The 140,191-nt window shown below is 42.0% G+C and overlaps 3 protein-coding genes and 1 pseudogene across 24 annotated transcripts in view; 1 reads left to right on the forward strand and 3 right to left on the reverse strand.

Moving 5' to 3' along the window:
• The first annotated feature begins 7,273 nt into the window (after positions 1 to 7,273).
• On the forward strand, positions 7,274 to 21,294 carry RPS27L (ribosomal protein S27 like). 2 transcript variants are annotated; one of them, XM_075857671.1, is made up of 4 exons: positions 7,274 to 7,380; positions 15,963 to 16,071; positions 17,619 to 17,729; positions 21,059 to 21,294. In XM_075857671.1, the coding sequence occupies exons 1-4, from the start codon at positions 7,375 to 7,377 to the stop codon at positions 21,085 to 21,087; spliced, it is 255 nt and encodes an 84-aa protein (XP_075713786.1). In that variant the 5' UTR covers positions 7,274 to 7,374; the 3' UTR covers positions 21,088 to 21,294. The 2 variants fall into 2 exon arrangements, with proteins under 2 accessions (XP_075713786.1, XP_075713787.1); XM_075857672.1 differs by lacking the exon at positions 7,274 to 7,380 and adding an exon at positions 15,426 to 15,529.
• A 1,331-nt stretch (positions 21,295 to 22,625) lies between these two features.
• On the reverse strand, positions 22,626 to 83,738 carry LACTB (lactamase beta). The gene is made up of 6 exons (XM_075857674.1): positions 83,433 to 83,738; positions 64,487 to 64,553; positions 50,513 to 50,703; positions 39,821 to 40,109; positions 34,962 to 35,127; positions 22,626 to 23,401 (listed from the first exon to the last, which is right to left on the reverse strand). The coding sequence occupies exons 1-6, from the start codon at positions 83,616 to 83,618 to the stop codon at positions 22,894 to 22,896; spliced, it is 1,407 nt and encodes a 468-aa protein (XP_075713789.1). The 5' UTR covers positions 83,619 to 83,738; the 3' UTR covers positions 22,626 to 22,893.
• On the reverse strand, positions 47,114 to 49,261 carry LOC142748512 (kinesin-like protein KIF2A pseudogene; annotated as a pseudogene).
• An 18,754-nt stretch (positions 83,739 to 102,492) lies between the features above and the next one.
• TPM1 (tropomyosin 1) overlaps positions 102,493 to 140,191 on the reverse strand; it is a 44,425-nt gene continuing 6,726 nt past the window's right edge. For 3 of the 21 annotated variants that reach the window (XM_075857695.1, XM_075857681.1, XM_075857680.1), the window contains 7 exons: positions 129,377 to 129,510; positions 128,858 to 128,975; positions 128,353 to 128,423; positions 126,610 to 126,685; positions 125,869 to 125,931; positions 125,708 to 125,777; positions 102,493 to 103,706 (listed from right to left, as the gene is read on the reverse strand). In XM_075857695.1, coding sequence (XP_075713810.1) covers positions 103,624 to 103,706; positions 125,708 to 125,777; positions 125,869 to 125,931; positions 126,610 to 126,685; positions 128,353 to 128,423; positions 128,858 to 128,975; positions 129,377 to 129,510 — 615 coding nt within the window. In that variant the 3' untranslated portion in view covers positions 102,493 to 103,623. Of the gene's footprint in view, positions 103,707 to 116,941; positions 117,126 to 125,050; positions 125,229 to 125,707; positions 125,778 to 125,868; positions 125,932 to 126,609; positions 126,686 to 127,244; positions 127,321 to 128,352; positions 128,424 to 128,857; positions 128,976 to 129,376; positions 129,511 to 134,260; positions 134,737 to 140,191 lie in introns of those variants that run through there. The other 18 variants (XM_075857688.1, XM_075857687.1, XM_075857686.1 and 15 more) reach the window with 14 other exon arrangements.

Consider the following 140,191-nt stretch of genomic DNA (forward strand, 5'->3'; position numbering starts at 1 on the left):
GGGCCCTCTGATGTTCCACTTAACTGGTAAACACTATTATCCTGAGCTGCCCAGGAATCTGCATAAAAATTCTCCCTCTGTCTGAAGACATTCCTTGCAACTTCCCAAGATGCTCACGACAACAGTGCTCAATAGTCACATGTCACAGGCAACTAGTTATAGAGGGGTATAATGAGTTAGGCTCTGTTCACATCTGCGTTGGAGGCTCCGTTAGGGGCCTCCGTCGCAAATCTGGCAGGAATTACCAGAAACAATAGCGCAGTATGCTGCGCTAATGTTTCTGGTAAAACTACGGACACCCTGACGGAACCAATTAGAGTGAATGAGTTCCGTCAGCCGCCGGTGGTGTCCGTGTTGCAACAGAACCGTTGCGTCCGGCATTCCCTTGTTCTGCTCCTCTGACGAAGCAGAACAACGGAATGCCCTGACGCAGATGTGAACAGGGCCTAAAACTGCAAGAGTGGTTGGGATGCGTCTGAATCCTCAGAGATTATGAATTAAGGCTTGTAGATTGTATAGGATGGCAGAGATCCTACTGTCCCTGAAATGCTGTTTAGCATTCATATCCTTTGGTTCACACATGGGTGTTTTGGATCACTGGCTGTCATGGCTTTTAATCTAGAGGCTAGTATTGTGACCTCGAAATAAATATTTGTGAATAACATCATTGTTCATGGAACATTCCTGGAAATCCAGTAGGGGACAAATTATACTACACAGCATACATTGTCATTTATCCTCTTGTATATTGCCAGTTGGTGAGCTGACTTGTTCCTAAGCTTGAGGAAAGTAGAGGAAGCAGGATTAGGCTTCATTCACATGTGCATTGGGACTCCGTTCATTGGTTCCGTTGGAGCTTTTCATCAGGGGAACCCATGAACAGAATCAGAACTGAAACAAACAGAAACCATAGGTTTCCGTTTGTATCACCATTGATTTCAATGGTAATGGATCCGGTGTAAATGGTTTCCGTTTATCCCCGTTGTTTAAGGGTTCCGTCGTTTTGACGGAATCATCACCGTAGTCGATTGCGCTATTCATTCTGTGAAAACTACGGAACCCTTAAACAACGGTGACAAACGGAAACCATTTGCACCGGATCTGTCACCACTGAAATCAATGGTGAAGCAAACCTATGGTTTCCGTTTGTTCCAGTTTGGATTCTGTTCATAGGTTCCCCTGACAGAAAGGTCAGACGGAACCCATGAACGGAGTCCCAACGCAGATGTGAACGAAGCCTTACAAGCACAGCACATTGGGGCAAATTTATCAATAATGTTGTGGATATGAGTTTGTGAGCTTCTTAAATAACTAATTTGAGTGACGTTTGTTAGGTCTTTTTTTTTAAAATGTTGCACAGTTCATGATAACGTTTTCTCTTTTACTATCGAGACTTTTCAGGCCTTGTTCACACGGCGGCTTTTGCGTGGCGCGGAACTATTCTTGCTGTCGGCAGGAAGATTCCTCCCTTCCATTGACTTCAATGGGACGTTTGGGTGGAATCCGCCTGATGATTAAGCAGGACACTTCTTTTTCCCGCTAGCTGAAAAAATCAGCTAGCGGTAAAAACCGTCCGACTCCCATTGAAATAAATGAGAGGTAGAAATTTGTAGCAGAATCCGCCACTAATTTGCTTTGTGTGAACATACCCAAACAGGCATGTACATGTGATCCAAGCCAAATTTTTTATTTTGTTTTCCGTTTTCATGTAAATGAAAAACCAGCTTTCTAATATACTTGTGTTTCAACTCATCAACAACTCTGAAATGTGAGTCGTGGTTGAAGAGAACTTTTCATGGAGGTCTGGGCCAGATGAGGAAAGAGAACAACTAAAATGAGGTCCTCCCTAATCCCATTTGATTGACACGAGGGTTGATTTAGGGTACAATAGGTTCGGTTTGAGAGTGGGATCGCTCTTATCAGGGCGGCAATCCCACCGAGGCGTAAGATAACAGCCTCGTCAAAGAAGTGCAGGACACTTCTTGGAACGTAATTGGAGCCGTTTTTCATTGAATCCAATGAAGAACAGCTCCAAATTACGTCCGCAATTGACGCCTCGCAAAACGCGAGTACGAGCAATTACGTCTGAAATGACGGAGCTGTTTTCTCCTAAAAACAGCTCCATAATTTCAGACGTAAATGCAGTTATTGTGTGCACACACCCTTAGGGTATGTGCACATGATAACGTCAATTAAGGCTGAAATTACGGAGCTGTTTTCAGTATTTTGCTTTAGTATGTGGAGAGTTGAACCTACACAGAGAAAAAGTATAATGGAAATATTTGTAACTCTTCCATGTTATGGACCCACTACTGGTATTGACTTACAAATACTGAAGCAAAATACTGACCTAAATACTGCCATCTGAATGAGGCCTCAGTTCATGGTCCTACGTAGTGGCAGGTTCGCACGATGCGTAAATACTGCGAATTTTCCGCAACGGCTTTCATTGTGGAAAATCTGCAGCGTATTACAGTAGCAGCAAAGTGGATGACATTTGAACAAATCTCCTCCACACGCTGCGTAAAAAACCTACCGAAAAAAAGTTTATACATTTACCTGCGGTGTGGTTTTTTAATTCGCAGCATGTCAATTTATGTTGCGAAATCGCTGATTTTCTGTTGCAACTCAGAAAAAAAAACAAAAACGTAAACTTACCCAGAACTCTCATCTCCTGCGTCCAGCGATGACGTTTTATCCCATGTGACTGTTGAAGCCAATCACAGGCTGCAGCGGTCACATGGGATGAAACGTCATCCCAAGAGGACGGGCTGCAGGATGTCAGTGGGATGCGTCACCATGGCTAAAGATAAGTACAAACTGCTATTTTCCGTAGTGGACATTCCGGCCGAAAAACTACACCACATTTACGTGGATACACTGTGTACTTTTACGTAGCGTATCCACTCCATGTGAACATAACCTAATGCTTTCTTCACACACGCTGTGGGTACCTGCATTTTTTATGGCGCCTTTTCAAAATAGGCTGGGTTCACATGACCTATTTTCAGGCGTAAACGAGGCGTATTATGCCTCGTTTTACGCCTGAAAATAGGGCTACAATACGTCGGCAAACATCTGCCAATTCATTTGAATGGGTTTGCCGACGTATTGTGCAGACGACCTGTAATTTACGCGTCGTCGTTTGACAGCTGTCAAACGACGACGTGTAAATGGACTGCCTCGGCAAAGAAGTGCAGGGCACTTCTTTGCCACGTAATTTGAGCTGTTCTTCATTGAACTCAATGAAGCATAGCTCAAGATTTACGAGCGTCTCAGACGGCTCGCAAAATGCGAGGAGGAGCATTTACGTGTGAAACGAGGCAGCTGTTAACAGTCTGTCTTTTCACACGTAAATGCCTCTCATCGTGTGAACATACCCATACCGTGTTTTACTAACTGCGTTTTTTTTACCCTTTAGGTGATTCACCTGGACACTTCATTAGGCCTTGTTCTCACATTTGTTACAGAATTTTGGTGCAGATATCGTGTATTTTTGCTGCAGATTTCACGGTTTGCAATGAATACTCTACTTAACAAGCTTCAGACAGTTTTTCTGACACTTTGGAAAAAAGTTGGTGTGGCTTTCAAGTCGCCACTCCATGGGGGGAGTCCAACGATTATTGAACACTTATTTCTGTAAAACACCTGTGTGGTCAGAATGCTCACTACATCCCTAGGAGAATGCCTTGAGGGGTGTGGGTTTTTACAGTTTGGGTCACTGCAGGGTTTTCTTTTATTATATTACCTCAGAGCCTTTGTAATTGTGGGTGATACTGTGTAAATCACCAAATTAGGCCCCTAATGTGTATGGTGCTCCTTCACTCCTGAGCCCTGTCGTGAGTTAGGGCCACATGTAGGGCGTTTTTAAAATCAGAAAACACTGTATAATAGTTAGAGAGCTGTCTTTCAGTGGCACAAGCTGGGCACAACATATTAGACACAAATGGCATATCTATGGAAAAATTTAAATTTTCACTCTGCAACATCCACTGCACACTCATTTCTGGGAAACACCTGTGGGGTCAACATGCTCACTACACCTCTAGGGGTGTAGTTTCCAGAATGGGTACCTTCTTGGGGGCTTCCACTGTACTGGTACCTCAGGGGCTTGGCAAATGCGACATGGCATCAGAATACAATTCCAGCAAAATCTGCGCTTCAGAAGGCAACTTGCATTTTAAGCCCTCCTGTGTGCCCAGACAGTAGTTTACAACCACATATTGGGCATTGCCATACTCTGGAGAAATTGCGTAACAAATGTTGGCATGCTCTGTCTTCTAAAACTACATATTATTGGAAAAAATATATATTTTCCATTTTTATGTCACAATTTTTTCATTTTAAAGACAGTAACAGACAGTGGTATTAGGCTATGTTCACACGGAGTATTTTGGGGGAGGAATATCTGCCTCAAAATTCCGTTTGGAACTTTGAGGCAGATATTCCTCTCCCTGCACGCCGATTTTCGCGGCGATTATCGCGCCGTTTTTCGCCCGCGGCCATTGAGCGCCGCGGGCATAAAACAGCGAGAAATACCCTTTCTCCTGCCTCCCATTGAAGTCAATGGGAGGTCAGAGGCGGAAGCGCCCGAAGATAGGGCATGTCGCTTCTTTTTCCCACGAGGCAGTTTTACTGCTCGCGGGAAAAAGACGCTGACGCCTCCCATTGAAATCAATGGGAGGCGTTCTCGGGCCGTTTTTGCTGAGTTTTGCGACGCGGTTTCCGCGTCAAAAAACTCGGCAAAATACCCCGTGTGAACATAGCCTTAAAGTGTATCATTTGTATGCTTACACAGTGAAAATCGAACAAACAAAAAAAAACAAATAAATACATAACTGCTGATATATCAGTTGGCAAGAAAGATGAAAACCAGTATGACTGTTAAAGCCCATAAGATTTGCCAGGACCATGAAGTTAGGCCTGAATGAAATGGAACCAGGGGTAACCTTTCGACAGGGAGTGAGAGGGTGAACCCTCGGTGTCACTTTGCATATACATGGTAACTCCAAGTCTTAGTTCTGAAAACACTTAAAAAAAATTAAGGTGTTGGGGGGTGGGTAGCTTCAGGTGAAATTTCTATACCTCGTCCAAGGCTGCCATATGGCAATGCAAACACTTTGGGTGTGAGATTCCAAGTGGAAAATTTCTTAAAATCTATACATTTGGTCTTCCTTACCAATGTTATGGAATCACTGGTTGAGCAATTCCCAGGGTGGAAGTGTATGGAGTTGCTATGTGAGCAATTCTACAAAGGCAGCTGGAGACTTTCAGGAATGTGAATGCAAGTAAATCCGTAAGCCCATATCCATCACAACTCTGATCAACAGAGTCTAAGGCTACTCTATGGTTTTTGCCAGAGCCCACCGCAAGGCAGGTTGGATTTTGCAGCATAGCACCCAGGTTGTTTTAACAGAGTTCAGTGTTGTATAAGAGGTGCAATGCAGGCAATACCAGAGCAGATAACAAGACAGCCAGAGGGTAAACAGAAAGTTCAAATAACAAAGCTAGGGGATATCAGGAATCGCAGAGGTCAAAACCAGCCTGGAACAGAAAGTCCAAATCAGTATACAAAGAGTATTTCAGAGACAAGCCAAGGTCCAGTTCCAAAACGTCCAAATAGTCAATCGTACAGGGTATAGTCAGTAGCTTGATCAAACACATGAAGTAAGGAAAATCACAAGTAAAGAAACAGAACCAACCCAGCTTTTAATACTCCACCCTTCAATCAGATAGGAAAAAAGACAGAGAAGTGGAATAGGCTCAACAACTAAAACCAGAACCGCCTAGAAACTAGACTAGTAGTCATGGTAATCTTAAAGGGACAGGCGTTTCCTAACAACCAATTTATTGTTCAATGGGAGTTTGTTAAGTAGCTAACCAATGTTGAGAGATTATCAATCTAGCGGTTAGGAGCAGTTGCTTAAAGAGGAGAATTGATTTCTTAGGTGTCATCAGGCAAGACAGGAATGTCCATATGACATACAGCATTATATCTTCTACAACTATCATTCCACCAGGGAGGAATTTTTTTTACAGCACAATTCTAATAGATTTGCTGAAACACCTGTGGGATAAAAATTCTCACTTCAAAACTGAAGTGGTGCCTAAAAACCTTATTTATTTTATAATTGGTGCAGTATCATTATCCATTTTAGAAGCAGATGATTTCAAATTTAGTAAGATGCTAATTTTTCCAAATTGTCTTTAAAGGGGTTGTCAACTACCGGACAACTGATGACCTATCCACTGGATAAGTCATCACTATAACATCGGGATGGGTCCAACACCCGGAACCTGCACCGATCAGCTGCTCCTGTGGCCTGCGGGCACCGGATGTTATGGCACATTATGCTATGTACGGAGTCGGAAGCAGTTATCTCCGTACATAGCATAGCGGCTGTGCTGCAGCTCTGCTCCTATTCACTTGAGTAGGAGCAGAGCTGCAGTACTGCAGCTTGGCCGCTATTCCGTGGCTGGAGCCATCTGCTATTTCCGGTAGCTCGGAGGCAGCCGGAGTGTCTTATCCGTGTGTCGGACCCACACCGATGACATACTGATGACCTATCTGGTGGATAGGTCATCGGTTGCCGGTAGTGGGCAACCCCTTTAATTTTGGCTATTTTTTATTATTTTTTTATAAAAAAAAAAGAGTAAACATGTCGACCATAATTTACTACAATGTGTCACAAAAATTCCTTTTCAGAATCACTTGGATAAGTAAAAGCGGTAAAGAGTTATTACCACATAAACTTACACATGTCCGATTTGGAAAAATGGGGCTCTGTCCCGAAGGACAAAATAGGCCGCGTCCTGAAGGGGCTAACGCAGTGTACAATTTTTTGGGTACAGAATATTGCTGTGAAATTAGTATGGCAGTCATAATTTCGTGTAAGGTAGTGAAAAAAGAGTTGCACCAAATTTATCATGTCACTCGCTTATTTTTTTTTATAAATTTGGTGCAATTTGCACTATTTTCGCTGTCTTGTAAAATGATATGTCCTGTCATGAGATGAGATCTCCATGTTGGTTTAGATTAAGACAATTCTAATAGGGGTGTGTACAAGGATCTCCATAAATTGCAGTTAAAAAAATTGTACAAAGAAGATACATCATATAAACTCCTTACTGGAATTGAGCCAGGTCTTCTCAAAGGTAATACGGCTGACAGGTAGAACTTTACACAATAACTATCAGCCATTCCTGATGAGGGCAACAGGAGATCTGTCAGCGCAAAATGTTGATATTTGCCCAAAACTAATATGGCCGCCAGCCCCTTTACTAAATTGCCTCCCGCAGGCTCCCCCGCCCCCTTGCCCGGAACTGGAAGCCGTGCTGCGTGGAGTGTGTTGTTGATGTGCACACAGGACAGTCATGTCTGTAAGTGACAGCATGTGGGGGGTGGCGGAGCGCATTGCTATGAGATTAAGTAGCGTGTTGAAAGCCGCGATAAATGCGCTGTGTAGTCTGTGGAGCCGGTCACATGGTGCGGTTATAGATCGCGTCTGGTTATTGTGCGTTATACAGTCAGCCACGTGACGGGTATATAGATATATATCTCTATCAGAGCTGAAGGCCGTGGTATAAAGCGTTGTAGTGACCGGCTCGTCACCATATGGTGCATCAGGTGGCGGGAACACCTGCCCCGGAGCTCTGTCCTCTGCTGCACCGTCACTGCAGAAGTAATCGCACTCCTGATAACGCAGCAGAGATGGGTTTGCTGCCTAGGACAATTGAACGATGTATTTAAGGTCAATGAAAGGGGCGCATTAAAATGATAGGACCCCAGAAGAAAACTCAGAATTGGTCATACCAATGCCAAGTGTACTATTTCAAGGGGGTGTCTCAGGATAGGCGTTGGTGGCGTATTGCTTGGACGTGCCATCTATAGGGAAGGTCCAGGTGCTTTGAGCCCCGCTGATCGCTGTGCCGTTTCCGACTAATGTGTATATTGGGCTATAATGGGCCAACCATGTAGCCTGTGCAGAAAGCGGAGCGGAGAACAGGTGGCAGATCACCTTCCCAGTTCCGCTGCCACTCGTGTTCTGGTGACCGGCAGGGGTCTGACTGTTGTGATGGGTCATTGATGGCATACCCACATCTATCAATATTGCCTTATTCTGTGTTAAATCCTTTCTTCTATTGTGGCAATTTTTTTTATATATATTTTTTCTTTGCAACAAATGTAATGTCACATGGCAGGTGTTGTGCTCTTTAGTTCTGTGGCTTGCATCTTACGCCAGCAAAAGTTGCAAATTGTAAATATTTCTAAAAAGTAACTTCCCCCATAACCACGCCCACTCGTATAACCTGAATCATAAGTGGCACAAGTACTAAAAGGGGACCTGTCACTGACCGCTGTCTGGGGGCAGCATTCAGTCATGAGACACCGTGATTTCAGCGGCTCTCGCTTATGTCTGATGGTTTAGTGATTTAGGATAATTTAGGCCTCATGCACACAGTTCAGTTATTTTCTTCAGTGTACTATCCGTTTTTTTTAACTGATCGCACTCTGACACATTCATTTCTATGGGACATGCACACATCGGTTGTTTTAACGGAACCGTGTGGCCGTTTTGACATAAATAAAACCGATCCTACTCCTGTCCCTTTTTTTGAAGGGAGGGACAGTCTTGGCCATTCCGTTCATTTGGTCCGTTGACTTTACACGGAAACCATCTGTGTGCGGTCCGTGTTTCTCGGATCAGTCATTAGCGGCTGTACGATGGGTGATGGATGTGTGCAGGAGGTCTTGCATTTAGAACGTTCCTGCCGCCCAGCCACCAATGATTGACAGATTTCTCCCTATTACTGTGCATACCGAGAAAGCTGTCAATCATGGGCGGGAGGAGCGGAAGCTGATGAATATGCCGGACTCCATCCTCCCAGCGCTCTAAGGGTCTGTTCACATCCGCGTTGGCTTTCCGTTTCGGGGTTCTGTTGGAGGTTTCCGTCGGGTGAAACCACAGCTTCCGTTCCAGTCACCATTGATATCATTGGTGACGGAAACATTGCTAATGGTTTCTGTTGGTCACCATTCCGGCAGGTTTTCGTTTTAACGACTGACTCAATAGCAGAGTTGACTGCGCTATTGATTCAGTCGGAAAAACGGAAATCTGCCAGAATGGTGACGAACGGAAACCATTAGCAGTATTTCCGTCACAATTGATACCGATAGTGACGGAAATGGAAGCTGTGTTTTTAGTTTGACTTTGCGTTGCGGGGTTGACCTGATGGAAACCGACGGAACGGAAAGCAAACGGTCATGTGAACAGACCCTTATCACGCTGCAACATTTGAAACGTAAGTTATTACTAAACTATCAGACATAAGTGAGACCACGTCTGGCACTACGTTATGCTGCCCTCTCAGTCTGTGACCAGTTCCCTTTAATCAAGTGCCCACAGTATAGGAGCGAACTGCATATGTATTATTAGAACTAATATTGAACTCTATAGGAGCTGAATAAATCTAGGTGCGATTAGCTCCCCCTATTGGCGACTGCAGGTATCTTCTGTAACTGTCACTGCAAGCAGGGGAAATTTCATTGTGGGGAAAAAGAAAATAAAACTGTTCAATTTGGGCACCTCATTTTTTGAGTCGGCTTCCCTGGTGGCTGATCACTAGCTGTCAGCACTTCTACATGACCTGCAGGGGAAATGTGTATTATACTGAGGTCATTGGGTACTTCTGACTCACGGACATGTGGAAAACCCCTTTAAAATTCCATTGTTTTATTTATTTGCAGTAGGATCTGCCATCTGACAATGCTGCCTGATGTACGGACATCATAGAGTGGGGACTTGCCCACGCTCTTTTTAGACCAAGGGCACTAATAAAAATATTGTGCCGTTTGCTGTATTCTTTGATAGCTGCTATTAGCCGACGTGCCCATGCCGATATGTTATCTGGTATTGGCCTTTTAAAGCACAAGATTTCACTTCATGTAGAAATTAACCCTTTTGAGACCAGACTAATCTTCATTTTTATTCTTTTGGTTTTTTTCTCCCCGCTTTCAAAAAGTCATAACTTTTTTTCTTTTCGTTGACACAGCCATCTGAAGGCTTATTTTTTTCTAATGGCACTATTTAATATTATATGTAATGTACTGGGAAGCTGGGAAAAATTGGGAAAAAACAGCAGTTCCGCAATAACAAAAGTTATTAAATAAGTAAAAATGACACGTTACCTTTATTCTGCAGGTCAGTACGATCACGGTGATACCAAATTGATATAGTTTTTGTTATGTTTTAGTACCCTTAAATAAAATGTTTGCATTGCCATATTATGACCCCCGTATTTTTCTTTGTTTCTGTGTATAGAGCTGTGTAATAATTTGTATACAACTTTTTTAAAAAAAATATTTTTAAGAACTTATTTTTACTGTTTTTTTTTTTTTAACCCCCTTAGAGGGCTTGAACCTGTGATCTTTAGATCACTTCTGCCAAAGATTGCAATATCACAGTATTGCAGTCAATTGAAAAATCAGTGCATTGCTATTGAGACCTGCCGCAATCACAGCTCAATAGCAATATTCCTATAGCAGGGCTGGGAGCGTTAAGAAGGCTGCTAGAGCAATACACCAGCTCCCGCGATCTTGTCGCACGGGAGCCGGTGACCGGCGTTAAAATAAAAGTGAAACTAAAAAAAAACTCAGATGCCGGTGGTTAAATGCTTGCGATCGAATATGCCTCTGATCGCAAGCATTGCCGCTGGGTCCCTGCTGTGTAACACAACAGATCCGGTGGCTTTGAGCGGGTGTGCCATTTTTACATAACACATTACATAATTAGCCAGTGCAGCGAAAGAGAAAGGGTTAAGAGAGCCCTGCAAGTTGGAGAGGTTGGACATGCCCTATTTTCTCCCGGCTGCCCGGCTCCTATAGAAGTCTATGGGACCGGGTAATACATGGCCATCACTGGAATGTGTTCCGAGTGATGGCCGTGTCTTCCGTCGCTCGCTCTCTCCTCCTCACGGTGCGCAGTGCGTGTGAGGAGGAGATTTTTTTGCTCCCTGTAGAGGCGGAATCCCCAGCCACAGATTCGGCAACGCTGTAAAGGGACTTCTGAAGCGGAATACCCGGCACTGTGCCCGGTGTTTCCGCTCCATATATGGACGTAGAAGTCCGGGACTAGCACTCTGCCTGAGATTCCAGCTCTGCTCCTGACATCACTGTCCATATATGGACATGGATGTCAGGGGCAACCCCAGAGCTGGAGTCCCGGGCAGAGCGCTAGTAAGCTCTTCCTGGGACTCTAGCTGTGCTCCTGACATCACTGGGACTTCTGCTCTCCCAGAGTCCCAGAGCAGAGCCTATACTAGCGCTCTGCCCGGGACTCCAGCTCTGTGGAAGCCCCAGACATTACTGTCCATATGTGGACAGTGATGTGAGAAGATTCCACAGAGTCCCGGAGCAGAGCCTATACTAGTGGTTTGCCCGGGACTCTGCTCTGGGGAAGACCCTGACAACTGTCCATATATGGACAGCGATGTCGGGGAATTCCACAGAGTCCCGGAGCAGCGCCTATACTAGTGCTCTGCCAGGGACTCCGGCTCTTGGGAAGCCCCAGACATCGTGTGTCCATACATGGACACAGATATCAGGGAATTCCACAGAGTCCCGGAGCAGAGCCTATACTAGTGCTCTGCCTGGGACTCCGCTCTGTGGAAGATCCTGACAACACTGTCCATATATGGACAGCGATGTCAGGGAATTCCAGAGTCCCGGAGCAGATTCTGTACAATCAGCTCTGTGTCCCGCGGGCCGCAGATGACAGCGGGCCGCGTGCTTGAGACCCCTGGCCTAGAGGATGGGCTGTGTGGCACTACCTAGAGGATGGGCTGTGTGGCACTACCTAGAGGATGGGCTGTGTGGCACTACCTAGAGGATGGGCTGTGTGGCATTGTCTACAGAGGAAAGTGTGTGGCAAAAAATATACAAATGAAATTCATCCGTTTTTAAAACAGGGAAAAACACGGATGCTAAACGGGTCAAAATCGGCCGTTAGAAACGGAGACACGGAACGGATGCAAAACGGCCAAGAAAAACGGACCAAAACTGCAGTTTTTATCAGCCTACAGTCAGATCCTGTCATGTGACTAGAGCCTAAGGCCGCTTTCATACGGCAGCATTTTGGTCAGTATTTAGTAAAAACCAGGAGTGTAATGTAAACAGATAAACTATTATGTCCTGTTCACAGTTTCTGGCGCAGATTTTGATCCGGAAACTGCGTCTGAATCGGTGCCAAAAAACGCCTGAAATCACCCCCATTGATTTCAATGGGGCAGAGGCATTTTCTTTCCTGGGCGACTTTTAGGGTATGTGCACACACACTAATTACGTCCGTAATTGACGGACGTATTTCGGCCGCAAGTCCCGGACCGAACACAGTGCAGGGAGCCGGGCTCCTAGCATCATAGTTATGTACGATGCTAGGAGTCCCTGCCTTGCTGCAGGACAACTGTCCCGTACTGAAAACATGATTACAGTACGGGACAGTTGTCCTGCAGCGAGGCAGGGACTCCTAGCATCGTACATAAGTATGATGCTAGGAGCCCGGCTCCCTGCACTGTGTTCGGTCCGGTACTTGCGGCCGAAATACGTCCGTCAATTACGGACGTAATTAGTGTGTGTGCACATACCCTTAGCCTGCTTTCCTTGCATTAGCTTCAATGGCCATGGGCAAAAAGTGGCAAAAAAATCACAGGCAGGTCAAAATCTGCCTCATAATTCCTGAATTTCGTGGCAAAAACCAGGTGTAGTTTTAGTGCAAACTGCCAGGAATTTGTGGATCTAATGAGCTTATACCTATGCTAACTGCGGCAATTTGTGGTAAAGCTGCAGCAAAACCGCACCGGAATACACCTTAAAGTTTTCCCATAAATGCCAGATGGATGCGGGTCCCACCTCTAGAACCCGCACCTATCTCTAAAACATGACCCCCTAAACCCCGTTCTACCGCTGTTGTGCCTGAAGCGTGTGATTGGCGACCATGATTTACGGAAACCGCGTAGCTCGCTAAGCCATTTTTTTAACTACCATTCAGTTCTATAGCATTTACCAAAACCGCGTAGCTCAGCGAGCTACGCAGTTTCTATAATTCATGGTCAGGAATTACACGCTCCAGCCACAACAGAGGTAGAACGGGATTTAGGGGGTCCTGTTTGAGAAAACCGCCTCTGCCTCCCATTGAAATCAATGGGAGGCATTTTCAGACGGTCTTTGGCGAGTTTTGCGGCACGGTTTCCGCGTAAAAAAACAGTGTGAACCCAGCCTAAGGCTATGTTCACACGGGGTATTTTGCCGAGTTTTTTGACGCGGAAACCGCGTCGCAAAACTCGGCAGAAACGGCCCGAGAACGCCTCCCACTGATTTCAATGGGAGGCGTCGGCGTCTTTTTCCCGCGAGCAGTAAAACTGCCTCGCGGGAAAAAGAAGCGACATGCCCTATCTTCGGGCGCTTCCGCCTCGGACCTCCCATTGACTTCAATGGGAGGCAGGAGAAAGCGTATATCTCGCTGTTTTATGCCCGCGGCGCTCAATGGCCGCGGGCGAAAAACGGCGCGATAATTGCCGCGAAAATCGGCGTGCAGGGAGAGGAATATCTGCCTCAAAGTTCCAAACGGAATTTTGAGGCAGATATTCCTCCCCCAAAATACTCCGTGTGAACATAGCCTAACTCTGGTCAGAATTGTATTTTAAACACTTTCACACCAGGGTGTTTATTTTTTTGTAGCTTTTTAAACAAATCCAATAAAGGTTACTTTTTAGATTAAGGGTCACGTTCTGCCACTATTGTATACAACTTTTTGATCACTTTTTATCTTTTTTTTTGGGAGGCAAGGTGACCAAAAAACAGGTTTTCTGATATTTTTTTTTTTTTTTTTTTATATAGCGTTCACCACGCGTCCTAAATTACATGTTAACTTTATTCTTCGGGTCAGTAAGATTCCGGGAATACCAAATTTATAGCACTTTTTTAGGGTTTACAACTTTTTGCACAATAAAATAACTTTTGTAGAAAGTCGCCAAGTTGTAAGACCCATAACTTTTACATTTTTTCATCGACAAAGCTGTATTAGTGCTTGTTTTTTTGCGAGACAAGCTATAGTTTTTATAGGTACCATTTTTGGATACGTTCGACTTTTTGATCACTTTTTATTTAAATTTTTGGAAGACCGTGACCTACAAAACAGCAATTCTGGCAGTATTTTTGTACTTTTTTTTTTTTTTTTTTACGGTTTCACTGGTTCACTGAGCGGGACAAATAACAATATTTTTATGGTTCATGTCGTTAAGGACGCGGTCATACCAAATATGTATGGTTTATTTTTTTTCAATAATAAATGACTTGATAAGGGAAAAAGGGCGATTGTGTTTTATTTCATTACTTGAAACTTCATTTTTTATTTTACAACTTTTATTTTAACTTTTTCTACACTTTTTTTTTTTAGTCCCACTAGGAGACTTGAAGGTCCAACTGTTTGATGCTCTAATACGTTGCACTACCTATGTAGTGCAACGTCTTAGAACGGTCAGTTGTTCATTGACCGCAAGCCGATCAGTCTCCGCCTCTGATCGCTGCATCTAAGGGGTTAATGGCAAGGATCTGAGCTAGCTCTAGTTCCTGCCATTACAGCGGGGTGTCCGTTGTAACAGCGGACACCGACTGCTGATGACGCCGGCTCCGCTTCTGAGCCAGTCCCTTCTTGCTGTTGGTACTGGAAGCCTTTCAGGCCCCGCCTTCGATAGGAGGCTTCCGTTGCACGCAGATTGGGAGGCCAGTATTATTCCTCCGGTTGCCGTTGCAGCCAACGGCAACCCAGCAATCACGTTGCTGGGGTGCCGGTGGCTAAAAACCCAGTAGATTCTGCGATCTCTATTGAACGCAACATCTGAGGGGTTAATCGACCAGATCAGAGGCTAGCTCCGGTCCTGGCCATTAGATCAGGGTGTCGGCTGTAACATACAGCTGGCACCCGGCAGTGATGGTGCGGGTTCAGCACGATGTAATGGTACTGCGGTTTGCGGGAAGCCCTGCCCGACAGCGCCGTATATATCGCAAAGGGGTTAATGGAAAGATCTGCACCTCTTCTGTGTTTGGACCCACTCCTGGTTTTGGCTAAGGGTATATTTTCACAGTGCAGTCAAATCGTATTTTATTGAGACATTTTATGCTAATTGCAGCAATGAACCATGATTTTACAGTGTGAATATATCCTTTCAAATATGGATGCAAAATATGCCCATGAAAGTGGTTTTAGGGCGTGTTTTTTTTTTTTTTCTCCTCACAAGATGTTTGTCACTGTTTTTCCACATGACTTCGTCATTTAGCAGTGATATGAACACAAAGGTCAATTATCTTTCACGTAGCCAAAGCCAGGCAGTGCAATGGTTACTGTACTGAATACATGTCTGTACATGCCTGCGTTCCCTATTTAGTCAAGGAAATGTTAGATGTGCCTTCAGTATAACCCAAACAGTGAGTGGCATAGCGGGCATAAATCCTTACTTTCTAGAAGACAGCATGGTAAGACTACTCTTATAAGGCTATGTTCACATCTGCATCAGGGCTCCGTTCCAACGTTCTGTCTGAGCTTTCCGTCGGAACAGAGCCCTGACTGACACAAACGGAAACCATAGGTTTCCGCTTCCATCACCATTGATTTCAATGGTGACGGATCCAGTGCCAATGGTTTCCGGTTGTCTCCGTTGTGCAAGGGTTCCGTAGCTTTGACGAACTCAACCGTATTTATTCTGTCAAATGACGGAACCCTTTCACAACTGAGACCAAATGAAACCGCTGGCACCGGATCAGTCACCATTGAAATCAATGGTGATGGAAATGGATTCCTATGTGAACGAAGCCTTCGATTAATTATCTTTTTCTACGTGTCCTGAACATTACATTCTGTATATGAAACAATTCTTCTCAGAAATGAAACTTTTTTTTTTTCTTCCAGTTGGCCAAAGATTTGCTGCATCCCTCCTCTGAGGAGGAAAGGACTAGGCATAAGAAAAAGCGGTTAGTTCAGAGCCCAAATTCTTACTTCATGGATGTGAAATGCCCAGGTAAGGAGAACTGATTGCTGATGGATTTTTCAATAAATCTGTGGCTTCACGGCAACTTCTGATGCAATGTACACAGAATACACTGATGTTATGTAATAACTCATTACAGAAAGCTGCATGCAATAATCTTTTAATAGTGGCGTCTCCTTTGGGAAGGTAAAAAAAACCTCATAACATAATCTTATAATTTCACATGGGGCGGAATTAAATCCCATGCGTTATATACATGTTCTATAATGCCACATTGGGGCAGCTTCAGACCTGTGTTAGTGTTTATGTTCTGTGTCCAAGGAGCAGCACAAGGAAAAAACAGAAGTGGTGTTTCCTTTGTACGACGGACACCACCATCACATGTGACGGACGGAACTCGTTGACTAATCAATTCTGTCTGGATTTCCGTGTTTTTTTCCCGGAAACAATAGCGCAGCATTTCTGGTATTTTTCCATTAGCTCTGCGACGAAGGCCCCTAACGGAGCCTCCAACGCAGATGTGAACAGGCTCCTAGATGCAAAATTACATTTCAATCTAACTTGAGCACATTAGTGTGAATTCTCACCATGGTGTCCTAGCTTAGACACCTGTCGCTTTTTTTTTTTTTGAGACATTGCAAGAATCTTGGTAATTTACGGTAAAAAGAATAAACTCTAGACCTGACCAGCAGCTCTCCCCTCCTCCCTAAACATTACAATTTGTAAATGAATTGAAATTTAGTCTAGCTAGATTTATTTTTATAGCCGATTGAAGTCAATTGTTTATGGCTGTACCGACTAGAGAAGCTGGCCAGTGTACGGTGTAAAATTGGAGCATTCATTACATATTTGTGATAGGCACAGAAAACACTGCTGTGTATATTAAGAGAATATTAGGTCCCTGTAAGTAATGGAAGATTTAAAGCTAGTCTTTAACCTGTATGTATTACTACAGACCAGTGTTCCCCAATCAATGGCTTGGGAGTCATATGTGGCTCTCATACCCCCTGTATGTGGCTCCCATGGTGGTAGTTCCAATTACTATTGTACCTTACTGGCACCAGCGATGTCCTAATATTACTGAAACTTGGCACTAGGGTCAGTTATTACTAGTTAATTAGTTATTATTTTAGACTTAACCCCATTTTAAACCTGATGTAGCTCAATGCCACCTGTCATATTTCAAAGTGGCTCGCAAGTTAGACAAGGGTGGGGACCTGTGCTCTAGCCGATCTCTAGTACCCAATACTATATACAGTGCCTTGAAAAACCGTGAGATATCAGACCACCCGGTTTAAGGTTATGTTGGTGGATCCAAGTATTGTGTTATAATTCTATATACATTAGACCACTGCTGAGGTGGAAAAGAATATGCTCTCTCCAACCAGTGCCACAGGAGCTCTGCTGATCCATCACGAGTAGTAATAATGGAGTGACAATCCATCACCCTGCTGATTTTATGCTGGCCTCTTGTAGATGCTTGGTGGATGAATCATGCGCTGGATTATTTAGGCTGCATTTATTACATTGGTCATAATGAAAACATCTGTAATCTAGATTTGTCCTTTTCTTTCTAGGCTGTTATAAGATCACGACAGTTTTCAGCCATGCACAAACTGTAGTTCTTTGTGTAGGTTGTTCTACTGTTCTGTGTCAGCCCACAGGTGGAAAAGCAAGACTCACAGAAGGTAATGTATGGCTTAATATGCTGTTTGTTTTAATGTGTGTGTGTGTGTGTGTGTATATATATATATATATATATATATATATATATATATATATATTATATTTTATACATTATTTTTTTTAATCTGCAGTGATGTGTAGCACACTTGTTGCAGACTTTCCCCATTAAGTTCTATGGGGAAGGAAAAATCTGCAGCAAATGTTGCGTTTCTTTTGCTGCTGAATAGCTGCATTTCCGCACAAATTGCAAACAGAAGGGGAAAATAAATTTAAATGTTAAACTTTAAGAAAAAAAGACTACTCACCTCCCCTGGCGCTCCCATAGCATTGCTTACCGGATCCCTGGGCTGTACTGTATTGAGCTGGCCTTCTGGGATGTAATTTTGTCCCATGTGACAGCTGCAACCAGTCAGACTGTAGTGTCACATGGAACAAGACGTCATCCCAGGAGGCCGGCTCAAAACAGACCAGTCGGGGGAGTAGCGTTCACTATGGCAGTGCAAGTGAACGGGTGTATAATCTTTTTTTTTTTTTTTTTTTTTTTTTTTTTCTTCTTTTTCTCAGTGGCAAATCAGTACAAAATTCTGCACCAGTTACAATGTGAATTGGTGCAGACTTTCAGACAGAATCTGGGTTGGATTTGCTGCTGAGTTTTCCTGCAGCAAATCTTACCCACGTGAACATACCCTTAGTGTACAGTAAAGTTCTCTGCTGCGACCTTCCTTCATGCTGGATGTTATATTAGCAGCAAGGTAAGATGGATTACGGTGTATTTTGGGACCGCTAGAGGAGAAAGTTGTTCTGGGAAGTCTCTCACTAGAAACACCAGAGAGCATGTTTAAACCTGCATGTATTCACTGCAGATTTCACACCTTTCAATGAGAAATCTAACATGCGTTTTTTGCTGCGGAAAATCTGCAAATTCCACTGGTGTATTTCTGGCAAGAATTTTCCATCCCATGTGCAGGTAACCTAAAGCACTGTTCACATTCCATCATATCTGACTGGAGAAATAACGCTGCATGCATATTTTCCCCTTCAAGACAGAGGATACCGTGCCGAAACCTGATGGACTGTATTTTAAAGGGAACCTGTCACCAGCATTTCACCTATTGAACTTTAGGGTATGTTACACGCTTAGCAAAAAAGTCTGAGAATACGGAGCTGTTTTCAAGGGAAAACCGCTCCTGATTTGCAGACGTTTTTTAAGCCACTCGCGCTCTTTGCTGCGTTTTTCCACAGGCATTTTTGGAGCTGTTTTTAATAGTCTATGAAAACGGCTCCAAAAACGTCCCAAGAAGTGACCTGCACTTCTTTTTCGTGGCTGTTTTTTTACGCGGCTGTTTTTCAAAACGACCGCGTAAAAAACAAACGCCTCGTCTGAACGGAGCGCTGTTTTTCCCATTGAAATCAATGGGCAGATGTTTGGAGGCGTTCTGCTTCCTATTTATCGGCCGTTTACGGCTTGAAAAATGGCCGAAAATAAGCCGTGTGAACATACCCTTACTTATCCCTCACTGGCCGCTGCTATCAAAAGTTCATTGCCGTTATCCCCTCTCCTAAACTCCTCCTCTGACTGTAAATAACGGTCTGCAAACATTTTGCGCTTTTTATCTTAATCCGGAGTCCCTTTGTGCGCACACACCAGAAGAGGACATCAATGCACAAGCGCGGGATATTGTGTGTGCTGGGGGAAGGCGAGGAGCTGTCAATCATAAGTAAGGAGGCGGGGTAAACTCGGAAAGACGTGAGGAATGAAGATTTTACTCTTTTCAAACAAAGATATGACTCTTTTATACTCATTAGCATATGATGTGGGAACACTAAAAAACGGAATACTAAAGCTTCAGAGCCGACTAAGAAGACAATTATAGGTTATATCGAAATGATTTTTCACCCACTACCACCAGGCAGTGCTGGGTTAATAGGTGAAATTCCCTTTAAGTCAATGTGGTTAGATGGGCGCTAGATGTATGATAAACCTGGCAGAGCGTCGTGCGTTTAGTTTGTAATGGAAGCCACTGCGCAAATGTGAACCTAACCCTTTAGGCCACATGCACACGTTGCACATTACGTGCAGATTTTCCTGCGGCAAATCTGCATCGTAATACGGTTCCAGCAAAGTACATGAGATTTCGTGTGTCGTATTTGAGGGGGCGTGTTTGATTCCGACTTTTTAAAACTTTAAATGCCGCGGTCAATCGTGACCGCGCCATTTAAAGTTTTAAACAGGCGGAATCAAAGTGATCTTTGATTCCGCCCGCTGAAGTGAGATGTCGGCTGTATAACACAGCCGCCATCCGCTGGGTATGGAGCGGGATCAGCCTGTGAGTGTGCTCCATACTTCCCATTGGAGACATCTCCGTAATAGTATGTCGTATGTCGCCAAGAAGGTTAAGATGATCAAATTACTTCTGTGTAGGTTTTGAAAATAGAACTTTTTTTTCTACTCCTGATGGTCACTACGGCATCACATGAAAGTGTTAGCTCCTCCTACTAGACTATACCCCTCATGCATACATTAAGGTGCTAACCAGTTTTAACATAAGCAGTAGTTGAAGCAGAGAAAAAAGATTTAATGGTTACAACTAAGGGCTTATTCAGACGAATGGGATATACGTCCGTGCAACGCGCGTGATTTTCACGCGCGTCGCACAGACCTATATTAGTCTATGGGGCGGTGCAGACCTGTGCGTGATTTTTACGCAGCATGAGTCCGCTGCGAAAAACTCACGACATGTCCGTTCTTTGTGCGTATTTCGCGCATCACGCACCCATTGAAGTCAATGGGTGCGTGAAAATCATGCGCACCACACGGAAGCACTTCCGTGGGACGCGCATGATTCGCGAAACAGCAGTGAAAAGGATGAATGAAAACAGAAAAGCACCAGGTGCTTTTCTGTTTACAAACATACAAACGGAATGTCATAATGATGGCGGCTGCGCGAAAATCACGCAGCCGCGCATCATACGCTCATGACACATGGAGCTGTTAAGTGCATTTTGCGCACGCAAAACGCCACGTTTTTTGCGTGCGCAAAACGCACACACTCGTGTGAATCCGGCCTAAGAATGAGATAGTCATAACTTAAATATTGAGTGTACCCCGGAACGGAAAGCGAACGGTGATGTGAACAGGTCGATAGTGTGGTCAGTGACTTGGGTGCCTCCTTGCTACATTTCTGATTGTGATATATATTAAAAGTGGCCGAATTCTGGCAATATTCTTTGGTCATTAACAATTTTGAAATTTAGGCTGAAAACCACATCCTAGTGTAAGATACTACGCTGTTTAACCATACAAGATTAACACAATATTCTCTGCTCACAGGTTGTTCCTTCAGACGAAAGCAACACTGAACTTTCTGTTGAGGCAGGATAGGATTCTGCCGAACCTTGCAACTTACCCCTCAGGATAATTTGCCTTATGTCTGCTCATGCATCAATTTCCTTGCTGTGGTATAGTACACAATCTTGTTGGCTTTTGTAATTCAGGGAGATTTTTGTTGCAGTTGGACTTTGAATATGTGCAAACCATTTCCTAAATAAATGCAGAATTGCAATTAACATTTTTTTGTCCTTTTTGTGTTACCACCCATCCCCCAAAAAAAAATCCACAAAAAGTGTTATGCAGCACAGAAGCTGTTCAGTAAAATAGAGTAACTAAACTTTGAAAAAACTCCTGACATGCCATAGTGACATTTTAAGAAGTTTTGATCGGTGAGGGTCCAAGAATTGAGACCCCCACCGATCGCTTAAAGGAAGCTGCAGTAGCGCTCGGGTGAGCGCTAAGCCGCTTAATTTCTGATTGGATTTTCTCGGACAGCCGAGCAATTGGTGTATGGTCTTAGACTTTCTATTGAAGTTTTTGGAAACTTTTTAGTTGACCTTTAATGGTGGATGTCTGGTAAAGAGCTGTAGATGTTGTTACTGTGCATTGACATGGAAGATTCCGTTTATAGGAAATGAGGACACATTTTAGAGTTCCATTGTCTAGATTAAATCAGTCCTGACTGTTTCTATATGTAACAGTTGGAAAAGTTTAGAAATAACTAGTGAAAATATTTTTGATAGAATTCAAAGCGAAGTATTCTCCAAAGGATCAATCAAAATTCCAGTGTTTGGTGCAGCATAAAATCAGTTTATCAAAGTTTGGCTTTCCCAGCAAAAATCTAGTTACTACCATGTGGCTGGGGCTTGTGCACGACCACATAGTAAAGACTGGCTCATACGAAAGTCATCATTGTCACCCATTAGGAAGCTTATAAATGTGGTGGAAGAGTGTCGCGCAACATTTACCGTGAATAAGGCCTTATTCAGACAGCCGTGATACTGCAGTTTGTTGGTGTGGTTTTTACAGGTGAAACACATTACACATGTTTCACCTGAAAAAAAAACACTGTAAAAAGGTATGCAGTTTTGCCATGCGCCACGCTACTGCCACATTCACCCTTGGGGTGAGGGCACACACAGCAGATTTTGTTGCAAAAAAATTCTGCGACTGAAAATCTGTTCCATTCATCTGTATGGGGTTGCTTCAGCAGCATGTGCATGGATTTCTGCAAGTTCCATTGTTGAATGGAACTGATTTTTAGTCGCAGAAATCTCTGCAACAAAATCGGACACACGTGACAGCACCTGCCCCTCCTAATAGGTGCAAAGTGTGTAAAAACTTGTCTACAAGTCTCCGTATGATATGAAAGCTAGACACTATTAATGCGAGCACAGAAAACACGCATTGCACAGGTAGCTAGGCCATGTATAGCGATTAATAATTAAAGGGTGTTTTTAAACGCCGGGGATCTAGATTCATCCTTTCTCAGATTAAATGGTGTGTGCAGCCTTGTGCATTAAAATGTGAATACACAAGAAAACGGTCCTAAAAAAAGTAAAGCAAATTTAAAGTATGAAACTTGAAAATGCGATTTAATGTAAAAACGTTTTTGTAAACATAAGGTAATGGATACTATAAAATGACATTTAATTGTCGGACACTTCATTTGGCAGCATATCCAAGCATTTCGTTCTGCTGGAACATATTCCTTAAATTTTTCTATGAAAATTTTACCAGAATTTTTTTTATTGAAGGTTTTTTTTCATTAGTTCATGTATAGCAGTATAAAATTCCTCCATTTCTAAATATGGATCCATAAACAGCTGCTTAACTTATGACTGGGCTGACTTTACTTTCTCAAATTCCAGTGCAATTTTTAAGGCCGTGCTATTGAGCCCTGTACCCTGCATATTGGCTATAATAGTCACCACAACGCCTCTTGGAGGGATCATTGTGTGATTGTCTTCCTCAGGCAGGATTAGCAAGACACTGCTGGCTCCGACTGCTCCTCCTGTGTGTGATACATAATGCTTCTGGCACTTGCATTGCCCAAAATCCTGCTTTCCTTCCACAGTTCCCCATCCCATGGCATACTTTCCATCTCTATCCCAAGACATTTCAGTATTAGGGACTGGTCTCCACATCATGGAAACTGTATCTGGCTTTAGATATCCTGGCAACATCGTGGACTTTTCATTGGCTTGGTAGCTATACAGGAGGGCATTTCCAAACCTCAGAAGGTCATTCACAGTAGAAAGGAATCCTCCACCTGCCCATTTACAGGAGTTGTTGACATATGGACAGTTTATCAGACGCTTCTTGTCACTGAAAGTGTAAAATCTGTAGGTGATAGACAAAATGAAAATAAGCTCATCTGCATATCTCAATGATCAAAGACAATACATGCCTAACTTAACCCACCCCTACGAGTTATTCTGACTTGTGCTAGGGCAGAAGGAAAAGGACAACCGTTTTGCCCGAGCACTGCGTGGGAAGAACTGATTGTGATAAGCAGCGGCTTTACCCTGCACATTTAAAGTACTTTATTTTTTTTTTCCTGTAATTGTCCCTTAAATTTTAATGTGTATGTTGATTTATGTGACTTTAAAGCCAAAATCTTAACATTTTCCAGTTTTTACACTGGCCACTAGAGCAGTCGCAATAGGCTGACTCTTCCTGGTTTTTGCAGCTGACTTGTCAGCTTTGCTGTGCAGGATTTAATGACTGCTCTATGGAACTTGCAGCAGGGCAACACTATACAGAGGGGATGCAGACACAGCTTTATCTGTCACCCGCAGTCTCTAGGGGTGAGGCTGTAAGTTCAGGAGACTATGACCGGTCTGTCAATTAAAGGGTTATTCCGATCATAAAGTGATGGTGTATCCTGGAAAAGTGCATGTGTACCACCAATATAGCTGCCCTGGGAATGTGATGTTAAAATTTTTTTTTATCTCCTACATAAATCTAATTAAAGAGCTTGTCCCATGAATTCGTATTACATTTTGTTCCATCACACTTGAAACATAACTTTCTCAATTGGCACTTTATCGTTTTTTGTTTTTTTTTTCTTTTAAAGTGCCTTTAGCAGTTTATTAAAGGACGAGTGTCGCGGGAAACAATTTTTTTATATCAATTTGCTTTTAGTGTCTTATTATTTTATTTTTTATTTATTTGTGTGTTTGTGTTTTACTTTTTCACTTTTTCTTGTCCATGGGGGCTGCCATTTTTTTTTCATCTCTGTATGTGTTGATTAACGACACATACAGACATGGAATACGGCAGCTACAGTCCCATAGTGAATGCGAACGGGGCCCGTTCCATCCACTATGCTGTACGCCGTCTGTGTGGGAACGGCGCATGCGCCGCTCCCACACAGTCCAAATTAAAGGTCTTCGGCCGAGCGACGTCCGGCGCCATTTTCCTGTAGACCGGAAGTCGCGGCCGGATAGTAAGATTACTACTTCCGGTCGCGGCTTCCGGACTTGTGCACTTGGAGTGGAGGTAGCAGATGGAGCGGACGGACCGGAGGGAGCCGCGGCGGCAGGAGCAGGTAAGTTATTTCTGTGTATGTACGTGTTTTACTGTGTGTTTACTACTGTATGTAAACCTACTACACTGTGTGTTTGGTCAAAAAATGGCGACACACAGTGTAGGAGGTTTGACCGTTCAATCCCCTCGTTTCTCCCGGCACTAGCCAGGATAAAGGAGGGGGGATTCTGTGAGCTCACTAGAGCGAGTGTGTATTCTCAAATTTTGCAGCATAAAGCAATGTGGTTGCTTTACCACATGCCAATGCTGCAATTTGGGAATTGCTCCATCTAGTGAACAGCACTGGGAAATGTTATAAATTAGAATCTAATTTATAATATTTCCTGACTCGTGAAAAAATTAAAAAAATTAGAACAATGTTTAATCACTTATAACTTATCACTTAAGATCACTTATCACTAACTCTACACATTCCCTTTAACTCTACAAGCAAAAATTACAAATGCATAGAACTGGCCAGCAGGGGGCAATAACATCACATATTTAAACATTTATTGTGAAATTGCGAGGCTGAAAGGAAATAAAATACTGAAAGCATAATATGAATTAATAATGCAGAAAAAAAAATTCTTGGCCAACCAGAAACAATTTTTCACTATTTAAGTTTATATATTTCTAAATAATGAGGGTCCTTTTCTATAAAAGATGTATCTCTAGTATAAAATTGGTGCAAAGGAAAAGTGAGAGTTTTCTATAGTAATCAATCAGGTTGCTGCTTTTATTTTTTTTTTTTTTTTTTTTGAAGGGCCTCTCGAAAATTAGGTGGAATGTGATTGGTTGCTATGGGCAACTTATTTTAAGAACCGGAACGGCAGCATGAGCATTCTTCATTGGGAGGGTTACTCCAGGACACACACTTATTGTGCAGACTGAGAAAAAGTCATCATTGTGGCATGTTTTTTTTAACCATTGCTCCAAACATTCCTGAATGCTGAAGGATTCCTTCTACCTCTTTTTCTGGAGTGTGAGCTGCTTTACTGAAAGATACCGAAAATATTTGCTCTCCAGCCAGTAAAGATAAAGAAGTACCCGGTGATTAAAGAGGCTCTGTCACCAGATTTTGCAACCCCTATCTGCTATTGCAGCAGATTGGCGCTGCAATGTAGATTACAGTAACGTTTTTATTTTTTAAAAACGAGCATTTTTGGCCAAGTTATGACCATTTTTGTATTTATGCAAATGAGGCTTGCAAAAGTACAACTGGGCGTGTTTAAAGTAAAAGTCCAACTGGGCGTGTATTATGTGCGTACATCGGGGCGTGTTTACTACTTTTACTAGCTGGGCGTTGTGTATAGAAGTATCATCCACTTCTCTTCAGAACGCCCAGCTTCTGGCAGTGCAGACTCAGCCGTGTTCTCGAGAGATCATGCTGTGACGTCACTCACAGGTCCTGCATCGTGTCGGACGAGCGAGGACACATCGGCACCAGAGGCTACAGATTATTCTGCAGCAGCATCGGCGTTTGCAGGTAAGTCGATGTAGCTACTTACGTGCAAACGCTGATGCTGCTGCAGAATCAACTGTAGCCTCTGGTGCCGATGTGTCCTCGCTCGTCTGACATGATGCAGGACCTGTGAGTGACGTCACAGCGTGATCTCTCGAGAACACGCTGTGTGTCTGCACTGCCAGAAGCTGGGCGTTCTGAAGAGAAGTGGCTGATACTTCTCGTCAGAACGCCCAGCTAGTAAAAGAAGTAAAAACGCCCCGATGTAACACACATAATACACGCCCACTTGGACTTTTGCAAGCCTCATTTGCATAAATACAAAAATGGTCATAACTTGGCCAAAAATGCTCGTTTTTTAAAAATAAAAACGTTACTGTAATCTACATTGCAGCGCCGATCTGCTGCAATAGCAGATAGGGGTTGCAAAATCTGGTGACAGAGCCTCTTTAAGCAATAGCAAACAGATAAACAACACAAAATTGAAGTTTTTTGGACCTTCGGAGTATTACATGTACAGCAGGTAAGTTGGTTAAGAAGACCAGGAACATAAAAGTAAAAATATACTGCCAGGAAAAGATTCACATTATATACATGTGGTTCTGACGCTCCTCTCTTGAGTTGCCACTTACATGGGTTCTTATGCTTTTGAGCGTTTGGATGATGATCAGACCAATTGAAAGTATAAAGTAGTCCTAAGCTACTGATTTAGGCTGGATACTGGGCTCAAGCTAAGATACTACCCCCAACCTGACACATGGCTGAACTAAAATACCAAATAGTCAACCAAATGGAAAAGAAAGTTGCTCCTACTTCTCTTATATAATTGCTTTTAGTTAGTTTTTACCTTCAGTTCTAATAGTTTTGCACTAGAGGCTTCCGGTGTTGTACAGTTCCCTAGGCTATATAACTGGCCACACTTCCAGCAGAGTACACAACTGGCTGGGATCCTCTGGACAAATACAATCATTACTGGCTGTTACCAATTCTGAGTGAATCTGCATTTCATACCGGTTTATTACATGGTTTCTAATTTTTCTAGGGCTGCTGCGCTAGTGTGCTGCAATTGGGAAACGTGATCAGCGTCTCTTCAAAGATTAAAATAAAGCATGGCTGATATTCATAATGTTAATAATTATAGACAATTGTCTCACAGGGAAGGGTAACTGGTTAGGTGCGACCAACATTAGTGCAATGCACCCCAACAATGTCACAGAATAGCAGACTCACTTATAGCATAGCATATATTGAGAAAAAAGAGTCCTAGAGCTACATGTAAAGTAGAAAAGATGAATTTTATTACATATAATATACACATCTAACAAATTGATAAAAACATGGCGAGGTTTTCTAAAAAAGAAGAAAGAATGCATGTGGATCACTCAGAGGTAGTACATAACCATAGGGATAATATGAAAATTAGGGCATGGGCATGATTGGATACAAATGGTAGAAAGGTATAAAAACATACAGTATAATAGTAAATAGTTACAAAAAACCACTATCAATAAGATATAAATCTCACTCTGATGTGTCTATATCGATCCAAAAAAGTCCAGAAAGGTAGCCCCTTTATCAAATGTATATCCTACATATCCAGACAGCATCTCATAATGCTCAGGGGGAAAACATCAAAAAGATCTAGATCTAGTGTCAAGTGAATGTACCGTACAACTGTCCCCAAGAAGCAGAGAACTATCCAGTCCAAATATAACTCCAATAGGTATGCAGGGTATACAAAGCTGCTCATCTGGGATCACCAGAGAGAGCCAGGAAAAGTACACTCACCCATGGTTAAAGAGGTAAGTTCGTGATCCACGTAAAAGAAAGATAACCACCCCAACGCGCGTTTCGCTGTATCAGCTTCCTCAGGGGGTATAATCTAGGCTATATCCTGTCCACCTTTTATAGTGTCCCCCGTCACGCATAGTAACGAGAGAAAGGGAAGGAAATGAAGTTCCGGGTCTCAGATCTCATCAGTGGTCCACGGCGCATGCGCGAGATTGGGTCAAAGGCCACGAGACCTCGGTCGCCTGTCGTCACGCCTTAGCTGCGCACGCGCGTCTCCATGGAGATCGCGCAAGCGCACAACCGGCGTAAAGAAGAGAGGGGACCGAGACAAATGCCTGACATCTCTGCTCATGCGCAACCCCAAGATGAGGTCTGTATTATGTCGAATGGATGTGTCTATTACTGGGTAATGCTTTAAAACTTGGGACCGTTCAAACGGTACATTCTGATTAGAGTTTCTATATGAACGATAGTAACTGCCTCAGATCTTAGGAATTAATCACAAAACAGTGAACCTTTAATAGAAAAAGTGGGTAATAATAGTAATAAGTATATACAAAAATATATATTAGGACAAGGTGACATGAAATCAATAATAAATAAATAGTGAAAAAATGAATTAATTAATTAAGACCGAGACCAATACGCTCGGACATAAAAAATTTGAAATTATAAATAAAAGGAAAGAAGGAGGGAGAGGGGGGGGGGGGAAGGGTGTGCATCAATAAATGGTACATAATCGCAAAAAGGGATAATGGTGATAGTAATAATATGACAGTACAATTAAAATACTGATAAGTGCAGTGAAGAAGATGCATAAAAAAGCAATGTAGAGAAGCAATATAAAAGACATATAGTTACAAGTCTAAATATAGATATAAATATAAAGGGAAAATTACAGGAGTTTAGTACTCAAGGAGAAGAAAAAAGGGTAATATTACTCTAAAAAGAGGCATCATCCAACAGTCTTACTTTGCAACATAATTGATATACAATATTAGGACACAGTATTCATTTCTCATCCAACTGTCTATTATTGGTCAATCGGGTAATCGTATTTCCATTCGTTCCAGTAAAACTATATTATATTTATATTATATTTATATCTATATTTAGACTTGTAACTATATGTCTTTTATATTGCTTCTCTACATTGCTTTTTTATGCATCTTCTTCACTGCACTTATCAGTATTTTAATTGTACTGTCATATTATTACTATCACCATTATCTCTTTTTGCGATTATGTACCATTTATTGATGCACACCCTCCCCCCCCCCTCTCCCTCCTTCTTTCCTTTTATTTATAATTTCAAATTTTTTATGTCCGAGCGTATTGGTCTCGGTCTTAATTAATTAATTCATTTTTTCACTATTTATTATTGATTTCATGTCACCTTGTCCTAATATATCTTTTTGTATATACTTATTACTATTATTACCCACTTTTTCTATTAAAGGTTCACTGTTTTGTGATTAATTCCTAAGATCTGAGGCAGTTACTATCGTTCATATAGAAACTCTAATCAGAATGTACCGTTTGAACTGTCCCAAGTTTTAAAGCATTACCCAGTAATAGACACATCCATTCGACATAATACAGACCTCATCTTGGGGTTGCGCATGAGCAGAGATGTCAGGCATTTGTCTCGGTCCCCTCTCTTCTTTACGCCGGTTGTGCGCTTGCGCGATCTCCATGGAGACGCGCGTGCGCAGCTAAGGCGTGACGACAGGCGACCGAGGTCTCGTGGCCTTTGACCCAATCTCGCGCATGCGCCGTGGACCACTGATGAGATCTGAGACCCGGAACTTCATTTCCTTCCCTTTCTCTCGTTACTATGCGTGACGGGGGACACTATAAAAGGTGGACAGGATATAGCCTAGATTATACCCCCTGAGGAAGCTGATACAGCGAAACGCGCGTTGGGGTGGTTATCTTTCTTTTACGTGGATCACGAACTTACCTCTTTAACCATGGGGGAGTGTACTTTTCCTGGCTCTCTCTGGTGATCCCAGATGAGCAGCTTTGTATACCCTGCATACCTATTGGAGTTATATTTGGACTGGATAGTTCTCTGCTTCTTGGGGACAGTTGTACGGTACATTCACTTGACACTAGATCTAGATCTTTTTGATGTTTTCCCCCTGAGCATTATGAGATGCTGTCTGGATATGTAGGATATACATTTGATAAAGGGGCTACCTTTCTGGACTTTTTTGGATCGATATAGACACATCAGAGTGAGATTTATATCTGATAGTGGTTTTTTGTAACTATTTACTATTATACTGTATGTTTTTATACCTTTCTACCATTTGTATCCAATCATGCCCATGCCCTAATTTTCATATTATCCCTATGGTTATGTACTACCTCTGAGTGATCCACATGCATTCTTTCTTCTTTTTTAGAAAACCTCGCCATGTTTTTATCAATTTGTTAGATGTGTATATTATATGTAATAAAATTCATCTTTTCTACTTTACATGTAGCTCTAGGACTCTTTTTTCTCAATATATGCAATGTTAATAGTTAGTCCAATGCCTCATTCACACGTTTGTATTTTTGCCATTAGTATTTGTAAGCCAAAACCAGGAATGGATCTTAAAGGAGAAAGCTGTGACAAATCACGACCAGTAGGGCGTGCTGCAGTTTTTCTCCACTGTTTTACTGACTCATCTGAACATGCCATGGACTGTAATATGGTGAGCGATATGTTCAAGGGGAAGAACCCTGAAATGTTGTGGCGTGCCCAGGTCCGTGGGTATGAAACAAGCTGGAAGAATATATTTTCCAGCATGCACACTAATGCATGTAACATTTTGAAATTAATAGAAAACTATTATGACAAAAAGGAAATTTATCCATATTTAAAACGAAGTGCATGTGTTGTCTCTTGCTATTGAACAGTAGCCATATGTTCGCACGTTGCAGTCCATTTTGTTCAGTATTGTGTGCTGTGTTTTGTAACCTGAATTACTCTAACAGATATCATCCGATATGCGGAGTGTGCTACAATTAATTTAGGATTACACTTAAAATAACGCCATATACCACTATATGAAAATATGGCATCCGTCCACAGGAATGCCTTACCACAGTATTTGGGATCCGTATGAAACTGAAATAGTCCTGTGTAAGATTGTCAGTGTCATCACTCTCAGAATCATGTTTATTCAAATAATATAAATGGACCACACAAAAAAAAAAATCTAAATAAAACACTGTTCAACATAATGTCCCCCTCTGAAGACATGGAGGCAATCCTTCCCGGCTGAAGAAAAATAAAAAAGGTCTAATCTCCAGGGACTACAAACCTTATTGTAAGCAGTGAAGTCGTGGAAAAGTCACCTCAGCAACTGACCAAGAAATTTAGTTATTTTGTTTCAAGAAATCATCTACCACTTGGGTAAACATAAAATATTCTTGTTTGAACGTTGATCCAGACTAATCGACGCTTGGGTTAAAAAAGGAATGATTTCCTTTTATAGCAGCGTATCCGACCTGCAACCCACAGCACCTTTCCTCCAAAAAAAAATCACAGCATTGTGGTGTGGTTTTTCGGACAGGATGTCCGCTGCATAAAAATGCACTCATACTTAGCCGCCCCCCCTCCCCCCCCACCTTTGATGTGCACTCCGGGCTCGTACGATGACGTTGCAGGCCATGTGATGCTGCAGCAGTCACATAGGATGAAATGTCTTTCGAGGAGGCCGGACTGCAGGAGGAAGGAGAGTGTTCTGGGTAAGGCCTTATTTACACAAGCGTAGTTCCCGTCCATGATACGTGCATGATTTTCACGCACGGACCTATGTTAGTCAATGGGGCCGTTCAGACATTCCATGATTTTCACGCAGTGTGTCCCCGCTGCGTAAAACTCACGACATGTCCTATACTTGGGCGTTTTTCACGCATCAAGCACCCATTGATTCGTGCTACAGTTGTTAAGTAAATGAAGGGGAAAAAAAAGCACCACATTCATTGCAGTTTCTAAGCATTGAAATCGCGTGTCATAAGGATGCCATATGTGTGAAAATCACGCAGTCACACACCATTCACTGATGACACACGGAACTGCAACGCGCGCAAAACGCTGCGTTGTTTTGCGTGCGCAAAACGCACACGTTCGTGTGAATCTCGGCTACGTATGATTTTCTTTTTTTTCTCTGGAGTTGCGATTTTTGCAGCATAATCGCTGAGAGAACACTGCAAAAGTCGCAAGACTTGGCTTTCTGGTGTGGGATTTTCATTCCCATTGAATATTCAATGGAGAAAACCTGCAACAGAAAATCAACAAGAATACAGCATAAATTGACATGTGGCGAAATTAAATTCCACACCGCTGTTCAGTTTATTAACGTTTACGCTGCGTTTTTTCCCACAGCGTGGGCATGAGATTTTTGAAATCTCATCCATGAGATGGATGCTGAAGAATTTGCATGCGCCGTTCCCACACAGACGGCGTACTCTGCAGAGAATGGAACGGCCCCCGTTCGCATTCTCTATGGGGATGTATGTGCCGTATTCCATCTCTGTATGTGTCATTAATCGACACATACAGAGATGAAAAAAAAATGGCAGTCCCCATAGAGAAGTAAAAGTACGAAAAAAAGTAAAAAGTACAAAACAAGAACACAAATAAATAAAATTTATTTTAACATCATACTAAAAGCAATATTATAAAAAAAAAATAATAATTTCATGACACCTTCCCTTTAAGGTTTGTGCACGCCGCGTTTTTTTTGGCAAGCAGAAAAAATCTGCCTTAAAATTCCTTTAGGATTTTTGAGACAGATATTAAAATGCAAGTTTTGTTTTTTTAGGCTTTCTTTTGTCTTTTTTAATTTTAATTAAGCAAATGCAAAAATGGTTTTAAAAATTTTTTTTTTTTTTCAGCCTCCCGTTGATTTTAATGGTGGTTGAGGCGGAAACTGCTCCAAGAATAGGACATGGCCCATTTTCTTTTTTTCCACGAGCAGTCAGAAAACCCTGCTTCTACCGCTCATTAAAATCAATGCATGGAGTTTTGGGGTGTTTTGTGGCGCATCACAATCAAAGCCAAAAATTGCTGTGTGAACAGGGCCTTAATCTGCATGCATTCCAGCTGGGAAAATGTACAAATCCCATTTTACATTTAGTACGACCGTATCAGAAATAGAGATCTTTAGGTTCCTTTGTATTATTGCTTTCCAAACTTCCAGCCCTTCTACGCTTCCAACAGCTGAGTCAACAAAAGTCTGAATTGGTAAGAGGATATAGAAGCACAGAATCTGATGAAAACACAAGTCTCTTAGTACAAAAAAAAAAGACATGCGTATGCACTGGGATTTATAGACACACATCTGTATCTTGCAATGTACAGAGAAATGTTACTTTGTAAAATGGTCAGCCTGCAGCCTGTACAATACACTGGGAGACCTATAAATAACAGTCTGGCTATAATTAGAACAATATGGATCCCGAACCTCAGACAGAGCAACCAGCAATCATTCTTCTAGTGTCATTTCTGGTTATCTTTGGGATGGCCCTGAATTTTTTAAAGTCTGCATATAGACTTCTCACAAATGTCTAACACAGCTCCCTATTTCGACCACTGTATCTGAAAACAGGGTTTGATAAAAATCTTACTTTGCTCAAATGTTCAGAATTCTCTCCTACTGAGAACTACTGTGAAATATGTTCATATGATAATAGAAGTATTGAAAAAAAAAACCTGATTTGCATTCATACAGTAATATTTCAGTAGTATATTTAGTATAACTATCTTAAAACATTTTGTCAGGCCCTGTGCACACGAACATAAAAACGCCCGTAATTACGGGCCCATAGACTTCCATTGGCCACAGGTACCTTCCCGTTTGCTTACGGGAAGGTGCCCGGGCCGTTGAAAAACATAGAACATGTCCTATTTCAGGCCGTAATTACGGCACGGGCAGGCCCATAGAATTACGGGAGCGTTACTACGCATGGTACGCACTGTCCAGCGGTAGTCCAGGGTGCTGAAAGAGTTAAACGATCAGTGCTGGATAGAGAGAACGAGCTGCACTGATCGGCAGTAACTCTTTCAGCACCCTGGACAGTGACTACCGCTGGACATTGAGTACCATGCACAGCGCTCACAATATAGATTTGTAATGTTTACTTCAAAAACCTGCAACAAAAAAAGTTCATACTTACCCAGAACTCCCTGCTTCTTCCTCCAGTCCGGCCTCCTGGGATAACGTTTCATCCCATGTGACCACTGCAGCCAATCAAGGCTGCAGCGGTCACATAGTCCATGTGACCGCTGCAGCCTTGATTGGCTGCAGTGGTCACATGGGATAAAACGTTATCCCAGGAGGCCGGACTGGAGGAAGAAGCAGGGAGTTCTGGGTAAGGGTATGTTCACACGGCGGGGGTCCGTAACGGCTGAAATTACGGGGATGTTTCAGCCTGAAAACATCCCCGTAATTTCAGCCGTAGCGGCATGTGCAGGCGCTTGAACGCCGCGTCAATTACGGCCGTAATTAGCGCTGCTATTCATTGGAGTCAATGAATAGCGGCTCCAATTACGGCCAAAGAAGTGACAGGTCACTTCTTCTACGCGGGCGTCTATTTACGCGCCGTCATTTGACAGCGGCGCGTAAATATACGCCTCGTGTGAACAGACAAACGTCTGCCCATTGCTTTCAATGGGCAGATGTTTGTCAGCGCTATTGAGGCGCTATTTTCAGACGTAATTCGGGGCAAAAACGCCCGAATTACGTCCGTAAATAGGCCGTGTGAACATACCCTAAGTATGAACTTTTTTTTGTTGCAGGTTTTTGAAGTAAACATTATCCAGGGAGGTCGGACTGGATGTCAAAAGAGGGAAGTGTCACCAAGATAAAGGACCCGTATTTACGCCAGTATTTACGGGAGGGAAAAAATACGGTCGTGTGCATGAGGCTTTAGCGGTTTATATACCTTTATATTGTGTATGTTGGTATATATGATAACGTGTCTATTCCAATAAATGATGCTGAAGACATACAGGACATTCAGTAATAAGGAAAATAAATTATTTGGCGTCTGTGGCCAAACCGTCTGATGTAAAGTTTTTGCTGCATATATTTTCTCTTTTTCAATTGCACATACCTTGCTCTGTTGTATATAATTGGTTCATGTTCCTCAGGAACAGTGCTGATCATGCCCAGATCTTTAAACATCTGCTGCATGTAAACCAGAAACCTGCGTCCTGAGGCACGCTCCACTACAGCACTTAATAATGTCCATGCATGGGTAGAATACAGGAACTGCGACCCTCAAGACAAAAGATTTAAAGATTAGAATCAGGCTGCATTCACAAGGAACCGATATACTGCAGAATTTCACTCCATGGTATATGGTGCTGTGCATTAAGGCACAGCTGCCAGTGCCATACATTTAAGGCGTGGGAAGGGGTTAATATAACCATTGAGCTGTTCCGTTCCTTCAAGTGTTGAAAAATTCCATTGAGCAGTTTCTAAGTTGTAACTTTTCTCTTAGTTTTCCCAAAAGTGACAACAGGATGTGTCAGCTGTTACAGCTCCAATAGAGTTTAAGGCCCTGTTTATTATACTGAGTTTTTTTTTGTAGGCGGAAAAATCTGCCTCAAAATTTCTTCAGGCTAAAAAACGCAGCGGAAAAAAACACCTCTGCCTTCCATTGAAATCAATGGGAGGCAGTTTCGGAAGTTTTTTACGGTTTACGCATCAAAATCAGCGTAAAAAAACTCTGTGTGACCTGGGCCTAATAGACTCCACAATCGCCAAACAGCCTAGCAGTGCAGTGAATACTGCGGTTTTTCCGCAACGGATTTAGTTGCGGAAAATACGCAGCAAATAGAGTAGCAGGAAAGTGGATGAGATAAAATACGGAGCAGAAAAAACGCTCAGAAATTGACCTGCGATGCAGAGTTTTATTCCGCAGCATGTCAATTGTATTTGCGGAAACGCTGCTTATTTGTTGTGTGTTTTCCCCATTGAATTCAATGGGGGGGGTAAATCCCACAACAAATAGCAATTGTTGTGTTTTTTGCGGCGAGTTCGCAGCGATCCTACTGCAAAAAACGCAAATCAGAAAAAAACAAAAAACTCACTTACCCAGTAGTCTGTGTTCCTCCCTCCAGCGCTGCCTCCTGGTATCATGTTTCATCCCATGTGACCGCCACAGCCAATCACAGGCTGTAGCGGCGGTCACATGGGATGAAACATCATCCCAGGAGGCTGGCCTGTATGACGCCAGAAGGCCGGTCTCTTGGGATGACGCTTCACCCCATGTGAACACCCCTGCAGCCAATCACAGGCTGCAGCGGTCTCCTGGGATGAAACGTCATCCCAGGAGGCCACCCTGCTAGCAGGCCGGTAAGTGCTGCATTTTTCCACAGCGGACATTCTGGTGCGAAAAACTGCACCAGTTTGGTGCAGTTTTTCACCAGGAATTCCCTGCGGCGCACAGGACGGATACGTATCCATCCCGTGTGAACTCAGCCTCAAAAGAAACTATAACTCCTCCCGCAAAAAATAAGCACCCCACACCACTACAGTGACGGAAAAATAAAAAAAAGTTATGATTCCTGGAAGGTGGGGAGTGAAAAACGAAACTGAAAAAGCCGAAAAAAAGGATCAGTCCTGAAATTTCTAATAAAATTATTTATGACCACATGTGGGGTATTTCCGTAATCGGGAGAAATTGCTTTACAAATGTAGTGGTGCTTTTTCTCCTTTATCCTTCGTGAAACTTATTTTCACGGCCTAATTCCACTAAGTTCTGCAAAAAACTGTGGGGTCAACATGCTAACAATACCTCTAGAAAAATTCCTTGTGGGGTCTAGTTTCCAAAATGAGGTCACAATTGGGGGTTTTCCACTGTTTTGGCACCACAAGACCACTTCAAACCGGACATGGTACCTGAAAATCCACTAGGTGCTCATTTACTTCTGAGGTTGGTGTTTCAATCAATTAGCAAACTAGGGCCACATGTGGGATATTTCTAAAAACTACGGAATCTGGGCAATAAATATTGAGATCCATTTCTCTGGTAAAACCTTCTGTATTACAGAAAAAATTGTATTACAAATGAATTTCAGCAAATAAAATGAAATTTGTAAATTTTATTTCTACTTTGCTTTAATTCCTGTGAAACGCCTAAAGGGTTAAGAAAATTTCTAAAAGCTGTTTTGAATACGTTCAGGGGTGCAGCTTTTAAAATGAGTCGATTTATGGGGTGGGGTTCTAATATATAGTGTCCTCAAAGCCATTTCAGAACTGAACAGGTACCTTAAAAAATAGCCTTTTGAAATTTTCTTAAAAATGTGAGAAATTGCTGCTAAAGTTCTAAGCCTCGTAACATCCTAGAAAAAAAAAAGCACGTTCAAAAAATGATGCAAACATAAAGTAGACATATGGGAAATGTAAACTAGTAACTATTTTGTGTGGTATTACTATCTGTTTTACAAGCAGATACATTTAAATTTAGAAAAATACAAAATTTTGCTATTTTTCACAAATAAATATTAAATTTATCAACCAAATTTTTTCACTAACATAAATTACAATATGTCACGAGTTATTACCACATAAAGTGACATGTCAGATTTGAAAAAATTGTCTGCGTCCATAAGGCCAAAACAGGGTGTCCTGAAGGGGTTAAATCAGGTCAAAATTAAATTTCTGTGTAAGATGGACTGGTTAAATACTCTCAGGTTATGTGCATACGACCTCTTTTCAGACGAAATAGAGGCGTTTTAAGCCTCGAATTACGCCTGAAAAGACGGCTCCAATACGTCGGCAAACATCTGCCCATTGCTTGCAATGGGTCTAACGATGTTATGTGCAGACGAGCTGTCATTTTACGCGTCGCTGTCAAAATACGGCGTGTAAAATGACGGCTCGATGGGACGTTAGATGGGACGTTTTTGGAGCCGTTTTCTCATAGACTCTATTGAAAAGAGCTCCAAAAACGGCCGCGAAAAACGCAAGTTGCTCAAAAAACGTCTGAAAATCAGGAGCTGTTTTCCCTTGAAAACAGCTCCGTATTTTCAGACGTATTTTGTTAATCGTGTGAACATACCCTCACTGACAAGGAAAAGTTTCTTTGAGGCCTGGTCTCCACTCATTACCACTCTCCCGCTCAGGCCTTATTCAGACGAGCGTAAAACTCGTCCGTGTGCTGTGCATGGAAACCACTCGCAGTACACGGACCCATTGATTTCAATGGGGCTGTTCACACACGCGCAAGTTTTCACGTAGCAATAATCCGTTGCGTGAAATTCACTGCATGTCCTATATTGGTGCGTTTTCATGCACATATGCATCCATTGAAGTCAATGTGTGAGTGAAAAACACGGATGCACATCCGTGTGCTGTGCGTGATTTGCGCATCAATTCCATTGATTTACACGAACGTAAATCTGTCACATTCGTGTGAATCTAGCCTTACTATGAGGCCACGACTTAGGGTCTGTTCACATCAGCGTTGCCCTTCCATTGAGGGGTTTCGTTGGAGGTTTCCGTCAGGTTAACTCCTCAACGGCAAGGCAAACGGAAACCTTAGCTTCCATTTCCCTCACCATTGATCTCAATGGTGACGGAAAAGTTAATGGTTTCCGTTGGTCACCGTTGTGACAGGGTTCCATTGTTTTGACGGAATCAATAGCGCAGTCGACTGCACAATTGGTTCCGTCAACACAACGAAACCCTATAACAACGGTGACCAACGGACACCATTAACTTTTCCGTCACCATTGAGATCAATGGTGAGGGAAACGGAAGCTAAGGTTTCCGTTTGCCTTTCCGTTGAGGGGTTAACCTGACGGAGACCTCCGACGGAACCCCTCAACGAAAGGGCAACGCTGATGTGAACAGGCCCTTAGGTCCCAGTTCGAGCAGACCTGTTGGTTTATTATGGAAGTTCTTCAGGGAAGCAAACCGGCCTCTGTCTCTGGGTAGGATAGATTTGGGGGATTATATTGTATCATTCGTTATTACGGTTACCCCTGATGCACACAGGGGGGGTGTTGTTACTGTTGTGATCTTTATCACTTATCTGATCTGTTTGCCTTTATATAACAGAGTATATATTATTATTTCATTGGTACATTGAGCAGTATATTGCATCGTTTTAAAGTGTAGCTAAACGTTTAACAAACTTCTGACCTGTCATAGTGATTGGTGGGGGTCCAAGCACAGAGAACCCCACCAATCGCTAAAACGAAGCAGCTGAAGTGCCTGTGTGAGCGCTCAGCCGCTTCGTTTCTATTCGGCTTTTTCTGGAAATCCGATGTATCGGAGTATGGGCTCATAGACTTTCTATTGAATCTGTACTTTCTAAAAAGCCGAACAGAAATGAAGACACTGAGCACTCACACGAGCGCTTCAGCTGCTTAGATTTAGCGATTGGTGGGGGTCAATTTAAGAAAAACTTAGTAAGAGTAAGGGCTTATTTACACGAACGTGTAATACGTCCATGCAACGCGCGTGATTTTCACGCGCCTCGCACGGACCTATGTTAGTCTATGGGGCCGTGCAGACAGTCCGTGATTTTCACGCAGCGTGTGTCCGCTACTTGAAACACACGACATGTCCTATATTTGTGCGTTTCTCGCGCATCACGCACCCATTGAAGTCAATGGTGGCGTGAAAATCACGCGCACCACACGGAAGCACTTCCGTGTGACGAGCGTGATTCGCACTAGAGCAGTAAAAAGTATGACTGAAAACAGAAAAGCACCACGTGCTTTTCTGTTTACAAACATACAAACAGAGTGTCATAATGATGGCGGCTGCGCGAAAATCACGCAGCCACGCATCATACAGGGCTGACACACGGAGCTGTTAAGTGCCTTTTGCGCACGCAAAACGCTGCGTTTTTTGCGTGCGCAAAACGCACACGCTCGTGTAAATCCACTCTTAACCAGTAAAAAAAAAGCATAAAATTAAAGCCCCATGTATTGTGCAATGTCCCAAGTAACCTACCAGGTTTAAACACCAAAGGATCATTCTTAAAAAGTTCTAAAGCATCAATTACGCTGTTAAACTTGTCCTTAATATAAAACTCTTCAGGTTCCAAAGATATGTTTTTCTGGGATTTTGCAGTATTCATCTGTTTGAGTTTGCTCTGCTCCCTTGCTTTAGTCGATTCAGTATCCTCCGCATGTGGTTCTGACGATTTCTTTCCAATTTTTTTCCTGATTTTCTGGATATCCTTTTCATAATGCCGGATTCCACTTAGGTGTGACACCAATAACTTAGTTGTTATCGTCACCTGAAAGTGAAAAAATAACCACAATTTGGGATAAGAGTTAAATATTGAAATGATTGACTAGAAAAACAAGAATTAAAAATGCATCTAAATAAGAACACAAATGTAATATGCTTGTATGAGCTCCATATAGCAGTCTACTATGTGAATAAACACAGTACCCCATGCCATTGCAGTTCCCAAGTTTATCTCTTAAAAAAAATTAAAAATACTATAAAATCCATCTGTGTTTCACTTGTGAAATAGGCTATTCTTTTCAATCAACATTCATACTAATATAATTTCCATAATGCCACATTTACTTTGTGCTGGTGTGGTGTCCACACTGCAATTTTACAAATCACTGGATAACTCCAAAAGAGGAGGAGATTGACTGCTTCAATAGACTTTGTAGGCACTAAAAGCAACTTTTATTCCATACAACCAAAGATCAGATATGCGGTCTTTACAGAGAACCTTTCACCTCCCCATACATGTGCAGCATGTAATGGGGAGGGCTGCACAAACCCTGGAGCACTTTAAAAAAATGTCTACCTCCCTCCGTTGTTTAGATATCGGTGCCGTTATACTTTGCGCCCGATATTTAAATAACCCCCTGAACTGTCAATGGGGCGTGTACTGGAAAGGGGGCGTGTTACTATGGCTGTAACACTGTCCAATCAGATATGGACAGTGTTACAGCAAGAGCGAGCAGAGAGAGTGCTACGGACAGTGTAAGAGCTGGGGAGAGGAGAGCGCGCTCTCATCTCTTTAGCTCCTGTTAGAGATCAGTCTTGTATTGTCTGCCGAACTGGCAAGGGGGCGCCTCTCTGCCACGGACAGTGCAAGCGCTCCCCAGCTCTTACACTGTCCGTAGCAGAGACACGCCCCCTTGCCAGTTCGGCAGACAAAGTACAAGACTGATCTCTCACAAGAGCTGAAGAGATGAGAGAGTGCTCTCCTCTCCCCAGCTCTTACACTGTCCATAGCAGAGACACGCCCCCTTGATCTTGAAAGCTGAAGAGTGAGAGAGCGTGCTAAGAGGGAAGGTAGGGGGGACACCGGGCCGGTCACACCTACCATGAGTAAGGTTGAGCCCGCTGGCTTCAGGCGGCAGCTTTCAGCATTGTGTGGGGGCAGCAAACGAGAGGCCACGACACAGACGCTGTAAATATTAGACCAGTGTGCTGGAAACCTCTCTTGCTGCATCACGCAGGACTTGTTTCTCCGCCCTGCATGTCCCCTTCTTTGCTCCAGCTGTTCTATCATTAGCTGTCAGCAGTCGGGGACGAGCAGGAGGGAGGGGGAGGAAGTCTGCAGAGACAGTAAAGTACAGGCAGAAAGCAGTTTAGGGAAGTTCATGTAAGGCACTCCTGTCACATCGGCTGCAGCACTGATAACAGCTAGAAGCTAATAACAGAGCCTGGTGTGCACTCTTCCTGACCTCCTCTCGGGGCAGCACTGTATCTGCAGGCTCTCTTCCGCTCCTCCTCCTGACTACTGAACTCCAGGCAACCATCACTGCTGAGCTTTTAAGAGGCTCCAAGTACTTAAACAGACTGTATGTGAAAAGTCCAGCTACCTACAAAAGGTAAGTGTGTGTGTGTATTCTGTCTGTCTATATGTGTATGTCTGTATCCTATCTATCTATCTATCTATCTATCTATCTATCTATCTATCTATCTATCTATCTATCTATCTATCTATCTATCTATCTATCTATCTATCTAATATCTATCTATCTCATATCTATCTATCTATCTATCTATCTATCTATCTATCTATCTATCTATCTATCTATCTATCTATCTATCTATCTATCTATCAAAAAAGTCAATAAAAAGACTATACTCACCTGCGGTGACACTCTTGTGGCAACACATACCTGGTCCCCTGATGGTCTCTGTACAGCAGCCAATCACAGGATGACAGCTGTACAGGGACCATCCAGAGGACCAGGGAGGCGAGTATAGTTTTTTTTTTTTTTTATCTTAGCCGGTTTCCACAACATGATTTGGTGCAGATTTTCTGGCAGATTTCCCTGCGAATTCTGGGTTGCATTTGCTGCAGAATTTTCTGGGACACAAAAGTTACAAATGCTCCACTAGTATACAGGTTTATGCCAACCAAATATAGATGCAACCCCCCCCCCCCCCCCAAAAAAGGAAAAATGTATACCTCAACACAGTGTGAAACTGCACGGGAGTCTTTGCATACATTATACTGCATGGGGGTATCTGTGTGGGCATTGTACTGTATAGGGGCATCTGTGTGGGAATTATACTTCATGGGAAAATGTGTGTGGGCATTATGCTGTATAATGACAGCTATGAGGGCATTATACTGTGTGGTGGCAGCTATGGGGGTATTATACTGTGTAGGGGCAGCTAGAGGGTATTATACGGTATTGCTACGCGCGCCGCATCAGTTCTCCCTCTCTGTGATACTTGAAAGTTGGAAAGTATGGAGGAATCCCCAGTCAAAGCGTTGCCGACGCTCTTCCTGGAGATTCCGCTCCTGGAGAAGCCCCTGATGCCACTATCCATATATGGACAGTAACATCAGGGGCTCCTCTAGGAAGCCCCAATGGCACTATGTAAAGGGAGGGTGGGTGTAGAACTATTTAGAGGAGGGTGGGTGTGGCACTATCTACAAGGGGGGAGTGTGGCATTATCTACAGGGTTGTGTGTGGCACTATCTACAGGGGGCTGTGTGTGGCACTATCTACAAGGGGGGAGTGTGAACTATTTACAGGGGGGCTGTGTGGCACTATCTACAATGGGAGGTGTGTGGCACTATCTACAGGGGGATGTATGGTACTATCTACAAGGGGAGGTGTGGCACTATCTACAGGGGGCTGTGTGGCACTATCTAAAGGGGAGGTGTGGCACTATCTACAGGGGGCTGCGTGGCACTATCTACAAGGGGAGCTGTGGCACTATCTACAGGGGGCTGCGTGGCACTATCTATAAGGGGGGTGTATGGCACTACCTACAAGAGGAGACTGTTCATTATTTTACCATATATATTCTCATTAGCCTCAGTTATACAATCTGTTTAGTCAGGCACTGACATCTTTATTATTTTCTTTTCATTTATTGTTATGTTAACTACTTTATATAACTATATCGCTTATAAAATGTAGAAATGGTTTTATGCTCGAGTTACATAAAAAAAAAAGATGAAAAACAAAATTACATGTCATTGATTGGTAGAGAAAGCAAACCTGGCAAGGGGGAAGGTAATGTCAGGAAAGTGGTTGGGGGGGGGGGGCAAACTGAATCTTTGCCCCAAGTGGAGGAGAACCTAGCTACACCTCTGGTAACACGCCGCCTTGCCAGTACACGCCCCGTTGAGAGTTTAGGGGGTTATTTAAATATTGGGCGCCAAATATAACGGCACCATTATCTAAATAACGGAGGGAGGTAGAAAAAAAATGTAAAGTGCCCCAAGGTTTGTGCAGCCCTCCCCATTACATGCTGCACTCAGCTGCACATGTATGGGGAGGTGAAAGGTTCTCTTTAATAAATGAAGTGTAAATCTCTACACAGGAGCAGTGGTTGGACCGTCCTGTGGGGGGAAATTGTACAATTTTCTATGCCAGTTTTCTGACGTAGAAAAGTCGCAAACCGTTCAAAAGTCACAAAAATTGCAACTTTTGAGCTGTTTCCACACGACCGTATTTTCATCTATCCCGAAATACTGTCCGTAAATACGGATCCGTAGTCATCCGTATATACAGATGGGTGTCTGTAAATACGGTCCTTATTGCATCCGTATTTCATCCGTATAAAAGGACTTGTAAAAAAAAAAAAAAAACAGGGAGGCTGCAAATGATGTCACCAACATGTTGCATAGCAACATTTCCCAGCGGGTTTACGGATGCACATCCATAGCCGTCCGTATTTACAGAAGCGCCCACAGGTTTCCATGGGAGTGTCTGTGCCGTAATTACGGACAAGAATAGGACAGGTTCTATAATTTTTTCAGCACGGACACCCATCAGTAAAAATACTGAAAGGTGTCCGTGTCCAATAGAAATGAATGGGTCCGTAATACTGTTTAAATATACGGTCGTGTGCATGGGGCCTTAGTTTTTTTTTTTTGAAGGAGGACGACAACCCGCAGTCAGACACATTTACCATAATTTACGCCAGAAACTGGTCTAAATTATAACGAAAATCTAAGCCAACTCCTGGCTGCATAGATGTCGCACAGTGAGGCACAGGTAGCTGAAAATGCAACACATTTATTAAGAGGCATGCACCTCTTAATAAATTTGTCACATCTTGCTCCAGGTTGTTTCTTATTAAGGCTTTATTCACATGACCGGGTGTCAAATGGGCCGTGTAAACAGCCGTTTTTCATGGCCGATTTGCACCTCTGCGGGACCGGTTTTCTCGGATCCCTCATAGACTTGAGTCTATTGAGGGATCCAGAAAAACGGGCAAAAATAGGACATGTCCTATTTTTTTCCCAGGGCCGTTCGCACGGTCCGTAAAAAAAAAACGCCCGTGTGAATAGCCCCATAGACATGAATTGATTTTAATGCAGCCGTGTGACAAGCGTTATAAAAACAGCCATCACCTGGCCGATTAATACCTGTCATATGAATAAGGCCTAAGCCCTTATTCACACGACAGGGTTTCCCGGCCGGGTGACGGCCGTTCATAAATCGTCCGTCACCCGGCTGCATTAGGAACAATATACCCCTAATGGGGCTATTCACACGACCGATTTTTTGACGGCCCGGGAAACCTGGCCGCCAAAAAATGGGACATGCCCTATTTTCGGCCGTTTACCCGGCCCCCATAGAAATCTATGCGGCCGGGTAATACACGGCCATCACCGGAATGTGTCCCGAGTGACGGCCATGTATTCCGTCGCTCGGGCACTCTCTCTCCTCCTCCTCCTCACAGTGCAGAGTGCATGTGAGGAGGAGGGTCTTTTATTGCTCCCTGTAGGAGTCGGAATCCCCAATCCCTGGCCGGGGATTGGGGATTCCGCTACAGGAGAAGTGCGTGACTACACTGTCCATATATGGACACAGCGAAGTCACTCACTTCTGCAGCGGAATCCCCGACTCTATGGCCGGGGATTCCGCTACAGGAGAAGTGCGTGACTGCACTGTCCATATATGGACACAGCGATGTCACTCACTTCTGCAGCGGAATCCCAGACTCTATGGCCGGGGATTCCGCTACAGGAGAAGTGCGTGACTGCACTGTCCATATATGGACACAGCGATGTCACTCACTTCTGCAGCGGAATCCCAGACCTGTGGCAGGGAATTCCTCTCCAGGAGAAGTTAGTGACTACACTGTCCATATATGGACATTGAAGTCAGTGACTTCTCCTGGAATGTGGGGGGGGGGGGGAGATGGGTGCAACCTACAGGGGGCTGTGTGGCATCACCTACAGGGGACTTGGTGGCATCACCTACAGGGGACTTGGTGGCATCACTTACAGGGGGCTGGGTGGCATTACCAACCAGGGGCAGGGTGGCATTACCTACAAGTGGCAGGGTGGCATTACCTACAAGGGGCAGGGTGGCATTACCAACAGGGAGCTGGGTGGCATTACCTACAAGGGGCAGGGTGGCATTACCTACAAGGGACAGGGTGGCATTACCTACAAGGGACAGGGTGGCATTACCTACAAGGGACAGGGTGGCATTACCTACATGGGGCAGGGTGGCATTACCTACAAGGGGCTAGGTGGCATTACCTACAAGGGGCAGGGTGGCATTACCAACAGGGAGCTGGGTGGCATTACCAACAGGAGCTGGGTGGCATTACCTACAAGGGGCAGGGTGGCATTACCTACAAGGGGCAGGGTGGCATTACCAACAGGGAGCTGGGTGGCATTACCAACAAGGGGCAGGGTGGCATTACCTACAAGGGGCAGGGTGGCATTACCTATAGGGGGCTGGGTGGCATTACCTGCAGGGGGCTGGGTGGCATTACCAACAGGGGGCTGGGTGGCATTACCTACAGGGGGCTCTGTGCCATTATCTACAAAGGGCTGTGTGTGGCAACAAATTGAAATGAAATTCATCCGATTTTAAAACGGACAGGGAAAAAAACGGATGCAAAACGGGTCAAAATCGGCCGTTAAAAATGGCAACACGGCCCGGAACGGATGCAAAACAGATTTTATCGGCCGACACTCGGACCCTGTCGTGTGAATGAGGCGTAAGACTAGCGTTTCAAAGTTGTTTTTTATTAAGACTGGCGTATGAAACGCCAGTCTTAATAAATTCCCCCCATTGTGTGCTTCCTGTGTCTCTTCATTCCTATTGTCAGATCGGGCGAGAGTATAAATTATAGGGACACTTTTTTTTTTTTTTTTTTCAGTTTAAGGCTATGTTCACACGGGGTATTTTGCAGGAGGAATATCTGCCTCAAAATTCCGTTTGGAAGTTTGAGGCAGATATTCCTCTCCCTGCACGCCGTTTTTCGCGGAGTTTTTCGCACCGTTTTTCGCCAGCGGCCATTGAGCGCCGCGGGCATAAAACAGCGCGAAATACGCTTTCTCTGCCTCCCATTGAAGTCAATGGGAGGTCAGAGACGGAAGCGCCCGAAGATAGGGCATGTCGCAGTTTTACTGCTCGCGGGAAAAAGACGCCGACGCCTCCCATTGAAATCAATGGGAGGCATTTTCGGGCCGTTTTTGCAGAGTTTTGCGACGCGGTTTCCGCGTCAAAAAACTCTGCAAAATACCCCGTGTGAACATAGCCTTAAAGTTATTTATTTAAAAAAACAAATAAAAAAACAAAAAAAACAAAACTGACAAACATTTTCAAAATAAGACTTTGAATGGTGTATTTTGGACAAAGTGCCTCGTAGTCCCTACCGATAAATTTGTGCCGTTCGGATCTGAAGCTTGTCTAGGCATCAGTGTAGTGGTTAGCCCAAAAACTGATATCCATCCAAGTGAAAGAGGAAATTTCCACTGACATTATAAAAAGTTGACTTAACGGTTCAAGTAATGGGGTTTTACGGTTATAGTTTAATAATAATGCTATATTACAGGAGAAAGTTCTTTATATGGTGATCCTTCGTTATTTGCTTGCTGGCTTGTTCCTTCTCTTGTAAAGCAGCTCGGGACGATTTCACTTTATCCCGTAATTCAATTAGGATGTCAATCTTCTGCTCTAGGATTGCTTCAAGTTGTGTAGCGTAGGAATGCACATCATAGTCCACCTCTTCAGTCATCTCTAACAGAGCTTTCTCGTCTTCAAGCCATCGTATAGATTCCTGGAACACAGCCCCGTGATCTTCTACCACCTGTTCCTCCATTTCCACCATTTGATACACTGCTTCGTGGAAGGTGAACAGTTGTGGAGAAACCTCTTCTTCATTTTGTTCACATAAGAGCTTGAGATCATCTCTCTGAGGAGAACTGCCCACTTCCCACAGTGATTCCAGGTCATCCAGCTGATTCTGGGCATGATGCAACATGGGGCGGAGGTCTCCGGCAGCGCTCGCATCCACAGTCAGTTCTTTCACTCTGTTTGCATATCTTAAGGTATTTAAGGTATTTTCACAAGATGCCATTCCAGGAGAAATGGTAGCAATCATGCAGGTACGAGAGTTTTCACCAATAAAAGAGTCCCGCAGAACTTGTGTCAGTTTACTCGCCCTGAACGGCGTATGAGGTTTATTTCGACCAAGTGCACGAATGCATTCCTTTAGTGCGAATAAACTCTTGTTTATCGCAGCCCCTTCGAGTCGTGTTTGTCTGTCTGCGCTCGAGGTGTCAGCACCTCTTTCATTTCCAGCCAAATCAATCAAAGAAAATGTACCATGGAGCTTCCCTTTCTGTCGCAAGATTATCTGGAGCACGGCGTGACTTCTAGAAGAGTGTGCATTAGCCGAGGTCTGACCTGATGTTCTGCAGCTATTGGCAATCTCAATGAGTTTGAGAACATCCTCTACACATTTCACTTCTCTTTCCTGTAGGCCAACCACCTGCACCTGCTGCTTGCCATCTTCTAGGACTCTTAATTTGGTTTTACGGTTCAATAAGGCAAATACTTTACCACTGTAAATTTCAAAAAACGTAGCGTATAGTTGAAGCTCTAGTTTCTTATAATTTGGTTTCTTTAGAATCTGAAATACATCTCTTGCTGCAAGAGCATATATTCCTTTTGAACAGTCTTGATTCTTTCCAGAGAAATCTCCACCCATAGTATGAGTTTTCCCACTTCCAGTCTGTCCATACGCAAAGCAGGTGGCCATTCCCTTTTCAAAGATGGTTTCAACAAGAGGCCGTGCAGTGAACCTGTAGACCATTTAATTTGGTGCGGTTTCATCAAAGGCATAGTCAAAGCGAAAGATTTGATTTTCTAAGAATCTTGTGAGGTCCACTTTCTGCTTGGGTTCATGCACCATTATCACATCTTTACTGGGGATTGTAAGGACATCCAAGTCTTTCACACCATTCTCCTTCTTATTTAGAGGGCGTTTTCGAACGCATACACATATCCGATGTTCATCAATATCATCTGCAGTAGTTAGAGGTCGGTAATCCAAACTTCCTCTGAAATCTTTGATCATACACATAATTTCATCGTTTGGATTTGTGGTGTCAACCTCCAGACCTCTTTTCTCCCGAAGTTCTTGCTGTTGTAACCGTCTTCTCTCTCTCTTTTCTTGTAGCTTTTCTACCTCTTTCACACAATTAGATTTTCTCCTTTTCTCCTGGCATTCTGCTGTGCAGAGGCCGGCGGTTCTAGAGGTTGGCTTGGCCGTGCCCGGGCTGTACCGACTGCTCTATTGTCCCTTGCAGGTGTTTTATTCTTAGCTGGAGCCACCGTGCGCCGGTTCTTCACAATTTTATTTACTTTTGTTGTTGGTGTAGGGGGAGGAGGCATTTCAGGGCTGGGGTCAATTTCTTCATCAGGATTAAGTGAAAATATACTTTCCAAATCAATCTCTTTTCCTTTGGTGTCCCCATTTTCAATCCACTCTACAGTGATGCTCTCGCTGTCTTCATCCAGAGAAGTTACCATTGCTTGATGAATTAGTCCATCGCTCCTCTTGATCTCCACATAGACCCCTATCTGGATCTTTCCGAAGATGGCTGCCATGCCTCCTCCACCACCTCCTCCGTACCCCGGTCCCTTCTACTGCTGCCAAGGGCCGGCCTCTCTCCCGCGCTCAGTGGGCTCGCACTTCCAGTTATTGTTTGAAAAATGAGGTCAGCTGACGCCAGGCGATGCCGGGGATATAGGGACACTTTAATAAATATTGTTATAATCTATGTAGGCATACAAGCAGACGGCTTTACGCCAAAGTGGATAATATTCACCCATTTAAGCCACTCCAAGCTTTATTTCTGCTGGGAGATAACTGCATCTGAAGCGTGATATGGGCAATATTCTTATACACAAAATGATTGTTTAACTGGTTGCCGACACAGGACGAGAATGTCTCGTCCTGAGCGGCGAGTACTTGGCGCATTAGGACGAGCATTCTCGTCCTGTGTGACAGCCGTCTTATTTATGATGATTGGTGTATGGTGTAAAAAAATATATATTAAAACTGCTGCGGAACTGCTTTTTTCTGCATTTTCGCCAAAATAAAAATTTATAGAAATTAAACGATAATGTATTTGTACCAAAAAATGGTACCTACATAAAGTACAACTCGTCACGCAAAAAACAAAGTCTCATACAACTACGTCGTACAAAAAATAAGAGTTATGAGCGTCGGGATGCAAAGAGGGAAATATAAAAAAATTGGTCTGTCCTCAAGGCCAAAATTGTTCGTGTCCTTAAGGGGTTAAACCTTGTTGCCCAGCTGAAATATACAGTATTGTAAACGATGAACAAGTATATAGTGGAAAAAAAGTTATACATCAATCAAAATTTAAACAAAAAAAAATATTGTGTATATATATATATATATATATATATATATATATATATATATATATATTCATATGTATTTATTTACTTATAATCTAGCTCTGATAATGGATATAGCCAGCATATAGTATTGAAATGTTTACCTAAGCAAATATAGTTTTTTGGACTATGGGCGAAAAGCAGGGGCCTGTTCACATCTGCGTTGGAGGCTCTGTTAAGGGCATCCGTTGCCGATCCTTCCGAAAATACTGTAAATAGGGCAGAATGCTGAACTATTGTTTCCAGTAAAACCACGGACACCCCGGCGGAACCCATTAAAGTCGTTCAACTGAACCTACCATTTCTTCCGTTGTTCTGCTCCTCTGACGGAGCTGAACAACGGAAATACAAACGCAGATGTGAACAGACCTAATATCTTTGTGTACAAAGATGAAAAAAGTGGGGACACTGTTTTGAAAATAATAATCTGCCAGAAGGCTTTTGTAACCACTACTTTGCTTTGTTTCTAACTTTCTGAATGGTAAAATGACACTCATATAGGCACTGTCCACACCTTTTCACCTTCAAACTCCTTTTCTGGGAACTCCGGTACATACTTCTGCACTGGTGCCTCTAGATCTAGTCGACCCTCCTCCCATAGTTTGGCCACTGCCGTCATAGTAAAGGATTTACTGATACTGGCTACACGCATAACACTGTCTGGTGAACATGGAATCCGGTTCTCCACATCAGCAAACCCAAGACCTATGGAAAAGAAGCACAGAATTCAAGACTGCTTAAGTTATTATATGGATTTTACAAATAATCTGAATGGCATCCCTGTAAATCTTAGAGCAGTCTTAACTCCTCTACAAACCCTAAGGCCTCATTCACACGGCAGGGTTTCCCGGCCGGGTGCCGGCCGTTCATAAATCGGCCGGCACCCGGCTGCATTAGGAATAATAGACCCCTAATGGGGCTATTCACACGACCGATTTTTTGACGGCCGGGAAAACCGGCCGTCAAAAAATAGGACATGCTCTATCTTCGGCCGGGTACCCGGCCGCCCGGCTCCCATAGAAGTCTATGGGGCCGGGTAATACACGGCCATCACCGGGATGTGTCCCGAGTGATGGCCGGGTTTTCCGGCGCTTGCGCTCTATCTCCTCCTTTTCACAGCGCAGAGTGCATGTGAGGAGGAGGAGTTGATGCCATTCGGACTAATGGCATCGCTGTACACTGTGTGGCAGGGCCGGGGTGTACAGCAGGTGGAAGGGAGCGCTGCGCTGGCTCCCTTCCCTTGCTTGTTTTAAAAGCGCCCTGGCCCGGCGACACCTTCGATGGCGCCGCTAGCAGCTGCTGCGGCTGCTACTACTGTAGCGACGCCACTATAGCAGAGCGGGGAGGTATTTCCCCGCTCTGCTATGTGCTAGCCGCACTTTAGCTCCTTGAAGGAGCGGAATCCCCGTGTTTTCGGGGATTCCGCTCCTGGACAGAGCGCTTGATGTCTCTATCCATATCTGGGCAGTGACATCAGGGGAAACTCCTGAAGCGGAATCCCCGAACACATGGGGATTCCCCTTCAGGAGTTGCCGCTGATGTCACTGTCCAGATCTGCCCGGCACGGATGCAAAACTTAATGCAAACCGGCCGGGCAAAATGGCCGATTTTACCGGCCGACACTCGGGCTCGGGAATGACCCGGTCGTGTGAATCCCGCCTTACTATATTCTTGCTGCTGCTTATGAAGAGGCTTTTTTTTTATTGCAAATATTTGTGACTATAACCTGTAATTAATGTTTCTACAGTTACAATTAACCTAACAAGCATATGCAGACAGTTTTCATTTTAACCCCTAGGAGACAACCAAGTTTTGTTTTTTTATTTTAATTTTTCTATCATTGCATAAGAAGAGTCATAACTTTTTTCGTTTTCCGTCGGCTTAGCCGTACGAACGCTTGTTTTATGCACGTTGTAGTTTTTAATGGTAGAATTTAAAGGGATTTTCCAAGTTAAAATGTTTATGTGTCAGCGCTTTTAACCTCTGAATGTGATTACATTTTGTAATGCGCTTACTGTATCAAAATTGGCCCGTTTCCTGATGCTGCCATGGGGCACATGACTAATGATGTCACTTTCTTTGCCCCCTATGTTTAAGAGCCATATACCTATCACGTGGTCAAACTGTTGCAAGTATCTGCCTGGTAGATGGCACGTCATTAGTGACGTGTCGTGTATGGGCTGTTCTGTTATACAGCCAGGAACGCGCATGCGCGGTTCCTTCTATTCTCTCACTTGACAAGTGGACAAAAGTATGTAAAGCCGACGCAATCAACTTTTTGCCATACATATTTTTGCAGGATATCTTTACATTTGAAAGTTTAGTTGAAGAAACAAATGGTCTGCCGAAGCATATTGGCCAGTTGTAGTAAAAAATGACACTGTTTTACGTCTGACCCATTATGCCTTATATGCTGAGAATATCCATATGTTGAACGTACACACTGAACACAGTATGGACATAGCCTAAAATCGACCAATTTTGCCATGATACAGTAGTAGGGACACATAACTAATAAGATCAACTACAACTGGTTACCAAGCAAATAAATCTGTGGCCATCTAGCTGTTAAATTGCTTTATTTAAAAGACAATAGCAACTTTATTGGCGTTTTCTTTATTAGAGACTATAAAGGCAAGCTGTACAATTGAGGGTATTGACTCCTACAAAGGTTTTCCCATGAAGGACATTTATGACATATCCACAGGAAGCTCAATGTGGACAAGCTGAAAAATAATTCTCTGACTCAATAATAAAATTAAGCGGATCCTTTTCAGACAGTCTGGTAAAGTTGGTTGGAAGAGCTGTAAGACATGTTTTGACTACAAAAACGTATCAGGCATTTAGGCTAAATGTACACGATCGTGCAGTATTTAGGGTCATTTGCAGATCGTGCTCATAGTAATAAGTATAGGAGAACGGTCCTTAAATGCGAAAAATAGGACATGTCCTATTTTTTGCTACTCATTTCTACACCTGTAAATATATGGGAAGGTATCTGTGGCTGATAGAATGTCAGTATTTTATCCGCAATTACGGATCCGTAATTGCAGATAAATACTATAGTCGTGTGCATGAGACCTTAGGCTACATTCACACGAGCGTGACAGAGTTTAGATGCGTAAGAAACGGGCGTAAATTTGTCCGTGTGCATTGCGTTATGCATCAGTGTGCTTTGTGTGTGGCATGCGGTTTTCACGCACTCGCAAGCACTTCTTTTTTTTTCAATGTAATTGATGCGTAAAACACGAACAGCACACGGATGTGCATCCGTGTGCTGTCCGTGGTTTTCACTCACCCATTGACTTCAATAAGCGGCTAGGTGCATGAAAACGCAGCAATATAGGACATGCAGTGAGTGTCACACAACGGACTCTCGCTGCGTAAAAACTCCTGCATGTGTGAATAGCCCCATTGCAATCAATTGGGCCGTGTGCTGTGCGTTCTTTCAACGCCCAGCACACGGTCGAGATTCACGCTCGTGTGAATAAGCCATTAGGCCTCATGCACACATCCTTTGCCCATCATACAGCCGCTAATGACGGATGCCTTTAGTGTGCAGTCCGTTGTTTAAACGGACCAAATTAATGAAATGGCCGAGACTGTTCCGTCAAAAATGGTCAGGAGTAGGAGCTGTCCTATTTTTGTCGGAACGGCCACACGTTTCCGTTAAAACAACGGAAGTGTGCATGGCACCATAGAAATTAATATTTCAGTGTGCTATCCGTTAAAATAACGGATAGCACACTGAAGAAAATAACTGAAGTGGGAATGAGGCCTTACTCTTTTGATCAACAAGATACACCATTGTACAGTTAGACATATAAAATAAACATGGCAAGAAGTCCATGTTTAGGAAGCACCTACCCGAAGTTGTGTCAGAAAAAATTTTGACGGAGTTGTGACCTATTTTAGATTTATGCTAATGACTTTCTTAAGACAACTGGGCGTGTTTTTACTTTTTGACCAAGTGGGCATTGTAAAGAGAAGTGTACAACGCTGACCAATCAGAGTCTTACACTTCTCTCCATTTGTGTACTCAACACATAGTGATCTTGTGAGATCACGATGAGCAGTCACATTAACGTTACTAAAGTGTCTTGAGAGTGGAACCCTGGATTCGCAAAAACAGATGTCAGCGGGGAGTGACGGGATTGGAAACCATGCTTAAATCTAACTAGACGCCAAAGTAATAAAGAATGGTATGAGAGGAGAGAAAGATTCTTCAGAGTAGTCGGTAGGGGTGTAACCATCCACATCAGTGATCCCCAAGAATATGGGGCAAATTGGGCCATTTCCAAGGAAACCCAGAGTGGCGCCTTACCTGGGGGTGGGAATTTGTCAGCAATAGTTGAGCCACTCTAGCTTCCTTATAGGATTTGAGCAGATTGGGGACTGAAAGACCCCCAATTTTCTTATGGAACATCATTATACGTGTCGATATTCTAGGGCGTTTATTGTTCAGATGAATTTAAAAATGTCCTTTTGGAGGGCTTGTAGATCGCTCTTCTGAAAGGGGGCATGGCGAGGGTTCTAATTAAGTAAAGCAGTCTGGGGAGGGTAACCATTTTAATCGTGTTAATTCTGCCCACCCAGGAAATTGGTAGTTTGGTATATTTAGCTAAATCAGACCTAATGGCCTTAAACAACAGAGGAGAGTTACTTTTATAAAGGGTATCAAGGGTGGGAGTTAGGGTTATGCCTAAATAGGGAAGACAATATTTTTGGGTGTGAAAAACGAAATTTAGCTCCAATGGTTTTTGTAGAGAAGGTGGGACGTTACAATAAAGGGCCTCTGGCTTGGATTGATTTACATGAAGACCTAGGTAAAAATACAGACATAAGAGATACTATTTATATTGTATAGTGTGTATAATTGACTTGTACTTTTCTCATAAAGGCTCATATGTGAAGGGTTAAACTTAAAGGGAAGGTGTCATTAACTTTTTTTTTTTTATCATATTGCTTTTAGTATGATAAAAAATTAAAATTTATTTATTTGTGTTCTACTTTTTATTTATTTTTACTTCTCTATGGGGTCTGCCATTTTTTTTTTCATCTCTGTATGTGTCGATTAACGACACATACATCCCCATAGATAATGCGAACGGGAGCCGTTCCATTCACTGCAGCGTACCCAGTCTGTGCGGGAACGGCGCATGCGCCGCTCCCACACAGACCAAAACGAAGCTCGTAAGCAGAGCGAAATCCGGCGCCATTTTCATGTGGACCGGAAGCTGCTGCCGGACAGTCAGATTACGACTTCCAGCCGCGGCTTCCGGCCATGTTCAAGGAAGCGAAGACGCAAGGAATTGGAGCGGAGACGGCAGGAGCAGGTAAGTTATGTTTGTGTATGTGATGTGTGAATTATGTTCGTGTATGTTTGAGTTATACTGTCTGCTTAGCACTGTATCTAATCCTCCTACACTGTGCATTCGCTCAGAAAATGGCGGCACACAGTGCAGGAGGTTTGAAGATTCAACCCCCTCCTGCTCCTGGCACTAGCCAGAATAAGGGAGGCGGGATTGTGTGAGCGAGTGTGTCTACCCCAAATTTGCAGCATAAAGCAATGAGGTTGCTTTACCACAATGACCATGCTGCAATTTTGGGAACTGCTCCCTCTAGTGACCAGCACATGGAAAAGTTATAAATTAGAATCTAATTTATAATATTTCCTGACTTGTGAAAAAATTAAAAAAATTAAAACAATGTGTAATCACTTAAAGAATAATTGTTTAACTAAAAAAAAATAATTCTTGTGACACATTCCCTTTAACAAACAAATAACAATGAACATGTGTCCAAAAAATCTTTAGCGCATTCAATAAGCAGATAGTGCCCCTAGGGGTGCACATCTCTGCCACAATGAGTCTCAAATATGAGGTAATCACGATGGCCGGCAACAGAAAGCCTGGAAAAAAAGACATAGCCTTATAGTTTTCCTAAAGAACAAGGTATAGTATAGGTGGTTTAACCCCTTAACGCTCAGTGACGTACTATTCCCTCATGGAAACCGCCCCGTTCGCGCTCCATGACGGAATAGTACGTCACAGGAGTAACGGGCATTTTGGCCGTCCTCCCGACACATGCAGGAGCTATGACAGCTGCTGTCTCGTACAGCAGCTGCCGCAGCTCCTACAGTGGGGACCGATCGCTGTGTTCACATCGCGGCTTTTTAGGGGTTAAGCTACCATCGCCGGCCTGCTACACGATAGCGGCCGGCGATGGTGACTATGGCAACCGGACACCAAACAATGGCGCCCGGCTATGCCATCGACGGAAGCCTAGTGGGTCCTGATAAAGTCTTGCTTGCTGTCAGTGAGTAGCTGACAGCTCTAATACACTGCACTATGCATGTAGTGCAGTGTATTAGAATTGCGATCAGGGCCTCCTGCCCTCAAGTTCCCTAGTGGGACAAAGTAATAAAGTAAAAAAAAGATGTGTAAAAATAAGAAAATAAAAGTTTTAAAAGTGATCAAAGTAAAAATCCCCCTTTTTCCCTTATCAGTCCTTTATTATTAATAAAAATATATAAACAAACAAATAAACTATACATAATTGGTATCGCCACGTCCGTAACGGCCTGAACTACAAAATTATTTCGTTATTTATGCCGCCCGGTGAACGCAGTAAAATAAAATAATAATAAACCGTACCAGAATCACAATTGTTTTGTCACTTCACCTCCCAAAAAATGGAAAATTAGATCAAAAAGTCGCATGTACCTAAAAATGGTCCTGATCGAAACTACAGTTCGTTACGCAAAAAATAAGTCCTCGCACGGCTTTATTGATGGAAAAATAACAAAGTTATGGCTCTTAGAATAAGGTAACACAAAAAGTGAATGATTTTTTACAAAATGTATTTTATTGTGCAAACGCCATAAGACATAAAAAAAACTATAAACATCTGGTATCGCCGTAATCGTATCGCCACGCAGAATAAAGTGAATATGTCATTTATAGCGCATGGTGAACGAGGTAAAAAAAATAGAATAAAAAACAATAGTAGAATTGCTGTTTTTTAGTCACCACGCCACTTAAATTAGAATAAAAACTGATCAAAAAGCTGCATGCACCCCATGAAAACTGCAATGAATTCCTAAAGGGGTCTAGTTTCCAAAATGGGGTCACTTTTTGGGTGTTTCCACTGTTTTGGCACTACCAGACCGCTTCAAACCGGACATGGTGCCTAAAAAAAAGGAGGCCTCAAAATCCACTAGGTGCTCCTTTGCTTTGTAGGCCGGGGCTTCAGTCTATTACCGCACTAGGGCCACGTGTGGGATATTTATCAAAACTGCAGAATCTGGGCAATAAGTATTGAGTTGCGTTTCTCTGGTAGAACCTTTTGTGTTATAGAAAAAAATGGTATAAAAAGGATTTTCTGACAAAAAAATAAATAAAGGGAAAATAAGACATTTTGATGAAAAATGACATTTTATTGGAAAAAAAATCATTTTTTTAATTTCACAGCCCAATTCAAATACGGGCTGTGTAAAAACTGTGCGGTCAAAATGGTAACAACAACCATAAATTAATTCCTTGAGCGGTGTAGTTTCCAAAATGGGTTTCACTTTTGGGGGATTCCTACTGTTTTGGCACCTCAACACCTCTTCAAACCTGGCATGCTACCTTAAATATATTCTAATAAAAAAAAGAGGCCCCAAAATGCAGTAGGTGCTTCTTTGCTTCTGGGGCTTGTGTTTTAGTCCATGAGCACACTAGAGCCACATGTGGGACATTTCTAAAAACTGCAGAATCTGGACAATACATATTTAGTAGTATTTCTCTGGTAAAACCTTCTGTGTTACAGAAAAAAATGGATTAAACTTGAAATTCAGCAAGAAAAATGAAATTTGCAAATTTCACCTCCACTTTGCTTTAAGTCCTGTGAAATGCCTAAAGGGTTAAATAAACTTTCTAACTGCTGTTTTGAATACTTTGAGGGGTATAGTTTTTAAAATGGGGTGTTTTATGTGGGTTTCTAATACATAGGCCCCTCAAAGCCTCTTTGGAACTGAACAGGTACCTTAAAAAAATGGCTTTTGAAATTTTCTTAAAAATATGAGAAATTGCTGTTTATGTTCTAAGCCTTGTAACGTCCAAGAAAAATAAAAGATTGTTCAAAAAACGATGCCAATCTAAAGTAGACATATGGGAAATGTGAACTAGTAACTATTTTGGGTGGTATAACCCTCTGTTTTACAAGCAGATGCATTTAAATTCATAAAAATTAATTTTTTTCTACATTTTCTCAAAATTTTGCAATTTTTCACAAATAAACACTGAATATATCGACAAAATTTTACCACTAACATAAAGCCCAATGTCTCACGAGAAAACAATCTCAGAATCGCTTGGATAGCTTTAAGCATTCCAAAGTTATTACCACATAAAGTGAAATATGTCAGATTTGAAAAATGGGCTCTGAGCCTTAACCCCTTAAAGGGAATGTGTTGGCAGCAAAACATGTTTTTTTTTTTTTTAGTTAAACAATTAGTGTATAGGTGATTAAACATTGTTCTATTTTTTTTATTTTTTTTTCACAAGTCAGGAAATATTATAAATTGGATTCTAATTTATAATATTTCCCATTGCTGGTCACTAGATGGAGCCATTCCCAAAATTGCAGCATTGCATGTGGTAAAGCAACCACATTGCTTTATGCTGCAAAATTGGGTAAAAAGCCCTCGCTCTAGTGAGCTCTCAGCATCCCCCCCTCCTTTATCCTGGCTAGTGCCAGGATAAACGAGGGGATTGAACGGTCTAACCTCCTACACTGTGTGTCGCCATTTTTTGAGCTAACACACAGTGTAGTAGGTTTACATACAGTAGTAAACACACACAAACACGAACATACATAGAAATCTCTTACCTGCTCCTGCCGCCGCGGCTCCCTCCGGCCCGTCCGCTCCGTCTGCTGCCGCTGGTCCAAGTGCACAAGTCCGGAAGCCGCGACCGGAAGTAGTAATCTTACTGTCCGGCCGCGACTTCCGGTCCACAGGAAAATGGCGCCGGACGGCGCGCATTTCAAATTGGACTGTGTGGGAGCGGCGCATGCGCCGTTCCCACACAGACGGCGTACATTGAAGTGGATGGAACGGGCCCCGTTCGCAGTCCCTATGGGACTGTGGCTACCGTATTCCATGTCTGTATGTGTCGTTAATCGACACATACAGAAATGGAAAAAAAAATGGCAGCCCCCATAGGGAAGAAAAAGTGTAAAAATAAGAAAAAGTAACACACAAACACACAAATTAATCCAAACGTTTTTAATAAAGCACTAACATCTTTAACATATTAAAAAAAAAAATGTGGTAACACTGTTCCTTTAAGGACGCAGCCTAGTTTGGGCCTTAAGGCTCAGAGCCCATTTTTCAAATCTGACATATTTCACTTTATGTGGTAATAACGTCGGGATGCTTAAACCTATCCAAGCGATTCTGAGATTGTTTTCTCGTGACACATTGGGCTTCATGTTCGTGGTAAAATTTGGTCGATATATTCAGTGTTTATTGGTGAAAAATTGCAAAATTTAGAGAAAATGTTGAAAAAATAGCATTTTTCAGAATTTAAATGCATCTGCTTGTAAAACAGACGGTTATACCACCCAAAATAGTTACTAGTTCACATTTCCCATATGTCTACTTTAGATTTGCATCGTTTTTTGAACATTCTTTTATTTTTCTTGGACGTTACAAGGCTTAGAACATAAATAGCAATTTCTAATATTTTTAAGAAAATTTCAAAAGCCTTTTTTTTAAGGTACCTCTTCAGTTCTGAAGTGGCTTTGAGGGGCCTATGTATTAGAAACCCTGATAAAACACCCCATTTTAAAAACTAGACCCCTCAAAGTATTCAAAACAGCATTTAGAAAGTTTTTTAACCCTTCAGGCATTTCACAGGAATTAAAGCAAAGTGGAGGTGAAATTTGCAAATTTCATTTTTCTTGCTGAATTTCAATTTTATTAATTTTTTTTTCTGTAACACAGAAGGTTTTACCAGAGAAACAATACTAAATATGTATTGTCCAGATTCTGCAGTTTTTAGAAATGTCCCACATGTGGCTCTACTGCGCTCGTGGAATAAAACACAAGCCCTAGAAGCAAAGAAGCACCTAGTGCATTTTGAGGCCTCTTTTTTATTAGAATATATTTTAGGCAGCATGCCAGGTTTGAAAAGGTGTTGAGGTGCCAAAACAGTAGGAATCCCCCAATAGTGACCCCATTTTGGAAACTACACCCCTCAAGGAATTCATTTATGGTTGTTGTTACCATTTTGACCGCACATTTTTTTCACAGCACGTATTTGAATTGGGCTGTGAAATGAAAAAATTTTAATTTTTTCCAATAAAATGTCATTTGTGATCAAAATTTCTTATTTTCACAGGGAACAAAATACCCTATTTTGTTGCCCAATTTGTCCTTAGTGCGACAATACCCCATTTGTGGTGATAAACTGCCGTATGGGAGGGCTCAGAAGGAAAGGAGCGCTATGTGGTTGTTGGAGTCCAGATTTTGCTGGATTGGTTTTCGGGTGCCATGTCGCATTTGCAGAGCCTCAGAGGTATCAAAGCAATGGAAACCCACCAGAAGTGACCCCATTTTGGAAACTACACCCCTCAAGGAATTCATTTATGGGTAATGTGACCATTTAGACCCCATAGTTTCTTCACAGAACTTATTTGAATTAGGCTGGGAATTAAAACAAAATTATTTTTTTCAAATAATATGTAGTTTTGGCTGAAAATTTCTTATTTTCACAAGAAACAAAATACCCCATTCTGTTGCGCAATTTGTTCTGAGTGCAGCAATACCCCATTTGTGGTGATAAACTGCCGTTTTGGCCCATGGGAGGGCTCAGAAGGAAAGGATGCCCATTTGGCCTACTGGGGATTTTCTAGTGCTTAGTCATGTATGCAGAAGCCCCTGAGGTACCAGTACAGTTGAAACCCGCAAGAAGTGACCCCGTTTTAAAAACTACACCCTTAAGGCATTCATCTAGAGGTGTAGTGAGCATTTTGACCGGAGACATACACCCCATAAACTGTAATGTGGGTTCTCCTGGGTACGGCAATACCCTACATGTGGCTGTTATCAGCTGCCTGGGCACACAGCAGGGCCCAGAGGGAAAGACGAGGGGGGATAAGCTGTGCGGAGTGCATCAGGGTAAGTAAAATTGGGGTAAATTATAAACCAAGGGATGTATGATCAATTTTAAAACACTCTGTCACATTGATGTATTGTGTCATCCCTTATCGCCCTCTTATAGCAGACTTTGGACCTCTGTTGACTTTTTCCCTTCTTGCCAGTTTGGGGAACTTCTCCTGGAAAGTGTTGCCGCCCTGGTACGATGCGTGTGGCCTTGCTTCCAGAAGTACTGGGTGCCCCCCCTTCTTGGTCCCTAAAGATTAGGTTCTTGATAATCACCTCTTGAAATTCCAGGAAAATTCCCCTCTGGACTGTACATCGACGTAGCACGTACACATTGTACAATGCCATCTGTATGATGTGCACGGCCAGCTTCTTATACCACACCGCATGCGCTGTAGGGCATCAGGACTTGATCTGACAAGTCCATCCCTCCCATGTACCTATTGTAGTCCAGGATGCAGTCTGGTTTGGGGGTGGCCTTTCCTTCATATATCCTAAATCTTTAGGTATACCCTGATGCACTCTCGCACAGCTTATACATCTTGACGCCATACCTTGCCCTTTTACCCGGCAGGTACTCGCGGAATTGAACCCTCCCTTTAAAATGTACAAGGGACTCATCAATAGAAATACACTTCTCGGGGGTGTAGGCTTGGGAAAACCGGGCACTGAAACGGTCTAATAGGGGTCTCCGTTTATACAAACGGTCAAAACTGGGGTCATCTCGGGGTGGGAACGGCTCATTATCAGTATAATGTAAGAAGCGAAGTATTGCCTAATTTATTTATTTTTTTAGGTTCCAGTTCAGTTCTGAAGTTGCTTTGAGGGGCCCATATATTAGAAACCCCTATCAAACACCCCATTTTAGAAACTAGACCCCTCAAAGTATTCACAACAGCATTTAGAAAGTTAGTGGATTTTGAGGCCTCTTTTTTTATTAGGCACCATGTCCGGTTTGAAGAGGTCTTGTGGTGCCAAAACTTTGGAAACCCCCCAAAAGTGACCCCAATTTAGAAACTAGACCCCTTGTGGAATTCATTGTCGTTTTCATGGGGTGCATGCGGCTTTTTGATCAGTTTTTATTCTATGTTTAGGTGACGTGGTGACTAAAAAACAGCAATTGTACTATTGTTTTTTCATTCAATTTTTTTTACAGCGTTCACCGTACGCTATAAATGACATATTCACTTTATTCTGCGGGGCGATACGATTACGGCGATACCAGATGTTTATAGTTTTTTTTTATGTCTTATGGCGTTTGCACAATAAAATAAGTTTTGTAAAAAATCATTCACTTTTTGTGTTACCTTATTCTAAGAGCCAGAACTTTTTTATTTTTCAATCAATAAAGCCGTGCGAGGACTTATTTTTTGCGTAACGAACTGTAGTTTCGATCAGCACCATTTTTCGGTACATGCGACTTTTTGATCTCTTTTTATTCCATTTTTTGGGAGGTGAAGTGACCAAAGAATTGTGATTGTGCTACGGTTTATTATTATTTTCTTTTACGGCGTTCACCGTGCGGGATAAATAACTAAATAATTTTGTAGGTCAGGCCGTTACGGATGCAGCGATACCAATTATGTATAGTTTATTTGTTTGTTTATATATTTTTATTAATAATAAAGGACTGATAAGGGAAAAGGGGGGATTTTTACTTTTAATAGTTTTAAAACTTATATTTTCTTATTTTTACACATCTTTTTTTTACTTTATTACTTTGCCCCACTAGGAGACTTGAGGGCAGGATGCCCTGATCGCTATTCTAATACACTGCACTACATGCGTAGTGCAGTGTATTAGAACTGTCAGCTACTCACTGACAGCAAGCATAGTGGGTCCTGACGTTGTCAGGACCCACTAGGCTTCCGTCTATGGCATAGCCGGACGCCATTGTTTGGTGTCCGGTTGCCATAGTCACCATCGCCGGCCGCTATCGGGTAGCAGGCCGGCGATGGCAGCTTAACCCCTAAAAAGCCGCAATCTCTATAGAACGCGGCTTTTAAGGGGTTAATCAGCGGGGACACAGCGATCGGTCCCCGCTGTAGGAGCTGCGGCAGCTGCTGTACGAGACAGCAGCTGTCACAGCTCCTGTATGTGTCGGGAGGATGGCCGAAACGGCCGTTACTCCCGAGACGTACTATTAGGTCATGGAGCGCGAACTATACAGCTACCATGACCTAATAGTACGTCCAGGAGCGGGAAGGGGTTAAGGCCAAAACAAGGCTGTTAAGGATGCAAAAAAGTGTGGAGAAATTGTGGGTTTTTTTCTCCCCCCCAAAAAAAAGTTTATAAAAGTTAATCAATAAATTATATGTACCCCAAAATGGTGCTATTAAAAAATACAACTTGTCCCGTAAGAAACAAGACCTTATAAAGCTATGTCGACGCAAAAATAAAAAAGTTATAGCTCTTTGAGTGAGACAATGGAAAAACGTAACAAATAGCTTGGTCATTAAGGCCTAAAATGGGCTGGTCACTAAGGGGTTAAATAAGGCTATGTTTACATCTGCGCTAGAATTTCTGTTATTTTGTTCCATCATAGGAACAGAATAACGAAAATAACGGAATCATCGGATCCGTCAAATGACGGAAACCAACGGTGCCCAAAGGAACCCATAGACTTTACCTATTGAGTTCCGTCAGGTTTCCATCACTTTGCCAGACAAAATTGCGCTGCATACTGCTCTGTTTTATCCAGCAAATATGACTGAATCTGTGACAGAAGCTCCTAAAAAAGCCTCGGACGCAGTTGTGAACACAGCCTTAAACAACTTGCACATTAAATTTATAGCATCTCTTGTATTTGATCGCTGTATGCCGTAAAAAAAAAATTACGTAGGATTTTTTTTTTGGCCAAAATAAACCTAATATAATTTAAACACTAATGTATAAGTACAAAAAAATATGGCACCTATGAAAAGTACAACTAAGTTGAGCAAATCATAAAAAAGTAATGACTGCCTGAATGCAAAGAGGAAAAAATACTAAAATATTCTGGCCCTCAAGACCAAATTTAGCCTGGTCCTCATGGGGTTAAATGTGTTTCTAAATCCTACAGCTTATGACAAAAGGAGAAAACCAGTAAACTAAACAGAACTTGAGGAGTTCATGTCTTTTTATAAACACAATAATATTTGTTCAGGCCCTGTATAATAATATAAATGAGCTCTCTGTATTTCGCTAACCACTTTTCAGAACAGAAAATCCTGTTGTATTTGTTTTACCACATGGCGTTGAGTGTTGCCTCCATTTTAGCGCCTATACAATAGTACTTTACTATAATGTTCATTTTCAGATACTCACAGCACAGTGTAACATTTCTGTAAAACGTACCTTCCGACCAAACAGCTTGTCCATCTACGGAAACAGCCACAACTATCCCTGGAGATCCTACTTCATCCTGAAAAGCAATGTAAACTGGTCATTTATGATCATATCATGTGCCAGATTTCCATCTACAATGGTAAACTCCACTCCGCTTTTTTTTTTTCATTATTTTTTTTAAGGCACTGCGTAGTAAATCTGAGGTAGACAGCTGAATTATAGAACTAGTAGAGTGACAAACATGGCCAATCCCTCTTTCCTCGCGATGGAAGACACTAAGGTCTTCCCACACACAGTAGATCATCATCGGGTTCAGACAACTTTCTTCTAGTGTGAATGTCCAGCTTCAAAGCTCATGCACACAGCCATATAAAAAGGCCTGTACTGTACCTCTGTATACCTCACATTTTATAGAGACATAAAGAGGGTTTTTTTCAGTCAGATTTAATATGAATCTAACAGAAAATGTTCTTTTCTTTAGAATTCTCCATCGGACTGCCTACATACCAAGGTATTCTGCCCTAAACCGTTGCTTCTAAGGGAATATATTTTCGTACATATGGCTCTGCTGTGTGCATGAGCCCTAGGCCAGGTCCACGTGGGACGGAAATGCTGTGCGGATTGCAGTATCAGCCATGATTTACGTTCGTCCACATGCTGCAGATCCTTTTCAGCAATGAAATGAACATGCTATAGATTTCCCCCTTTTCACGTAGCAGCTGAGGATTTTGCTGTGTGGGTACCCCATCTCTACCGCTGCATTGTAGGAGCTTAGTTAGCAGTGTTGTGTCATTGACAAGCTTGTTAGGGTTGTGCTCACACGTGGTGTACTTACAATGTATTTCCACAGCGTAAAAACACTACAATCTATGCCTATAGGAAAATATTCTACAACGCAAGAACTCTAGAAATCTGTCTACGTGGCAGAATATTTTTCCTGTAGGCATACATACAATGCAAGTACCACACGTGTGAGCGCACTTTTAACTATAGCAGGACAATAATACAAGTTATTATTTAGGTTCTGTAATTCAGAAAGTGACATAACTTTGTATGCAGTTTATATGTAAGATGTAAAATAGTGCTCAAAGGTAAACATCTGCTAAAACATCAGCGTCTGTGTTCCGTTGAGGGGTTCCGTCTGAGGTTTCCGTTGGGTTAACTGCCTAGTGGAAAGCAAACGGAAACCTCAGCTTCCGTTTCCCTCACCATTGATATCAATGGTGAGGGAAACCTAGCTAATGGATTTTGTCTGTCACCGTTGTGACAGGGTTCTGTCGACTGCGCTATTGGTTCCGTCAAGAACAATGGAACCCTGTCACAACGGTGACAGACGGAAACCATTAGCTAGGTTTCCGTCACCATTGATATCAATGGTGAGGGAAACGGAAGCTGATGTTTCCGTTTTGCCTTTCCGTTGAGGGGTTAACCTGAATAAAACCTCAGACAGAACCCCTCAACGGAAGGGCAATGGTGATGTGAACAGGCCCTAATAGTGACAGAAGGAGGGGGGGGGGGGGCAACAAAAAAAATAATACAAAAACATTAGTGTGCACACAGCATGATAAAAAGAACACTTCAATACAGGTTTTCTCACAACATGGTGCATACGAAGGCCCTATATATAAAGCAGGGGTCTCAAACTCGGCCGGGTAAATGGGCCGCACATAGACAAAATGTGAAGTTGACGGGCCACAGTAGTTTCAAATTTGAAACAATACAAAATTATTGTTAATCAATTCATTATTTGAACTATTATAATAATACTACATAACTATAATAATACTACATTACTATAATACTACTACATTACTAGAACAATACTACATTACTATAATAATACCACATTACTATAACAATACTACATTACTATAATACCACAATACTATAATAATACTACATTACATTACTATAATAATACCACATTACTATAACAATACTACATTACTATAACACCACAATACTATAATAATACTACATTACTATAATAATACCACATTACTATAACAATACTACATTACTATAATACTACATTACTATAATAAATACTACATTACTATAATAATACCACATTACTATAATAATACTGCATTACTATAACACCACAATACTATAATAATACTACATTACTATAATACTACATTACTATAATAATACCACATTACTATAACAATTCTACATTACTATAACAATACTACATTACTATAATACTACATTACTATAATAAATACTACATTACTATAATAATACCACATTACTATAATAATACTGCATTACTATAACACCACAATACTATAATAATACTACATTACTATAATACTACATTACTATAATAATATCACATTACTATAACAATACTGCATTACTATAATACTACTACATTACTATAATAATACCACATTACTATAACAATACTGCATTACTATAACACCACAATACTATAATAATACTACATTACTATAATACTACATTACTATAATAATATCACATTACTATAACAATACTGCATTACTATAATACTACTACATTACTATAATAATACCACATTACTATAACAATTCTACATTACTATAATAATACCACTTTACTATAACAATTCTACATTACTATAACAATACTACATTACTATAATAACACTACATTACTATAACAATACTGCATTACTATAACAATACTACATTACTATAACAATACTACATTACTATAATACATTACTATAATAATACTGCATTACTATAACACCACAATACTATAATAATACTACATTACTATAATACTGCATTACTATAACACCACAATACTATAATAATACTACATTACTATAATACTACATTACTATAATAATACCACATTACTATAACAATACTGCATTACTATAACAATACTACATTACTATAATAATACCACATTACTATAATAATACTGCATTACTATAATAATACTACATTACTATAATAATACTGCATTACTATAACAATACCACATTACTATAACAATACCACATTACTATAACAATACTACATTACATTACTATAACAATACTACATTACTATAATAATACCACATTACTATAACAATACTACATTACTATAATACTACATTACTATAACAATACTGCATTACTATAATACTACATTACTATAATAATACTACATTACTATAACAGTACTACATTACTATAACAATACATTACTATAACACCACAATACTATAATAATACTACATTACTATAACAATACATTACTATAATACTACATTACTATAATAATACATTACTATAACAATACATTACTATAATACTACATTACTATAACAATACATTACTATAACAATACATTACTATAATACTACATTACTATAATAATACATTACTATAATACTACATTACTATAATACTACATTACTATAACAATACATTACTATAACAATACATTACTATAATACTACATTACTATAATAATACTACATTACTATAATACTACATTACTATAACAACACATTACTATAATACTACATTACTATAATAACACAGCATTACTATAACAATACTACATTACTATAACAATACTGCATTACTATAACACCACAATACTATAATAATACTACATTACTATAATACTACATTACTATAATAATATCACATTACTATAACAATACTGCATTACTATAACAATACTACATTACTATAATAATAACACATTACTATAACAATACTACATTACTATAACAATACTACATTACTATAATACTACTTTACTATAATTCTACATTACTATAATACTACATTACTATAATAATACTACATTACTATAATATATTACTATAATAATAACACATTACTATAACAATACTACATTACTATAACAATACTACATTACTATAATACTACATTACTATAATACTACATTACTATAATACTACATTACTATAATAATTCTACATTACTATAATACTACATTACTATAATACTAAATTACTATAAAAATACTACATTACTATAACAGTACTACATTACTATAACAATACATTACTATAACACCACAATACTATAATAATACTACATTACTATAACAATACATTACTATAATACTACATTACTATAATAATACATTACTATAATAATACATTACTATAACACCACAATACTATAACAATACATTACTATAATAATACATTACTATAACAATACATTACTATAATACTACATTACTATAATAATACATTACTATAACAATACATTAGTATAATACTACATTACTATAATAATACATTACTATAATAATACATTACTATAACAATACATTACTATAATACTACATTACTATAATACTACATTACTATAATAACACGGCATTACTATAACAATACTACATTACTATAACAATACTGCATTACTATAATAAATACTACATTACTATAATAACACGGCATTACTATAACAATACTACATTACTATAACAATACTGCATTACTATAATAAATACTACATTACTATAATAACACGGCATTACTATAACAATACTACATTACTATAACACCACAATACTATAATAAATACTACATTACTATAAAAATAGCACATTACTATAATAATACTACATTACTACAGTTAGGTCCAGAATTATTTGGACAGTGACACAATCTTCATGATTTGGGCTCTGCATGCCACCACATTGGATTTGAAATAAAACAACTGAGATGCAATTGAAGTGTAGACTTTCAGGTTTAATTCAAGGGGTTGAACAAAAATATCCCGTTAAACGTTTAGGAATTGCAACCATTTTTCTACACAGCCTCCTCATTTCAGGGGCTCAAAAGTAATTGGACAAATTAATATTACCGTAAATAAAAGATTTTTTTAATACTTTGTAGAGAATCCTTTGCAGGCAATGACGGCTTGAAGTCTGGAACCCATGGACATCGCCAAACGCTGGGTTTCCTCCTTTGTGATGCCTTGCCCGGCCTTTACTGCAGCTGTCTTCTGTTGTTCCTTGTTTGTGGATCTTCCTGCCTTAAGTTTTGTCTTAAGCAAGTGAAATGCAGCTCGATCGGGTTGAGATCTGGTGATTTACTTGGCCATTGCAGAATATTCCACTTCTTTGCCTTAAAAAACTCCTGGGTTGCTTTCGCAGTATGTGCTGGGTCAGTGTCCATCTGTACTGTGAAGCGACGTCCAATCAACCATGCTGCATTTGGTTGAATCTGAGCAGAAAGTATATCCCTGAACACTTTAGAATTCATCGGCTGCTTCTGTCTTCAATCACATCATCAATAAACACTAGTGACCCAGTGCATTTGGCAGCCATGCATGCCCATGTCATCACACTGCCTCCACCATGTTCTACGGAGGATGTGGTGTGCTTTGGATCATGAGCCGTTCCAAGCCCTCTCCATACTTTCTTCCTCCCATCATTCTGGTGCAGGTTGATCTTAGTTTCATCTGTCCATAGAATGCGGTTCCAGAACTGGGCTGGCTTCTTTACATGTTGTTTGGCAAAGTCTAATCTGGCCTTTCTATCTTTGAGGCTGATTAATGGTTTGCACCTTGTGGTGAACCCTCTGTATTGCTCTCATGCAGTCTTCTCTTTATGGTAGACTTAGATACTGATGCACCTACTTCCAGGAGAGTGTTCTTCACTTGGGTAGATGTTGTGAAGGGGTTTTTTATCCACCACTGTTGTCTTCCGTGGACGTCCAGGTCTTTTGGAGTTCACGAGATCACCAGTGCGCTCTTTTTTTTCAAGAATGTACGAAATTGTGGATTTGGCCACTCCTAACATTTGTGCTCTCTCTCTGATGGATTTCTTAATTTTTTTTCAGCCTAACGATGGTCTGTTTCACTTGCATTGAGAGCTCCTTTCACCTCATGTTGTGGGTTCACAGCAACAGCTTCCAAATGCAAATGCCACACCTGGAATCAACTCCAGACCTTTTACCTGCTTAATTGATGATGGATTAACGAGGGAATAGCCCATGCAGCCCATTAAATAGCTTTTGAAATAATTGTCCAATTACATTTGGTCCCTTGAAAAAGAGGCAGCTACATATTATAGAGCTGTAATTCCTAAACCCTTCCTCAAATTAGGATGTGAATACCCTCAAAATAAAGCTCAGAGTCTGCACTCTAAGCCCATATTGATTATGTAACTGTATATTCAATATGTTTTGGTAAACAGCTAAAATGCCAAAACTTGTGTCACTGTCCAAATAATTCTGGACCTAACTGTATAACAATACTACTTTACTATAATACTACAATACTTTAACAATACTACATTACTATAATAATACTACATTACTAGAACAATACAATACTACATTACTATAATATTACAACATTACTATAATACTACTATATTACTATAACAATACTATAAAAATACTACATTACTATAATAATAATAATAATACTACATTACTATAATAATTCTACATTACTATAATAATACTAGATTACTATACTACATTACTATAATATTACTACATTACTACAACAATACTACATTACTATAATACTACATTACTATAACAATACTATATTACCATAATAATTCTACATTATTATAATACTACATTACTATAACAATACTACATTACTATAACAATACTACAATACTATAATAATACTACATTACCATAATAATTCTACATTATTATAATACTACATTACTATAACAATACTACATTACTATAACAATACTACATTACTATAACAATACTACAATACTATAATAATACTACATTACTACAATACTACATTACTATAACAATACTACATTACTATAATAATACTACATTACTATAACAATACTGCATTACTATAACAATACTACATTACTATAATAATACTACATTACTATAATAATACTACATTACTATAACAATACTACATTACCATAATAATACTACATTCCTATAATACTACATTATTATAATACTACATTACTATAACAATACTACAATACTATAATAATACTACAATACTACATTACTATAACAATACTACATTACTATAATAATACTACATTACTATAACAATACTACATTACCATAACAATACTACATTACCATAATAATACTACATTCCTATAACAATACTACATTACTATAATAATTCTACATTACTATAACAATACTACATTACTATAATAATACTAAATTACTATAATAATACTACATTACTATAACAATACTACATTACTATAATACATTACTATAATAATTCTACATTACTATAATATTGCATTACTATAATAATACTACATTACTAGAACACTACATTACTATAATAATTAGGGATGCACGGTGCATCGAAACTTCGATACTGTTTCGATACTGTGCATCCCTAAACGGTTCGATACCGCTATTTCCTGTATTTCGATACTGAGCTGCGCAGCCGCACAGCTCAGTATAGTAATACATGAATGTATGGGAGCGCGGCTGCGGCTGTGTAATTCAGCCACAGCCCCGCTCCTGAGTCATGATAAGTTTGCGGGGTCAGGATGATGCGATGCGGCCAGCGCTGCACTAATGAGCGGCGGCACTGGAGACAGAACATGGCGGGCGCGCTGCAAAACACCCCCATGTTCTGTCCTCAGTGCCTGAACTGCCGCTCATTAGTGCAGCGCCGACCGCACCTCCTCATGCTGACCGCGCGCGCACTTCCTGTCAGGAGCGGGGCAATGGCTGTATTACAGAGCCGCAGCCCCGCTCTATAACCGCAGAGATCAGAGAAACCTCTCATCTCCGCCGTTATTCCCCTGAATGCTGCGATCACAGCTGACTGCAGCATTCAGGAGAAAATGAGCAGGGGGGATGCCCCTGGATCGCGTCACAGGGAATTCCTGTGACGCGATCGAGGGCCATGCCATATATGGGCAGACAGCCCAGGGTCTATTGACGGACCCCAGGGCTGTCTTACCATATTTCTTGTTGTTAGGACATACCCAAGTATGTCCTAACAACTGCCTGTGTGCTATCCATACACAGGCTAATGTACTGGCACATATCCGATATATGTCAGTACATTAAAGTTTAAAAATAAAGTAATAACAAAGTGTTGTTCAATTTAAAAAAAAAATCCACATATGCCTTTTTTACAATAAACATTAAAATAAGTCTCAATACATAAAATACACACATTCAGTAATGGCACGCACAACAATTTTTTTGCATCATTTATGATGTGTACGCTGTAAAAGAATGAAATAAACACGGCTTTCATTCACTTATTAATGTGAGGTGCGATGAATTTACACTTCATGTTCCTCACATTAATAGTAATTAACCCCATCATGTACCTCGCACATTAACCCATTATGACTGAGAAACATGATGGGATTACTATTAATGTGAGGCGCGTTCAAAATTCATCACACGTCGCGCCTCACATCAGAAAACGGAAGAATTTTTTTTTTTTACAGTTGGCAAAAGTATCGAAATTGGTATCGAAATCGCAATACTAAACGAAGTATCGGTATCGAAGTCCAAATTCTGGTATCATGACATCCCTAATAATAATACTACATTACTATAACAATGCTACATTACTATAATATTACTACATTACAATACTACATTACTATAATATTACCGTATTTTTCAGACTATAAGACGCACCTGACCATAAGACGCGCCCAGGTTTTAAACAACAGAAAATAGGAAAAAAATTATTTGTTAAAAAATAATTTATTCTGTTTCACCACATTCTGAGGGCCAAAACTTATTTCATATTTTCTTCATCGATTGAGCGGTGTGAGGGCTTATTTTTTTGCGGGATGAGCTGTAGTTTTATTGGCACCATTTTTTGGAACATACGATTTTTTTGATCACTTTTTATTTCATATTTTAAATGCTAAGGTGACCCAATACTATTTTGAGGTTTTACATTTTTAAACTCACCGTGCGAGTTAAATAATGGTATATTGTAATCGATCGTACTTTTACGGACGCAGCGATACCAAATTATTTTATTTTTTACATTGTGCTTGGGGAAAAATAGGAAAAGGTGTTGTTTTTTTTAACTTTTAAGATTCATTTTTTTTACACTCCTGAAAATGTATTTTATTTTATTTTTTTCACATTTTATTAATTCCTCTAGGGGACTAGGGATGTCACGATACCAGAATTTGGACTTCGATACCGATACTTCGTGTAGTATTGCGATTTCAATACCAAAACGATACTTTGCCAACAGTAATAAAAAAATTAAAAAAAAGTTCTTCCATTTTCTGGTGTGATGAATTTTGAATGTGCCTCACAATAGTAATTAACCCCATCACGTTTCTCAGTCATGGGCTAAGGGATAAGGTACATGATGGGGTTAATTACTATTAAATTCATCACACCTCGTGCTCCACAATAAGTGAATGAAAGTAGTTTTTATTTTTTTTACAGTGTACACATCATAAACGATGCAAAAAAATTATTGTGAAGGTTATTACGGTTATTACGGCCGCGCCAATACCGAATATGTATATATTTTATGTATTAAGACTTATTTTAATGTTTATTGTAAAAAAAATGTGTATGTATTTGTTTTTATTTAATACTAGCCTGTGAACTAATAGTACACAAGCAGTTGTTAGGACATACCTCAGTATGCCCTAACAACAGGAAATATGGTAAGACAGCCCTGGGGTCCTTCAATGGACCCTGGGCTGTCTGCCCATATATGATATGTCCCTCAATCGTGTCACGGGGATTCCTGTCATGCGATCCAAGGGGCATCCCCCCTTCTCATTTTCCCCTGAATGCTGCGGTGGTGGTCAGCTTTGATCGCAACATTAAGGGGAATAGCGGCGGAGATGAGAGGTTTCTCTCATCTCCGCCGTTATAGAGCGGGGCTGCGGTTGTGTAATACAGCCATTGCCCCGCTCCTGACAACAAGTGCCCGCGGTCAGCACGAGGTGATACGGCCGGCGCTGCACTAATGAGAGGCGGCGCAGGAACTAATGGGGATGTTTTGCAGTGAACTGCCATGTTCTGTCTTCCATGCCGCCGCTCATTAGTGCAGCGCTGGCCGCATCACATTATGCTGACCGCGCGCACATGTCAGGACTACGGAGCGGGGCAATGACTGTATCACGCAGCCGCAGGCCCGCCGAACAGCTAAGTATCGAAATACATGAAGTAACGGTATCGAACAGTTTGGGGATGCACAGTATCGAAGTTTCGATGCATTGTGCATCCCTATAGAGGACTTGAACCAGCGGCCACTTAGTTGCATGTGGAGTTACTGAAACAGCGTAACTCGCTGAGCTACGCTGTTTCCCTAACTCCGATAGTAGTGAATGGCAGTTATGGAAGCAGCGTAGCATGCGAGCTATGCTGTTTCCGTAACTACTGTTCAGTTCTATGGGAGTTACGGAAACAGCGTAGCTCAGCGAGTTACACTTTTTCAGTAACTCCACATGCAATCAAGTGGCCGGGAGAGCACAGAAAGCTAGAATGGGGTTTAGGGGGCACCATTCTAGACAGAGGTGGGACCTTCATCTATCTGACATTTATGACATATCCTGTGGATATGTCATAAATGTCCTTCATGGAAAAACCTCTATAAATGCCACGGTCGTTATTGAGCGCGGCATTTAACTAGTTAAAGGAGTTTGCCATAAACCACATGCAGCCCCTATCCCCTAGATCAGGGGTCTCAAGCACGCGGCGCGCGGGCCGCATGCGGCCAATGGGGCTGTCATCTGCGGCCCGCGGGACACAGAGCCGCTAGACTCTGGAATTCCCTGACATCGCTGTCCACATATGAACAGCGATGTCTGGGGCTTCCCCAGAGTCGGAGTCCCGTGCAGAGCGCTAGTATCGGCTCTGCTCCGGGACTCTGTGGAATTCCCTGACATCGCTGTCCATATATGGACAGTGTGTCTTCCCCAGAGCGGAGTCCCGAGCAGAGCGCTAGTACAGGCTCTGCTCCGGGACTCTGTGGAATTCCCTGACATCGCTGTCCATATATGGACAGTGTGTCAGGGTCTTCCCCAGAGTGGAGTCCCGAGCAGAGCACTAGTACAGGCTCTGCTCCGGGACTCTGTGGAATTCCCTGACATCGCTGTCCATATATGGACAGTGTGTCAGGGTCTTCCCCAGAGCGGAGTCCCAGGCAGAGCGCTAGTACAGGCTCTGCTCCAGGACTCTGTTGAATTCCCTGACATAGCTATCCATATATGGACAGTGTGTCAGGGTCTTCCCCAGAGTGGAGTCCCGAGCAGAGCGCTAGTATCGGCTCTGCTCCGGGACTCTGTGGAATTCCCTGACATCGCTGTCCATATATGGACAGTGTGTCAGGGTCTTCCCCAGAGAGGAGTCCCGAGCAGAGCGCTAGTACAGGCTCTGCTCCGGGACTCTGTGTAATTCCCCAGATTAGGAGTCCCAGTGATGTCAGGACCACAGCTGGAGTCCCAGGAAAAGCCTACTAGTGCTCTGCCCGGGACTCCAGCTCTGGGGTTGCCCCTGACATCTCTGTCCATATATGGACAGTGATGTCAGGAGCAGAGCTGGAATCCCAGGCAGAGTGCTAGAAGCGGCTCTCCTCCGGGACTCCAGCTCTGGGCAAGCCCCTGACATCACTGTGGCAGCATCTGCGGAGGGCACTGTGGCAGCATCTACGGAGGGCACTGCGGCAGCATCTACGGAGGGCACTGCGGCAGCATCTACGGAGGGCACTGCGGCAGCATCTACGGAGGGCACTGCGGCAGCATCTACGGAGGGCACCGCGGCAGCATCCAGAGAAGACTCCGCGGCAGCATCCACAGAGGGCACTGCGGCAGCATCCACAGAGGGCACTGCGGCAGGATCCACAGAGGGCACTGCGACAGCATCCACAGAGGGCAATGCAACAGCATCCACAGAGGCAGCATCTACAGAGGGCACAGTGGCACTATCTAAAAAGGGACTGCCCAATCTTGACATGTGTGTCTGCCAAACGCTGCCAACTGAGCCGCCGGATTGCATTTAGCGACACTTAAACTGGAAAACTAGATTGTTGAAATAAGCACGTGGGGAAATATCTCAAATTTTAAACCTAGCGGTATTATTATAGTAATGTAGTATTAATTTTATAGTAATGTAGTATTATTTTTATTATAGTAATATAGTGTTATAGTAGTTCAAATAAGTAATTTATTAACAATAATTTTGTGTTGTATCAAATTTGAAAGTAATGCGGCCCGTCAACTTCCCATTTATTCTATATGCGGCCCACTTACCCGGCCGAGTTTAAGACCCCTGCCCTAGATAATGCCAGTGTCCTCTGTAGATAATGCCAGTGCCCTCTGTAGATACCGCCACAGTGCCTTCTGTAGAAAATGCCACAATGGCCACTGTATAGTGCCACACCCCCATAGATAATGCCAGTGTCCTCTGTAGATAATGCCACAATGCCCTCTGTAGATAATGCCAGTGCACTCTGTAGATAATGCCAGTGCCCTCTGTAGATAATGCCACACACACGCCTTTGTAGATAGTGCCACACACCCGCCCCTTATACATATGCCCCACACACACACCCCCTATAGATAGCTCCATTTAGTCTCCCTCTAGGAATGGAATCCCCAGTCAGAGCGCTGCTGGAGGAGCCTGACCTGGATTCCCCGGCCAGAGCGTTGCCGACGCACTGGCCGTGGGTTCCTCTCCTGGAGGAGCCCCTGAAGTCACTGTCCATATATGGACAGTGACTTCAGGGGCTCCTCCAGCAGAGGAATCCCTGGCCAGAGCGTCAGAAACGCTCTAGCTGAGGATTCCACTCCAAGAGGGAGCCCCAATGGAGCTATCTACAGGGGGGTTGCACTATCTACAGGGGACTGTGTGGCCATTGCTCACCTACCAATGATCCAGCAGCGTGAGAAAGGGACTGCGCTGCTTCATGACGTCATGAAGGAGCACCAGCGCGCTCCTCCTTCGGCCGACTCTCTCCTCTCCCGAGGGAGCTTCGGTGACGCGGGCCACAGATGACAGCCTCATGTGGCCCGCGTATTTGAGACCGCTGCTATAAAGCCTGCTGATGGTGCCTACGGGGAGCACTAGAGGATTGACCATTGCTCCTCTATTACCAGAATTGCTCTCACTTGTTAGGATGCCCGTACACATAGTGGTTTGTGCTGTGCAGCTGGGAGACGCGTGGCATAACTGCACTCGGTTTACTACGAATTGCCACAGCTTAGGATGTGCATTTTGGATGTGGTTTACCTGTATTTGCTGCTTGGCTGAAAACTGTGTCAACTCGCATTAAACCGCATGCAGTTATAGATGTGCGGCGCACAACCATTACGTGTACGCTCACCCTAAAGGGAATGATCCCTATAACGACATTAAAACAGAAAACTGCTCATGACGCAATTCCCTAATACAATCGTTTTAGAGGGCCTAAATCACAGCTTCACTATAAGGCTACGTTCACACGTAGCGTAATTGCGGCAGATTTTCTGTCTGGATTTGCAGATGTAAAATCTGCAGTTTATGACAGTAGAAACAAATTGAATAAGACTTTAAAAATCTCATACACATTTGTTGTGGACTTTCCCTATTAGGTTCAACGGGGAAGTGAAATTCTGCAACAAATATGTAGCGATTTTTGCTGCGATTCGCCGCAAAAATCACAAGTAAAAAAATAAATAAAACCCTCCATTTTCACCTTCTATGGCGCTCTAATAGCAAAGCGTCACCTCTCCCCTATATGGTTTCAGTGCTGCCAGCCTTCTTGAATGACGTTTCATCCTATGTGACTGCTGCAGTCAATCACAGGCTGCAACAATCACATGGGAGAAAACATCATCCCAGGAGGCTTAGCAGCACAGACACCTGCCCTGAGAGAAGTGACACTCCCCTGTACAACGCCCACTTGGTCTAAAGTAAAAATACGCCCACTTGGGCATTAAGCAACTCATTAGCATAAACCTAAAATAGTTAATAAAGTGGTGAAAACAGATCGTTTTATTAAATAAAAAGCGCTGCTGTCACCTACATTATAGCGCCCATTTCCTTATATAGGAGATAGGGCACTTATAATGTGGTGACAGAGCCTCTTTAACTACAAATTATTATTTTTTTACACAAAATTTTCCCCTGTAATTGGAGCTACCTTAGCAACCCCAGTTTAGAGTCAAAGCCATGTGCACGGATTATGTATGGCAGTGTACCGAGGCTGCACAGACATCATTCACATCTTCGTTGATTGCCGTATGTACAGACATATTCTCCCCTAGAAGCAATGTCCGATGGAGCACGGCATTATTTTCCTCTATTGGATTAGTACAAGACTAAATTGGAAGCGAATGGAGAGATCCATACAATTTGGAGGTTAAATGGGCCGTGTACATAGGCCCTAACTGTGACATTAGTCGCAATCTGACTTATACTGAAGCTAGGTAGACCTGGCAGCTTGGTCACATGACAGCTCTTCCAGCGATCACATGATTTCTTTTTCTTCTACTGCCCATGTCAGCAACCTGTTGTTCGCCGATAGGTGTCGTGTATATCAGACTAGTGTCATTGATGCCCCTATGTTCAGGTTAAATTTTCCATTTCTGATACACCCTTCTTTAACACCTTAACGACGAGGGACGGATATATCCGTCCTCTGATCGCGCGGGTACTGCCACTGTACCCACGCTATCAGCGGCAGGAGCACGGCTGTTATACACAGCCTGGCTCCTGCCCCAACTGCCGGAATCGAAATGCGCTCAGTTCCGGCAGTTTAACCCATTAGATGCCGCTGTCAATAGCGATAGTGACATCTAATGTGAAACAAAAGGGCAGTTAACAACGGATCAACTGTCGCTGTTTTGTATCAGTGTGTCTCCAAATTTGAATCCATTTCCCGGCCGTCTGACTGTTTTTAACCGCCACTTGCCATCCGTTTTTCACGTTAAAAAAATGGATTCATTTTGTCAGGTTTTTTTTGTCCCAGCCACCTGAAAACACCACAGTGCCCATGTAGATAGTGACGCAATACCACTGTAGATAGTGCTACATTGCCCACTGTACATAGTGCCAGTGCCCATATAGATAGTGCCAGTTCCCACTGTAGATAGTGCCCACATAGTGCCACATACAGTGCCCATGTAGATAGTGCCACAGTGTCCCCTGTAGGTAGTGCCCATGTAGACACTGACATACCCCCTGTATATAGCACCCCCCCCCCCCTGTAGATTACACCATTCCCCTTGTAGATAGCAACATCCCCATATACGTGACAACTACACGGGGAATTGTTGGAACTTATATAGCCATATGGCAGTCGTGAAGGGGTTAACAATGGGGAACTCTGGGGGAGAACGATTACTAATGGGGGCACTCTGGGGGACAAATATTACTATAGGGATACCCTGGCAAGGTTACTTTTGGGGGCACTATGGGGATAAATATTACCGTTGACGGCATTCTGCTTGGCAGTTATTTTGGGGGCTATTGTGTTGGCACAATTACTATTGGAGGCACTGCTTCACACAATTATTTTTTAAAGCACTGCTTTGACACTATCTACTTGCCAAAATTATTTTTCAGGACACTTAGTGGACATTATCACTGATTGGCACCATCAGCTTGGCACAACTATTTTTGGGGGACGCTATGTCTGTGGCAATATTACTCTCACAGACATTATTTGCTGGGCACAATTATTTTTGAGGGCACTATGTGTGGTACTAATTACTATAAGGGCATCTGTGTCGCACTAGTATTTTCAGTGGGACTACCTATATGGCACTAATACTTCTGCAGTAGAGTATATGGTGGCACTGGGTAGCACAACAGGTACAGTATTGGTAGTAGCAGCAGGACATCACTTTTAAAGAGGCTCTGTCACCAGATTTTCAAACTCCTATCTCGTATTGCAGCAGATCGGCGCTGCAATGTAGATAACAGTAACGTTTTTGTTTTTTTCAAAAACGAGCATTTTTGGCCAAGTTCTGACCATTTTTATATTTATGCAAATGAGCCTTTCTTAAGTACAACTGGGCATGTTTAAAGTTATGTCCAAGTGGGCGTGTATTGTGTGTGTAACATCTGGGCGTTTTTACTTGTTTTACTAGCTGGGCGTTGTGAATAGAAGTGTATGATGCTGACGAATCAGCATCATCCACTTCTCTTCGTTACCACCCAGCTTCTGGCAGTGCACAGACACACAGCGTGTTCTCCAGAGATCACGCTGTGACGTCACTTCCTGCATCGTGTCGGACGAAGTGGAGGACACATCGGCACCAGGCGACAGAGGCTACATCGACTTACCTGCAAACGCCGATGCTGCTGCAGAATCAACCGTAGCCTCTGTCGCCTGGTGCCGATGTGTCCTCGCTCGTCCGACACGATGCAGGACCTGGGGCAGGAAGCGACGTCACAGCGTGATCTCTCGTGAACACGCTGTGTGTCTGTGCACTGCCAGAAGCTGGGCGTTGTGAAGAGAAGTGGATGATGCCAATTCGTCAGCATCATACACTTCCATTCACAATGCCCAGCTAGTAAAAGAAGTAAAAATGCCCAGATGTTACACACACAATACACGCCCAGTTGTACTTTAACGTTAAACACGCCCAGTTGTACTTTAGAAAGCCTCATTTGCATAAATATAAAAATGGTCATAGCTTGGCCAAAAATGCTCGTTTTAAAAAAAAACAAAAAACGTTACTCTTATCTACATTGCAGCGCCGATCACATGCAATAGGAGATAGGGGTTGCAAAATCTGGTGACAGAGCCTCTTTAAAGTGGGCAGCAGGATTGGGAGTCTGTGTAGAGAAGGTTGGGATGTACCAGAAAAGCAGAGAGAAAGATGTCTGGTGGCAAACTCTGCAGTCATGCCTGGGAGAAGTAATAAAGCGGTTTGGGCAGGTTGAAGAAGAAACAGAAAAGAAAACAACTCGAATCAGAGAAAATATCACCTGTGAGTCACTAAATGTCATTGTTTATTCTGCTTGTGATTGCATTTGATCAGTACTGAATTCTCCTGTAGGTTCTGTAGCGCTGATAAAGTAAAATCTATCCAGGGACACAACGCTCCTGATAACTTTCACACCATTCCCCCTATGGTCCTGTCACAACTTGGTAAGTGGATCTTAAAGAGCCTTGTCACCACATTATAAGTGCCCTATATTGTACATAATGTGATCGGCGCTGGAATGTAGATAACAACAGTGTTTTCTTATTTTGAAAAACATTTTTGACCAAGTTATGAGCAATTTTAGATTTATGCTAATGACTTTCTTAATGCCCAACTGGGCGTGTTTGACTTTTGACCAAGTGGCGTTGTGATGAGAAGTGTATGACTCTGACCAATCAGTGACCAATCAGTGTCATACACTTCTCTCCATTCATGCCCATTTGTACTCAGCACAGTGAGATCTCACGAGATTACGCTGTGCTGTCACATACACCCACATTAACTTTACTGAAGTGTCTTGATAGTGAATAATGGACAAGGAGGCAGCACTTCCAAAATGTAGAAAAACCTTTATTCACCCATGCAACGTTTCAATCCCTCAGGATCTTTCTCAAGCATCAATATTATGCTTGAGAAAGATCCTGAGGGATTGAAACGTTGCATGGGTGAATAAAGGTTTTTCTACATTTTGGAAGTGCTGCCTCCTTGTCTATTTTTCTGCCTGATATTGAGGACCTTGGACCAGGTTCTGAAAAGGCGTGCACCCTCCTGTGGTAACTCTCTACTTTTTGATAGTGAATAGACATCGCCTCCAGCCAGGACGCGATGTCTATTCACACTCCCGACACTTCGGTAAAGTTTGTGTGGGACTTAATCGCTGCACAGTGTGATCTTGCTGTGCTGTCATTCATAGCGTGATCTCGCGAGATCACGCTGTGCAGCTATTAAGTCCCACACAAACGTTACCAAAGTGTCGGGAGTGTGAATAGACATCGCGTCCTGGCTGGAAGTGATGTCTATTCACACTCAAGACAGTTCAGTAACGTTAATGTAGATGTATGTGACAGCACAGTGTGATCTCGCGAGATCACACTGTGCTGAGTACAAATGGGCATGAATGGAGAGAAGTGTATGACGCTTAGTCACAGATTGGTCAGCGCCATACACTTCTCTGTACAACGCCCACTTGGTCAAAAGTCAAACACGTCCAGTTGGGCATTAAGAAACTAATTAGTATACATCTAAAATTGCTCATAACTTGCTCAAAAATGATCGTTTTTCAAAATAAAAACCACTTATCTACATTACAGCGCCGATCACATTATGTAGGAGACAGGGCACTTATAATCTGGTGACAGAGCCTCTTTAAGACGCTCCCATGCTACCTGCCCATGTTCTATACTGTGTAGTGAGGTGATAATCAAGAAGGCAGAAACAAGTAAAAAAAAAAAAAGAAAAACCTGACTTTAATTCTGTCCTGTTTCCTCCACGACCTGTGGCAGCACAATTATTTGTTCCAGAGCGCCATTAAAAGGTGGTACCCTGAAATGTGGCGGTTTAATGATGCCAACATGTATCCCTATTTATTCAGAGGTTGGATGTTCATAAATGTGATGCACAGATGTGACTAACCTCTCACGACAATTTTGCAGAAGTGCAAATTGTGTCAAATGTTTGTGTATTACACATTTTAGCCTCCAGTGTCTTATATGGCAGAAAGACAGTTTAGCAATAGGAAATAATGGAGAACTGCCAGTCACAGATAACAGTGGCAATCTGCAAATTTGCTCATCTGTAGATGCGACACATTCATGAATGGAGCCTTGCGTCACATGTACGACAGGTCAGAGCTGACGCATAGCTGGAGTACGTTTTTTTTTAGCCCTGCATAGTATTTGAGACAATTATCATGAGCCCGGAGACATTTACAGAAAGTTGAGTTTGCACAGTGCCAGAAATTCTCCATGTTATCCATGCATCAGCCTGTCTCACCGTGCACAGCGCTGCGGAATATGCACGAGAAGCTGCTCAGGGAGTTATGGCGGTCATTACATATATCCGTTCATATCGTTTACCTTTACTCTCCTAAGCAGCTCCCTGCTCCTGTCTATGGCCGTTCTGTAGACCTCACGGATTTTCCTTTTTTTCTGTCCGTCTTCCTCTCCGGGCCCTTCAGCAACTCGAACCGCTGCTACTGCGAGGCCAAGACCGAGCAAGACCCGGGGGAGACCGCGGGCAGGTCGGGTTATTCGGGAAAACATATTTCCTGATACCCCAACACTCCTAGTCCTAAATGTTACACACAAAAACCTGGATGTCCAAAGCAGGAGAACCCGAGGAGGGCTGGGCCTTGCATTCCCCTCTGCAGAGACGTGGTACGGACCAATGCTATAATAAAATATCACCTAAGGAATTAAGATTAAACCAAAATTGCATTCCGGGGGGTGTACTATGGTTATTGTTTTTTTTTGTTGTTTTTTAAAAAAGTATCAAAATATCACTGGTCTTTGCCCAGATTCTTTACAATATTTATTTCTGTAAATTATCTATGACTAATGTAAAATTCAGAATGATACAGTTTATAGCATTAATGATTACATGCTTTATATTTTACCATAACCAACTTTGGGCAATTTTTGTGCAAAGAATATTTATTAAGAACGGTGGTGCCATCCAGGTGATACGCCAGTCTGTGAAAGTAGTGCAAATAGCGACAGATTTCTTAACATCACACTCACCTTGTATGTAATGTGGCGCACAATTATAAACAGAAAGGGTCAGTTCACACTGATTTTGACACAGAAACTGCATCGGAATAAGCGCCAAAAAGCTTCAGAAATTGCCACCCATTGATTTCAATGGGAGGCAGAGACATTTTTTTTTCCCCAAACGACTTTTGGCATGTTCTTTCTTGCCGAGGTTTTCGTCTCTGACCTCCCATTGAAATTAATGGGAGGCAGAAAAACAACTGTGACGCTTGTTTCTGAAAAAACTTAGAAAAAAAAAACGCTGGCAAAAAGTGTTCAAAATCTGCCTGCAGAAAACTCAGTGTGAACAGGGCCTAAGGCCTTATTCAGACAGCCGTGTTCAGTCTGTGAGAAACGGACCATGTGTCGGCCGTATTTCCCAGACCGATCACAATTCAGGGAGCTGGGCTCTTAGCATCATAGTTATCTATGATGCTGGGAGTCGCTGCCTCCCTGTGGGAATACTGTCCCGTACTGTAATCATGTTACCACTTTGGAGTTCATACAATATTTAAAGGGGTTTTCCAGCCAGTAAAAATTGATGGCCTATCGGCCCAATCCTCATGTCTCGCTTGGGCTCAGTGCATCAGCTCTGTTTTTTTACTTCATTAACATGGGCAAGAATCATTCGAACCTACCAGCTTAGATAACTTCTTGGAAAAGTATGCAGATCACAGATGGCCCACAATGGAGGATGAGACCTACTTCCCGCCACTGCTCTCCCTGCTGCATCAGCCATGACATCCGCCACGGACTCATTCTCTTCTAGCTCAGCAATTCCAGCGTCTCTGCATCACCGCTTCAGAGGCGTAGCTAGGTTCTCCAGCACCCGGGGCAAAGATTCAGTTTGGCGCCCCCCCCCAACCTCTTTCCCGACATCTCCTTCCCCCTCGCCGTGTTTGTTTTCTCTACCAATCGACGTGTCATTTCTTTTTATGTAACGCGAGCATAAAATTATTTGTACATTTTACAAGCAATATAGTTCTATACACAACACCAGAACCAAGCTCAGTACATATATACAGCCCCAGAACAAATACAGCTCAATTTAGTGCAACCCCTGCCGTATAGGTGTGTACGGCGTAAAACTACAGCTCCCAGCATGGGCCGAACTATGGTAAGGATATGCTGGGAGATGTCGTTTCACAAAAAATAAATCCTATCATAATCATCACCCATCATCTCGCTGCAGATCATACAGTGACTACAGTGCTGATTAGAGGCAGAATGAACATTTACATTGAGTGACTCACCGGTGACGTCTCAGATTCTAGTTCCTTTTCTCCATCCGGTCCAGACCTCTATGACGACTTCTCCCGGTCACAGCCCATTTCTGCAGTTTGCCGCTCACATGTCTTCAGCTTCTCACTTTACCAACATTTCTGCACCTATAAATAAATATAAAGTTATCATTATACCACACGCTACGCCCCTAAATATAATAGCGCCATACACTGCACCTCTAATTATAATAGCACCATACACCGTGTCCCACACACACACTGTGCCCCCTGTAGATAGTGCCTGCCATAGAGCCCCCTGTAGATAGTACCTGCCATAGAGCCCCTGTAGATAGTGCCCCCATATAGACCACCCCTGTATATAGTGTCCCACAAATAAGTCCCCCTATAGTGCTCTACAGATAGCCCACCCCTGTATATAGCCCCCTGTAGATAAAGCCCACCCCTGTATATAGAGCTCTACAGATAGCCCAACCATGTATGTAGCCCCCCTGTAGATATAGCCCACCCCTGTATATAGTGCTCCACATATAGTCCACCCCTGTATATAGTGTTTCACAGATAGCCCACCCCTGTATATAACCCCCCCTTGTACATATAGTCCACCCCTGTATATAGTGCTCCACTAGATAGTCCACCCCTGTATATAGTGCTTCACAGATAGCCCACCCCTGTATATACTATATACAAGGGTGGGCTATCTGTGGAGCACTATATACAGGGGTGGACTATATGTACAAGGGGGCTATATACAGGGGTGGGCTTTCTGTGGAGCACTATAGGGGGAGCTATTTGTGGGATACTATATACAGGGGTGGGCTATATCTACAGGGGGACTATATACAGGGGTGGGCTATATCTACAGGGGGACTATATCTACAGGGGGACTATATACAGGGGGACCATATCTACAGGGCTGGGCTATACACAGGGCTGGGATATACACAGGGGGGCTATATCTACAGGGGTGGGCTATACACAGGGAGGCTATATCTACAGAGGGGGGCTATATACAGGGGTGGGCTATACACAGGGGGGCTATATCTACAGGGGTGGACTATATACAGGGGTGGGCTATATACAGGGGGAATATATCTACAGGGGGCTATATCTACAGGGGTGGGCTATATACAGGGGTGGGCTATATACAGGGGGAATATATCTACAGGGGGCTATATCTACAGGGCTGGGCTATATACAGGGCGACTATATCTACAGGGGGGCTATATACTGGGGTGGGCTATCTATGGAGCACCATATACAGGGGTGGGCTATATCTACAGGGGGCTATATACTATATAGCCCACCCCTGTATATGGTTCTGTGTAGACAGCCCACTCCAGTATATAGCCCCCCTGTAGATATAGTCCCCCTGTATATAGCCCCCCTGTAGATATAGTCACCCTGTATATAGCCCAGCAGATATAGTCCCCCTGTATATAGCCCAGCCCTGTAGATATAGTCCCCCTGTATATAGCCCCCTGTAGATATAGTCCCCCTGTATATAGCCCAGCAGATATAGTCCCCCTGCATATAGCCCAGCCCTGTAGATATAGTCCCCCTGTATATAGCCCAGCCCTGTAGATAGACACCCCCCGTAGATAAAGTCCCCCCGTGTAGACAAAGTCCCCCCCCCCCCCCGCAGATACAGACACACTTCTATTACAATTTTAAAAAAAACAATTTCAAACTCACCTTATTCCCGGTCCCACGCCGTCCGGCAGCCATGGAGACCTGCTCTCTTCTGCGCAGGTCTCCAGAGGGTTGAACACAGCGTCTATGAAAGGCGCTGATTGGCTGGGCAGGATGACTTTCCCTGTCAGCCAGTCAGCGCCTTTCATCGACGGAAGCGTCACTGGTACAAAAGGTACCAGTCGCTTCATTCGTGGAAAGGCGCTGAATGGCCGGGCACGGAACGTGCCCGGTCATTCATTGCTTCTAATTGTACCTCTACTACAATTATAGTGCAGGAGGAGGGGGCGCTGGCGCCCCCTCTGAACTGCACCCGGGGCACATGCCCCGCTTGCCCCCCCCCCTAGCTACGCCCCTGACCGCTTTTCTGGACAGCCGACATTTAATAAGCAGTATAGTAGAAAAACCCAAGCACTCTATAGAAATGATGGACGTAGAAATAGATTTTCTCAAATCATTGGTTTTTAATTCAAAGTAATTCATTGTCACATTCACTTTGGAGCGTCATGCAGACGCCATAACATGATATAGACATCCTTCTCTTATACGGCGATTGTGACAAAGGCCTGGGATGGGCCGAAACGTCTTTTGAAAATCACCTGACAAAAAGACAAAAAAAACAATATAACAAAAATTTGAATTACTTTGAATAAAAAACCAATGATTTGAGAAAATCTATTTCTATGTCCATCATTTCTATAGAGTGCTTGTTTTTTTTTTTACTATACTGTATTATGGGATATCCGCCCCGAACCCTTATAGCTCCTGAATATTCCTGTCTAGGAGTGCAGTCCATCATTCTGTCTAGACATTTAATTAACAGACACCGCAAAAAAAGGGTTCGCTCCATGAAATGTAAGGTCCTGCACTTCTCACCTCCACTCCCGTACCTTCTCCACACCATGATGCATAGGTACTGCCTTGGTCTCCAAGTCTTTCTCAACCTGCAGCTTGCTCCTCAGACATCGTGGGCAGCCCCCATGACATTCTCTTGTCCTGTGAAATAGGGATCGACCGGCGCTCCATTCACTGCCCTCCTCACTGCGGTCTAGCAATGAGGAGGAACAGGAGGTTCGAAACCCCCGTTCTCGCAATTAGTGTGGGTCACAGCAATTAGACAATTATCACCAATTCTGTAGATAGCTGGTAATTTCCGATTCTTCGAATACCCCTTTAACGCCTTACCGACCAGGCTTAATGTCAGCTTTCAAGCCATATATAGCATTCAAACCACTGCTATTTTCCATGGGTCAGTGAAGGCTAAGTCTTCAAAATAACTCAATATGCAGACGAATGGGGAGAGGGTGACACTAACTAAATATACAGTATTTATGACGTCTTTTACCCACTTCCAAAAGCTTTCTAAATTGGGGCAGGCCTACATCATATGTAATAAATCAGCTGTATGCATTTTACACCTAGGGCAGAATGGATTGGCACATAACCCAATGTCAAATAGAAATGTAGTTGTTTTATACACTTGGTGAAGTAGATATATATGTCAGTCTGTGTGCTCCACTAAGAGATCATTGGGACACCCTTTCCAGAATCCCCTCATCAACAGGCCCAATATCTCTCTCCTACCTTTCTCTGCTTCATGCCGGATATTTAGATAAAATTAAATCTTACATCCATATAACATGGAGATAACCCCTGCGGAATTATTTAAAGAGGCTCTGTCACCACATTATAAGTGCCCTATCTCCTACATAAGGAGATGGGCGCTATAATGTAGGTGACAGCAGTGCTTTTTATTTAGAAAAACAATCTATTTTTACCACTTCATTAGCGTTTTTAGGTTTATGCTAATGAGCTGCTTAATGCCCAAGTGGGCGTATTTTTACTTTAGACCAAGTGGGCGTTGTACAGGGGAGTGTATGACGCTAACCAATCAGCATCAAGCACTCCTCTCCATTCATTTACTCAGCGCATAGAGATCCTGTTAGATTCTTATGTGCTGTCTTATACTAACACATTAAGGGTATGTGCACACGATAACAACAATTACGGCTGAAATTACGGAGCTGTTTTCAGGAGAAAACAGTTCCTGCATTTCAGACGTAATTGCTCGTACGCGTTTTGCGAGGCGTCAATTACGGCCGTAATTTGGAGCTGTTCTTCATTGAAGTCAATGAAAAATGGCTCAAATTACGTTCCAAGAAGTGTCCTGCACTTCTTTGACGACGCTGTTATTTTACGCGCCGTCTTTTGACAGCGACGCGTAAAATGACAGGTCGTCAGCACAGTACGTCGGCAAACCCATTGAAATGAATGGGCAGATGTTTGCCGACGTATTTGAGCCGTGTTTTCAGGCGTAATTCAAGGCGTAAAACGCCTCGTTTACGCCTGAAAATAAGTTGTGTGAACCCAGCCTTACAATACTGAAGTGTTTAGACAGTGAATAGACATTCCACGGGATGTCTATTCACAATCTCTGCACTTCGTTACTGTTTCTATGGTAGTTACAGCAGAGGAAGCGTGATCTCGTTGTAACCTGTCATTTACAGCGTAATCTCGCGAGATTACGCGTCCTCTGCTGTAACTACCACAGACAGAGTAACGAAGTGCAGAGATTGTGAATAGACATCCCGTGGAATGTCTATTCACTGTCTAAACACTTCAGTATTGTTAATGTGTTCATATAAGACAGCACATAAGGATCTAGCAGGATCCCTATGCGCTGAGTAAATGAATGGAGAGGAGTGCATGACGCTGATTGGTTAGCGTCATACACTCTCCTGTACAACGCCCACTTGGTCTAAAGTAAAAATACGCCCACTTGGGCATTAAGCAACTCATTAGCATAAATCTAAAAACGCTAATAAAGTGGTAAAAATAGATAGTTTTTTTTAAATAAAAAGCACTGCTGTCATCTACATTATAGCGCTGATCTCCTTATATAGGAGATAGGGCACTTATAATGTGGTGACAGAGCCTCTTTAAAGTCTCTATCATGCAAATAATTTGTATTCGAAGGTGGTGCCTCACCGGAATCAAGTGACTCAGACTGATATGCATGCTTAAGGTGAAATTCACATAAACGTGTGAGTTTTGCGCGCGCAAAAAACGCTGCGTTTTTTGCGTGTTGCAGTTCCGTGTGGCATCAGTATTTGGTGCGTGGCTGCGTGTTTTTTTGCGCATATGGCCTCGTTATGACACGTGGTTTTGATGTTTAGAAACAGAAATGAAGGAGGTAGTTTTATTACTCCCTTCATTTCGGCAACAACTGTAGCGCGAATCACGCGCGGCACAGGAAGTGCGTCCGTGTGCTGTGTGCGATTTTCACGCACCCATTGACTTCAATGGGTGCGTGATGCGCGAAAAATGCTAAAGTATAGAACATGCTGTGAGTTTCACGCAGCGGACACACGCAGCGTGAAAAACATGTCTGAACGGCCCCACTGACTAACATAGGTCCGTGCGATGTGCGTGATTTTCACGCGCGTATCACGGACGTGAACTACGCTCGTGTAAATAAGGTCTTAGTTGTATGTGTATTCATAAAATTTAGTATGGGGTATCTTGTACAATTGCAGTTGTAAGAACGATTTAATGGTACCATCAGCCACAATGTGTAGTAACCTCCTAATACCGATTTGCTTTCACTGTTCAAAGCCTTAGGGTATGTTCACACGCCCTATTTACGGACGTAATTCAGGCGTTTTATGCCTCGAATTACGCCCGAAAAAAGTCTCTAAACCGTCTGCAAACATCTGCCCATTGAATTCAATGGGTCTTACGTGTTCTGTGCAGACGGGCTTTTTTTTACGCGCCGCTGTCAAAAGACGGCGCGTAAAAAGACGCCCGCCTCAAAGAAGTGCATGTCACTTCTTGGGACGTAATTGGAGCCGTTTTTCATTGTCTCCAATGAAAACCAGCTCCAATTACGTCCGTAAAAAACACCGTGAAAAACGCGTGCACTTGTCCAAACGTCTAAAATTTAGGAGCTGTTTTCGCCTGAAAACAGCTCCGTAATTTCAGACGTATTTGGCATTGCCGTGTGAGCATACCCTAACAAGTAATATAAGTTAGGTAACCATGGAGTATCCCATATTGAGGTATATTGTGAGGCATCATTAATAATTTGTAATTCCAGCACCTTTCAACATAAAATATGTATCAAAGTGAGGGTGGGAGGCCGAACCCAGGGTACCCGAAACTTTTGTGCCTCTAACTTATGTGCCGTCCCACAGATTGGTCAATTATGTTGTTATAAAACATTTTCTGGAAGCTTCCCTCTTCTACCGTTCCCCAAAGATGTTTAAACTGGGCTGCCAAATAATTTTCCTACGGATTGGGCGCTGCCAGACCACTTTCATTTTACCCTCTTTGAGGTCTCAAGCTTAATGCGCCTGCGTCAAACAAGTTCAAAAAGGCATTTCATTTTATAAATATAGCGTAAAGGTATCCAGATGGGTGAATTATGTAACACATATAAGAGCTGAGGCATCCAAATAATTTTTATTAAATATGTCCTGCCCAGGTAATGTGACACCAATAATTTAAAGGGTAACTAAACGTTTGACAAACTTCTGACATGTCATAGTGACATGCCAGAAGTTTTGATTGGTGGTCCGAGCACGGAGACCCCCACCAATCTCTAAAGCGAAGCGGCAGAAGTGCTCGTGTGAGCGCTCAGCCACCTCGTGTCTGTTCGGCTTTTTCCGGAAAGTCGATGTATTGGAGTACGGGCTCATAGGCTTTCTACACACATATACATTGATTTCCGGAAAATGCCGAACAGAAACAAAGTGACTCGGCACTCACACGAGCACTTCAGCTGCTTGGTTTTAGTGATTGGTGGGGGTCTCAGTGTCGGACCCCCAACAATCACAACTTATGACATGTCACTATGACATGTCAGAAGTTTGTCAAACGTTTAGTTACCCTTTAAAAGTAATGGAAAATGTGAATAAATGAGTTGCATTTGGGTGATTCTAGCTCTGTTGCTTGCAGATCTTATTCAATAGGGTCTACATATACTGCAAAGTAGCCAATATATTTTCTCAGCTAGCCGAACAGTAATCACTTGCTATTTTGGGATGTCCACCTTTAAACACCATTTTACAGCTTCTTTATGGGTAAAATCGACATAAAAAGTTGAGAAAGGACAGGTTCAGATGGCCGTAATACAGCTCCTAGACTTGGACTACCAGTAGTTCTACTGAACCAAATGGATCAACAAATAACCCAATGGTGATCTAAAGTCAGTTCAGTAGAACGGTGGGGTCCGGGTCTTATGGCCATCTGAAACAGGCCTAACTTTGTAAAGTTGTCGCATTCCTTATTCCGAGTTACAGCCTGTATTCACATTTTTATTGTTTGCCATTGGGAACAGTCAATAACCTTTTTTGTCAGACACATTCCTAAGACCTCATTCAGAAAGCAGTATTTAAAGCCAACACCAGGAGTGGGTCCATAACATGGAAGAGTTGCAAATCGGTTGTTTCCATATCTTTTATTTACATGAATGGAGTGACCTTACATGTGGTCACTAATCTGCCAAAATAGTGGTACAGAAACCTTATACTCAGGATTATATTAAGCTATTGATCATGGTGTTGTTCTTTAGCTACATGTTACATGTTAAAACAATGCCCTTTATTTTTTTCCACCAGATTCAACTGATTTTGTGCAAAAACCAAGAAGAAAAATGTACCATAAGGTCTAATTCACACGAGCGTATTCGGTCCGTGTGTCGGCCTCATTTCCCGGACCGAACACACTGCAGAGAGCCGGGCTCCTAGCATCATAGTTATCTATGACGCTAGGTGTCACTGCTTCGCAACTGTCCCGAACTGTAATCATGTTTTAACTACGGGACAGTAGTTCCACGTAGAGGTAGTGACACCTAGCGTGTGAATAAGGCCTTAGGCTATGTTCACACAGAGTTTTTTTGCAGGCAGAAAATTCTGTCTCAAAATTCCGTTTTGAATTTTGAGGCAGATTTTGATCTGCCTGCACGCCGTTTGCCATGGCGGTTTTCGTGGCAGTTTTCGCTCGCGCCCATTGTGCGCCACGGGCAAAAACGCTGCGAAATACGCTTTCTCTGCCTCTCATTGATGTCAATGGGAGGTCAGAGACATAAACGCCCGAAGATAGGGCATGTTGCTTCTTTTTCCCTTGAGACGGTTTTTCCGCTGGTGGGAAAAAAATGCCTCCGCGCATTTTCCGATGCGATTTCCGCGTCAAAAAACTGTGTGAACTGACCCTATCTGCCTGCAGGAATACACAGTTATACATATTCTCTGGTTATTCTGCATATAGTGAACTTTCCCCTGTGTCTGCGGCCTCTATTTTTTCTCTCCTTCATTATGGCTTATAAGGCCTAATTAACAACGCAATTTTAACCTTTCATCGGAGGTATATGTCAAGAGGAGTACAGACGTATACCTTAGATGTAAGGTAGCAACATATCCCACTGTATAAGCATAAAGAGGGATTTGTCGCCCGAACTCCCCGGGCACATCGCTACTTGAAGCAGTGTGTACAGGGAAGCCCTGACTTCACTGTCCATATATGGACAGTGATGTCAGGCCCGTTCAACTACAGATTCCCTGGCCAGTGCATTGCAGGTGCTCTGGCCGGGGGGCTCCTGTCTTGGGAAAGCCCTTGACGTCACTGTCTATATATGGACGGTGACGTTAGGAGCTTTTAGATGTCTTAATTCCCGGCCAGAACGTTGACAACGTTCTGGGCGGGGATCCCACTTCTGGAGAATCCCCTAATGTCACTGTCCATACCATATACGGACAGTGACGTCACTTACTTTGCCAGTCCCAGAGTCCCCAGTCAGAGCACTACCGATTCTCTGGCCGGGGACGTAGTTGAAAGCCATAAATGAACAGTGACGTCAGGGGCTTACGTCAGGGGCTTACCCAGGGCCTTAATCTCTGGGCCGAGTGCTACATGATACTCTGCCAAAGGAGTCTGACTCTGGGGAAGCTGCCCGAGGTATACGTTTAACGTATACCTCTGACGGATGCCATACAGCTGCATTTGTCACACATAGGCTCCCATGTTAAAAAATGTACGTATACCACACGATATACGTTTTTTAGCGGGATCCTCAGGGTGGAATAGCGTAGTCTACTACATAATTCCATCCTCCAAAAATAAAGTATACCGACATAAACCAGCCCGACTGTGACCAAAAGGACACTCTTTTAGTCTCCGTCGGGCTAATGGAGCCTATGGAGACGTTTATCGTGTACGTCAGGAGCTTTTCTCACGTACACGAGAAACGTAGGGCACAAACGTGATGTGAATCAGGCCTAAGATAATACAGTAGATGCACTGTGCATGATTGGCCAGCAAACTCGCCTGACCTAAACCCCATAAAGAATCAATGGGGTATTGTCAAGAGGAAGATGAGACACCAGACCCAACAATGCAGACGAGCTGAAGACCGCTATAGAAGCAACCTGGGCTTCCATAACACCTCAGCAGTGCCACAGGCTGATCGCCTCCATGCCACGCCGCATTGATGCAGTAATTCATGCAGAAGGAGCCCCGACCACGTATTGAGTGCGTATATTGTACATACTTTTCAGTAGGACAACATTTCGGTATTAAAAATCATTTTTGAAATTGGGCTTATATAATATTCTAATTTTCTGAGACACTAAATTTTGGGTTTTCATTAACTGTTAGCAATATTCTTCAACAGTAAAATAAAAAAAATGCTGGAAATAGATCACTCTGTGTGTAATGAATCTATATAATAAATGAGTTTCACTTTTTGAATTGAATTACTGAAATAAATTAACTTTTTGATGATATTCTAATTCATTGAGAAGGACTAGCATATAAAAACAAGTAAGCAATTATTCAAAAAAACATCCGACAATTAACCACAATATCGCGACCAATGGTCGTGCACTAGATCATAAATCTACTCCCAATGATGATGTGACCAGAGCCATGCCATAGGGCACATGGTTAACAAATACTCGTAGTCCTGAACCCTTTAGGTTCCAGGGTATCCAGTTCATAGATCCACTTCAATTCAAGTTTTTTCAGGTCCTTTTCCCTGTGTCCCCCTCTCCTCATTGGGGCCACCCTATTATTTTGAATCGCAGCTGCGAGATATTGTGTCTGTGTCTAATAATTATACAGGGAGATGTGCTGCCGACAATGATAATTTTTAATGCTGGATAAAAGTGCAGCTCAGCCGATAAAGGAGTGTTTGCTTGTTTATCGACAGATCGTTGCCCTGTTTACACAGGGCAATGATCGGGAACGAGCGTTCATATGAGCGCTCGTTTGCCGATCATTGGCACGTGTAATAGGGCCTTTAGACACTGGTAATATCCAAGATAATCCCTGACAATTTTCAATTATCTATCTATCCCTGACAATTGTCTATTAGTCGGATAGGGCGTTAAATCTTTATACACATCGATTTCTCAAGCCAATGGTCTGGGAAGTGGCTATTTCCTTAGACCTACATAGTTTGGAATTTGCGGATCAAAATAAATGACTATGCTAAAATTTGTCCTCACGCATAATTGTTTTTCATTTGATGACAAATTTTACCTCCAGGTGGAGGGCACGGAAACTGGGTTGTCTTGTGCCCCATAGTATGCATGCCTCCACCTGGGGTATTGGTAAATGGTAACTGTCTATGCTTGTGAACGGTTTCAACAGTACGTCTCGTGTTGGCTACATTACATTGAGTTCATCATATGGACCAGAACCTCCGAACTGCTACAGACCTTTGTGGACAATCTTAATATAAAAGATTAGCTTTTTGGATCTCTTGATCAAAAGGTGTGGCAATAGAATCAATATTAACCTATAGAAAACTAGCAGCTAATACCCTTGTTAAGAAAAAGTCATCATCCAAAGTCCATAATTTGTGTTATCTCTATCGAACAATTTCTCAGGTCCTGTAGGGATATTCTGGGAAAAATTTGAAACATGTACCGTATATAATAAGGCTTTGCCGACATAAATGCATTACTTTCAAAATCTAGGAGCTAAAACCCACCTGGATAGCACTCAAAATAAATTTCAATGTATTTCCCGATATGTCATTGGAATGCTTTTTGGGGTGTTGTAATAAATAAATTGGCAACATCTGATTTTGTCTGAGAAAATTACAAAGATCGAGAATTAGTAAATATATACGTGATATTAGAAATGGTGCCATGTCAAGCACTTCCCCTCTGGTCTTTCCTTATGGCCATTTATCAGTTGCCCAAAGGCAACAGATGTGGCAACAAAATTGCTCCTACAAAAAGAGACCATGTGAATCTACATGCTAAAAACTTTGACCCCTATGGGCTTGAAAAAGGAGCTAAAACTAAATGGATGCGATGCGGGCTCCGGGACTCAATCTGCACAACTGCTTACCAGACTGTGGTCGAACTCCTGAGACCCATGCCACATCAGGTATAACCTCCGTCTTCACCATCCTGACTTTAGATACAGTTGATTTGCTTGTTTTCTCCGAATTCCCCAATGGTTTTTCTTTTTATTTCCTTCAGCCAGAGGAGAAACAGTCACTTAATCTAGGAGGTTGCGCTCTATATTTGTTTAATCATGGGATTCTGATAAATTATTAATGCCATTATGCAAGGTAACCCTTAGGGCTTATTCAGACGATCGCATAATACGTCCATGCAACGCGCGTGATTTTTACGCGCCTCGCACGAACCTATGTTAGTCAATGGGGCCGTTCAGACAGTCTGTGATTTCCGCTGCGTAAAACTCACGTCATGTCCTATATTTGTGCGTTTTTCGCGCATCACGTATCCATTGAAGTCAATGGGTGCATGAAAATCCTGCGCAGCACACAGAAGCACTTCCGTGTGACGCGTGTGATTCGCGCAACAGCAGTAAAAACTATGAATGAAAACAGAAAAGGTTTACAAACATACAGAGTGTCATAATGATGGCGGCTGCGCGAAAATCACGCAGCCACGCATCATATGCTGCTGACACACGGAGCTGTTATGTACCTTTTGCGCGCGCAAAACGCTGCATTTTTTGCGCGCGCAAGACGCACACGCTCGTGTGAATCCGGCCTTATTTAACTATACCCGATTAGTTGAATGTTACCTTAAATAGTGCTTCAAAATAATGATATGCCTTAACTATAAGGATTCATTTTCATAGAAAATCTCCACAGAATATTCAAGAAAAAATCATTGGAGTTTTTGTTAAAATGTAACTTTTAATTTAGAAATTCTATAAAAACTTGTGTACAAACACATACACAAAAACATAGCACTTCTACATTCACTGCAATAGACAATTTCAAAAAGCTTCTGATTACCGTTAGTGTTGAAAAATTAACCCCTTTCCGCTCCTGGATGTACTATTAGGTCATCATGAGCGCATCGTTCGCGCACCATGACCTAATAGTACGTTTTGCAGTAAACACAGCGCCGTTCTGTCTCGTACAGCAGTTGTCACAGCTCCTTCAGCAGGGAACGATTGCGGTGGTCCCCGCTGATTAACCCCTTAGGCTATGTTCACACGCTTAGCAAAAAACTTCTGAAAATACGGAGCTGTTTTCAAGGGAAAACAGCTCCTGATTTTCAGACGTTTTTTAAGTCACTCGCGATTTTCGCTGCGTTTTTTACGCCAATTTTGGAGCTTTTTTCGCTAGTCAATGAAAAACCGCACCAAAAAACGGCCCAAGAAGTTACCTGCACTTCTTTTTCGCGGCCGTTTTTTTACGTGTAAAAAATGCTGCGAAAAACGCTCCGTCTGCTTCTGATTTTTCAGCCGTTTTTCAGGCGTTTACGGACTGAAAAACGGCCGAAAATAGGCCGTGTGAACATACCCTTAGCAGCCACGATCAATAGCGATCGCGGCTTCTTAGGAGTTAAAACACCATTGACGTCACGCGACATGATCGCGGGCGCCGATGGTTGCTTTGGCAGCCAGAGGCTTAACAATGGCCTCTGGCTATGCCATCTACGGAAGCCTAGTAGGTTCTGACAAAGTCGGGACCCACTATGCTTGCTGTGTATTAGAATTGCAATCAGGGCTTCCTGCCTTCAAGTCCCGTAGTGGAACAAAAATAAAAAGTTATATAAAAATAAAAAAATAAAAGTTTTAATGTAATAAAAATAAAAATCCCCCTTTTTCCTTGATCAGTCCTTTATTATTAATAAAAAAGAAAGAAATAAAACTATACATAATATTTATTGTGCAAACGCCATAAGACATAAAAAACGTATAAATATATGGTATCGCCGTAATCGTATCGCCCCGCAGAATAAAGTGAACGTCATTTATAGCGCATGCATGCACCCCATGGAAACTGCAATGAATTCCTGAAGGGGTCTAGTTTCCAAAATGGGTCACTTGTAAGAGTTTTCCCCTGTACTCGTACCTCAGAAGGTCTGCAAATGTGACATGGCGCCCAGAAACCAATGCAATAAAATCTACATGCCAAATAGCATTCCTGCATTTTAGAGTCCTGCAGTTTATGACCACAGGACCTCTTCAAACCCGACATGGTGCCTAAAATATAATCTAAAAAAGGAGGCTCCAAAATCTACTAGGTGCTCCTTTGCTTCGGAGGCCGGTGTTTCAGTCCATTACCACACTAGGGCCACATGTGGGATATTTCTAAAAACGGCAGAATCTGGGCAATAAATATTGAGTTACGTTTTTATGCTAAAACCTTCTGTTTTACAGAAAAAAATTATCAATAAAAAGGATTTTCTGCATAAAAAAATGACATTTTACCTCTACTTTACTTTAAATTCCTGTGAAATGCCTAAAGGGTTAAGAAACTTTCTAAATGCTGTTTTGACTACTTTGAGGGGCCTAGTTTATAAAATTGTGTTTTATGGAGGTTTCTAATATAGATGTGCTCCAATAGGGCTGCCACTTGTTAGTTACATTTGCAATTGTGCTTTAATAATACTGGCACTGTTCACTCCGAATGTGGTGCAGCTGACAAGGACTACAGAGCTACGCAAGCAGTTCAGTGTCTTGGACGTTAATGAGTAGGGATAAAGATCTCTACCTGCACTATTAATATATACCAGTGCATATGAGTGGGGAAATATACCTCTACTCGTACTATTGCCTGTATAATAAAATCTCTAGCTAAGAGAAATATATTTAAAAATATTAAAACATAAAATATAAAAAATGATCAAAAAACTGAATAAAAACTAGAGAGGCAATTTTCTATTTGTGGAGCACATATCATATTAGCCTACCAAATTACTTTAATTTATAGTGTCAATGTAAGTGCGATAGCACTAGAAGTAAATATTGTTACATCTGTACCATCACTCATCACCATCATTCATGCCGATACAGCCTATGAACCAAATATAAACGGTTACATGGTAACCAGGAGCAACCATATCCCTAAAGGTTTAAACAGTGAGAAATCAAGTATATATTCTAGGGAAAACTAACAGGAATACCTACCTATGTTACGAGCAGTGATATATGTTCTAAGCCTTGTTATGTACTAAAAAAACAAAAGAATTTTCAAAAAATGAAGCCAACATAAAGTAGATATATGGGAAATGTGAACTAGTAACTATTTTGCGTGGTATTACTATCTGTCTTACAGATACATTTAAATTCCGAAAAATGCTACGTTTTCCAAATGTTTGCTATTTTTCCACAAATAAACACTGAATATATAGACAAAATTTTACCACTAACATAAAGTCCAATGTGTCATGAGAAAATCTCAGAATCGCTTGGATAGGTATAAGATTCCAGAGTTTTTACCACATAAAGGGACACATCAGATTTGAAAAATTTGCTCTGATCCTTAAGGCCCAAACTAGGCTGCGTCATTAAGGGATTAATAGCCCCTCAGATGTAAAGGGGTTTATTTATTTTTTGCCACATACATAGCTGTTGAGTACATATTCCACTTATTTGAATTCCCATATCATGTGTGTACAATGCACATAAGGCTATCGAGCTATACATTTTTGGGCGTTTTGATAACCCCCCTACCTGCTCCATTGTGGGTCGCTCTTCATATCATGGGTTAATTAAAGAAACTCCTGTTAGAGCTCCTTCCTCATAGCTCTCTTGACACGTTTCCCCTAGGCTTAGATTCATCAGGGGAGATCCGGCCAAAAAAAAGCTCCTCAATAAGGGAGGGTTATGAATCATAGTTCTGGATGTGGCATCCAGAGGGAAAGCGTTTACAGTGGCAAAGAGTGACCATTGCAGATTTACTAGCCCACACTCCGCTCTAGGCGCCCATGTCAGGCATCTGACGTCATCATTAGAACATAGGTTTCCTCTATTTTTAAAGGCCGGTCTATATCCATCCTTAATCCCACTCCCCGTGATATTCGGGGGTGTTTGGTGTATGCAGGCATGTTGGTTGGCCACCGCCGCCACCACCACGTGACCTCCAACATCCAGTCTTTGGGCGTCCGGGTCTAGTGGAGGAGCCGCCCAGCATGTCTTTTCCCCTAGTGACACGTCGCCAGCAAAATAGTTGTTATGAATCCTGTCTTCAGCAGGCGCGTGAGTGCACAGCCACCAAAAGGCACCCTATTGGGCAGAAGGATGTAAACACCGAGCTCTCTGAGAGCTACGAGGGGTGTGACAACAGGGGAATAAAGCTGGGGGGGGCATATTCAGAATTTAGACATGGGCCCTATTTTAATATAAGGAGAGGACGGTGTTTGAGATATCTTAACGGATATTTGGTCGCAGAAGGCCAGGGTGCAGTACTACCTAGTTAGTCTTGGCCCAAATATTTAATTCCATTAATCCTTGGGCGATACAAAGGCAGATTCAAGTAATGAATCATATAGTGTACTTCCATGTAAATCAATATATTAAATGTATATTTGAGAGTCAGGACATCTTTTGGCATACACGGCTCTGCTATTATATATAAGAGTACATTAAAAGTATATATACACTTCTAGAAAGACAGATGTATTGTGGCTATTCTAAAGAGGTTTATATCTTCTAGAATACGCACTGGCCATTGTGTAGAAAAAAAAAATCCCTTATATATATATATATCAATTGGGGGACGGAACATCTTACAGTTTGCATATTTTAAAGTTTTAAAAGGCTGGGTGAAAATTAGAGGCAATCTAAATTTTAATGGTTCATTTAGAAATTAGGGATCATGGAATTTAATTTGAAGATCCAGCGTGATTCTCTCTGTAAGACCACGCTATCTATGTCCCCACATCTCGATGTCGGCTGTATAAGTTATACGGCCGTAAATTTCAGACATTTTGGGTCTCCATTGTGAAACTGATGTACATGGCGGTCTACAGGTGTGTACCTATTATGTGCTCTTGAATCCTGCATCTCCATTCCCTAGTGGCTTTGCCTATATAATCCATGGGCATGTGATTTTGTAAACCAGATTAATTGAACTACAATTCATGAACTCTTATTTTATAGCTCACCCCCATGCAGGCCCCTGGGAAATGTTTTTCAACCTGGACAGCCATGCAGGCTTTACAATGCCCACAGCTAAAGCAGCCATTAATTTTTCTGTCTAGCCAGCAACCTTTACTCCTGTGCCCTTGATGGTAATATTTCTTTGGGGTCTGGGTCCATCCGTAAGATGCCCCAATGTTTAACCAGGATGTCTGATTTACTGGTTTGCACTGTCAGAAGTCCCAATGAGTAATTTATTGTTCTGTTGGTTCTCACCTACGAGGATTAAGCAATTTCTCTTTTTTTGTATTCGTCCTTTAATGTGCCTAGGGGGTAACCGCTTTCCAAAAAATCTCTATCTCCACTGACCGTGCTCTAAATTCCTCATCACTAGAGCAGTTCTTCTGAGACAAGCAGTTCCCTCTTGGTATACCCAGTTTAAGAGGACCCAGGTGGTAACTCTCCCACCTCAGCAGGCTGTTTGTGGAAGTGGATTTTCTGTAGACACTGGTTTTCAGGCCCCCCGGATCCCATTTTTCTATATAAGAATATCAAGAAAGTGCAGCACATCTAGACTGGACTCAAAGGTGAATTTTAAGCAACAAACTAAGTATCAATGCTTCAAGTCCCCTAGTCATGGACCACGGCGATCAAAGGGTTAAACAGCTGCTTAGAGGCTCACAGGAGCGCTCATCAGCCTCTTCTACAGCGACGCCAAAAGAAGTCGCTGTAGATGAACCTCATGCTGTCAAAAGACGGTGGGCAGTTAAGGAGTTCATTTTCATTAAACACAACAAATCTTACATTTTTCTGTGTCACACTAGGGGACTTGAAGCATTGATTCTTAGTTTGTTGCTTTGATACATTGACACAAAGTAATGCTTTGGAATACTAAGTATATCACTCATAAGCAACCTATTTAGGCTACGCCTCTGATTGCTAGTTTTATAGCCTTGAGCGTTTTTGTTCGCTCACATGAAAGGAACCAAAGTAGGACTCTTGCAATTCTATTTTAGGCCAATGTGCCCCTATTAACATCAGACCAAATCTGAATATACGGAATCCACACAACCAAGCTTATGAAGACACTAAAATATAGAAAATTTCAGGTGTGCTTTTTATTTCATATTACAAGGTTTTACACATTTGGTTCAAATCTAAAACTTGTGTAAAAATAAAACAAAAATAGAAGTGAGGCATTGCAAAGATTATGTCCGCATTGATAGTTTCTCTCCCCAAAATTTTTATTATTGTGGAATAGTTCAAACATCTGCATTCAGTTAAAAAAAACAAAAACCCAGAACCACAGGGGAGGAGGAATGCAGTTAGACCATGAAAAAAAATAAAAAAAATATTTTTTTGCAGAACTGACGTAAGATTATTCTTTAGTCGTTATTAAATGGAAGACAATAAGTCTACACTCTCCAGCTTCTGAAAGTTCAGATTTTAAATTAGATACAACTTAAATAATCTAAAGTCTATAAACATTGTACATTATATGAGACAGTATGTAAATTGAAATAGCCCTTTCTATAGAAAACATTGGGTATGATCTATACTGTCTTTTGGGTATATATATCCACATATGACCAAGATGTTATCGCTTTGGCTTTGTCTTGATCGCCTTAAAAAAAATGTACCTTACATGTTCACATAAAATAACCATTAGAGAAACTGATGTTTATGAACTGGCCCAAAGTTTTAGATTTACCATGTATTCTTACTCGCTCATTCTTTAGTGTAAAGACTAGCCTATGCCCAGTGTTGGATTTCTTTATGCTCCACAGTCTACTGGCATGACTATACATTATATCGTGGTACATGAATTTGGACCAGATTTTGGGATAGGTGAGGATTTTGTAAGTACAAAAATAGTTTGACTTACAGAATTTTCATAAAAATTAGCAGGCAGATACCAAAACAAACCGTTAAAAATAACAGACACGTTTGGAAAAATGTTGGCCATTAACAGGCCACCCATACTTGGCACAATGGCTAACTGCATTCTAATCCATCCCTTCCCAGTTTAATCTGTTGACATAAAGACACCCCCCGTTTAGTCTTTAGCCATTTGTAAAAGGGAGGGAGGAAAAAAAAAAAAAAAAAAAAATTCATTCCAATCCCATCCCTGACGTTTTTCTTTCAAAAACTGCAATTAAAGGGACTTCTTGACAAGCAGTGTCTTCAGAAAACAAGATGTCTCCGGTAAACGCCAGCAGACCGTTTTACATGTTGTTCAACTCCTGAAGTGTTTGGTCCAACATCTGATGCATATTTAAGTTCTCTTCTTTTGCATGTGCCACTTTTTCTGTGGTAAAAAATTAAGTGAAAAAAGTATTAGATAGTCCTAAAAAGCATGTTAGAATACAAAACAATTTTTGTATACAAATGCAATATACACTCAACCTACATGCGTTATTAGCGAAGATCCCAATTCATTTGCATGGATACAGCATTTAGTAATATGGATTTTTTTTTTTTTAAATGGTATACTATATTGCTGATAAGTAGGTGACTCTGTTTACTGTCAATTAACTTCTAGTTGGCCACGTTCTAACAGTTATTTGGCAGGGAGACAACTACACTTACAATCTGGCCTCTCAGTTTTTAGTAGCACCATTTAATGTACTACAAAACTGTGGGGGGAAAAAAAAAATGTAAAAAAAAAAAGACAAAAAACCAACAGCTTTGTGGGGTGAAATGGGGGGAGGGGGGGGGGAGCAGCGATTCCCCCATTGTTTTGTTTTTATGGTGTCCACTGTGCAGTAAAAACATGCTAACTTTGTTCTGTGTCAATAGGAATACACAATAACAAAAATTCTTATAGGCTGTTTTTCATGAAGTACTACTTTTGCAAAGAAAATATTTGTTAAAAAAAATAGAATATAGAGACACAAAAACCAGTTAACTTTTGTTTTTCTGTCGATGTAGCAGTAAAGAGGGTTGCTGGTCCAAATTTTTTTTATAAAGTGATCAAAAAGTTGTGAGCCAAGGTAAAAAAAGGCAAATCTGTTTTTTTTTTAAAATGGCGTTCAACCATGTGGGTTAAATAACATTATACAGTGAAACCTTTGAGATGACCACACAAAAATTGCATTGAAAAATTATCTTCTAAGATAGACAGGGAAAGGTCATGGGAAATGTAGTCTGGATAAAGAGGTGGTCTTCTCCAAAGTATTCTGGTAAAAAAAACTACCTTTTTGAGACTTATTGTGCCAGGGATAAAACAATCGCTTGTTCATGTATTGCAGTGTAGTCATTTTTACCGGCTCCTGTTAAACACTGCCTCTGGCAGATCCGGGGGCCTTCATTTGCTCCCCAGGCAGCCATGAAAACCAGCAAACTGCTAAGGCAACGTGTAAAGGAATGATAGAGAGAGGGGGGGGGCCTCCTATAGCGCCTTGGATGCCACCGTCGCTATTAACTGTGGTGTCCACAAGGTTAGATCACTTGGATCAGAGAGTTATACGAGAGTGAAGTGTCGGCTGTAATTTACAGCAGACGCCTGCTGGGTATGGAGTTCGTTACATCAAATGGTGGGAAGGGGTTAAGCTGGTCACCAAATAGTGAAACCAGTGCACAACCCACAGGTTCTCTTTTTACCACTAGGTAAAAACTGCACATACCAGTTACACCAAGTCATATTGTCAATTACATTTCCATGCAACAAAATGGGATACAGGTAAAACACGAAGTTACACAAGGAAAACATTTAAATGGAAATAACGGTACAATCTGAAAAGATAAGTCATGTTATTTGGGTTCTATATTAGTAAATACAGGATTAGCATATGTTCACCTTTGCATTTTTACAGTTTATATACATTATCTACGCAACACCACGTCTTCTAACTCCAGAGCTGCATCCACAATTTTGTGAGCGGCTACTGGAACTATAGACACACACACTTCTGCACTTTAGCTACTATAATCCATTGCACTCTTCTGCACTGCATTCTGCAATGGTCTCTCCCTACATTCCTAGCAGGTTCCAATGGGACTACAGTTCTAGAATACAATACAGGTTGTAACTCTGAATTAGTCTAAGTAAATTTGATCGATTTAAAGAACTAAAAATTCTTTATGCAGTGGTTATTCGTGTGTGTAAACTGTAAAATATAATGTATTTAGAAAGGGATTTTCCAGTCCTAAAAGAAATAAAATATGCATGGCCTGCCCTTAGCAATCAATACCCGATTGGTCGGGGGCCAACTCCCGGCACCACCTCCATTGAGCTGCTTTGAAGGGGCCACAGCCTTCGGCTATTCACTTCAATGGGAGAAGGCTAAGGCAGAATTCAGAAGAACGTGGGGAAACGGACGTGAAAAACATCAGTTTTTCACGTGCGGGTCCCGCTTTCAAGGATCTCCATAGACTTCAGTTTTACAAGTGATTCGTGAAAACAAAACAAAATAGAACAAGTTCTATTTTTCAACAGACTCTTCACATGGTCCGTTGAAACGGCAGTGTAGACGGCCCCATTGAAATACATGCATTCGTGTGACGGCTGTTTTAAATGGCAGTCACACGGATGTATACCACGTTTGTCCGAATTTGGCTGAATACTGTGAACCACCACTACAAGAGTGTCAACAATTCAGAGTGGGAAAACTAAAAGGAAATTAACCCCTTAATGACCGGGCCATTTTGCACGTTAATGACCAAGGATTATTTTTTGTTTTTTCACGGTCACATTCCAAGAGTCGTAACTTTTTTTTTATTCCGTCGACATCGCCGTATAAGGGTTTGTTTTTTGCGGGACGAGTTGTATTTTGTAATTGTACCATTTTTAGATATATTACAAGGTTTTACACGTTTGGTTCAAATATATTGATTAACTTTTATTAACTTTATTTTAGGAGGGAATTTAAAGTAAGCAGCATTGATTTTCACGTTATAAATTTACGCCGTTTACTATGCAGCGTAAACAACATGTTCACTTTATTCTATGGGTCGGCATGATTACGGGGATACCAAATATGTAAAGGTTTTATATGTTTTCCTACGTTTGCACAATAAAAAGCCTTTTAGAAAAAAATTACTTGTTTTTGCATCGCCGCATTCCAAGAGCCGTAACGTTTTTATTTTTCTCCATCGATGTGGCCGTATCCGGGCTTGATTTTTGCGGGCCAATGTGTAGTTTTTATTAGTACTATTTTGGGGTACATAGGACTTATAGATAAATTTTTATAAATTTTTTTATGGGGGGAATGGGAGAAAAGAGAGAATTTTGCCGTTGTCTTTTGCGGTTTTTTGGACGCCGTTCATCCGGCGGTTTAATTAATGTGTTCATTTTATTGTTCAAGTCGTTACGATCGCGGGGATACCATATATGTGTATGTGTGATTTGTTTCGACACTTACTAAATAAAACCACTTTTTGGGCAAAAATCGTTTTATTTGATTTTCACTGTAATTTTTTTTTTTCCACCAACTTTATTTAACTGATTGACATTTTTTTTTTTCTCCCACCAGGGGACTTCACTATGCGATCTGCTGATCGCATATATAATGCTTTGGTATACTTCGTATACCGAAGCATTATTGCCTGTCAGTGTAAAACTGACAGGCAACCTGTTAGGTCATGCCTCCGACATCGCCTAACAGGCAGATGCTGAAGACAGACCTGGGGGTCTTTGTTAGACCCCCGCTGCCATGGAAACCCGACGGCGACCCGCGATTTTTGCGGGGGCGCCGATGGGGTGACAGAGGGAGCTCCCTCCCTCTGTCAAACACATTAGATGCCGCTGTCACTATTGACAGCGGCATTTAATGGGTTAAACTGCCGGAATCGGAGCGCGCTTCGATTCCAGCAGTTGCAGCAGGAGCCAGGCCGAGTATAACAACCGTGCTCCTGCCGCTGATCACGTGGGTACAGTCTCAGTACCCGCGCCATCACAGGACGGATATATCCGTCCTCCTGCGCGAACTAGCAGCTTCTGAGGACGGATATATCCGTCCTTCGGCGTTAAACAGTGCTGCTTCCCCCTTAACCTCTTGAGTGCTGTGGCCCCTCCAAAACAGCTGATCTGCAGGGGTGCCGGGAGTCGGACCCCGACTGATCAGATATTGATGGCCTATCCTAAGGATAGGCCATCAGTTTGTTTGTTTTTAGGACTGGACAACCCCTTTAAATACAAAAAGGTAAACCTATGCTTTAAATGGTAAAGGTGAAATTCATGAAACCATTGAAATAACGGACTAAAAGTCTTAACAAAAATATTTTAGAAAGAAAAGTGGGTTTCAAAGGACTAAAACATTGACTGCCTACACGAAGGATAGGCCAATAATGTTTTCTTCCCAGAAAGCCCCTTTAGTATAAAAACTTCCATATCAACTCAATGGGGCAGATTTACATGTGTGTTTGCACCTAGAAAAATTTGTAAAATGCACCAAAATGTGGCGTATTTCTGGCACGTAAAATTTTAGACCTATGTATTAAGCAAATGTGCCAAAGAGAACAGCACGTTGTGCCTCACTAGACACTTTTAAAGTGTCTCAAAATGGAGGTGGCTTAAGTTGCAAACATCTGGCACAAAATGCTGTAAAGAAAGAAGCCAAACAGGTCAAGCAAGATGTGCCAAATTTAGAATACAGGGTACACTACTGTGATAAGTTTGATGCATCTTCTGAATGCCTGGTCTAAGTTTGAGCGGTCCAAAAGTTAGACTGCATTAGTAAATCTGCCCCAATATCCTTTTATGAATTTCACCCAAATATCGGGGAAAAACACCCCAAAAACAAAACACACACGATGTACAGGTTATAGTCACACTTTACCAATAATGTTAAAGCCAATATACACGAGAAAAGGTTACACGTGGTTAAATCACAAGAAAACCATGGCAGGAGTTGATACAATACCTTGTCTTGTTGGAAACTGTACAAGTCAAACTTACCACACAGTAAAACACGTGACATGGCTTCAAAAGTCAGTGGGTTCATTTCTATTTAGTTTAACTCAAGAGATGTAATAAGACTGTGCCAGTCTTAAAGTCAGATTTGATTTTTTTTTGACACACACCTTAAGTGGTCACATATTAGGCAGTTTGTGTGACGCTGAAATAAATACACACCAACCAGGAGCTGGGGTAGATTTCCGCTAGAATTCATAATAAATTTCCTTTTTCATTTAAACATCACATACACTATGTTGACATGTATGCAGTTAGCTTCAAAGTGGGTGAAACGGTTCTTTGTATTGTGTGAAGTCTAAGCTATGTAGAGCATTTTCACCCAGAAACGCACTGTAGCACTGCATGATCTGCATCAAAAATTGGTGTAGATGGCGCTAGGGATGCACGATGCATCAAAACTTCGATACTGTTTTGATACTCTGCATTCCCAAACGGTTCGATACCGTTATTTCATGTATTTCAATATTTAGCTGTGCGGCCGCACAGCTCAGTAATGTAACACGTGAATGTATGCGAGCGGGGCTGCGGCTGTGTAATACAGTCATTGCCGCTCTCCTGAGTCCTGATAACAAGTGCACGCGGTCAGGATGATGTGATGCGGCCGGCGCTGCACTAATGAGTGGCGGCACTGAAAACAGAACATGGCTGGCGCACTACAAAACACCCCTATGTTCTGTCTTCAGTGCCTGAACCGCCGCTCATTATTGCAGCGCTGGCCGCATCACCTCATGCTGACTGCGCACGCACTTCCTGTCAGGAGTGGGGCAATGACTATTACACAGCCGCAGCCCCGCTGGCGGAGATCAGAAAAACCTCTCATCTCCGCCGTTATTCCCCTGAATGCTGCGATCACAGCAGACTGCAGCATTCAGGAGAAAATGAGAAGGGGGATGCCCCTTGGATCGTGTCACAGGGAATCCCTGTGATGTGATTGGGGGACATACCATATATGGGCAGATAGCCCAGGGTCCATTGAAGGACTCCAGGGCTGTCCTACCATATTTCCTGTTAGGGCATACTTAGGTATGTCCTAACAACTGCCTATTTACTATCCATACACAGGCTAATGTACTGAAATATAGATATATGCCAGTACATGGTTTTTATTTTATTTTTTAAAAACTTTAAAGTAATGTTAAATAAAAAAAACCACACACCTTTTCTTACAATAAACATTAAAATAAGTCTCAATACATAAAATACACACACATTCAGTATTGGCGCGGCCGTAATAACCTGATCATCATTTATGATGTGTACGCTGTAAAAAAAGAAAATAAAAACTGCTTTCTATCACTTATTGTGGGGCATGAGGTGTGATGAATTTAACCTCCATGTGCCTCACATTAATAGTAATTAACCCCATCATGTACCTTACATATTAACCCATTAGGACTAAGAAACATGATGGTTAATTACTATTAATGTGAGGCACGTGGAGGTTAAATTCATCACACCACGCGCCTCACATCAGAAAATGGAAGAGCTTTTTTTTAAAATTTTTTTTTTTACTGTTGGCAAAGTATCGAAGTCGCAATACTAAACTAAGTATCGGTATCGAAGTCCAAATTCTGGTATCGTGACATCCCTAGATGGCGCCACGTCATAACAGTTGTTTACACCAGGGAATGTTTACACAGCTTCTGTACGAAGCTGAAAAATACGAGGCTGTTTTTAAAAAGAGAAAAATCCTGTTCAGTTTTTTGGCACCGATTTTGATGCGGAAGCAGTGTCAGAATAATTCCAATGGGAGGCAGAGGAGTTTTTCCCCGCTCGTGCTTTTAGCCACTCACGGAGGTCTCGCGGTTTGTCTTGGACCTCCCAACAAAATCAATGGGAGGCAGAGAAAGCACTTTTTGCTGCATTTTATCGCCCGCAGCACTCAATGGCCGCCGCCAAAAAAATGCAGCAAAAGATAGCAGCAAGAAAATGCAGGCAGAAAAAAAATCTGCCTCAGATTCCTGTAGGAATTTTGAGGCATAAAATACTCCATGTGAACAGTGTCAAAACCAGGCTCTCAAGCAGATTTGCCAAACGGTTTTGAAGTGTTTCTTCAAAGCGTTTTGATTATGCTCATAGAAAATTGTCAATCTAAAAAAAAAAAACAAAAAAAAAAACCCACCACTTGAGGCTTTTTTTTGGGCAGACTAGCTGTAATTTTAGGCTTCTTTTTTTTTTTTTTTTTTTTTTTAAACAGCAGCTTAAATTTACGCCTTGTATATACTACATAGCTTTTAATCATTGAAAACAAGGGTTAGCTCTTTGCAGATGGTTTCAAGGCATTTTTCAGCATGTACCCGAGGAAAATAAAATAAAATAAATGAGTATGGGCATACCCTAAACGTGGCAGCTCAATTGGCCCTACTAGTAGATTGCTTTACTGCAACTCCAGTAAGTGGTTTCTGAAGAACGTGCACTTCTATAAGGGGAGCTGGCAGTCTTGGAGGCAGTTCTATTGCTTACAACTCAGACTCCTTTTAAAGTTCATTTTGACATTAAACGGTCACCAGAATGTCCGTAGTAAACTAGTAACAGTGTATTGTGGCGTTGATTTACAATTTCTGCTTACTGCTTCCTTTGTAGAGAAATCAGTTTTATTAAGTTTATGCTAGTGAGCATTTAGGTGCAATAAGGGCGTTACCATTGCACCTAAATGCTCTTACTTCGCTCCCCAGTTAAACCCCCCTTTCTTCTTACATTGATTGACAGGGGCCAGGCAGCGTAATCAGCGCATTCATGCCTGGCCCCGTACGATCTGTAACATGTGCGTGTGTCCCTGCTCTTTACCAGTTTAATATGGACATTCTGGTGACAGACTCCCTTTAACATGAACTGCATGATCTGAACATTCCGTCAGTCAAGTTTGAAGATGTGACAAAGTAGCCGGCCCAAAGAATAGTTGGATAGCGTTTTTTTCTGATGTCCCTGGCAAGCATAACCGCAACCATGTAAAAGTTATAAAACAAAATAGCCTTTTGTATCGATCTAGACATATTGGACGCAGAGTGACAGAAGGGAATTGTTGAAATGTACTGCTCTATACACCCATAATGCATGAGGGCCTGTTCAGACAAAACACTTTAACCCCTTAACGACCGTCCACCATCTTTTGACGGCAGGCGTTGCAAGTGCTTAGTCTACAGCGACGTCCTTTGGCATTGCTGTAGAAAAGGCTGATGAGCGCTCATCCTCTAAGCAGGAGCTGTAACAAAAAGCTCCTGAACTTAGAGCAGCCTCCTGAATGCAGCTGGGATTGGAAAACATTCCGACCCAGCTGTTTAACGCTTTGATCGCCACGGTCCGTGGCTGCAGAATGACTAAAGGGAATGCCTCTCTTTGATCGTGTTACTGGAAACTCGGTGTTGCAATCAAAGACCGGGGAATCAGTCTACAGTCAGCCCTGGGGACCTAGAAAGGGCTGTCTTCAGTATGCCTGATGTTAGGGCACACTAATGCGCTGCCCTAACAGAAGCCTGTGTCATAGTGACACGGTGTAATGTATTAGCATGCAAGAGTATGCGAATACATTATTTTGTATAAAAAATATTTTATTGCCTCTACATTACATTAAATACCTAATGTGTAGTTTTTTTGACGACCGTAATAACCTGAAGAATTAATTGAACAGGTTAGGTGTGAAGGGGATTAAAAAAAACAAAAAACAACAACAACCCACTATGCCGAGAATCGCTTTCCTATATTCACGGCGTAAGAATAAATTATATAAATCTTAATGAATTTTTCTACCCCCAAAAAATTAGCAAAAAAATAAATAAATACAAATTTCTCTTGCATAAAACAAGGCTTCATACAGCCACATCAATGGGAAAAATAAGACAAAAAACAAAAACCAGTTATGGCTGCTGATAGGCAGGGAGGCAAAAAACGGACAAATTTAGCTGGTCATTAAAGGCCCTTTTACACCGGCCGATAAAGCGAGCGCCGATCAACGAGACATTGTTGATCGCGCTCGTTTGCTCCTGTTACACGGAGCTAAGGATGGGGACGAGCGGTCATTATTCCGATCACTCATCCCCATACATTATGTCAGCAGGGAGATGTGCTGCAGACAACGATAATATTTTACTTCTTTAAAATGATACGACCAGCAGACGATTGAGTATTTGCTCGTTCATCTACTGATCGCTGTTCTGTTTACAGAGGGCATTTATCGGCAACGAGCTTTCTAGGAATGCTCGGCTGCTTGATAATCGCCGAGTGTAAAACCCCCTTATAGGGGTATTCCGGTTAAAACAAGTTAACCCTAGCCGTAGGGTAAGGGGTAACTTGCAGATCAGTGGGTGTCCGACAGCGCAGACCCCCACAGTATGAGAACGCGGAGTCCAAACCCCAAGTTTGAACCGAGCGGCAGGCCGCTCATGCGCACTGCCGCTCCATTCATGCTCTATGGCAGCGCCACAAAAAGCCTAAAACCGCACTCGGCTATCTCCGGCGTTCCCATAGAGAATGGAGTGGCAGTGCGCATGAACGACCTGCCGCTCTGTTCAAACTTGGGGGTTCGGACAAATTCTGGCTCCCCGTTCTCAAACTGTGGGTGTCATAGCTGTCAGACACCCAACGATCAGCAAGTTACCCCTTACCCTCCAGATAGGGGGTAACTTCTTGTAACCGGAATACCCCTTTAAGGCTTGCAGGCCCAGTCACGTGTGAACAGGACAATTGGCAAAATAGGGATTGAAATAAATAGTTCACAATAAAAGAAATCAGTTTTGTTGTCCGACAAAAGTGTGAGATGATTACAGATCAACAGGCTCGAACGAGTCAGTTCATATTGCAACTACGACGTGTGTAAACGATCATGAAAGTACAAAGTATATGTACTCATCCTACAAAAGGCTTTAATGAATCACTCACACAAAATAAGTAAGATCTGCCATATTTTTTTTCCCATATGTTTTTTAAAACATGCGTGGCGATCGTTGAATCAGCAATTGGATATAAATGTAAACTGTGGCTAAATGGGTTGTTCCAGTTGATGTAATGAAGATTTATGATGTAGAATTTCATCATTAAGTTTATTGAATGCAGCGAAGGACAAAGTTTAGAAGGTAGAGTGAAGGGTGTGTAGCCAGGTATTAACGGATCTCTAGATTGTGGTCTGTGTGTGAACAAAAGAAAAAATGGTCTGAAATGAATTAGTGAAGTAAAAATGGCTTTTTGAATGAATCAGCCATTTAATATGCAGAAAAATTTAATGAGTAAGCAAATCATTCACTAATTGTGGAATGTACAAAAGGACCATCATTTTGGATCCATAATATCAGTGTAAAGTGGGGTTCAAGAAAAATAAAAAAACAATGTACTGTAAGTTAACGGAATCTGAAAAATGTCCATTTAAAAAAAATAAAAAAAAAGGAAGGGGGTTATATACAGTTGGGATGAGCCACATCTGACGAAACCTTCTAAAGAGGTAACATCTGATTCCTGCACAGAACCACTACTCACTTTTTTTGTTTCTTGCTGTAGATTATTCAGATAGGCGAAACAATTATCTGATGTACAGAATGACCAAAGCAAGAAAAAGTCAAGCTAAAGAAACATTCGATAAAGACTAAGGGAATGTAGAAGACATTTTTAGGAGCACATTTATTAGAAATACTTGATAGATGTTTGGTTTCACAATTATTACAAACCATGTTAAGGTTACTGGTGGTGGCCCAAATATGGCTGTAGAATATAGTGGCCATCTTCCATTTGTAAATGACAGTGTTTTTTTGCATTCTGCATAGATTTTTCTAAGCAATCTAGTAAGGGTATGTTCACACGAGGGCGTCCGTTACGGCTGAAATTACGGGGATGTTTCAGCCTGAAAACATCCCCGTAATTTCAGCCGTAACGGCACGTGCAGGCGCTTGAACGCCGCGTCCATTACGGGCGTAATGGGCGCTGCTATTCATTGGAGTCAATGAATAACGGCTCCAATTATGGCCAAAGTAGTGACAGGTCACTTCTTTGACGCGGGCGTCTATTTACGCGCCGTCTTTTGACAGAGGCGCGTAAATTACGCCTCGTGTGAACAGACAAACGTCTGCCCATTGCTTTCAATGGGCAGATGTTTGTCAGCGGTATTGAGGCGCTATTTTCGGACGTAATTCGGGGCAAAAACGCCCGAATTACGTCCGTAAATAGGCCGTGTGAACATACCCTAAGAGTCAACACACACACACACACACACTTCTGTATGGTAGCATCATTTTTTTTAAATTACAGGCCTTCCAGCGCCCACTGCTCTGGCAGTTCAGTATGGTCATAGGAACACTGTGGGAAACCTAACTTACCATCTAAATTGTCTGCAGGCTAGCCGTTTCACATCTTTAATGTGCAGTAGCTATAAAGAGGAGCTTCTTTATTTATCATGTCCCAGCTGAGTACATATCTTATGCAAAGTAATGCTTATCTTACTTCCCGATGAATAAAGTTTGTAAAGAACAAACAGTGGCAGACGAAACGCTCTCTATGGGGGTTTACATTCTGGCATTAGTAGACCCAACCAAAAGTACCAACAGAAGTCACAATTTCTCAACAAGACTGTGCTCTCAGTGATTATGGCAAGGGTAGTGGCCTATCACTTATCCCCAGGCTAGGTCATAAATATCTGATCAGCGGTGGTCCAACAACTGGGACCTCCAGCAATAACGTGCCATTCCTGGGAGCCCCATGGGAATGGAGTGGTAGTGCTTATGCTCAACCACCACTCCATTCATTTCTATGGGGCTGCCGAGCACTTTCAGCGACAGCCCGGTGGCAGAGCATGCCCACTACTGCTCCATTCCTATGGGGCTCCCAGGAACTTCAATGTAAGCATGTTCTTGTGATTGGTGGGGGTCCCAGCGGTCAGACCTCCACAGGTCATTTATCACCTATCCACAGGATAGCTGATAAATACCAGATTATGGGAAAACCCCTTTAAGGTCTATTTACACTCATAGGTATACGTCGCCCATAATACTATGGCGTGCTATTTTTTTTATTGGATGCACCTGTATGGAATAGCACAGACGACTACACCATTTCATACAGCTGAAAAATTAGAATGACGTATACCGACCTGACTGATGCCAGGACACTCTTGGCATCCATCAGGTGAATTAGGCACTATCAATATGTTTAGCATATGCCCCGAGACTGCAGAGTGGACACTGCAGTGTGAATAGGGTCCAAGGCCTTGTTCACACAGCGCAAAAAAAATTCTTAAAAAAAAAATAAAAAAAAAGTGTTCTATGCATTACAATGCGTTCCCATTGAGGTCAATGGGAAGCTTAAATTGGCTCTGTCACCAGATTTTGCAACCCCTATCTGCTATTGCAGCAGATAGGCGCTGCAATGTAGATTACAGTAACGTTTTTATTTTTAAAAAACAAGCATTTTTGGCCAAGTTATGACCATTTTTGTAGTTATGCAAATGAGGCTTGCAAAAGTCCAAGTGGGTGTGTTTAAAAGTAAAAGTCCAAGTGGGCGTGTATTATGTGCGTACATCGGGGCGTTTTTACTACTTTTACTAGCTGGGCGCTCTGAAGAGAAGTATCATCCACTTCTCTTCAGAACGCCCAGCTTCTGGCAGTGCAGATCTGTGACGTCACTCACAGGTCCTGCATCGTGTCGGCCACATCGGCACCAGAGGCTTCAGTTGATTCTGCAGCAGCATCGGCGTTAGCAGGTAAGTCGATGTAGCTACTTACCTGCAAACGCTGATGCTGCTGCAGAATCAACTGTAGCCTCTGGTGCTGATGTGGCCGTCACGATGCAGGACCTGTGAGTGACGTCACAGATCTGCACTGCCAGAAGCTGGGCGTTCTGAAGAGAAGTGGATACTTCTCATCAGAACGCCCAGCTAGTAAAAGTATTAAAAACGCCCGATGTACGCACATAATACACGCCCAGTTGGACTTTTACTTTTGAACACACCCACTTGGACTTTTGCAAGCCTCATTTGCAGAACTACAAAAATGGTCATAACTTGGCCAAAAATGCTCGTTTTTAAAAAATAAAAACGTTACTGTAATCTACATTGCAGCGCCGATCTGCTGCAATAGCAGATAGGGGTTGCAAAATCTGGTGACAGAGCCTCTTTAAGGCATGCTGCAAAAACTCACCATGTGAACTAGGCCTTACTGTGGGTGCGCAATCAGTAGCTGCTCTTAGAAACTCACGCCTTATGTGCCACACGCAGTAGAGAGAAGCGTCACGGTTTGCCACTACCTGGCCCTGTTGCAGGAGTTATAAAAGCTTCTCTGTTCTGTATAACATGGCAAAGAAGCTGGGAAAGACTACACCCTATCCAGCTGCCTTCTGCTGTAACCCAGACCTAATGTGGGCATCACTGCTCAAACTGAATAGAGAGGATGTAAAACACCACATACTTTAATTAAAATAAAGCAGATAGGACCACAATGTAGGTCATTACTTTTTAACATGTTTAGGTGCTTGCAGGCGAGTGTCCACGTATAAACTACTGATGCAACAGTCACATATTGTGATCATATAATATTAAGTGGTTGCCTAGGCAGTGTATAAAATGGAGAGAGATGTCCTACAAGCGTCAAAAGTACAGATTTGTAGTTTTATTGAAAGTTCATGGAAGGTATCCAATAAATAATGCAGGAAAGTGGAGAGAAAATACACAGTGGGTCTTTTATTTTACAGAGTGTCTGTACAGCAAAAGTGTGACTGGAGGATAAATACAGAAAGATGGATTTAAGAATTCCCAGAAGAGACTAGAATAGGACAGTATAGACAGGCGTATCCAGCCCTGGTAGGATAGAGATGACCATATGAAGCAGAGCACTTTATCTGTATCAATAGGAAAATAAGAAAGATGGAAAAAAAAGAAAGATTAAACAAAGGGAGTAAACACTTAAGCCTTGTTCACACAGTTCAGTTTGAACATCTTTTTAATCCAAAAATGGAATTGGATCCAATAAAAGGAGGTGAAGAATTACCATCTTAGGCCTCTTGCACATCTGCGTTCGAGGCTCCTTTAGAGTGTCGCAGATCCAGGCTAAAATGGCGGAAACAATAGCGCAGCATGCTGCACTATTGTTTTTTGGTAAAAGCACGGTCACCCCGTGACCTATATGCCATCACTCCAAGATTGAAGTACCCTTTCAATAATTCACTTATACTTGTTCTCCCTCTAGGATTCACTTCTGGCTTTGGCTAAAACCAGACAGACAACAAAAAAAACAAACTGAGCTGTGGATACGTGGCCTAAAGAGAATTCTCAAAAACAGAGGCAGGAAGCAGAAGTGAGGACAGGCTTTTAGCGTAACCAAAAAAAATAAAATAAGTCATCCATTGCAGACTATACTTATGTTAGTACATTTATGTGGCTACCATGCATTTTTAGTCCATAGTGGAATCAATAACAATGATAACAGATTGAATCCTGATGGCACAGGAGTGGAATAGAATGTTGAATAAAATATATCCACCAATAGAATTACCACTAACAGAAATAAGCTGCTGGAGCGGACCAACAACTAATCTAATATGGGAAGCGAAGCACACAGTACATTTTTCATACCCTACCCAGAGTCAAGATAATGAACCTAAATGAAACACTATAGACCTGGTCTAATGTGCTCTGTTCCCACACGCCTTATTAGAACTGGCTATGTTCCCTGCTTGGTTCATCACGATTGCTCCTCTTCTTTGCCTCCAGGAAAGAATGGTGGCTCAGTACACATGGATGTTTAGATTGAAGTAGAGTGGACCAGGACCAGGGCAGGAAGCAAGTCAGCATCCTAACTAAACAGTATGATGGCCTGAAAGTGGACTCTGTTACAACCCCCAATTTTAGCATGTGTAGAACCCATATAATGCTAACAATTAGTTCACCTTAAAGAGGCTCGGTCACCAGATTATAAGTGCCCTATGTCCTACATAATGTGATCGGCACTGCAATGTAGATAAGAGTTTTGCTCAAAATTGATCGTTTTTCAAAATAAGTTATGCACAATTTTAGATTTATGGTAATGACTTTCTTAATAGACAACTGGGCGTGTTTACTTTTTTACCAACTGGGCGTTGTAAAGAAAAGTGTAGGATGCTGACTAATCAGCATCATACACTTCTCTCCATTCATTTTTATCACTACTCGCAACACGAGAACACTACTCATGAGATCACGCTGTACTGTCACATACTCCCACATTAACTTTACCTAGGTATCGAGAGTGAATAGACATTGGCTCCAGCCAGGTCGCGATGTCTATTCACACTCCCAACACTTCAGTCAAGTTTCTGTGAATGACAGCAGTGTGATCTCGCTGTGCTGTGTGAGTAAGTCCAAGGAACTTCACCTAAGTGTGAATAGACATTGTGTCCTGGCTGGAGGCAATGTCTATTCACTCTCAAGTAAAGTTAATGTGGGAGTATGTGACAGTACAGCGTGATCTCACAAGATCACGCGGTGGAGAGTACGGCTAAAAATAAATGGAGAGAAAAGTGTATGACGCTGATTGGTCAGCATCATACACTTCTCTTTACAACGCCCAGTTGGTAAAAAAAAGTAAACACGCCCAGTTGTCTATTAAGAAAGTAATTAGAATAAATCTAAAATTGTGCATAACGTGCTCAAAATTAATTGGTTTTTTTTTAAAATAAAAAAACCACTGTTATCTACCTTACAGCGCTAATCACATTATGTAGGAGATAGGGCACTTATAATCTGGTGACAGAGCCTCTTTAAAGCTGTATAAACGATCAGGAAGGAAAATAAATGTACTGCCAGTAGGCTGGTCAGGGCTTTTTGCGTTTTAACTTGTATCTACTGGATAGATCTAGGTTTTTAGTATTGGGCCCGGAGATTGAGATCACATTTGTGAAGATCTTTCACACGTTGCAGTTGGTACACGTTTTATTTATTTAGGAGGGAACCCTAATGTATAAGATGCTTAAAAGGGGTAGTCCCAGAAGAAAAAAAAAAAATATATAAAAAAAAAAAAATGTATTACCTATCCACAGACCTACCCCCCAACTGATCGGGAGCAATGGGGACCCAAACTGCATTCCTCCTCACTGCCTGACCGCAATAAGTAAGGGCTTGAATGGAGCAGCGGTTGCCGCTCCATTCAATGTCTGAAACAGCCGAACACTGTACTCTGCGGTTTCAGTCATTCCAATTGACTTCGAAGGGAGTGGCAGTCGAGCATGCGCAATCCTGCCTAATTCAATGTTCTCCTCACTGCGGTCAGGCAGTGAGCAGGTACAGGGGGTTCGAGATCCCCATTCTCGCAATCTGTTGGGTTCCCAGCAGTCGGGCCCCCAGTGAGCAGAACATTTTTACCTATCCTGTGGATGATACATTTTGGATTCTGGGACAACCCATTTAAAGGTTCTGTTTACACAAAGCCATCCTGCCCAATGCCATTATTTCAACAGGGAGGATAATATGGCCACTCTAATATTAGAAATATGCACACTGTATTGACAGACTTGAGTGATCAGCCTGAATTTATTAAAGGGTTTTGTAATAATTTTGGCAGTTTAGACTTGGAAATACCTTAGTGACTAAAGGCCTTGTCATCTGGTGATCTGATCATTTATGTAGCAATAATTATCGTGGTCAGCAGCACATCTCCCTGTGTAAACAGGGAGATGTGCTGCCAACATAATGGAAATGTATGGGGACGAATGATTGTAGTAACAATCGCTCGTCCCCATACATAACCGATCATTGCTCCTTGTGAAAAGAGTAAATGAGAACCCGGTCAACGAGCTGCCTCCTTGCTTGGCGCTAGTTTTCACGGCCCATATTGGGCCGTGTAATAGGACCCTAAAACTGGCCATACACATTACACACAAACAATCTAATCTGTATGGGGGTTAGCTCAACTGTCCCCCTTTCAATCTGCTATTTGGATTTTACAGCTCCCAACCGGTTTTCCCCAAAATGTAATAAGTGGCACCAGATGTGCCTGCCATCCACTCATGACTGTCCCTACAGCAATAAACAAGCACACTTGGCAGATTGGAATGTGCAAGTTTTAGTATGGGGCAGAGGTCCGCAACCTTTTCTAGCCACTTCCAAATGTGACAGCTGGTGTCGAGTCACACTGGTTATTAAAAAGGAAAAAAAAAAAAAAGTATATTTTTCTCAATATCTGGGGCCATAAGGATACAATAGTACTTCGGGCTGCTATGCAAGAAGCTTCAAAGCCACATGCGACTCCCAAGCCACTGGTTGGGGAACACTAGTCTAAAGAGCTGTTAGCTGACAGCTATCTGAAGCGTAAGCCCATGTCGTTTGAGGGGTGCAGATAGATACTCTATGGTCCTTTATCCCAATATTATCAGTATTTCCACAAGACCAGTTCTTTGCCAGAAGTTTAGACAGTTGCCTAGTAAGTGCAGCAGTCAGCAGAGGACTGGATTAGAGCTCCTAACTCTTGGAGATAGGTGTGGTCATTTACTATTCTGCATATGCCCAGTTAGTTTCCATTCACTGCGCTGGCAAGTGGAATTAAAAGGGAACCGATCACATCCAACATGCTGTCAATTTCTGCGTCAGCATGTTAGAGAAAGGGAAGCGGAGAAGATGGATATATAGTTTTGAAGCAAAAGATTCATGATAACCTGTAATTAAAATTCATGCTCACGAGACCAGTGGGCAGCATTACTAGCATTGGCAGCTCTGTATTCACACTTTGATAAGGAAGGTTGTCAATCAATGGTGGAGACCCACCACAGGACTGTTTAGCCCACAGTGAGCAATAAATGACAGGTTATCCTGAATCTTTTCTCCTGCGCTACCTAATGCCCACAAATTGGACAGCATGTTCAAAGTGACAGGTTCCCTCTAGGGCAAGTATATTGCAGGAAACTTTCAGCCTCACTGAGGGTGGTTTGTTTCCAACCGTGTTACTGAAGTGTTTTTTTTCCCCACTATAGAAAGTGATGGCATGTCCTGGCTATATGCCATCACTTTCTAAATGGTGGGTGCTTGACTGGCAGGACCCCCATGTTTTTCTCATTTAGTACTGCATCTCCTTGAATGCGTTCTCAACTTTAGACAATCCCCATTTTAATTAAAAGGCTTTACCCAATGCTAATCTAATCGCACGGGGTTTCCTGCAGCTTGGACCCCCAGCGATCAGCTCTAAACTGCAGGTGAACCTGGCAGGTATTCAATGGTTTTGCAGCACTAGCACATGGGTAAATGAAACATTACATAGTTACCATCAAAATCAGTGGACTTTCTGTGATGCATGGAGCTGCCCAATCCTCTAGAGCAAGAGACGCCCTTTATAGCCACTCTAATAGGGGGCCCTGAACAGGGTACTCCTTCTATTAACTAAGGATTCCCTAATCGGGTATACAAAAAGAGACCTTTGTTTCTTTAATAAGACAATTCCTTTAAATAGGAACTTTGTTAAAGGCCTGAATTCCAGTAAAGGGGAGAATTCCTCATTCTAAATATGCAATAAAAATTTCCACCAGGAATTGGTTATCCCTAATCCTCAAGCTCTTGTGGAGATCAGAAATGGTCCCTTACATTGAATAGAAGTGTTAGTAGTGCATATTTATACATGCCACCAACACTTCCAGCTGTCAGTAGTAAGTTAGCGGTCAGGGCCCAGTCCATACTGCGGACTTGGTTATTTTTTTAAATAGATTTTTTAGGTTGGAGAGATAGTTTTTGTGCAAATGTGTTTTGCCCATTGACGTTGGTATACTCACAGCCTAGGATATGACACAAGTCAAAGCCATTGGCGTGTCAAAAACTACACATTTCTTTCTGCAACGTGCACATGTACAAGTAATTTAAAAATGATACATAGTTAGCCGCAGAGTGAACTTGCTTGAGGTTGTATGTCTGTATGTTACTTGTTCTTTGAAATTCAGATTGGGGAAAACCCATGTGACACAAACTAAGTGCAGGACTATAGTGGGGATGAAATAACAGTATTGTAACATTCTACTTTCCAGGCTGTACCTGTGCAATCAAACTAATGAACATCCAGAACATAAACGGTTTACGTAATCCATGTATAATAAAGATTTGCAGTTAAACCGGTCAGCGGGCTTGAAAGTGTGCGGTTTTTATAAAATATAGTACTAGAACTAGTGAAGTCATCTAGTGATGCTGTTTGGGCAAATCTATACTAAATCCTCAGAAATGTATTCATGAAATTTCCCATGAACTTCAGTTTGACAAAACTCAAAAGGGGAATCTTTTATTCGAGTCTGCAGATTTCCAAGAAATGCACTCGTATGGAGGAGATTTTGCTGGCATATTGTGCCAGTCAAGGCAGCCAAAACAAACACATGGCCCCAATAGACCCATTGTGAATAGTTATCCAAGGACAGATCCTCTGAAAACTGCAATGCCTACCAGTAGTCAAGTACAATATAAATCTATGGCTACAAAAAAAAGTTAAACCTATCTTCTGCACTAGATCTTAAAAAGAGTAACTGCACTTTCCGCAAGCTTTTAATATGTCAGATATATCAGAAATTTGAACCGGTTGGGGCTGGGTACAGAGACCACCACCAGTTAGGCCTTATTTACACGAGCGTAGTTCACGTCCGTGATACGTGCGTGAAAATCACGCACGTCGCATGGACCTATGTAACTCAATGGGGCCGTTCAGACAGTCCGTGATTTTCACGCAGCGTGTGTCCGCTGTGTAAAACTCACGACATGTCCTATACTTGAGCGGTTTCCGTGCATCACGCACCCATTTAAGTCAATGGGTGCGTGAAAATCACACACTTCCGTGTGCTGCGCGTGATTCACGCAACAGTAGATCAAGAAATGAAGGGAAAAAATAAAACAACCTCCTTCATTTCTTTTTCTAAACATCAAAACCGCGTGTCATAAGGATGGCATATGCGTGAAAATCACGCAGCCACACACCAAACACTTATGACACACGGAACTGCAACGCGCAAAAACCGCTGCGTCATGTGAATTTCACCTTACTGAAAGGAAGATGCAGAAGCACTCAGCTATAATAGACACTCCTTGCCAGGCGGAAGACAGCTCACAGGGGGTTCTCAGCGCCTGAGCCCACACGGATTCAAACTTCTGATATGTCTATGACAAAGTTTGCTGAAAGTGCAATTACTCTTTAAGGGTTTATGATCGCGGAATTGAAAGATTGTTTAGAGTATCTGATGGTCGTTTCTATCAGATCATTGGGGAAAAGCGGCTTCTTGGCCTGTGGGGAGAATGATCATTGCCTAGCAGCAGCTCTCCAGTGGGCCATGAACTAGGCACGCATATGTATTGTAAGATGTAAATATCACTAAGAAATGTTAGTTTCATCTTTTAGGCCGAATTCAGACGACCGTAGTATACGTCCGTGTGACAGCCGTTCAAACAATGGCCGTCACACGGATGCGTGTATTTCAATGGCGCTGTTAAAAAAAAAATAGAACATGTCCTATTTTCTTCCGTTTTCACGGATCCCTCGATAGACTCAAGTCTATGTGTATACGTGAAAACAAGACCCGCACGGGTGCAGGTCTGTCGTGGAAACCTGACGTTTTTCTCCTCCGAGTTTGCACTCGTTCGTTCATGTGAATCTGGCCTTATTGTCGATCCTTTGTGCATTTACGCAGAGCAATTAGGATTGCTTGAAAAAAAAATAGTTTGTAACGATAACTATCAAGTGTAAATGGGCTTTTAGTAACAGCACCAGAAATATTTGCATTCTCTGCATATGCTCCCCTTGGGTGGGGCATCGGATACAAAAAGGACAGGCTAACAAAGTTACCAAGTCCTTGTAACATCACTAAAAAAAGGGGAAGTGTATAATAAACACTTAGTGACAGCAGAATATTTCATAATACAAGTCCCTAAGCCCAAAACGGCTGAAATTTTAAGGTGTGATTCCAATAGCACTAAAGTGAATAGGTAAATGTATATTAGAGTCATTAGTTTTCCTGCCTGGAAGAAAAAGCATATAAACTGCATGCAATGGCTCCACCCAACCTTTTTAGGCAGATTATTTTCTTTGTATGACAGAAAGAGCATAGGTGACTATAAAGCGAAGCATTAGACATCATTCTAACAGTTTATAAAATCTTACAAAAATAAGCGTTTTGTTTTTGCCCTGTGTAATAAAAGGTTTCTATCTTGCACTGACCCAGAAGGTTATTATATGTATTCACTTGTTTGGAATTTGCTACATGGTTACTAGTGTCCATAAGATGTGCACATATATTGTAAGCTATATTGGCCAAATCTAAGATCTGTAAATACTCATATGCAGGTATTAAGGTCCTTTGTAATAAATGTTTTTGTGACCAAATAACGTAAGACCAACTAGGTAGTATCTGAATACCAACTGCCTTTCTAAAAACAATGTTGCATTGGGAGGAGCCATTGACGTTTGCAATTTTATGCCGCTTTGCGGTGTTTTACATTAGTGCGCAGTGACAGGATGAGATTTTTATATAAAAGAAAAAGCAAAATAGATAATGGTAAAAAGCAGAGTTTACATCTGTTTAACACACTGGCTTTCAAATTAATCTAGGAATACATGGAGTCTCAAGAGAAAGAAAGGAAGGTTAAAACTTCCAATTTCTCTCTTATTATGAATCCTGCAACACAAAACCATTGGACTTTTTGCTCCATAAGAGGCTTTCATTTTTGAATCCCTGATCAACAGATTAGGTTAATATACCATAATTAAATTTTTACCCTAAAGAATTAGCCAGTTGTTTAAACAGAGGTAAAAAGTAAGTGGGAGTAAAAGTAAGCAAAAAAATAAAAAAATGAAGGTGTGAGGGTAGGACGTGAGTTTTATTAAGCGAGCAGAAAGGGTAAGAACATAAGCAAAGAAATCATAGAAAGGGGAATTTACATTGAAGTCATGTCATTGAGAGCGTGATCCAGTTCTTCACTGATGGCTTTGTACTTCAGTTTCTGGGCATACAGTTCATCTGCTCAGAGTGAAGGGTGGAGAGAGATTGAAGGGAAAACAGGAGGGTGGACAGAGATTGACAAATTGGTGGGGGAAAAAAATAAATAAATAGAAAAAAAGAAGGCATGGGGAGAGAAGGGAACATAGATGAGGGAGAGGGTGGAAGGGAGTCCATCGTTTGCAACCACCATCCAGGAACAGGATGAAGAAGCAGACAGCGTAGTGGAGAAGCAGTGAAGAGCCCGGCATGGAAAAACAAATTATGCATGAATAAAAAGAAGAAAAGAAAGACAGATTAGCAGCAGAAAAGGACATTACAAACTTCCAAGGATATTCTGATTGGCCAATAGAATTTTTATGTACATAACAGCCCAAATCTTTCATTTATGTTCACATCTATATTCACGACGTGGAAAGAACAGAAAAGTCCTGGTCTTCCCCTCCAGTTTAAGTGTACACACAAAAGGAACTGCAAATAGAAAGAAAGAAAACTCATACCTTCTAAGTCATCAATGGTCTTTTCCAACTTGGCTACTGTCCTCTCTGCAAACTCAGCACGTGTTTCAGCCTGAAGGACAACACACAACATGAGTGTCCAACTAGTCTAACCAGACGCCCAGCTGCATATTGTACTAATAATGAGCGGTGAGAGAACTTACCTCCTTCAGTTTGTCTGTAAGAACCTTGATTTCCTCCTCATATTTGTCCTCTTTCTGGGAGTACTGTAAACAGAAACGCAACGTTTAACAGAGTGACCAATGTAAATCACCAGTAGCCATTCAATTATAGGGGCAAAAGTTCTAGCACTAGCCAGGGATAAGAAAGGCCACAACTACAACTTATACACTGTAGTATGATAAGGATGGTCAGCATATGACGGTCCTAACATAGGGTTCAAGTTGGCTGTCTGAAAACATGGCATTCAATAAGTGCAAGTTTTAAAAACACCCAAACGAAATGTGCATACAAAAATGTGTAATAAATTAAAAATGTTAACAAGGGACTGTTCTATCACTATGAACTCAGAAAAAGGGACTGTCTAAGATCTGCTAAAAACTGACGATTCTGCATTTGTCGGAAAGCTACATACACTTTGCTTAATAATTTGCATCCCTGGCCTCTCTAAACAAAAATGTTTTTACTGGCAGGGGATCTATTAAAAACTCAGAAGGGGGGTGGGTGTAAACTGTACTTTATTAACCAAGCCATTGCCAGTCAGGTGGTTAGCCGCGTTCTACAGTAACATAACATCCTTGTCTGTGATAGGACACAGGAAGGCTACAGTGCAATGGCTTGTATGATGTTCTCTGGTTGAGCGCCTTCCATGAAATGATCTTTACTGCGTGCAGATGCGCATGGTTTTCACCTCGCATAGGTCAGAATATATATTGCCATCCTACCTTTTCTGCCTGGGCCTCCAGAGATTTCAGGTTGTTGGTGACAGTTTTCAACTCCTCCTCAAGCTCGGCACATTTGCTATTTGCATAGGTGAAGTGAAAGGCAGAGGTGGCAGGAGTAAAGAAGGAAGGAGGAGAAAAGGTGGGGGGGGGGGGAAATGGAGATTGAAAGGAGAGAATAGAATGAAAAACCAAACCGGATCAAAAAAAAGGAGAATCACAGCGCTAATATAAAAGAAAAAAAGCTGCACCACAATGTAAAAGATGCAGAGCCATGACTGAAGGAGTATCCAGAAGTAAATCAGAGAGGGTTTAACAATATGAAAACTGCTGCAAGGAACTTGTAGAAAATAAATGATTAATATTAGCATCATATGTTGCCATTTTGCCCAGTCTCATCGTTGTAACCTCTGCATACAAATCCAATCTTTTACATGTAGATAATACAGCTTTTTCTCACATTCCATTAAACAAAAAAAACCACAAAAAAAAACAAAAACGCCTAACAGATTACAGAGGGGGATGGGGACACTGCAGTGAGAGGAAAAGTGTGGAAAATACTGCTTTAGAGCGAGTTAAGTGGAGATCTGAAGCCCAGCAGCCAAGGATAAAGAGAGGGCCCAGACTGGCAGCAGTACCTTCTCCTCTGAAGCTAGTAATGTTTTCAACATTTGGTCCGTTATTCTCTGCTGTTCATCAAGCTGTCGGTAGCGACTATTAATAAGTGCATGAAATAAGGAAGGAGCGCACAAGCCATTCACAGTATGTGGAGCATGCAAAGAAAAACACATTGTTACACGTGGTAGTGGGATAAACAATACAGAGATTATGTGTTAAAGCTAGTGCTTGTGTGGTCAGCAGGAGTTGGGCTCCCAGTTCTGAAGTGTGGCAACATTAAGATCTATGTTTACATATGGAAGTAGTCTGCATTTAGATGCTGCACAGATCCGGAGTTACAGCCTGTATTACAGTCCATAGCTGCATTCACAACGCTGTAAGCTTAAGAGCGGACATCTACCAGAATGCCTTCCTGCTCTGTCTACACAGACTTACTCTAGATATTTGTATTCTGGGAATTGTCTTTACACCAGGCTCTGTACCATAATCTAATGTGGGGAAAACCAGACTGTCCCACTGCGTAAAGGAGCCCAGCTGAGATACTTGGGGTATGGCTGGACTGGATTGTCAACCGTTTCCACTGCCGGCCAGCAGATTTGTGAATGCAGATCTGGACTAGAATACATCCTATAATTCAGGATTAGCATAAGAAAAGTAATGCAATGTTATCTACACAGTAACTAATTGATAATGATTATATAAGTCTCTGAACTGTAAAATGGTGGTCAACGGCAAATATGCTTTCATGAGAACATCTAGTGACTAAATGCAGTTTCTTGATCTCCGTATAGATAAACAGAACACTAAATAAGTGTAATGCATATTGATTTAGCAGTAAGGGACTATACTTATTTAAATAAGATTTTAAAATACAAAAGCTTATCCAAGATATGTTGACTGTGTGAACCATTAAGGCAAGGTGAATAGTCTAGACTATATTTTATGTTGGCGGTTAAGGGGGGCCTTGTTATTCACAACAGAAACTTTGGATGGTTTTCACTCCAGATTGCTTTAAAGCATGCAGTGCATTTATAGGGGAAACGTCTCCAGGATGCTGTTCAAAGTGTATATTAAGTGCCAGAGTGCAGACAGCCGATGGAAACATGCAGTGTGGGAACAGGCACTCACCTTTCTGACAGTTCAGCACGTTCCTCTGCACGTTCCAGGTCACCCTCAATGATCACCAATTTACGGGCAACCTTTTACAAAGAGGGGGGGGGGGGGATTACGTTATAGCACTAGATTGAGACAAGCAATCCGATAAACAGCAATTATATTTTCACAATAGAAAATTCTGAAAAGAGCATACACTTTTTTTTTATAGAGCTAATAAACCTACGTTTACATTGTACAGTCATTGATGATGTTCACTGATATGCAGCCACCATCAACATTCAAGGTGTTACAAAGAACTCTTGTTGTATTCTATAGAGTTGAATTACTGGACGAGAAGTCTGTTGTGTGCATTAAAATATCCGGACCCAACAGTCTTTTTTTTCTATAGAACTGCAGTATCTGTTTCCCTGCAGACTCTCCAACGTTGTACTACAGCTTCCGATATGACTCCTAAGAGGAAGTGATACTATGTTCCTTTTACTTGTTAAGCCAAAGGTTTAACCATTTGTTTCCTCACCTCTTCATATTTGCGGTCAGCCTCCTCAGCAATGTGCTTGGCTTCCTTCAGCTGGATCTCTTGCAACTCCATCTTCTCCTCATCCTTCAGGGCTCTATTTTCAATGACCTTCATGCCTCTGAGAAACAAGGACACCAAAGAGTAAACAAAAATTGCACAACAATAGTCGATAACATTTGGTGTGTCACACTTTTTACAGGTGTTCAATGAAAAAAAAAAAAAAGCAAGAACACTCTACAGCAAACAGTATTTGAAGTCGATACAATCTGCGTATCCATATTTAGCAGTTGAAGGATGGAAACCATATGATTTGGGCACTCAAGTCACATGGACGAGATTCACATTCGTATGAATGGCCCTTACTGGTCAGTGTGCTGTGCATGGAAATCACGCACGGCACACGGACCCATTGATTTCCGAGAGTCTGTTACGCGAAACTCATTGCATGTCCCATATTGGTGCGTTTTCACGCACCGCACACGGGTGCAAGAGCAGAAGACGCAAAGATGAAGAACTCACCTCTCACTCTCATCTGCAGCCTTCTCAGCTTCCTCCAGTTTCTGGAGGGCTGTGGACAAACGCTCCTGAGCACGATCCAACTCCTCCTCTACCAGCTGGATGCGCCTGTTCAATGAAGCTACATCTGCTTCAGCCTAGGTGATCAAAAGAAAAATCATGCAGTCAGGGTAAAAAGAAATAAGTGTTTATAAAGAGTGCTTTGCCATTGCCTGCCATGTAGAGAACAACAACAACTTACCTAAAACATCAGATCAGGGGCGCTACTGCAAGAGGAGCAATGCAGAATTGGACCAGATAATTAAAGTGGTGCGCAGTTTTAAGCTAGCGTTCTACATTCACGGACACATAGCGGATTCAAGAATACAGTCCTCATTTCAATAAGCAATTTCTAAAAAATAAAACAGGAACCTTATCCAGAACTACAAGGACTAATCTTTATTAGAAAATAAAACATGGCCTCTAAATACTTTTAATAGGTTTTTCTCCTGACCTCTGATCCCTTTAACAAACAGCAGAAATCTTACCTCTTTCGGCCCCATGCACACGACCGTGCCCGCAATCACAGCCCGCGATTGCGGGCACGGCCGGCCGCCGACTGCCACCCGCATTTTCGGGCCGTGCTCTATACAAAGTATGGGAGCACGGCCCACAAAATGCAAAAGAACGGACAAGCTCCATAATTTTCTGAACATTTCTACCGCACGGACACTCACCTGTAGCGCTACGGAAAGGTGTCCGCGTTCAATGAAAGTGAATGGGTCCATTTTTGCAGACCGCAATTGCGGTCCGCAAAAACTGAGGTTTTTTACGGTCGTGTGCATGGGGCCTTAGGGTATGTCCACACTGAGTTTGACGCGAAATCCGCACCGCAATGCTTGCCAAAAACGTATCCCATTGATTTCAATGGGAGGCGGTTTTCTCCCGCGAGCCAGAGAAACAAGCGACATGCCCTATCTTCGCGCAATCACGCCTCTGACCTTCCATTGACATCAATGGGAGGCAGAGAAAGCGAATTTCGCTGCGTTTTATGCCCGCAGCGCTCAATGGCAGCGGGCGAAAAAACGCCGTGAAAATCGGCGTGCAGGCAGAGGAAAATCTGCCTCAAAACGGAATTTTGAGGCAGATTTTCCTCCTGCAAAAAACTCAGTGTGAACCCAGCCTAATGTTGTATAGTCAATACAATATTTTAGTAGCTTTCCTATAAATGCCTTCTATTTTACTGAGGTCTTCATTGAAGCAAGGCGCCCAGAATAGCATACATTACTCAAAGAGGTATTACAAGACATCTGGGGCCTCCCTTCCTTGTTGATGAACTACAAATACACTATCATATTTCTGTTACTAGTTGTCAACTTCTCTGCTACGTAGATCTACATGACTAACTTTCTACGGTGTTAAATTATGGGTTTGTACATCATTGGTCCCTCTTCTCGTTTTACACAGGACGATTATCGGGCAGATGAGCATTAATATAACCCTCATTGCCGACAATTGTGTAAACAGGGGAACGATCAGCAGATGAACGAGCAAACGCTCGATCATCTGCTGGTCGTATAGTTTTAAAAAAGTAAAATATTATAGTTGTTGGCAGCAGATCTCCCTGTGTAAATGGGGACGCGCTGCCGACATAATGGATGGGGACGAACGATCAGAGTAACGACCGCTCGTCCCCATTCATATCACCGTGTGACAGGAGCAAGCGAGCGCCGATCAAGGGCCACTTGCTAGCCCTGGCCCCTATTGAGAGGTGTGACTTTAGGAGTAACTTCGTTGCTCAGCATAGGTGCTTCTATGCATTTCTCTCAATTATAATGGAATTACCAGTCATGGAGAATGGTTTTATTGGTTTTTCTAAATTGTACTGCTTGAACTATGAAACATTCTTTGCTATGCACCTTGTAACGCCACAAAAGAAGGAGGTATTATAAGGGAGGCCTAAAACGTGACCAGAATCTGCTGACCGTTTCCTTCCAAAAGAAAAAAAAAATCCAGCCAAAATGGCTAGATCTCGACCATGTTGAAGACAGTCTTGTGACAGCTTTAGATAATCTACAAATATAAATAAATGCCAAGGCCGAAAATTTTGCAGGATGTGGGGAAAGGTGTCATCTAGATGGAGCACAGGGGGGGGTTTCACGTTCGTCTTTTATCTATAGGTTACTGTTCACATGACATAAGGGTGTGTGTGAAATATAACCGTAGGATGTGGTCACACACACACCTCTGAAAACGAGATACAAACACTTCGTAACTTCCTCTTTCAGGAAGAGGCAATGAACATATCTGCGGTTTCTAACTGTTCATACAGTAGATAAGGCCTTAGCATGTTACAATAATAATAACAACCTCATATTCCTTAATAAAGAGGCATCAAGCATATGGGATGGGGCACTCCTGCCATACAGAAAGAATAAAACCGAGCCCAGCCATTGGGGTTTATGAAGTGTTTGCAAAGCAAAGGCAAACCCGCCCTACAAAAGTATGTGTAAGCAATTAACCCCTCCTGTACAAAACCTGGTTTCTTGCTATTACACGTAGATTTGTCAATGTGTTTGGTAGCAACTTCCTGAGGGGAGGACCAGCATTACAACCATGCGGGGGCACACAGTAGCACGGATCTCCTGGCCTCAGAGAGCCAACACACTGCTGTAGAAGATGGGAGCATACAGCAAAGTGTACATGGTGAAACAAGTTCAACGTTTGACCCATTACCATGGACCCACTAAGAATAGGGTTCTGTTCATACTCCACTTTTTTTTTTATTTTTCTTTGGAGAATGGATTGCTTAACTTAAGAATTTGTACGACGGACAATACATGGAAGCCACTAGGATCCAGACAGTCGTGTGCATAATGCCCAACAGAACTCCCAGCCCCGGGTCATATTGTTTGCATTATAAAATTAGAAGTTATTTGTCTACTTGCCAGGCAGACCTAACAGGATTACAATTAATTGTAGGGTGCTGTCAAAGCTAGCGCTAGTGTATTGCACTATACAACATTTAGGCCTATCCTGTACGAGTCCGCTCTACCGGTTTTACAGTAATGCTCTGCGTGAAGTGACTAGGGAGCAGCCAACCTGAAATGATTGGGCACATGATGGATATGATAACTATAGCCATAGAAGATAAGGGGGGGGGGGGATGAAAAAATAAAAAGGACTTTGCAAATAATACACTAAAAACGACACCCTTTAGCTATGTTAATGCGAATATTTCTCAGGAGGGGAAAAAAAATAATAATATATATATATATATAAATAAAAGACCCAAACACAAAGATATAACAGTAAAAGTGTTAAAGGGGTTAAAAATAACTAGTCACTATAGGTGTTACACAGCGGCTTAATGTTTGCATGGTGTTAGAAGGTACGTTATAAAGTGTTAACCATTTCATACAAGGTCAAAAGAATCCCGGGGATACGGCTTTATTACCAGACTTGAGCTTTTACTATGGTAGGCTAGAGCCTCAAACAGAACCAAGGCAAGCGCCCACTGTAAACCAGCGCAGTTCAGTCTGACCTGGGTTATGTTGGCATGTAAGTCTCAATATTACAACTATCCAAGTTCCTGCAAAGTCATTCAATAGTGAAGAATGTGCTTGAGACTGGTGGAGTGTAATGTAGTGCTTCCTGTTGTGTCACTGGAGTATTTGTGGCCTCAGTAGGGAACAGGGAAGGACACATCTATATAGTCCGTGACAAGACGAGGCCGGGCGTATAGCCTTATAAGGCAAGGAAAGCTGAAGAAACTCCCAACTACAGTAGATCTAGTGCTGGCTCACATAGCTGCCTGCTTTATGGATACAGAAGTCATCACCGCTCCGCATAGAAAACCTACACATGTACCACTCCGTTGTGTTGGAAGATTTCCCAGTTAGAATCGCGTGGGTGGAAATATAGCTTATAACGTATTTTACCATCAATGGACAAAGGCATGTCCAGTGGAAAATAAAGGAGGGAAAAGAAGTGGCGCTGAACATCATGCTCTCGACTGAATACACTTATTAGATGCCAAGCATTGCGAGCGCCCATCTGTGTAGCACCAGGCCGCAGATACTATAGTGATCAGATATCCCAATATTGTATTTCCACAGCCCACACTTGCAGTGTCTACTATACACATATGTATCAAGAAACGGACAAATCCCTTTGGACTTTTTTTCTTTTGTCTATGGAAATTTTAAAGAGAAGGTGCCGTATTCCGACATAGTGTTATAGTGGTGTGTCTAGCTGCTAACCCACCCTATAAATATTATATTACCCCATATAGACAATCCCTGCAGTGTGAACAGCACCCACAGATGTAGCGTACAGGTAGACACTGTATAAACACACGGAGCACCACACCCCAGGTAGATGTGGCAGATAAGGAGTTAAGTCCAGATGAGCCCTGTTGCATGCCTGACATTCTCCGCTCCAGACAAGGGCCCCGCCATCCCCTCCCTAACTGCCTGGAAACAAGCGACTCTCGAGGGCAGCTACCCAATACACAACACAGAGACTGCAAGCTCTTGGGACAGGCCGCCATCCAGTTAACGGTTTACATGGCACATTAGGTTTAGGAGAGAACTATATACTCTTAACAGGCCGGTGTAGGATTGAGGATTCGTATAAATGCAAGGGGGTTCCAAGACACCCTAAAAAAAGTAAATTGGTCCATTCACCCCTCCCCCAAAGACTGCCACCAATAATGCCCCTAAAGCCTTACTTTAGTTAAGGTGAATGTGCTACACAAAGTGCCAGCTACAGCGGGCACAGGCACCCACTACTACTGGGCAGGAGAGCAGGTAAAGTGAGGCGTGGCTGAGTGCCCCCTGCACAGCTCTGCCAATAAGGCTCCTGGCAGAGCACATAGTAGGGAGTATAGTATGGACGTGTTCTTACGGCTTCTCGGAGCTTCCTCTCCACGTCCCGCTCCCTCTGCAGCCTCTCTGCCCTCTCCTCTGCAGCATCTGCTTGGTCTTGTAGACTCTTGATTTTCCTCTTGACGGCTTCCAGAGAAGTCATACCGGCCATTCGTCGTGCTCACACACCGCTCGGTACAGCTGAGACAACTTACTTCCGGCTACTTCTCACTTACTACACCCTGTGAGGAGAGGGATTCTTCTCACTGCTTTCACTATGACTCGCTCAGTCTGCATACAGGAAGTCTCCTCCTTACATAGGCTCCAACCCCTCCAATTAACCCTATCATTAGAGGACGGCGGCTGCTCGGGGACGTGCTAGAGGCCGCTACTTCTCAGGGGGTACGCTGGTCATCCAAATGTGCCCCTGCTGTATGCTAGGAGGGGGGCTAATACTGTAATAAGCCCCTTACCAGAGCATAAATACACCTAATATACTCTGCAATGCTAAGATTTCTCGTTCAGGTAAAACAGGGGAATTACCGCCACCTAGTGGTAGTCTGGTGACATGACATTTTACTCCTCAAGAACTTCACAGGTAACACAATCCACTTCCTGTGAATTTTGGAGAATGAATATAAATAAGGAAGAATACATGAATTTTACCTGTACAGCTGGCCTACATAGTGGCATAATGTTACATGAAAGTCACAACGCTACAATGACTTTGGTCACATGACATAAATGTTTGCGATTTGTCTGCACGACTATTTTAGGGTGTGATTTGGTACTGAGTTACATGTGATTTAGGCATTGCGACATCCAAAAAAAAAGGAAAAATTCCTGACATGTCGCAAATGAGTCGCAGTCGCACACGACTTACATTAAAGTATCTGCAAGCAAAGTTGGGTGCGACTGGTGATCCTGTGTCCAGGTTTGGAATGTTTGCCACTGTGGCCGCGTATCGTAACGTGACCATATGCAAAATCATTACTTGCGATGTCGCATTGCGATATACATTTTGTGCGACCAAAGTCGCCATGTAGTCCTAGCCTAATTTTGTTTTCCCTATGCCTGCGAAAAGTTCCCTGTAACCTTCAACAATCACAGAAATTCTAACATGGAAAGTCTGAACAGTGGCATATGGGGTTAGGAAGATTTCTGGGGCCCAAACGATTTAACAAGGTGCAAAAGCAGGTAGAAAGGATTGAACCTCTGCTGCCAGGGGGTCCATATGATGGGTGGATTTGGTGACTTTCTTTGGTGTCAAGGAGCTTTCTTTCCACTTTGTGGTCCCCAACCTGCGTCTTTTCAGCAGTAAATCTACAATTCCCAGTTTATGGCTGTCAGGGCGCACTAGGAGCTATCAGGACTCCTAAATAAAGTTGGAATGGGCATACTGGGCCTCATGCAAAAAAACCATAAACTAGTGCAAAGGGTGTCACTGTGTTTTCATTCTTCCAGTGGGGGTTAGAAAATAAATAAGTGATCTGCTTGGTTCTATGGGCACTGACACTTTGGAAAGATGTATCAAGACTGGTGCAAAGGAAAAGTGGAGTAGTTGTCCATGGCAACCAATTGGGTTGCTGCTTTCTTTTTCCAAAAGGCCTCTGAAAAATGAGAGGTTAAATCTGATTGGTTGGCATTGGCAACTACTCCATTTTCCATTGCACTAGGCTTTTGTTGCAGCTGACATTTACATCCAGTGCATGTTACTTCGGTCTCACAGCGGTAATAAGCGGTGTATGTCTGGATGGTCATCATCAACAACTGGCCATTATAACTATCATTATTATTCCACATACCCAGGACGGACACGACTCTCTTTACATGTACAGACACGTTTTCACATTCCATAAATTAATTCACATTACTGTGGTACATAAACGTTTGTATAGTTACCAGACCGGCTTGGTGGGGGGGGGGGGGAGCTGGATATATAGTAAGAAGAGATGGCATGGAAGGACATACAAGCATTAGGGGTTATTAACTAAAGGGAAACTAAGATCTAAGGCTTCGTTCACATCTGCGTCAGGCTTCTGTTCATAAGTTCCGTCAGACCTTTCCGTCAGGGGAACTCATGAATGGAAACCAATCGGAAACCATATGCTTTCCGTTTGCATTACCATCGATTTCAATGGTAATTTTTCCGCTGCAAATGGTTTCTGTTTGTCTGTTTTGTAGGATTTCCGTTTTTTTGGGCGTAATCCATTTTTGTAGTAGACTGAGCTATTATTTCCACCAAAAAAACGGTAACCTTACGGAACAGAGACAAACGGAAACCATTTGCAATGGAAGCATTACCATTGAAATCAATGGTAATGCAAACGGAAGCTATGGTTTCCGTTCATGGGTTCCTCCGACGGAAAGGTCTAACAGAACCCATGAACGGAAGACTGACGCAGATGGGAACGAAGCCTTACCTGTAGCAAGCAATGACTGAAGGGGGTTTTAAGCTGGGCAGTTATTGAGCAGACAAGCGTTCATATAACGCTCGATCCAGATAATTGCCCTGTGTAAACAGAGCTGCGATCAGCAGATGAACGTGCAAACGCTTGATCATCTGCTGGTCATGTAGTTTTAACAAAGTTAAATATTATTGTTGTCGGCAGCACATCTCCCTGTGTAAACAGGAGGATGCGCTGCCCACATGATGAGGTATGGGGATGAGCGATCAGAGTAATGACCGCTCGTCCTCATCCATAGTTCTGTGTGACAGGAGCAAATGAATGCCGATCAACAATGTCTCGTTGATCGGCGCTCGCTGCACCGGCCGCGTGTCGGCCGGTGTAAAAGGGCCTTAATACGTTTAGTCTATACAATGAGAGGAGATGGCTAGTTATGTTGTTATGGATTGTTATAGTTTTACATTTATTAGCAACAGAAAGACATTGATGCAATGAGTAGATTGGATCAGATAACATTAAAAAGCAGAATGCTCTACATAGATATACACTCAGGGATAGATGGAGAGATAGATCCATAAATAGATACACATATGGATACATAGATATATATATTTGAATACATAGATAAGAGAAATATATAGATGCATAAATAAGTAGAAAATACATAGAATATTAGTATTAGGTATATATTTGTATAGATAGATATAAAGCTGTAGGTGCATAGATAGCTAAACAAGTGCATAGATAGAGATTACATAGATGAGATTATAGATAAAGAGATGAGGTATTAGATGGATAGATAGATAGATAGATAGATAGATAGATAGATAGATAGATAGATAGATAGATAGATAGATAGATAGATAGATAGATAGATAGACATGAGATAGATAGATATTAGATAGATAGATATGAGATAGATAGATAGATAGATAGATAGATAGATAGATAGATAGATAGATAGATAGATAGATAGATAGATAGATAGACATGAGACAGACAGATATGAGATAGATAGATAGATAGATAGATGATAGATAGATAGATAGATAGATAGATAGATAGATAGATATGACATAGATAGATAGATAGATAGATAGATAGATAGATAGATAGATAGATAGATAGATAGATAGATAGATAGATAGATAGGAGATAATAGACGATTAGATGGATAGATAGATAGATAGATAGATAGATAGATAGATAGATAGATAGATAGATAGATAGATAGACATGAGACAGACAGATATGAGATAGATAGACATGAGACAGACAGATATGAGATAGATAGATAGATATGAGATAGATAGATAGATAGATAGATAGATAGATAGATAGATAGATAGATAGATAGATAGATAGATAGATAGATAGATAGATAGACATGAGACAGACAGATATGAGATAGATAGATATGAGATAGATAGACAGACATGAGACAGACAGATATGAGATAGATAAATAGATATATGATAGATGATATGGTTATAGTAATGCCTCTGATGTGTGCAGGGACACAAGATGTGTGATAAAGAGTTAAACACATAGGAAACACCTACTAGTGCAGTGCACGTGGTATATATACGGTTGAATATCCCTTAGTAACACATCACAAGCTACTAATGTTGGTTAAGGGGTCACTCTGACTACATCCGGCAAAGTCTGCTATGTAGCCCTTGCCTTTTCCAAGGTCCCAGTGTCTAAATGAATAGGATTGCTGGATTGGTATGATAGTATTAGTTAATACATCACACGTTTCACTAATAACCCACAACTAGTGAACTTATGGCATATTACTCTTTTCAACCTATAAAATACATTAGCTAGAAATATAGTTATTAGAATAAGGCCACACTTTGTTATAATAGCTTATCTAATATATTCCTACTCTTTAGGACCTGCATTTATCATTTTATCTATGGACTTTAGACCCATCATTGGCTTCCTTGAAAACAACGAAAGTCAAATAATATCTTGGAAGACACCCCATTGTAAGAAAGATTTTCCTGCACAAGTATTGCACTAAGCCTCTGCTCACACTGGCGTCATGGCTTACGCTTTTTACAGGATCCTTGATCGATCTGTTATAATCCGTTTTAGGGATCCCTTTTGTTCTTTTTTTCCACTGCTTTTTAATGGATTAATCAGGTTTCAGTTTTTTTTACTGGACAGAATATTGCAGCATGCTACACTATTTTGACAGCAAAAAAGCAATGGAAACCTGATGAAAAAGAACTAATGAAAGTGAAAACAGAACTGAATAAAACCTAAAGAAAGTATTTTTCTGCCCTGTGCATTACTTTGCAATTCCAGCAGAGGGCACTAGTTACTGTATAACAATGTACAGCGATTGGAGGCTATAGTTTGAGTTTCCATTGCACATTATTTCTGGTAAATGTGACCCTATATTTTAAGTTAAGACTAAATTCACATCGCATTTGGTGTTTATGTTTTGCAAGACTGTTTGAAACGGTGCTGCCAAGTGCACACACAGACGTAAGCAACTGTATGCCTATACAGCTACATATGTCGGTCATGGACTGCCATTAAAAAAATATCTACTCCCACTGCCATTAAAAAAAAACAAACAATTGTATACTGCACGGTGTGTTTTTTGTATACAATTGTATTGAAAAGTGGGGTTTACCTCTAGATCTCACAATCCATTTGTTAAAAGGAAATTTTGGTAACAAAAAACTATCCATTAGAATAATGTATTACCAGTGCTACATCCTATGCAGCGAACTGAACAAAAGATGTGGCCTATGAGGGGCAAAGCCGGATTTCCATGATCTTCTGGAGATCCAGTGACGTCACTCACATTGTGGTGAAGGACTGGTGGTGCACATTCATATATGCCGCCATTACTTTGGATTTTCTGTCCCCCTGCCAGAGTTTCTGTTTAATCCAAATAAAATTGACTGACATATTAGGCTTTGATAAATTTGGCGTATTTCCTGCCTGCCTGGTCCAGTGTAAAGCTGTGTTAGTAGTTTAAGGCCATGTTCACACGTAGTGTAAACACTGTCAGTTTGTAAAAGTGGAGTGAGAAGTGAAGGTGTCTTATGACTTGGTCAGGATTTAACATATTTATAAAATGCAACTTTTTCAAAAAGTCACAAATCCGAAAAAAAAAGTTGCATCTCTACTCCACAATGTCCTGGTGTAGAAAAAGTGAAAGGAGTCATTTTAGCCAGTGTGAACGTTAATGTCAGTGTGAGGGTATGTTCACACGGCCTATTTACGGACGTAATTCGGGCGTTTTTGCCCCGAATTACGTCTGAAAATAGCGCCTCAATAGCGCTGACAAACATCTGCCCATTGAAAGCAATGGCCAGACGTTTGTCTGTTCACACGAGGCGTATATTTACGCGCCGCTGTCAAATGACGGCGCGTAAATAGACGCCCGCGTCAAAGAAGTGACCTGTCACTTCTTTGGCCGTAATTGGAGCCGTTATTCATTGACTCCAATGAATAGCAGCGCTAATTACGGCCGTAATGGACGCGGCGTTCAAGCGCCTGCACATGCCGGTACGGCTGAAATTACGGGGATGTTTTCA

The sequence above is a fragment of the Rhinoderma darwinii genome, chromosome 3 (assembly GCF_050947455.1).
Source record: "Rhinoderma darwinii isolate aRhiDar2 chromosome 3, aRhiDar2.hap1, whole genome shotgun sequence".
NCBI lineage: Eukaryota > Metazoa > Chordata > Amphibia > Anura > Rhinodermatidae > Rhinoderma > Rhinoderma darwinii.

Coding starts and splice junctions, on each gene's coding strand:
- LACTB (XM_075857674.1), bottom strand. CDS start 83,618: ATGTTTTCCCGAATAACCCGACCTGCCCGCGGTCTCCCCCGGGTCTTG. Junction 40,110..50,512: donor AGGAGTTTGAAGGTGAAAAG/GTGTGGACAGTG, acceptor TTTCACTTTCAG/GTGACGATAACAACTAAGTT. Junction 35,128..39,820: donor TCCTTTGGTGTTTAAACCTG/GTAGGTTACTTG, acceptor TTTTGTCTTGAG/GGTCGCAGTTCCTGTATTCT.
- RPS27L (XM_075857671.1), top strand. Junction 16,072..17,618: donor CATGGATGTGAAATGCCCAG/GTAAGGAGAACT, acceptor TTTTCTTTCTAG/GCTGTTATAAGATCACGACA. Junction 17,730..21,058: donor AAAAGCAAGACTCACAGAAG/GTAATGTATGGC, acceptor CTCTGCTCACAG/GTTGTTCCTTCAGACGAAAG.